The 110635-nt window shown below is 42.3% G+C and overlaps 2 protein-coding genes and 1 non-coding gene across 12 annotated transcripts; 1 reads left to right on the top strand and 2 right to left on the bottom strand.

Moving 5' to 3' along the window:
• The first annotated feature begins 17622 nt into the window (after positions 1-17622).
• Positions 17623-17728, top strand: LOC125080261 (U6 spliceosomal RNA). Its single transcript, XR_007121284.1, has one exon. It is a non-coding gene; the product is annotated as a U6 spliceosomal RNA (small nuclear RNA).
• Positions 17729-18047: 319 nt separating this feature from the next.
• AGBL2 (AGBL carboxypeptidase 2) lies at positions 18048-61313 on the bottom strand. Of its 9 annotated transcripts, none has more exons than XM_047690624.1 (19): positions 60777-61313; positions 60463-60595; positions 60129-60192; positions 58958-59092; positions 54291-54344; positions 52802-52984; positions 47663-47770; positions 38513-38666; positions 36201-36983; positions 34171-34327; positions 32233-32359; positions 31543-31643; positions 30391-30521; positions 26480-26546; positions 23944-24069; positions 23359-23466; positions 20485-20568; positions 20089-20174; positions 18048-18774 (listed from the first exon to the last, which is right to left on the bottom strand). In XM_047690624.1, the coding sequence occupies exons 2-19, from the start codon at positions 60496-60498 to the stop codon at positions 18639-18641; spliced, it is 2640 nt and encodes an 879-aa protein (XP_047546580.1). In that variant the 5' UTR covers positions 60499-60595; positions 60777-61313; the 3' UTR covers positions 18048-18638. The 9 variants fall into 9 exon arrangements, with proteins under 9 accessions (XP_047546580.1, XP_047546583.1, XP_047546584.1 ...); XM_047690623.1 differs by lacking the exon at positions 18048-18774 and adding an exon at positions 18789-19006; XM_047690627.1 differs by lacking the exon at positions 20089-20174 and having other exon boundaries at positions 60777-61312.
• A 1954-nt stretch (positions 61314-63267) lies between these two features.
• Positions 63268-105924, bottom strand: FNBP4 (formin binding protein 4). Of its 2 annotated transcripts, none has more exons than XM_047690622.1 (17): positions 105596-105924; positions 104548-104637; positions 101360-101496; positions 100428-100614; positions 96662-96809; positions 96397-96517; positions 92711-93052; positions 91582-91792; positions 86929-87050; positions 85740-85844; positions 83652-83785; positions 82483-82670; positions 76851-77161; positions 76578-76722; positions 74918-75240; positions 67066-67223; positions 63268-64331 (listed from the first exon to the last, which is right to left on the bottom strand). In XM_047690622.1, the coding sequence occupies exons 1-17, from the start codon at positions 105825-105827 to the stop codon at positions 64241-64243; spliced, it is 3045 nt and encodes a 1014-aa protein (XP_047546578.1). In that variant the 5' UTR covers positions 105828-105924; the 3' UTR covers positions 63268-64240. The 2 variants fall into 2 exon arrangements, with proteins under 2 accessions (XP_047546578.1, XP_047546577.1); XM_047690621.1 differs by having other exon boundaries at positions 105590-105923.
• Between the last annotated feature and the right edge of the window lie 4711 nt (positions 105925-110635).

Genomic DNA, 110635 nt, shown 5'->3' on the forward strand with positions numbered 1-110635 from the left:
TGGCCCTGGGAGGCAGCTTTATAAGCCAGAAGAAGCATGGCCTTTGAAGGCCAATAGACCTGGTCTAAATTCCATTTCTACCAGTTATTAACTATTTGTTGGTAGGCAGTTACAGGACCTCTTTGAATTTTCTTAGACAAATAAGTATAGTAATCTCTGCTCCACAGTTGTAAGGGTTGAATGGAATAATATGCCTACCCAGCTTGGCCCACAAAAATATATTAAATTGTAGGGGTGCCTGGGTGGCTCGGTCAGTTAAGCGTTGGCCTTTGGCTCAAGTCATGATCTGAGGGTCCTGGGATCAAGTCCTGTATCAGGCTCCCTGCTCAGTGGGGAATCCGCTTCTCCCTCAGCCCCTCCCCCCTGCTCATGCTCACTTTCTCTCTCAAATTAAATCTTTAAAAAAATATATATCTGAGGGCGCCTGGGTGGCTCAGTGGGTTAAAGCTTCTGCCTTCGGCTTGGGTCATGATCCCGGGGTCCTGGGATCGAGCCCTGCATCGGGCTCTCTGCTCAGCAGGGAGCCTGTTTCCTCCTCTCTCTCTGCCTGCCTCTCTGCCTACTTGTGGTCTCTGTCTGTCAAATAAATAAAGAAAATCTTAAAAAAAAAAATATATATATATATATATATAGGGCACCTGGGTGGCTCAGTGGGTTAAGCCGCTGCCTTCAGCTCAGGTCGTGATCTCAGGGTCCTGGGATCGAGTCCCGCATCGGGCTCTCTGCTCAGCAGGGAGCCTGCTTCCCTCTCTCTCTCTCTCTGCCTGCCTCTCTGTCTACTTGTGATCTCTCTCTGTCAAATGAATAAATAAAATCTTAAAAAAAATATATATATATATATATCTGTGTGTGTATATATATATATGTATACATATTAAATGGTAGCTTTTAGAATTATAAGAAACAAGTTGCTTTTAACTAAATTCAGAACTTATTTGACATCAATACAATTGATAATTAACAATAGTGTCTGACCAGACAATAATTTACCAATAGAGGCCATCTACCAAGGGCACTCTTTATTCTTTATTCTTTTGTGCATTGGTGGTGCCAAGAAAATATCCACTGTCGGTCCCACTGATGCCGTGGGCACTGAGAGGTAAGGAGCTTCTTGCCCGGATGGGTGGGGGTAGGGAATGCAGGCTGCTCTACCATATTCTCCAATGGTGCAAAGCAGAAGCTACCCATAAAGTTTTGGGAGAATCTACAAAAAAGGAACTGAAGGGGCGCCTGGGTGGCTCAGTGGGTTAAAGCCTTCAGCTCAGGTAGTGATCCCAGGGTTCTGGGATCGAGCCCCGCATCGGGCTGTCTGCTCTGCAGGGAGCCTGCTTCCCTTCCTCTCTCTCTGCCTGCCTCTCTGCCTACTTGTGATCTCTGTCTGTCAAATAAATAAATTAATTTAAAATAAAAAAGGAACTGAAGTCAGTAGCATAGATAAGAAGTGCAAAAGGTATAGGGTTGTTATATACAGCTGCCTGAGCTGTGTACTGTGCAACTCACAAAGACTAAGATCTGAATGAGTGGCATTCCCTGATAGAGTTCACTATGGGGAGTTGTAGTTGATGATCCATATTCAAGTGGTGAGAGGAACAAGTCAAGGGGAGCCTGGCAGTCTTGATCTCGGAGTTGTTGAGTTCAAGCCCCACGTTGGGAGTAGAGATTACTTAAAAATAAAATCTTTATGGGTGCCTGGGTGGCTCGGTTGTTTAAGCATCTGCCTTCAGCTCAGGTCCTGATCCCAGAGTCCTGGGATCGAGTTCCGCATCAGGCTCCCTGCTCGGCGGGGAATCAGCTTATCCTTCTCCCTCTACTGCTCCTCCTACTTGTGCTCTCTCTCTGGGTGTCAAATAAATTTTAAAAATCTTTAAAAAATAATAAAATATCTTTTTTTTTAATTTTTTAAAGATTTTATTTATTATTTATTTGACAGAGAGAGATCACAAGTAGACAGAGAGACAGGCAGAGAGAGAGAGAGAGAGAGGGAAGCAGGCTCCCCGTCGAGCAGAGAGCCCGATGTGGGACTCGATCCCAGGACCCCGAGATCATGACCTGAGCCGAAGGCAGTGGCTTAACCCACTGAGCCACCCAGGCGCCCCAAAAAATAATAAAATATCTTTAAAAAAGAAAGAAAGAAGACGGCAAGTTGAAAGGGCAGAACTAATTGGGAAGGGGAACAGAACTAGAACAACAGTGTCACTGAAGTCCAGAGAAAAGGAAGGACGCGCGGGAGTGTCAAAAGCTGACAAGAGGTCAAGAATAAAAACAAAGCCCAGAGAAAAATGAGTGGATTTGCCAGTGAACACACTGCTGGGCTGGGACGCAGCCTAACTTGCAGGAGAGATCAAGTGTTCTGTAACATTTCCCCCCAGTTTTTGATTCTCATTCTCCCACTTACTAGTTGACAACCTTGGGCAAATCACTGAAGCTCTTTGTGCTGAACTTGGGACGAATAAGCCCTCCTTCACTGGCTCATGGCGAAAATTTCAAAAGCAACCTGGCATTCCTTACTCCCCCTTATTTTTCTCCGTAACCTTTATCACCATTCAAAGTATGATTTTTAAATGTGTTCCCCTGCCCCCAGCATTCTAGACTTGCATCCAAGAGGGCAGGGAATTTGTCCTTTTGTTCACCTCAGTCTTCTCAGTGCCTAGACTAGTACCAAGCACATACAAGGCACTCAGTACGTGTTTGTTGGAATAAATATCCCAGTGGAAACTTCTGGAATTTCTAGAGAGTGGGTGTCAGTTTCCTTTCCAGGCCCAGCCTGCTTGTCATTCCTCTGAGTTCCTTCATGTTCCTCAGTTAATTATAGATGAGATTATATATCTCACAGTCCTTCCTCATATATGTTTTTAAATTGCCTTAGTTCCAACTAAAATACTTGTCTGTTGTCTCTTTTTTGAGAGAGAGCGAGCGAGCGAGCGAGAACATGCATGAGGCAGGGAGGGGCAGCAGGAGAGGGAGAGCGCGAATCTCAAGCAGACTTCGCGATGTGTATGGAGCCCATCATGGGGCTCAATCTCACAACCCTGAGACCTTAGCCAAAATCAAGAGTGGGACATTTACCGGTCTGAGCCACCCAGGCACCTGTCATCTGTTGTTTTAATTAGGACTTTCTTTTTTCTTATAATCTTTTTTTTAAAGATTTTATTTATTTATTCAACAGTGAAAGAGAGATCACAAGTAGGCAGAGAATCAGGCAGAGGGAGAGGGGGAAGCAGGCTCCCTGCTGAGCAGAGAGCCCGATGTGGGACTCGATCCCAGGACCCTGGGATCATGACCTGAGCTGAAGGCAGAGGCTTTAACCCACTGAGCCACCCAAGTGCCTCTGAACTACTTATTCTGATCAGAGGGTTGGCTGATGCACAGGCCACATGCCTTCCTTTAGAGCTGAAATGCAGGTTATATCTAGTAGGGAGCCCACCCAAAGTAGATGATTGAGTGGCACAGTTTCCCTGAAAGGAAAATTGAAGTGCTGAAATCAAAGGAAAGACAAATGGAGTTGTGAGAGGGGCTGAGAAAGTGGTGACGCCTCGCTGGGCCCTGGAGGCAGGTGGAGGAGGAGAAAGTGCCAATGACCCCCGGGCAGGGGTATTGTGTTTCTCACCACAATGCTGCTATGCGGAGTTACTGTGTAATGTGTTGGTGCCATCTTAGCTTCTTATTGCTGTTATAATATAGTATCATAAACTTAGGGGCTTGAAATGACACAAATTTATTATGTCAGAAGTCTGAAATCAGTCTTACAGGGCTAGAATCAGGCTGTTGCCAGGGCTGTATGGCTTCTGGAGACTCCAGAGGAGAATCTGTTTCTTTGCCTTTTCTAGTTTCTAGAGGCTGCCTATATTTCTTGGCTCGTGGCCCCTTGCTCCATTGATCCAACCTCTTCTTCATCAGAGCTCCTTCTTCCGATTCTGATCTTCCTGCCTCCTTTTTATAAGGACCCTGGTGATTTAGGACTCATCCAGGTAACCCCAGGATAATCTTTTTGTCTTGAGATCAGTAATTTAATATGTTTGTAAAGTCCCTTTTACCACAACAAAGAATCATTATTGAAAAAAAAAACTTTTTTAAGTTGACTCCATGCCCAGCATGGAGCCCAACATGGGACTTGAAATTACAACCCTGAGATCAAGACCTGTGTGGAGATCAAGACTCGGACACTCAACTGAGCCCCAGGCACCCCAACAAAGAATTGTTGACCCAGAAGTCTATGGTGCTGAGAGTGAAATGCCCTGGTGTCAATGTACCTAATCTTTTTTTTTTAAAAAGATTTTATTTATTTATTTGACAGACAGAGATCACAAGTAGGCAGAGAGGCAGGCAGAGAGAGAGGAGAGACGAGGAAGCAGGCTCCCTGCTGAGCAGAGAGCCCGATATGGGGCTCAATCCCAGGACCCTGGGATCATGACCTGAGCCGAAGGCAGAGGCTTTAACCCACTGAGCCATCCAGGCACCCCTCAATGTACCTAATCTTAACAATGACAACAGCACAATCACACATATGCCGCATAAGAATGCACAACTTGAATACTAAGCACATTTTATTTCAAACATCCTTTTTAGAGCCCTCATATATTTATAGAGACTCCTCTATATATTTTAAATTCTTCAATAGTTTATCCAAATATTATATGGGTTTACTTTATATATCTAAACTTTGGATTCACCTGCAATTTACTCTGGTATATATTGATTTTCTCCCCAAATATCTATCTACATGTTCCCAAAACTTGATTTTTTAAAAAATTTTATTTTAAGTAAGCTCCATGCCCAGGGTGGAGCCCAGTGTGGGTCTTGAACTCATGATCCTGAGATCAAGACCGGAGCTAAGATCAAGAGTGGGTACTCGGCCAAATGAGCCACCCAGTTGTCCCTACCAAAAACTCTTAATGAAGATTTCTTCCTCACTCATTTGAAATGGCCTTTAATTATATACAATTTTTAATGCACTGTGTTCTATTGTTGGACTTTCTTTCCCTCCCTCCCCTCCTCTGACTTTCCTTCTTTCTTTCCTTCCTTTCCTTCTTATGGTTGTTACTGTTTTCATTGCTCTTCTTTGTTTCTTATTGCTGGACTTTCTTGTTCATTGGCCTATGTATCTATTTGTAACCTAGTACCAAACTGCTTTAAATATTGGAGGCTATGGTTTAATATCTGGCAGGGTCAATCTCTTATTATTCTTTGCTTCCAGAATTTTCCACCTTTTAAAATTTTTTCACTTGAACTGCAAAATAAGCTTGCCCTAGCAATTTTTAAATTAGAATTTTTGCTTGAAATTTAAATTCACATGAAATTAGCATTTGAAGTTAAAGAGAATTGACATATTCATGACATTTAGGCTTCCCATACAAGAATATTTCCATATGTCAACACTTTTGTGTCCCTGGCATTTAACTTTTTTCTTCTTTTGGACATTTCACATTTCTGATTTCACATTCTAGTTAAGTGTCACATTTTTTTTTAAATTTTATTTATTTATTTGAGAGAGAAAGAGTGAGGACACAAAGCAGGGGCAAGGGGTACAGGAGGAGGGAGAGAGAGCATCTCTCAAGCAAGCTCCATGCTGAGTGCAGAGTCAGACCTGGGGCTTGATCCCATGACCCGGAAACCATGACCTGACCAGAAATCAAGAATTGGATGCTCAACGAACTGAACCACCCAGGCCTCCCAAGTGTCACATTGCTTTAGATGGCTATTGTAAATGGGGTATTTTACTCCACTGTATTTCCTAATTGGCTGCTTATATATATGAAAGATTTTAATTTTTTGGTATGTAAATATACATAGCTGAATCACTGAATTTTGTTTGTAATTGTTTTTCAGTTGATTCTCATGGGTTTTCTAAGTATTGAGTTATATCATCTGCAAATATTATTTTTACTTTTACCCCCTTTACTTGAAATAAATATTTATTTCTTTTTTTAAAAAAGATTTTATTTATTTATTTGACAGAGAGAGAGAGAGAGATCACAAGTGGGCAGAGAGGCAGGTGGACAGAAAGGGGGAAGCAGGCTCCCCGCTGAGCAGAAAGCCTGATACAGGGCTCGATCCCAGGACCCTGAGACCATGACCTGAACCGAAAGCAGAGGCTTAACCCACAGAGCCACCCAGGCGCCCCTATTTCTTTACCTTATTTGTTTAATTGAATTGGATATTAACTCCAGAACAATACTAAGTAATAATGGTAACAGTGGACATCTTGTGTTTGACTTCAATGAGAATACTTCTTGCGCTTCCCAGTGAACATGATTCTAGGTTTTGAATTGAAAATATTTACATTTGGGGTGCCTGTGTAGCTCAGTGGGTTAAGTCTCTGCCTTCGGCTCAGGTCATGATCCCAGGGTCCTGGGATTGAGCCCCACGTCGGGCTGTCTGCTCAGCAAGGAACCTGCTTCCCCCTCCCCCTCTGCCTGCTTCTCTGCCTCCTTGCTATCTCTCTCTCCGTCAAATAAATAAATAAAATCTTTTTTTAAAAAAAGAAAGAAAATATTTACGTTTTATCATGTTAAGAAAGTATTCATCTCTTCTATTTTAGTGACTAATTTTACAAATATGAAATAGATGCTGAATATTACCACAAGGCTTTTCAGCATCTTTAGAGACAGTCATATGGTTTTTATGCTTTGACCTAGTAATATGGTGTTGGCTTCCTAGGTGAAATCTGAAACAGGTCCCCAGTATTCCGAGGGTGGAGAGAGACCAAAGAAAGAGGTGGGACAGCCCAGGCTGGTAGATGGCAGTTTTATGAGGGAACTTACATGTGAAGCTTGTCTTGGGTGGCTACAAGACAAGTAGATCTCCACACCTGCCCACAAGATTTTAGAAGCCTCTGTAATGTGATGAAGAGGGCCCTTCTCTGTGGTATTCTTTCCAAAACCCCATTACGCCAGTCAAATCACAAGGAACGTATCAGACCCAATTTGAGGACCATTCTACAAACTGTCAAAGTCATGAAAAATAAGGAAAGCCCAGGGGCGCCTGGGTGGCTCAGTCAGTTAGGGCTCCAACTCTTGGTTTTGGCTTGGGTCATGATTTCGGGGTCCTGGGATGGAGCTCCAAGTTGGGCTCTGTGCTCAGTGAGGAGTCTGCTTGAGATTCTCTCTTTCTCCCTCTGCCCTTCCCCCTGCTTGCACTCCTCTCTCTCAAATAAATAGATAAATCTTCAAAGTAGGGGCTCCTGGGTGGGTCAGTGGGTTAAGCCTCTGCCTTCGGCTAAGCTCATGGTCTCAGGGTCCTGGGATCGAGCCCCACATTGGGCTCTCTGCTCAGCAGGGAGCCTGCTTGCCTTCCTCTCTCTCTCTGCCTGCCTCTCTGCTTACTTGTGATCTCTCTCTGTCAAATAAATACATAAAATCTTTAAAAAAAATCTTCAGGGGCACCTGGGTGGCTCAGTGGGTTAAGCCTCTGCCTTCAGCTCAGGTCATGATCTCAGGGTCCTGGGATCGAGCCCCGCATCGGGCTCTCTGCTCAGCGGGGAGCCTGCTTCTCTCTCTCTCTCTCTGCCTGCCTCTCTGTCTACTTGTGATCTCTCTCTGTCAAATAAATAAATAAAATCTTTAAAAAATAATAAAAAAATAAAAAAAATCTTTAAAGTAAACTTCACGCATTAAAAAGAAAAAATAAAGAAAGTCTGGGAAACAATCACAGGCAAGAGGAAGCTAAGGAGACATGATGACAAAAATGCAGTATGGTGTTCTGGATGGCATCTTGGAAAAGAAAAAGGACTTTAAATGAAAAAGCGCTGAAGTCTGAAGAAAGTCTGGAGTTTAGTTAATAGTAATGTACTGATGTTTTTCTGATTTTGACAGATAGTCCACAGTAATGGGAGATGATGACATTAGGGGAAACTGAAGACTGAGGGATCTGTGGGAACTCTATTATCTTTGTGACTTTTTTTTAAGAATTTATTTTTTTAAGGGCACCTGAGTGGCTTATTCAGTTAAGAGTCTGCCCTTGGCTCAGGTCATGATCTCAGGGTCCTGGGATCGAGACCTGCATCAGGCTTCCTGCTTAATGGGGAGACTGCTTCTCTCTCTACCCTTCTCCCCTGCTTGTGATCTCTTACTTGTTCTCTCAAATAAGTAAAGTCTTCCTTTTTTTTTTTTTAAAGGTTTTATTTATTTGACAGAGAGAGACATAGCAAGAGAGGGAACACAAGCAAGGGGACTGAGAGAGGGAGAAGCAGGCTTCTCGCTGAGGAGGGAGCCTGATGCAGGGCCCAAACCCAGTCCCAGGACCCTGGGATCATGACCCAAGCTAAAGGCAGATGCCTAACGACTGAGCCAACCAGGTGCCCCATCAAATAAATAAAATCTTAAAAAAAAAAAGAATTTATTTTTAAGTAATCTCTATTCCCAACATGGGGCTCAAACTCACAACCCTGAGATCAAAAGTCATATGTTTCACTGACATCAGAAATTGTTCCAAACTGAAGAGGTTATAAAAAGAAGAAAAAGAAGAATATTTTCTTCCATTGGGCATTGTTAAGTGTGGTGGTTTGCCTGGATCTGCTGCTCTACAGCCTACAAAGGTGGACAAAGTTGGCACCAAAGGTGGCAGAGCTGGAAGATGGGAAGGCCCAGATCCCTAAGGATGCCAGTGAGCTGCTGAATAAATTACCCAGCCCTGGAGCTGAACTGCATCTGCACTACTTATTTCTGTGAAGCAGTCATCTCATTTTCTTTGAGTTTTGTTGTTGTTTTTCCCCTTCCATCTTGCAGATTGTAGATGAAATCCTTCTGGTTAAGAAGGGCAGCCAAGTACACCGACTGGTGCACGGGAGTGGCCCACGGGCTGAGGTGGGAATCTGTGAGATGCAAAGGAAGGACTGGTGAGGTCTTCTTGGAAATAGCATCAAGACCAGGTTCACGTAGTGGGCTAGTATTGAGCTGAGTCTTTTTTTTTTTAAGTTATTTATTTAGGTAATATCTACACCCAACATGGGGTTCAGACCTACGACCCCAACATTGAGTCGCATGCTCTTCCACCAGCCAGCTAGGCTTCCCAGCTGAGTCTTTTTTATTTTTATTTTTTAAATTAATTTATTTATTTTAGAGAGAGTGAGAGAGCAGAGGGCGGGGGAGGGGCAGAGGGAGAGCGAAAACTTCAAAGACTTCTCACTGAGCATGGAGCCCCATGCAGGGCTCGATCTTACGATCCTGAGATCACAACCCAAGCCAAAACCAGGAGTCAGACACTTAACTGACTGCACCACCCAGGTGTCCCTGAGTCTTTTTCAAAAGTTGAGATATAATTGACATATAACTGAACTGAGTCGTGAAAGGCGACAGGTGTTTGGGAAGTGGGCAAGGAGGGGTGGGCGTGGAGGGAGCAGGGAGAGGCCGTTAATGTTTCAGGTTCATAAAAAACAGGCAGAACCCAGAGCTGGAGGCTGAGGGAGCTGCAGGGCCATGTCGGAGATGGACGGTCCTGCAGAAGAGAGGTGTCCTGCAAGGGGACCAGCATGACCAGATTTGCTTGGTAAGGGGCTCCCCTTGGCTGCTCTTTCAAAGAGGGTCAGGATCTGAAAGGCTGGAGGGTTGGAGACCAGGTTGAATAGTTTAGGACAACAGTGATAACCTGAAGTCCTCAGAAAGTTTATGGGAAGAGTTTTCTGGATTTACTTATGAGGTAGAGTCCATAGGATGTGGTCTCTCATTGGATATGGAGGTGCAGGGGAGGGAGAAGTTATAAGCATGTTAAAAACAAAGGTGTTAGGGAGCAAGATAGGGGGTATAGAGGGAGGCTCTGGTTTAAGAAAAAGAAAACAGAATAATTTCACTTTGGCCATGTTGCCTTTGAGGTACAGAAGGGAACTAGGTGGAGATGGAGGGGAGACAGTTGAATCTAGTGGTCTGGGGTGTAGGAGAAGCCTGACCCAGTAGCATCATGGCATACATGTGCCGAAAGCATGCGTAGATCACCCAGGTAGGGCATGTGGAGGGAGAAGCCCTGAACCACGGCATACATTCAGGGAGCTAAGATTAAGTGGTATTGCAGAAGACAAGAGGCCATATTTCATAGCAAGATGAATATTCTAGAAGAGTGTTTGTCCAATAGAAATATAATGCCAGCCACATAAATTTTAATATTTTCATATCTATACTAGAAAAGTAAAAGAAACAGGTAAAGTTAGTTTAAAAAATTTTTTAAAGATTTTATCTACTCATTTGAGAGAGAGGATAAGCAGGGGGAAGAGGCAGAGTGAGAGGGGCAGCAGACTCCCTGCTGAGAAGGGGCTTGATCCCAGGACCCCAAGATCATGACCTGAGCCAAAGTCAGACACTTAACTGACTGAGCCACCCAGGAGCCAAAAAGCTAATTTTAATAATACATTTTATTTCACCTGAAATATCCCCCAAATTATTGCAACATGTAATCAATAAAAAAGTCAATGAGATCTTTTACAGTGTTTTTTTCTTGTACAAAGTCTTTGAAATCTGGTATTTACACCTACTGCACATCTCAGTTGACCAGCCCCATTCGAAGTGCTCCGTGGCCACCTAACTGGACAGTTCCAGTGTGAGGCAGATCTAGGTTCAAATTCTCTCTCAGCCCAAATTTTCTCACCTGTGAAACAGGGTATTATGGCTGTCTAGCATGTAGGGTAAAGTTCATGACGCATAGCAGTCCTCGAATCAAAGGTGGTTTTTATGAAGGGAGGGGAGAGCTTTGTCGTGGGGGTGGTGGAGATGGTAAGGAATGGTTGGATGTTTTGTGTTTTCTTTAAAGATGGTAGAGGCTTGGTATGTTTTTAGGCTACAGGGAAGTTGCTGGTAAAGAAGGAGACAGAGGAAAGAAGGGATAAAGCAATGTTAGAACGTTTGAGAAGGTAACAGAGGGAGATGGAATTGAAAATTAGCCTTAAACCCTAGCTGGGCACTTTTTTTCTCTGAGAACAAAGGGAAGGAAGCCAGGGTGGACAGGAGCAATGCTCACTAACGGGTCCTCACAGCGTTCTGCATTGTGTGCATTTTCCCAACCCGTCCTCCCAGCTCCCCTGAAAGGTGGGGCCTGCCAGTGATCCTGATGATAGATGAGGAGATGGAGTCTGTGAGGGTAACTTTCCTACGGTCATAGAGCTTGTGGAGCTAGCGTTTGAACCCAGGAATTCTGATGCCAGAGTCTAGATCCATCTTTCTGGCAGAATGTTCCTTATTTTGGTTTTGCCTTATGTTTCTTCATGATTAGATTCAGGGTATGGATTTCTGACCGGAATACTACACAAGTGATGCCTCCTTCGCAAACATCACATCAGAAGGCGCGTGATGTCTATCTGCCCCTCAGTGGCCACTCCATCAAAGTGCGTCCAATTTCTCCAGTTCATAGTTAATCTTTTCCCTTTCAACTAACAATTTGAGTGGACACTTTAGACTGTATGTATGTATGTATTTGAGACTGTATTTGAGAGAGAGAGAGGTTGAGAGAGAATGAGGGTGAGGGAAGGGCAGAGAGAGAGGGAGAAGCAGACTCCCTGCTGAGTGGGGAGCCTGACATGATGCAGGGCTTGATCCCAGAACCCTGAGACCATGACCTGAGCTGAAGTCAGACACTTGACCAGTTGAGTCATCTAGGGGCCCCTCGAGTGGACACGTTCAAACCTCCTCCTGATCATCATCATGTTCCCTCCTAAATCTAGCCTCCATGGATGATTCTTGTCCATTTCACTGTGATGGCTACAAAACTCCAGCACTCCCCTACACCACCCATTTGGTGCTCAGTGTCATTCCACTTGAGCAAGAGACCTCCTTTCTTTCCTCTTTCAGGACATGAATTCACTGATTCTGATTTTTTTCGATGTGGTACAATTTATTAGTGCCTTAAGCATTTTAGTGCCTAATATTCCAGATCTGGCTGCTGGCAGCCCCTTCAAAGCCGGCTCCTTTATCTTATGATATGCCTCCTTTTTTTTTTTTTTTAAATACTTTCTTTTTGGTATAAAACAATGCTCCAGGCTCCTCCTCTCATATCTACAATGCCCCAGCCCTGGAATCAGCTATTTCTATAAAACACTTTGCTACTGGGTTGCTTGGGTGGTTCACTCCATTAAGTGTCCAACTCTTGGTTTCAGCTCAGGTCATGATCTCAGGCTTGTGGGATCAAGCCCTGCATTGGGCTCTACACTCAGCTTGGAGTCTGCTTAAGACTCTTTCTGCCTCTCTCTGCCCTTCTCCACCTCTCTCTTGCGCTCTCTCTAATAAATAAATAATCTTTTTTTAAAAAACCCTGATTCTTTTTAGGGGGGAATGGTATTAGAGAACAAGATCTCATGGCAAAGTGTGCTTATTGCTAATGGAGTGGGATTGATTTTAGGCCCTTTTTGCAGACAGAGCTGAATATACATGCATACATGTATATATACAATAAGAATGTACTCACCCATACATAGTCTAGAAATCATTAGTCCACACTGATGTCTCCAATTCCCATCCAGTGTCACAGTTTTTGTTTCCCTCCATTAAATGTGTTTCTTCTTCCAGATTGAGAACCCCGACTCTTTTAACATCAACACCTGTATTCATTTGCCCAGTCATATGATACCCCTAAAAGTTTCAGAATCATTTTGCTAATACCAGCACTAAACAAACCTACCAAAGATAGTTCGGAACTTGTTTGAATTTCTCTTCCCATCCTACCCCACCAGCAGCCACCCATGCCTTCTTTCCACCACCTCCTAGCAAGGTCGTTTGTTGATGGGGTCAAGGTAATAGGGAGGGGCAGAGTGCTTAAGGAAATGGAGGGGGTGTGAACTAGTCCTGCAAGCAAGGTGTGTGTGTGTGTGTGTGTGTGTGTGTGTGTGAACTTCAGTTTCAGAAGCAGGAAGTTAGTTTCAGAGACTGGACGGGATCCATGAGCTGGGGCCCCAGTTCACTTGAGGGCACGTTTTCCTGCAGCCATCTTGGCAGCCTGGGTGTAGGAGTAGAAGACAGATGGTTGGGATGGCTAGACTGATCCAACACTGGGGAACTACCAGGTGGATGTGGCAGAAGGACAGAGATGGAGGACTCCAGGGTGCTGGCAAGAGAGTGGCTGACATATGTGCCCGGCAGTCTGGGCTGAGTTGGGGAGGAAGTGAAGCCAAGAAGGAGAAAGGAGAGTCACTGGGGCTGGGGCTGGGCTGCGAAATTTCTAGTCACTGAATACCACGGTCTAGGAATAGCCAGTTCAGGGGACTGGAAGTACAGATGGCTTGGACCAAATCTGGCAGGGGGCAAGATGGAAGGGGCAGGACTCAGCAACTGAAGAGCCTTCGTTTCCCCAAGGAGCAGAGGCTGAGAGGGGAGACCACACTGGCCCTGGCTGAACAGGGAGGCTGTCTCGGTCACAATAGTGCCTGATCAACAGCTGTGAGAAATGTTCAAATAAATGTGATTTTGTAAAAATGAACAAACTGTGGAGATTATTTCAGGACAGTCAATTTACTGTAAGGGCAGGAAACAGGTGGGGAGCTGTGAAGCCACTGCACTCCCTCCCCCACCAGCCTGGGTGGGGTTCAGACCCAGGGGCTTTAAACTTAAGTTGGTGGCTCTGTCTAACCCACTACCACATTCTGAAGCTAGCAGAATGTCTCCCCGACTGGTGTGTTTTAGTGCAGAACAAGTTCTGTTTTCCTACCTGGGTTTGAAGCAGGAGGGCAGGTATGGCGTCTGATGGTGCGTTCTTTCTGATGGATGGATCAATGGGAAGAGTTCGTATCTTAGGGAAGAAGGGTCCCAGGGAATCTGAATTTCCAAGTAGCGTTATTTCTTTTTATATTCTTGGGGATCTTCCTTTCTTTTGACTCTTATTAAAGCAAGCATTACTCTGGACACGTGGTGTAGGCTTTGTCCCCAGAGCTTTGTCTGTAGATATACTAATTAAAACAATGCTGTTCCAGGCACCTCGGTGGCTCAGTGGGTTAAGCGACTGACTTTGACTCAAGTCATGATCTGGGAGTCCCCTATCCAGTCCAGCAGCAGACTCCCTCTCCCCTCTCATGATCTCTCGCAAATAAATAAATAAATAAATAAAATTTTATTTTATTTATTATTTTTTTTTTAAGATTTTATTTATTTGTCAGGGACAGGGGGAGAGAGAACGAGCGAGCACAGGCAGACAGAGAGGCAGGCAGAGGCAGAGGGAGAAGCAGGTTCCCTGCTGAGCAAGGAGCCCGATGTGGGACTCGATCCCAGGACCCTGGGATCATGACCTGAGCCGAAGGCAGCCGCTTAACCAACTGAGCCACCCAGGTGTCCCATAAATAAAATTTTAAAAGCAATCCTTTTCTGAACCCAGTTTCACAAAGAAGATTGTTTCTCACAGACGAGGTGACTCAGCTACACAAAGTTAAGCTGGAACCCACTTAAAGGGGAAAATTAATTCAGAGCTTCCTTTTATTTGATCAGGCAGCATCAAGGTGAAAAAAGGGGGATGAAGATGCTGGGCCTCATCAAGTATTAACAGAGGTGGGCTTATCTTCCCCAGGAATATTCCACTAAGAAATAGGTCCCTTGTGGAATGTAGCTCAGCTAAACCCAGCCATGCCTTATAGTTTGCCTTTGTAGCTTAAAGGACAGAGTAAGCTTTCTGGCATCAAAGGTATCCTGTGCAGAAAGTGCCAAGTCTCTGAGCTCTGGAAACATCTCTGCTATTCTAGGGAATGAGAGCACAACTAGTCTGAGAACAGCCTGGAAAACCAGAAGTAGCAGTTTTATTTCTGTAAAGCAGAGCCTTTTGTGTGGCATTTTTGCTGAAAGCTGGGATCAACATTGGTGACATCACTAAGCCAGAGATCAACGGTAGTATCAGAGTGGCCAGGTGCCAGGAGATCTCCAAAATTCTTGCACCTTTTTAAAATTTTTAGAAGATTTTATTTTTTTATTTATTTGACACAGAGAGAGAGATCACAAGTAGGAAGAGAGGCAGGCAGAGAGAGAGGGAAGCAGGCTCCCTGCCGAGCAGAGAGCCCAATGTGGGGCTCCATCCCAGGACCCTGAGACCACGACCTGAGCCAAAGGCAGAGCCTTAACCCTCTGAGCCACCCAGGCACCCTGTTGCACCTTTTTAACGACAAATGGAAAAAACAAACACGCACCTAGACTTTTTTTTTTCAAGGAGCCTGTATGTCCATACAGAGTTCCTGTATCTAATGTTCCACCAGAAACTTAAGCAGAATGCTCACTGTCATCACCTTACTTGTTTGGAATTGTTTCTGCCACTTTTAAGAGGTGTCCCTTCTCCAAAGACAGAAAGGAATACTGACACAGAACCTCAATAGTGACCACGTGGTCCCCAAAATAAGACTTCTAAAGAAAACATGTTCACCTGAAATCCATCTTGAGTCTTAAATGCTATCTGTGACTATGCATTTAACTTATAAAGAAAACAGAGTATGAAATACATTATTTTTCCCTTTTCCATTAAAAAATATGTATATATTTTAACTAATCTTTATGGGATTCAAACTCACAACCCTCAGGTCAAGAGTCACATGTTCTACCACTGAGCCTGCCAGGCACCACCCCCTCACCCTAACCTTTTTTGACAACTGTTGAATGTCAAGTTGATCTTGGTCTCTGACCTGACTAAAATGCTCTTTTTTCTACTTTTCCCTGATTCCATTCTCCTGATTCACTCTTAGTGATCAAGATGCTTTGGGTTGTTTGTCCTGTAGCATTTGTGATGTTCACACAGAATGAATTAGTTTATCATTTTCAACTTTCCAGCTAGAGGCACCCCTCACAGCTTCCTACCAATAGCACAATGAGGGGCACCTGGCTGGCTCAGTTGGTTAAGCATCTGCTCTCAGGTTCCAGGATGGAGTCCTGCATCTGGCTCTCTGCCCACGGGGAGCCTGCTTCTCCCTCTCTCTCTGCCTGCTGCTCCCCCTGCTTGTGCCCGCTCTCTCCCATTCTCTCTAATAAGTAAAAAAAAAAAAAGGACGATGAGAAATGACTGGCATTCGGCTGCCAGAGGCTGCAGCATGTAAATACCGGATGGGGCACTTCTTCCTAATCACCGGAGCAGGAAAACTTGCCTCTCTTCTAAAGAAAATATGTAGCTGCTCCTTTGCAGGGTGGTGCGTTGAGCAGGGCTCAGCTCGAACCGCAACACTTTTTGGCGATTACTAGATGTGGAGGCTGTGCCTGGACTGCATGGATTCTCTCCTTTTTGCCCCTTCAATATCTTAGCATCCAAACCACGTCTCAGGAAGCTTTCCCTCTGGCCCCCACCTCAGGAAGTTTTTTCCTTTCAAAAAGGACTTAAAGGGCCGCCTGAGTGGCACAGTCGGTTAAGTGTCTGACTCTCGACTTCAGCTCAGGTCATGATCTCAGGGTCGTGATGCTGAACCCCGTGTTGGGCTCTGTGCTGACCATACAGTGAGCTCGAGATTCTCTCTCTTTCCCTCTCCCTGCTCCTCTCCCCACTCGTGCTCTCATTCTTTCAAATAAAATCTTTTTTTTTTTTAAAGATTTTTAAATTTATTTATGTGACAGACAAAGATCACAAGTAGGCAGAGAGGCAGTCAGAGAGAGAGGAGGAAGCAGGTTCCTTGCAGAGCAGAGAACCTGATGTGGGGCTCAGTCCCAGGACCCTGGGATCATGACGTGAGCTGAAGGCAGAGGCTCTAACCCATTGAACCACCCAGGTGCCCCTAAAATCTCTCTCTTTTTTTTTTAAGAATTAAAAAAAATCTAATCATAACCGCACAGATCTTGATTGCTTAAGCAGACAAAATTTCATCACTCCATCACTCCAAGTAGTCTAATGGGTGAAGTACAAAAGCTATATTACGATTCTATTCTATACATTATTGCCAACTCACTATGACCAATCATCTCAGACCATAAAATCCTCAGTGTTGAATATAAAAGGGCATGGTTTATGAAAAATAAATTCCGGGATCCCTGGGTGGCTCAGTTCATTAAGCGACTGCCTTCAGCTCAGGTCATGATCCCAGGGTCCTGGGATTGAGTCCCACATCAGGCTCCCTGCTTGGCAGAGAGTCATTTCTCCCTCTGATCCTCCCTCTTCTCATGCTCTCTCTCTCAAATAAATAAAATCTTAAAAAAAAAAAAAAAACAGAAAAAGAAATTCCATAAGTTCTGAGGAAGAATCTGATCACATATTCTGATTTTTCAAAGATTAACTTATTTTATTTTTTAAGATTTTATTTTAAAATTTATTTTAGAGATAAAGAGAGTGCATGAGAGGGGGGAGAAGCAGAGGTAGAGGGACAAGCAGATTCCGAGCTGAGCGTGGAACCGGATATGGGGCTCAATCTCAGTCTTTAGATCATGACCTGAGCTGAAATCAAGAGTCGGAGGCTTAACCAACTGAGCCACCCCAGCGCCCCTGCATATTTTGGTTTTTGATTCCAAAAATAACATCATACTGGGATACTTTTTACAAACTTTCTCCAAAATTATTTGAAGCAAAAACAAGTATTTCCGAACAACTTTCAAAGGTTGGCCCTCAGCAGTTTGTAACTGTTTAGGGACTTGTCCTTGAAAGATACCCTCTTAGGGACAAAAGTGGAGTTTTGGCTGTTTGCTTTCTAGATACTTAAAATGCTGGGTTTTTGGGTGTGAGTTTAGGTTTTAGCATGTGAGTAAGGTATGGAACAGGACAAGGGCAGACACCTGTTTTGGCAGTGCATATAGTCAAGGAGATACAGATACTGGGAAGAGTAGCATGACCCCTGCAGAAGGAAGCCACGAACATTCGTGAGGTGTTCCCTATTAGAAACCAAACCAAACAACAACAAAGAGCTTGGGCCGATATCATCACCTTGAAAAACATTCACGCAGTGTGTGAGGCGGGATGTGGGGTGGGCAGTATTCGGGAGCTCCCTGAGCTATGTCCTCAATTTTTCTGTAAATTTAAAACTGTTCTCAAAATAAAGTCTATTAATTAAAAAAAAAAAAAGGCGCAGACACTGGAATTGTGGACACGACAGGCTGCAGTCGACAGGCTGTGCTTGCTGCTCACGAGAGAGATAAAAATATAAAACACCCGTTCATGTAAGGTGATGCAGTTAACAGATCAAAGGAAACAACTGGCTAGAGAGAAAGAATTTTAATCAGTGGGCTAAGAAATGTACGTAACTGTGTTGAACATAATATAAGTCATACTAAACTCAGGCTAATACATGAATTGTTTTCTCTGTGTGGTAACACCTCAGCAGGAGCAAACCTGATAAATCACTAACTGACCATTCGGTGCTAGAAAGCTTTGATGCAACACTTTTTTTTTTTAACAAAGCACACTCCCAGAATATGTTTAAAATAGAATCTGAGCTCTTAAAATTGATTTGCGCATAATTTTAGAGAGAATGTCTATTGGTTAAAGTGAGGTATATCTGGGCTGTAGGTTCATGAGCACACACTTCAATTTCTGACAAAGGAAGCTTTTCTCAACATCATAATAAAATTTTACTTTATGAGAAAAGTAATCTAATGCATGAGGTATGTATCAGGAGGGCACGCATGCAACGCAAGCACACAGTGTAAGGTCAGTGCACAATGAACACGCCACACAGTATACTGCAAGTGAACGTAGCTCCCAGTCGTACAACTCCCCTCATTACAGAACGTGTCTCACCCAAAATGTGGCAGCCTATGGGTATGTGTATATGTGCAAGGATGGGTACACTGTCATGGCAGCGCAGCCCCTCTTTGTGGCAGGATATGTGTTCCTGGACCAGCTTGGCTGCATATCTGGAACCGGCTCTTGGCTGGGATTTGTGCTTCTCTTTGGAGAGCACGACACTGTGAATCCTGGCTTCTCTGTCTGTGCAAACAAGATATAAAAGTTGAATCACTTTAGGTTGCGATTTCTAAAGTTATAGTTAGGGCTGGGTTGGTTTTACAAGGAGTTAGTGAGAAGTATTTGCATTTCCCCCCAAATACCAAAGTAGAAAGTAGTTGATGTTCTGGGGCAGAGGGAAGTCAAGCATTTGCCTTCAGAGAGCCGAAGAAAGGTCCTTAATGGCCCATAGTTCCATGACTGCATTTCATAAACTCTAAAGACATTACACAAAGAGAAGAACTTTATCTACAAGAGAGGAGATTGTCCCACTGTTTGTGACTCTGCTTATTTACTATGTGAGTTAAATGCCTATGTCTCCGCTAGAGAAATGTTCCACCAGAGAATGGAGGTAGGGACACCTGGGTAGCTCAGTTGGTTAAGCGTCTGCCTCTGCCTTCTGCTCAGGCCGTCATCACAGGATCCTGGGATGGAGCCCTGTGTCAGGCTCCCTGCTCAGTGGGAGTCTGCTTCTCTCCCTGCCCCTCCCCCTGCTCATGCTCTCTCTCTTAAACAAATAGAGAAAATATCAAAAAAAAAAAAAAAAAAAAAAAGAAGAAGAAGAAGAAAATGGAGGCAAAGGTAAAAGACTGGATGGCATTCCCCTGCTACATTGGGTTTAACTGAATCCCTGGTTGCATGTTGTAGCCTAACTAGCAGGTTCTGAGGATGGGTGGGATGTGGCTTGAGCAACGTGGAGACCTCCTGCAGTGAATGCCTTCGGGGCGGTGGAGGGGGGACCCACCGGTGGGCAGCTCTAGGCTCACCCGCTTGTCAGGACAGAAATCCTCCTTGATTTGAATTTACCTACACCTGTCTTCCCAGTGCTCTCCAGGCTCTGTGATGCCATGGTTATCGCACTATATCTTCCACCCCTCCTAGAGAATTGCTGCCTTAAGGGAGGGATCCTGTCTCACAGTCCTCAGGGGTCCCGCATCTTGGAGGGTCTCCAGAAGATACTGACGGGTATATGGGAGCACGGATCTGAGAAGTCCCAAACAGCAGCCTTGGAAAGACAGCAGTGACCTCCCCGTGGGAGAACTGTCCATTCTCTCTCTGGTAGACCCATGTGAGTCGGGGTTCTCAGTCTTTTATCGCCCAGGGTGCGCGTGAGCCACACCCTCCCATAGAGTCCTCAGGGCTCTCTGACACGACAGATTCGTAGCTGTTTCTCCACCTCTTTTCCCTCCTTCTCAGGAGAGAAAATGCAAATGAAAATGAGCAAGAGGGATGTTATTAGAGGGAAGAATACGAGCTCATTCTAACTTACTCTTTTAAAAAAGCAAATCATTCACAAACCTCAGTACAGAACGCTCTCTGGTAACTGTGGGCGTGAGGAACACCTCATGATGGACGGCGGCACTCTGGGTTCTTGTTAACATCTCCCAGGGTCGAGAACCGCTGCGTTATTCACTATCTGCTGCCAAGGACTTACAGAATGACAGCCACCTAACAATCGTTCGCTAAAATGAAACTAAATTCTCCAGGGCTAGAGGTGGGATTCCTCCCGTCCTGCGGCACCTTGTGGGCTGTGTTCCTTGGCGGTCGGGTGGCTTAGATGGTCACCTGAGCAGAGCAAATCCTAGGAGGTGAAACTGTGGGCTGTGGCTCACTCCCCCTCCAGATCATGTCACACACTTGAAAGCCAAATCAGATTAGCTGCTGGCATCCACGTAAACACAGTAGGGGAAATACCTGCATTCTCTCTTTATTCTTCGTCAGAATCAAGGAGGTCATTTTCAATGGGTCCAGGGAGCTGCCTTTGTCTTTCCCATGTAGCTGTGGTGGAGATAAACAAACACATTTTCAGTAACGTTTCCACTTGCACAAGTGTCATTACACAGAATAGACACTGAGAGTTTTTTATTCCTGCGTGATAAGTCATCACAGTACTGTAACAGGAAAAGAGAGGCAAGCCACAGAGGAATAATAATTCAAGGAAAAGGAGGAAACTAATATTCATGGAATTGCCTACCATATGGCAGGCACTTGACACACAGTTTCACATCTAACTTTCTCAACAATGTTTATGATGCATGTATTATTACCCCAATATTTTAGATACAGAAACCAAGTCCTGGAGTGGTTAAGTAGCTCATGAAAAGCGATAGTGAGGCTGGAATTTGAACTCAAGACAGACTTGAAAGCTGTGCTCTTGCCGCCATCACACTAGACACTGAACGGCGCTCAATGCGGGCCATGCTCTGTGGAGGTTCTTCAGTGTAACACCGTGGGACCACTTTAGATCCCTGCTAACCAAGGGTAGCATTCGGCATGAGAAGGGCCTGTTTCCCACCCTATCCACTAAGAGTTATCTACTAGTATACCAAAACTTAACATTTTTTAAAAATTTATTTTTTATTTTTAGTGATCCCTATGCCTAACATGGGTCTTGAACTCATGACCCCAAGATCAAGAGTGGCATGCTCTTCTGATTGAGCCAGCCAGGTGCCCCACCAAAGCTTATTTTTATACATAAAAAACCCAAAGGAGCACCTGGGTGGCTCAGTGGGTTGAGCATCCAACTCTTTTTTTTTTTTTTTTTTTAAGGTTTTTGACAGAGAGAGACACAGTGAGAGAGGGAACACAAGTAGGGGGAGTGTGAGAGGGGGAAGCAGGCTTCCCGTTGAGCAGGGAGCCTGATGCGGGGCTCTATCCCAGGACCCTGGGATCACGACCTGAGCTGAAGGCAGAGGCTTAACCCACTGAGCCACCCAGGTGCCTCGAGCATAAGTCATCACAGTACTGTATTTTGGCTTAGGTCATGATCTCAGGGTCGTGCGATCAAGCCCCACATCAGGCTTTGCGCTCAGCAGGGAGTCTGCTTGAGATTCTCTCTCTCCCTCTCCCTCTGTACCTCTCCTTGCTCTCTCTCTTTCTCTCTCAATCTAAAATAAATAAATCTTAAAAAACTAAATCCAGCAAGGATTTTAGAGCCACACAATTCCAAAGTACTAAAAAATGACTGCACACCTTTCCTCTGTGCCCCTACTTCATCCTACTCTGTGATATAATTTCCTGCTTCCTTGTTAAAATCCCCAGTAGACTCCAAGGTCCCTAAGGCAGAGATAGTGTTTTGTTCAATGCTGCATTCCCAGCACTCAGTAGCAGGTGAAGCATGTAGTGGTAACACAGTTCAATTTGTTGACCAGAGGGATAGACAGAGGATGCAGCAGCCTGTTTTTATGTTCTAGGTGTAAAATCACAAATCACCAGTGGTTGTTAGACTTCAGTAGTGTCTAATCCAAAGCAGTTTCAATGTCCCCAGTAATTTTAAGATTCCCCTGCTCCTGGTGGCATTGACAGGAGGGTGACATAGATAGAGGCCTATTGTATTCTTCAGCCGGTGGAAGGGACCTGCTAATTGGAAAAATCAGAGAATCTGCAACAAAGAGTCCAAGATGGAACAGAATAGAGAACTCAGAAATAAACTCACGAATATACAATCCATTAATTTTTTATAAAAGAGTCAATATATACAATGGGGAAAAGAGGTCTCTTCAATAAATGGTATTAGGAAAAATAGATATCCACATGCAAAAGAATGAAACTATACCCCATCTTGTACCATACACTAAAGTCAACTCAAAATGGATTAAAAACTTAAACTGAAGCCCCGAAACCATAAAACTCCTAGAAGAACACTGAGGGGATAAGCTCCTTGATATTGGCCTTGGCAATGATTTTTTTGGATTTGACACCAAAAGCAAAAATAAACAAGTGAGACTACATCAAACTAAAAACTTCTGCACGGCAAAGGAAATCATTAACAAAATCAGAAGGCAGGGGTGCCTGGCTGGCTCAGTTGGGAGAGCATATGACTCTGTGAGTTCAAGTCCCATGGTTGGGGTAGAGATACTTTAAAAAAAATTTAACCCCCCCAATAAAACCAAAACCAAAAGAAAACCTATGGAATGAGAGAAAATATCTGCAAATAGTGTTATTCAGTTTTAAAAAAGGAGAAAATCCTGTCATTTGTGACAACATGGATGAACCTGGAGGGCATTACACTTAATGAAAGTGGCCATAGAGAGACAAACACCACATGGTATCACTTATGTGTGGAACCTAAAAAAAAAAAAGATCAAACTCATAGATACAGAGAGTAGAATGGTGGTTGCTGGAGAGTGGGGGAAATAGGGAGAAGATGGGGCGCCTGGGTGGCTCAGTGGGTTAAGCCGTTGCCTTCGGCTCAGGTCATGATCCCAGGTCCTGGGTTCGAGCCCCGCATCGGGCTTTCTGCTCAGCAGGGAGCCTGCTTCCTCCTCTCTCTCTGCCTGCCTCTCTGCCTACTTGTGATTTCTCTCTGTCAAATAAATAAATAAAATCTTAAAAAAAAAAAAAGAAATAGGGAGAAGATGGTAAAAGGGTATAAACTTTCAGTTATTAAAGAAAAAAAAAGTAATTACTTGAGGTGGTAGATGTGTTAATTAACTCAGGTGGGAACCCTCTCATGATGTGTAAATAAATCAAATACCACATTGTACACTTTAAATATATTACCCAAAAAATGTTCTGATAAATTTTCCATGAAAGAGTTAAAAAAAAAAAAGCAAGCAAAACTACTACCTCATTCAACCTTGGTTTTTCATTTCGCATCGTGGAAGAATTGGCATTCTCTGAGTTTCTGAAAAAGGTAGGCTGCTTTTGCAGAGTAGAAGCAAACCCTGCCCTTTCCTGGAGGGATTGAGTGCAAAGAGAATATTTTCAACTGATCCATTGCAATTAATCTACCCAATTCACTCAACAGTAAAACTTCCATGTCTGAAAGCATTTTCATCGTTAGGAAGCAAGGGGCGTGGAGTGGGGATGGTAGCTGAGAGGAGACTGGGAAGGAGCCCATCCTCCTTATACTGGATGAGGCCGGACACCCCCGCTACCCAGCAAGCCTGGACTGGCTCCAGCCACCACTACTCTGGTAACCACCATGGTCAAAACCCATGCCAGAGTGTAGTGCAGAATCAGTGGGCCAAGGCTGAGATCTGCTCAGAGATGTCCAGAGGACTCATGGAAGAGCTCTGAACTCAAATTAGCTTCCTTCTACCCCATTCCCCATTCCCTTCTGGTTTAGAGTAAACTTTATCTCCTTGTCCTGCTCCCTCCATGGAATGCTCTTTGACCAGAGGGCAGAGGTAGGCAACAGAGCCTTCTTACCGGGATATCTTCTGTTAACTTTAACTCCCTCATCAAATTATTTTTCTGATACTGTTCATTTCGCTGTTTCCTCGTCTGAAGTGGCTTCTTTTTTTTCTTCTTATACATCTTCTTTTTTTGATTCACCTATTCCAGAAAGCACAGAGGAAGTCGTCACTGGGGATTCCAGAAATAAGGGCACCCACAGGGAGCCTGCTTCTACCCGACACTCAAGCCACAACGGCTGACCCAGTACGTGGGCCCTATGGTGCTGAACTCCTGCTCGTTTGGGGAACAAACAGTTCAGTTACCTCCGTAGCAGAATCCACTCCCCATTTAACGTCCCCAAATCCTACTACTATAGGCATACTGCCAAAGGGGCACCTACGTGTGTGTGTGTGTGTGTGTGTGTATACATATATATATATACCTACATATACATATATACCTACACGTGTGTATGTATGTATGTATATATATATATATATATATATATATATATATATATAATAACCACGTATCCGTGTTTCACAACATAAAACCAGATTACTTATGGCAATAATGTCAGCTACAGATAATATTATTAAGTGTGTGGTTAAAAGATTCAGTTTGGCTGGGGCCCCCGGGTGGTTTGGTCAGTTAAGTGCCCGACTCCTTTAGCGCTAGTCGTAATCTCAGGGTTGTGGGATTGAGCCCCTTGTTAGGTTCCGTGCTGGCTGTGGAGCAGCCTGCTTAAGATTCTCTCCCTCCCGCTCCCTCTGGCTCTTCCCCCATGTCCCACCCCTGCTCACCCTCTCTCTCCCTTAAAAAAAAATTATTTTTTAATTTAAAAGGTTCAGTTTGGCTATTACCATGAGGTGGCTTTACTAATTAAGCAAGTAAAGCTCAGGACCAATTATCTGGGGACCTATGGTGTGGTGAAGCTTATACTGATGTTGTAAATCCAGCTGAAAAACTTGCAGGGTCCAGTCCGATTTGGCTGCCTCCACCTGACTCAGCCTCCAGCTCAACTTATGATGGAACTATTTCTTTCTTTCTTTCTTTTTTTTTAATGATGGAGATATTTCTTTTTTTTTTTTTTAAGATTTTATTTATTTATTTGACAGACAGAGATCACAAGTAGGCAGAGAGGCAGGCAGAGAGAGAGGAAGGGAAGCAGGCTCCCTGCTGAGCAAAGAGCTCGATGTGGTGCTTGATTCCAGGACCCTGGGATCATGACCTGAGCCAAAGGCAGAGGCTTTAACCCACTGAGCCACCCAGGTGCCCTCCGAAGGAGACATTTCTTAATGCAACTAGGAAATCATGTGCATAACGAACTGTAACAAATATTTTGTTGTTTGTAAAGCTTTTATATCATCTACATAAGAAAAAGTCTGTGAATAAGATGGGACAAAAAACAATATATGGAAGTATAAAAAACTATCTACAACTACATGAACAGAGAAACACTTTTTTAAAAATGTATGGGTCAAGCTGCCTAGATGGCTCAGTCAGTGGAGCATGCAATTCTTGATCTTGGGGTCATGATTTCGAGCCCCGTGTTGGGTATAGAGAAAGAAGTATAAAAATAAAATCTTAAATAAATAAATAAGTATGGGTCATTTTTAACAACCCTTATTTCTTAAGATGGTTTTCACTTTTAGTTAAACTTTTTTTCATTTTAGTGAACTTTGTAATAAACATGGAATCCTCACATTTTTTCCCTTAGATTTTCCCCCAGACTTTTTAAAAAAGGATTTTATTTATTTATTTGACAGAGAGAGGAGACACAGCAAGAGAGGGAACACAAGCAGGGGGAATGGGAGAGGGAGGAGCAGCCTCCCCACCAAGCAAGGAGCCCAACGTGAGACTTGATCCTAGGACCCTGGGATCAGGGCCTGAGCCAAAGGCAGATGCCTAACAACTGAGCCACCTACGTGTCCCTTTCCCCTAGATTTTTATTTTATTTATTTATTTATTTATTTTAAAAAAAAAGATTTATTTATTTATTTGACAGAGATCACAAGTAGGCAGAGAGGCAGGCAGAGAGAGAGGGGGAAGCAGGCTCCCCGCTGTGCAGAGAGCCCGATGTGGGGCTCGATCCCAGGACCCTGAGACCATGACCTGAGCCGAAGGCAGAGGCTTTAACCCACTGAGCCACCCAGGCGCCCCTCCCCTAGATTTTTAAAAGGAAAGTTATAAAGGCAAAATGAAAGATTCTAGGGCAGGGTAACCAGTTAAGATACCACTGCTATATTTCCTACATATTTTATTTTATTTTTTAAAAATATTTTATTTATTTATTTTGGCAGAGAAAGAGAGAGGGAGAGAGCACAAGCAGGGGGAGTGGCAGGCAGAGGGAGAAGCAGGCTCCCTGCAGAGCAGGAAGCCCCATGTGGGGCTCGATCCCAAGACCCTGAGATCATGACCTGAGCTGACAGCAGAAGCTTAACTGACTGAGCCACCCAGGCGCCCCTTTTCTATAGATTTTATCTGGGACATTCCACCAAATTATCCCGGAGGGTCATACTTTCCTTACGGCTGCTCCTTCCTGGGGTGATGGTCTATCCCATCTTACCTCATGTGCTATGTTCAGTAGGTGAACAGGGAGACCGTCCGAGAGGGAACTGTCAGAACCACTGGTGCTGTTTCCAAAAGGAAAGAGGAAAGGGAAATACCTGTTATTAATGTCTAGGAAGGGGAACATTTAGCAGACTGGCAGCATGGGATTAGGACATCAAGTCTGCTACTTGCCCCCAATGCCTGCATTTCGATGCCTAAGAATTCTTGACAGGCATGTTTATTCATTCATCCTGAATGTGTACTGCATTCCAGGCAGTGCATCGAGAGCAGAGCCCCTGACCCCAAGGACTTAGCAATCCGTGTGGCAAAATAAATACTGGCCAGGTGGGCCAAGGTGCCCTGGGCAGCGACAGTGAGAGGCTGGAAGATTCTCAGTGTGCAGCCCCGGGCAAGACCAGGGGACGATGATTTGTTTGAAAGCAGGGTTTCATTCATTCCTGTCTGGCCAGGACCAGTTCAAAGAGCAAGAATCCTACCAGGTACTCTTAAAAACTGTGTTGAGGGGCACCTGGGTGGCTCAGTGGTTTAAGCCTCTGCCTTCGGCTCAGGTCGTGATCCCAGGGTCCTGGGACCGAGCCCCGCATCAACCCCACATTGGGCCCTCTGCTCAGCAGGGAGCCTGCTTCCCTCTCTCTCTCTCTGGTGCCTCTTTGCCTACTTGTGATCTCTCTGTCAAATAAATGGATAAACTCTTTAAGAAAAAAAAAAACTGTGTTGAATACACACATAAACATATTTGATAGCAAGGAATCTGTAGGTTGGGGACCAGAGGCATTACTTTCATCACCCCAATTCCTGCTTCAAAAGTTGCGGATGCATGTCCAGACTGACCTAAAGTCTTCCCTCACAAACGGTCAGCCCCCTTCCTGCAAAGGCTATGAAGAACGAGGGCTCAGATAATCCACCTTGCTGCCTTCATCACATCCACTGTTCAAGTGTCACATTGTATTTTCCCTTTCCTGGGGTGTGGCTGGCTAGAACTGGGAGCTGTGCTCTACCACACAGTCTCCATACATTAAAAAAAAATCACAAAACTCAGATCTCCTGGGAAAAGATGGCATTTCAAACCATTCTTTTTCTCACACCTTTCATCCTGTTCACGCTCCCCCTCCCTCTCTTCGGTGCACAATGAGGAACCCCACAGTAAAGCAGCAGGAAGAAAGCCCTCTCTTCTCTGATCTAATTCCCCATTCCGTGTTCTCGAAAGGCTTTTCTAGTCTGAATAGTAAGCCTTTGAGGCCATTGGATAATAGTCTCTGAAGTCCCTTTCAGAGATAACAGAAGACTTTAATAAACAAGACAAAAGCATTAGATGCAGTCTGCCCCAGAAAATGTTGAAGACTGTGTGGGTGCACACACAGGGTTGGACACTCACAGTCTGCTTTTCTGCATCACAGTGAGAATGGGCGAGTGGAGCCCCATGGAGGGTTCTGCTAGCTGGCTTCCTGATGCAGACGCTGGCAAACTGCTTTCAATCATTTTTAACTCGCTGTATCAGAGTACCCCTGCTAGGCTGGCTAGAATGCAGTCTCCCTGTTTCTGAGTTGACTTCCCCTGGGCTCTATCCTAATGGGTTGACATGCAGGGGCATTTTGTTTTTGAAGCTGAAAGTGCAGCGTGGTTCGTGCAGGGGTCCCTGAGAGCAAGGCAGAGAATTCTGGGAAAGTGGAGGCAGCAACATAGCGAATGGGCACACTGGCTAGCCTGACGCTCTGATTTAAGGTTCCTAAGAAGACATTTGGGAGATCCAGCCAGCAGAACTACTCCAGGGCCCAGATGTCCATCCATGTGTGCCACATAGAGTAGGACAGACAGCCAGCCCCTTTGCCCTGCCCGCTGCGGTCTATAGCGCCTCCTCTGGAGGAGGACTGCCATGTCCAGCCCAGGAACCTGAACGAGGGCAGCCAGGGCAGGCTTGGGGCACATTGGCCAGTAAGCTGGAGTAGAAGGGGTACTTGAATACCTGTGAAACACCCAGCCACCTGAGGGCTTCCTAAAATACTTGTGGAGATGACTAGGGTGGGGGTGATATCCTACACACTAAATTAATTCAACAAATATGTATTGAGCTCTCCCTATGGGCTGGGTACAGTTCTAGGTGCATGAGATAGAGGTGAACAAAATAAAGCTCTCTGACCTTGCAGACCCACATCTTCATAGGGGGACACAGACAATACATAATAAACACAATAAAGATGTAAATGACATAGAAGGACAGAGGTGATGAAATGCTTTGGGAAAAAGTAGAGCACCTCTGGGGGACAGGGAATGAATGGCAGGAAGGCAAAGGCAGGGGAGCAAGTGGCAGTATTAGAGTAACAAGAGTAGGCCACATTGAAAAAGTTGACATTTAAACAAAGACTTGAAGGAGGTGAGGAATGAGCACACAGATATCTGGGAGAAGAGCATTCTAGGCAGCTGGGACTGCTAGCACAAAGGCCCTGAGGCAGAACAGGGCCCAGCAAGTCTGAAGAAGAGTGAGGAGGCCAGTGTAGCTGTAGCAGTGTGTGAGAGGGTGAGGATGGAGGTTGTAAGGAGATGGCTAGCTCCCATAACCTGGAGGCCATTGTAGGATCCTGGATTTTTCACTCATTTCCTGGCTCCTCCTCATCTCTGTGACCTTTTAGAGCTTAGACTTGGACCTCCTCTTTGCTCTGTCTGCACTTGCTCTCTTGGGATCTCATCTAGTCTTAGGGCTTATTTATCTTTTTATTTATTTTTTTCAAAAGATTTTATTTAATTATTTGAGAATGTGCACGCATGTGAGCAGGGAAAGGGGCAGAGGGAGAGGGAGAGAATCTCAAGCGGACTCCACACCCCGCTCGGAGCTCGATGCAGGGCTTGATCTCACAACCCTGAGATCATGACCTGAGCCAAAACCAAGAATCATATGCTTAACCGATTGAGACACCCAGGTATCCCTAGTCTTAAGGTTTAAATATCACCTATCTAGTGATGACCCTATTTGACCTCGCCACTGAACTCCAGACTCATATATTCAACTGCCCATCCAATATCTCCATTTCGATATCTAATCGACAGCTCAGACTGAATGTGCCTAACACTTGCTTCTGGGTCTTCATCTCTCCCCTAATCTTCTCCACCCCCTTGATCTTCCCCATCTTGGTAAAAGGCAACTCCATTCAACCAATTATGGACACATTCTCCTTCTCTCATGCTTCATATAAAAGCCATAAGAAAATCCTGTTTGAGACTTCAAAATGTATCTAGAATCCAACCAATTCGTACACCCCCAACCACTACTACAACTACTCAGGTCTAGCCCACCATCTGTATTTACCTGTATTATTGCCAGAGCCTCCTAATGACTGTTCCTGCTTACACCTTTCCTCTTCACAATCTATTTTCCACATAGCAGCCAGGGTATTCCTACTGAAACTAAAACTCAAGTCAGACATGACACTTCTCTACTTAAAACCTTCCAAAGGCTTTCCACCTCCTTGGAGTAAAAGACAAAGGCTTTACAATTGCCTAAAGGCCCTACATGTATTGCCTGCTCATCTCCCTAACTCAAGAAATGAGGCTGTCAGAGAACAGGCACTCAATACATAGTTGCTGAAGAAATGATATATTTAAGCGTGCCATGATTTATTCAATATTTTGCATCTGAGGTTCAAAACCAATGAAACAGCAGAGCAAACAAACAACAATAACAAAAAAAAATAGGGGCGCCTGGGTGGCTCAGTCATTAATTATCTGCCTGCAGCTTGGGTCAGGATCCTAGGATTGAACCCCGTGACCCAGCGGGAAGCCTGCTTCTCCCTCTCCCACTCCCCCTGCTTGTGTTCCCTCTCTCATTGTGTCTCTCTCTGTCAAATAAATAAATAAAGCCTTAAAAAAAAAAAAAGAACTTCTCTGGTTTTTCTCTGAAATGAAATTTGTTACCTGGATTCAATGTCAGACAGAGAGATGTCACTCCAACTTCCTTCTAAATCCATATCTTGTCCAAGTTCATTGAATTTCTTATGGATCTCCTGTTGTAAGAGCTCTTTAAGCTCTGCCAAACACTGCATGAACTGTGGAAGTGGAAAAAAGAACATTTTTGATTATCCATTGATTTATTTATCAAATATTTACTAAGTATATGCTGAAAGGCACTTTATTTATTGCTGGGAACATAACGATGAGTGGGCTGTCACCTCTGTTAATAAGGACATGTTAACATATAAATTACATGAGCGGTAGCAAGTGTTTCTAAGGCAGAACATCAGTGAACACTGCTTTAGGTACTTTTCCCTGGCTATAGACAATAATAAGCTTCTTAAATAATGCAAAGGTCTAACTTATTTTATTTTTTTTGAATAGCAAAAAAGGAAACGTTAGAATGGGGTCATTCAGACTTTGGCCCATGCCAGATGTGATTTCACAGGCCATGCTGTGGTCGCATTCTCCTTTAGATATGTTTTCGTAAACAGTTGCACCCAGAGCAGTCTGTGTAAGTGTCCCCAGGGCCATCTGAGAGGGGGCATGAGAGGAGTTAGATAGAGCCCATGAGCACAAACTCCCTTTTAAGTAGCTGAGCAATAAAGGGAACTAAGAGTACCCTCCTGCCTCCGCTGGAGAAACATGGCCGGATGAAACCCACGCAGGAGTCAGGACTGGGGCGGCTGAGAACACGTGTGGTTGACGGGAAGAAGTAAGAAGACGAAAAAACCGAGGACACAGAAAATGGAGGAGGGAAGGAATGAGGCATGACATTAGGGAGGCCGCGGAGTGGGGGCTGGCAAGTGTGTAAAGGGCAGGGTTGGTTTTGGAGAAGAGAAAGGACCCTCGCTTTTCCGAGAAGCAAAGTGAGAGAGAGGTGTGCTGATGGATAGTCGGCAAGAAGGCTCCTACCTTCTGGGCGAGTTATGAGGTCTTGCCATTGATGGAGGGTGTGCGGGCTGGGGGCTTTCTTACTTTCATTGATAATAAAAACTTTTAAGAATGATAGTAAGAGGAAAATAAAGACCACCTATAATCTCACTGGGCTGACCTTGGACCCATGTAAAACTGATCATAGTAGCATCACCACAGTTTTTGAAAGCCCATTTTTACCTTGGTTCGGTCAGGATCACAGAAATCCAGAAGGGTGTCACAAACATGGTAACCTAGAGACTTTAGATCCTCAGTGGTAAAGTGAGTATCTCTTTTATTGCCTGAAAAAAAAAATCATAAACATTTCTTATCAAATCTGAATGAGCAAATGTGGTCTAATTTATGAATACCTCCTTAACAACACCATCTTTGATTCTAGAATATTGTGCTTCTGGACAGGGTCTTTCTCCTTGTAGTTCTGGCTTGGTTCAGAAGAATCTTTGACAATGAGGAAAAGTCTGCAGTCACATGGCTATAGTTACCGAAGTTTTACTCCGTGGTAGGCGCTGTGCCAATGGCTTTATGCACATTAGCTCATTGGGTAGGACCTACAAGGCGGGTGCTACTGTTATTGCTAAGTTTAAAAAAAAGAGGTTCACAGAGTTAAGTGACTTAGCCGGATCCCAAGTGGAACTGAAAGTCAAACCCAGAGCTGCCTGACTCCAGGTCCTGAGCAGGCACTATGCTGTGCTGCCCCGTCAAGGGTAACATTTCGCCCTCATATTTAGGTTGGTCAAATTCGGCAGAAGGTGCAGTTAGGAAAATCCTCAAGGTCAGTCATTTTTCCAGCGTTTGAAAGGATTTCATGCCCTCCGTGCTTTGCTTGGCTTCCCCTTACCAGGCTGACCTATGACGTACAAGAGAGCTTACCCAGGGTGGACCCCCCAAAAGTGGACTCCATGGTGTAGCTGTTGAGGATGCCCATGCGCCACATCACGACTCGGCCTGTGCCTTCCTTGCACTTCTGCACCTTAAAGTTACAACTCTGAAAAGAGAACTAAAGAGAAACCCAAATCCACTGCTAAACATAAACTAGCAAACACAAGATGCCTTAGAGTCATTGACAGGATACGAGAATGGTTTCCCAGGGATCTGTATATTATTTCTTAAAGTATGTTCTATAAAATAGCAATTCTATGGGATGTTAACAGGTATTACAGAGGAGAAATGAATTCTACAGTCATGTTGCTCAGGAGGAGGAAGGACTAATAAAATTACACAGACTTCCTGTGCAGGACTTCTCAGAGCATTTAGTATGCTATTGTAGACTGTGAATCTCCAAAGCAGAGAAGGTAGATTCTGTTTCTTACTGCCTGTGACCTTTTCTTCCCCTCCCCACCTTTCCTGGGGACATTTTGCAGGACTAGGGTGCCTTGAAGTCCTGTTTGGGAATCCTGGCTTACTTTGACATTCAAGACACTAGCTGACTTTTCTAAGGTTTATTTTCTATCTCTCCCCAACTAGAGCCCTTGGCTCTGGTTGGGTTTATCCTCTATCTGTGATTCGGGTATGCCTCACCCCTGTAAACTCTGCCTGGAATTCTAACTCCCTCTCACATGATGTTCTTGGCTCAGAGTCCAATATCCCCCACTGTCTTTCATGACCACCCCAACTCTCTTTCCTTACTTGGAGTTTGTAACATACACTTGGCAGCCATCCCAACCTATCTTATCCTGCTGAAAATGCTTTACAGTTGGAAGTTCCCTCACCAACTAGGGTTTTAAAGTAGTGCACCCTGGAATCGAGTGGTTCTATTAGGAGCAGAGGGAGAGGGAGAGAATCTCAAGCAGACTCCCTGCTGAGTGTGAAGTTCATGTGGGTTTGATCCCACAACCCTGAGATCATGACCTGAACCCAAATCAAGAGGCAGATACTACAGACTGAGCCACCCAGGCACCCCTACACAGAGTGATTCTTAAAGCCACACCTTTCTCAATTCTTGAAGTCCCAAGAGACACACAAAAAGATCCTCAGTATCACTCATCATTAGGGAAATACAAATCAAAACCACAATGAGATATCATCTTATACCATCAGAACAGTTAGAGTCAAAGACAAGAAAGGATGTCTTTCTTGGTGAGGAAGTGGAGGAAAAGGAAACCTCGTGCAGTGTTGGTGGGAATGCAGACTGGTGCAGCCACTGTGAAAAGCAGTATGGAGGTTCCTCAATAAATTAAAAAGAGAGTCACCATATGATCCTGTACTTCCACTATTGGGTATTTACCCAATGACAACAAAACACTAATTCAAAAAGATATGTGCACCCATATGTTGATTGCAGCATTACTTATTATAGCCAAGATGTGGAAGCAACCCAAGTGCCCATTAATGATGAGTGGAGAAAGCTGTAGTATAGATCTACAATGAAATACAACTCAGATCTTGACATTTGCAACAACATGGGTGGATCTAGAGGGTATGACGCTATGTGAAATAGAGAAAGACAAGTACCATATGATTTCACTGGTATGTGGAATTTAAGAAACAAAACAAAACAAAGGAAAAAAGAGACAAACAAAAAAGTAGAGTCTTCAGTACAGAGAACAAACTGGTGGTTACCAGTGGGGAGGTGGGTGGGGGAATGGGTGAAATAGATCAAGGGGATTAAGGGTACACTTATCATGATGAGCACTGAATAATGTGTAGAACTATTGAATCATTGTATTGTAAAAACAAAAAACAGAGTAAATTCTTGAGTTCCAGGTTGTTGGGATTTATCTAAGATAATGAAAAGTAAAGTGGCATATAGGATGCAGTGAGTTCTTGTCTTCCTTAGTCAATGGATGGGAAATTACCTTATGTGCTTACCTTATCTGGTGCATTTTTGCTTAGCATTAAAGGAAAGACGCGCTCATGAAGCCAGTACTTGCGATCGTTGCTATTACAGCCGTACAAGAAGATATTATTCTTGCGGCTGTGACCATGGAAATCACAATACAAGAGAACCTCCCTTTCTTCCAGAAGTCTATTGAGGGGGGCAAACAAAGGACTTAGTAGACATCCAAATACATGACAATCATCAAGGATCTACGTTTGTCTTGCTACTGTCCCTCTAAAGAAAATGTAAACCCCTTCAAAGAACCCTATCTCCATTCTTGGCCACTGCTATAAACATGCTACCAGCAGTCCTTGCCCCTGACGGTCAGAGGGACTTGGGATGGAAACACCCTGCTGTGGAAGGGAGTGGTGGATAGGCCTTGTGTAAGCTAACAATGAAGTGGAGGAAATCTAGGGGCAGACCTGGTGAAAGAGGGGCAGAAGTAGGGGCGCCTGGGTGGCTCAGTCGTTAAGCGTCTGTCTTTGGCTCAAGTCATGATCCCAGGGTCCTGGGATCAAGCCCCGCATCGGGCTCCCTGCTTGGCAGGAAGCCTGCTTCTCCCTCTCCCACCCCCCCTGCTTGTATTCCCTCTCTTGCTGTCTCTCTCTGTCAAATAAATAAATAAAATCTTAAAAAAAAAAAAAAAGAGGGACAGAAGGAGAGAGGTGTAAGTGCCCAGATGAAGAAAAGAAACAAAGAAAGCCTGGGTCCCTGACTTTCCAGCACCAGTTCCTGTAAGGCTCAGCTCCTCTGTCTCCTCGTCACCCAGACACCTGGCTCAATCTTCCAAACATGGTCAACTTCTCCATGAGGAGGAGGAGGACAGTAATGCCACACACTCACAGCGTGAGGGCACTGTGCTAGACAGATGACACGGACCCTCCCATTTCCTCCTCACAGCTAACCACCCAAGGCAGGCGAGCTGAGCCCCACTCTACAGAGGGGAAAACTGAAGCACAGAGAGGTACGATCGCTGCCAAGTCACAGAACAAGCCCGAAGCAACACCAGGTCTCGAAGCCAGGCCTGTCTGACTTCCAAGCACATGCTCTTAGCCATTTTGCCTACCAGCCCCACACGACTCCCCCCGCCCCACCCCCGCCACAGATACGGTTATGAGGTGTGTGCGCTCACATATTCTTCTGTGCTATGGTTCCATTTCCGGTAAGGTGGGTGCCATTCCATCATAGCCTTCAACTGCTTTCACAGAAGCTTGGAAAATATTAACTGATTTACTTACTATTCTTTCCTTATGAGAGGCAATATAAGAGGTAATAAAGAACTCAGACTCTGGAACCTGAGAGCCTGTGTTCAAATATCTACTCTGTCACTTTTTAGCTCTGTGACCTTAGGCAAGTTGCTTAAACTTTTGTGGACTTAATTTCCTCACCGTTTATATATGGGGGGATACTGAATGTGCCTGCGTCAGAGAGTTAATGTGAAGACTCCATGGGTCCTGTGTGTAAAGCACTGAGAGTATCATCTGTCCCCTCTACACAAATACTGCCTGATTGTTAGGTGCTGGTATTATTACTACACAGGCCTCATGACGAAGGCCTATGAACTTCTCTGACTTCTGAACTCTCTATTCCATTGTTTCACTAATAAGAGAAATGCCTCTAGCTGAAATGTTGCATGTTCAGTTTCAGCCCAAAGGTAAAACAGGACTTGGGGTGCCTGGGTGGCTCAGTCAGTTAAGCGTCTGCCTTCAGCTCAGGTCATGATCCCAGGGTCCTGGGATAGAGCCCCGTGTCGGGCTCCCTGCTCCGCGGGGAGTCAGCTTCTCCCTCTGCCCCTCTCACTGCTCATATTCTCTCTCTCTCAAATAAATAAATGTAATCTTTGAAAAGAAAGATAAAACAGGACTTAAAAGTTTGGAACTGAGCACACCTATATGACTGCAAACAGAACAGTAAAGACAGTCTCCGAAGCCATGCCTGAGTCCTACGTAAGAAGAGCCCCCGCACCCATCAGACGGTGCTCACAGCATTCGGAGGAAGATCAACAGGTCAAGGGGCTCACCTTTTGATCATGTTCCTGGTGTACCAGATGCAAGGGAAGGACTCCTTCAGAATGGTTTTATAATGCCTGTTTAAGTCCCTTCCTGCCAGAGAACACCGGTAATTCCCCACAATCACTCCATCTGGATTTAGCATAGGAACCACTTTGAAGATAAAGATATCTCTGAGGAGCTGGGCATCTGGGGAGTTGCTAAGGATGAAGTCCAAAAAGCCCTTCATGATCCACGAGCCATTACTTTCTCCAGGGTGGACTCGGGCGCTCAAGACCACAGCTTTCTTTGCAGCCGCCTCTTGCGGGGTCCGGGATGGGTTGGTGATGGTGAGCAGGTAGACGGTATTTCCTGCTAGGCTCCTGCATAACGTTCGGAGTTTGCAGAACTGAGACTGGACCGGGTTATTAGCCACAGACAGCAGGTAGCACTGCAAGTCAGTGTACGTATATGGGTAGAAGTGAGCAAAGAAGCATGTGTCCTGGTCATGCGGAAACTGGATGGTCCACGTAAGACAGTAAAAGGGCTGCTGCCCATCCTCCGTGTTGTTCTTGAAGTACCTGATTTCCTTTCCTTCTCTCCTCCAGCCAATGTTGTGGGTGTCGGCATCCAGTTGGGAGTACATGAGTGGCTTCATCCCTATAGTATAAAGGCTCTTGGGTTTTAGCAAGTTGACAATGGTGAAGCGGTAGGTCACATCTTTTCTAGTGTTTTGAACCCGAAAATAAAACCACTGAGTGTGTTTGTTTGTGTAGAGGTCAGTTCGCAAGGTGAGTTCATACTCATAGGTATCTCTGTAATGGAGAAAATTGAAGACTGTCTCTGTCACCTCACATCCCTCCCCCCTCAAAAAGCAAATCCAAAAAAGTGTTGTTTCCCCCTGGCAAAAACAGATCTTATTACAACAGGAAAGACTGCTACATTAAGCCTTAATTTTCTAATTTACATGGTCCCCCTACTCATACTATAAGGCTGGAAGAAATTTAGGTAAAGAAAGTTTGCTTGGGGGTGTTGCTTGGGTGGCTCAGTTGGCTAAGCATCTGTATGGGTTCAGGTCATGATCTCGGGGTCCTGGGATTGAGCCCCGTGTTGGGCTCCTTGCTTGGCGGGAGCCTGCTTCTCCTTCTCTCTCTGCCTGCCTCTCCCTCTGCTTGTGCTCTCTCGCTGTCTCTCTCTCTCTGACAAATAAATAAGACAACTAAGCCACCCAGGCATCCCTAAATAAAATCTTTTAAAAAAAGAAAAAAAGAAAATGAATAATATGAATTATTAAAAATAAGGAGATAAATCTGTAGTACTGTCATAGGAAAATAAACAAAATTTATTAAGTGGCAAAAAGCAACTTGTAAAACAGTACATATACCATCATGCTATTTTAAAAAATAAATAATTTCTGGGGTGCCTTGGTGGCTCAGTCAGTTAAGCATCTGTCTTTGGCTCAGGTCATGATCCCAGTGTCCTGGGATGGAGCCTTGCATTGGGGGGGGGGGGTCCCTACTCAGCAGGGAGTCTGCTTCTTCCTCTCCCTCTGCTACTCTACCTGCTTGTTCTCTCTCTGTCTCTCTCTCTCTGTCAAATAAATAAATAAAATCTTATTTTTTAAAATTTTTAAATTTTTATTTTTTTAAGATTTTATTTATTTATTTGATTTTATTTACTTATTTGATAGACAGTAGGCAGAGAGGCAGGCAGAGGGGGTGGGGGGGAGCAGGTTGAGCTGAGAGCCCAATGTGGGGCTCGATCCCAGGACCCTGGGATCATGACCTGAGCCGAAGGCAGAGGCTTTAACCCACTGAGCTATCCAGGTGCCCCAATAAATAAAATCTTTAAAAAAAAATCATTTCTGTATATTATACATAACAGAAAGAGGGGGGAAATTATTGCATATATACTCAACTGTTAACAGCTGGTGTATCTGGGGAGGTATGATTATAGGACTTCATTTTTTTAATGTTATGCATGTTTATTAACACAAAACATTTTTAAAGGGTTTGATTTATTTAAGTAATTGCTACCCACAAGGTGGGGCTCGAACTCATGACCCTGAGATCAAGAGTCACATGCTCTACTGAGCCATTCAGGTGCCCCTATTAATACAAATTTTAAATGAGCACTAATTTCTTACACAAGCAGAAAAAACAATGTAGGTAAATTTTTGCTCTGGGGGAAAATGAGTCACAATTATTCCATTTTTCTTCATCCTCATGACCATTTCTTACCACCTCTCTCTTTTTCAAAAACACTACTGACTCCTTATATGACTCCTGAAGACACGGCTCAGCCCCTCCAGTTATCACCCCCTTGGGAAATTCCCATTACTCACACTCTGATGGCTTTTTGCAGATTTCCGCTCTCAAACCTTGACTCAAACAGGAGAGTATTATCCTCGGGTCCCTGCAGTGTGATGGCAAGCTCCCTGATAATCCCTCGCTTGCCTCCCACTCTGGCACTGGTGAAATAGGAACCTTCAGTGGGCACTACGGATGAGACAGACATATTCAGGGCAGGTTCCACTTAGAACCCATTCATCCAGCCAATATTTACTGAGTTCTTCTGTGTGTTCGATGCCATTCTAGGTTAACAATAATGAATATTCAGATTTCTGTGCTTGCTGAGATTTTTAATTTTAAACTTTGGATTTCTTTGAAGACCTTTAAGGTGGTGTATGGCTGCATGGCCTGTGCCCTTGGCATCTCAGATACTGTTTGTACGCATTTCAGCCCTAATTTAAAAGCATGTTTTCAAACAAATGATATTACATATAGAGCGTCTAAAAATATTTACATTCTTAATCCTAAAAAAAGGTACCTATTTATTAATTTAAAAAAGGTAAAGGATGGGATGCCTGGGTGGCTCAGTTGTTAAGCATCTGTCTTCAGCTCAGGTCATGATCCCAGGGTCTTGGGATCAAGTCCCACATTAGGCTCCTTGCTCAGTGGAAAGGATGCTTCTCCCTCTCCCACTCCCCTTGTTGTGTTCCCTCTCTTGCTGTCTCTCTCTGTCAAATAAACAAATAAAATCTTTTAAAAAAATAAATAAATAATTTAAAAAGGTAAAGGAAAAAACAAAAAAGAGAAAATAAAGTATACTCCATATAATTTTTTGGTATATCCTTCCAGATTTAAATATAAAAAAAATTAGAAGTTTGAGAATTGGCATGTGTGAATTAACTTAAGAAGGGAACACAAATATCATATTAATTAGAGAAAAGAAAAGGTTATGATTGAAATTTTATCTTTAAAGTGATGTTAAAACAAACAAAATATAAAATTTATTTTATTTACAAAATTTAGATTATAAACATCTCTTTCTATCCTTTTGGTGGGGGTTGCAACTTTAAAAAAATATTTTATTTATTTATTTGGGAGGGTGGAAGAGAGAATGTGTTTTGGGAGGGGCAGAGAGAGAGAGAGAATCTTTAAGCAGACTCCCTGCTGAGTGCAGAACCCCAGGTGGGGCTCAATCCCATTACCCCGAGATCACAACCTGAGCGGAAACCAAGAGTCAGATGCTCGACTGACTGAGCCACCCAGATGCCCTTGTAATTTGTTTTTAAAGATATTATTTTAAGTAATCTCTACACCCAACATGGGGCTTGAACTTACAACCCCACGATCAAGAATCATATGCTCCACTGATGAGCCAGCCCAGTGGCCCTGGATTGCAATTTTTCAGACAAATTCAGTGAGACTGCCATATGACATCTTTGAATTTTACAGTTACTTTTGCAGAACTATTTTATTTATTTATTTATTTATTTATTTATTTATTTATTTATTTGACAGATCACAAGTAGGCAGAGAGGCAGGCAGAGAGAGAGAGAGAGGAGGAAGCAGGCTCCCTGCTGAGCAGAGTCCGATGCGGGACTCGATCCCAGGACCCTGAGATCATGACTTGAGCTGAAGGCAGAGGTTTTAACCCACTGAGCCACCCAGGCGCCCTGCAGAACTATTTTAAGGCTTCATAGTTTTCCCAAGGACTGTGTACCACAATAGTCTTATCATTGTGTCTAGAAGAACCTGTTTTGTCATCTTTTGTTGATTTTCTCCTTGTTAACAGACAAGAAATTTCTAGATTCTCATTTGTCAGTGGCTTTGCAAGTGATTCAAGTAATTCTTCAACATTAATCAATTTCATAAAATCTTGCATGTCCTGTAAGGATAATTTCACTTTGCAAATGATTTTTACTGTACTTGCATTATATTGTCAGATATTAATATTATCCACCAATCAGCTAGAGACTGATAACAACAAAGATGCTGACCATGGGGCAGGACAGGTGCAAGCATTAAGTAGTAATATGCATGGGGCCTTATTTTGTTAGTCATTTCATTAGCAAATATATTCATATTATGATGACTTTTGGTTGACAGGCAACTCTATCACTGTAGAGACTCAGGTAATAAACATTTAGATAATAAATGAGAGCAAAAGAGAAAGCAAACATACAAAGAAGTGCATAATAGAAGAAAGCAAACACAGAGGAGGCAGGAGCAGAAGAGACCCCAAGAGTACACATAACTGGGGCACCTGGGTGGCTCAGTGGGTTAAGCGTCTGGCTTTGGCTCAGGTCACAATCCTGGAGTCCTGGGATTGAGTGCCATGTTAGCCTTCATGCTCAGCGGCGAGTCTGCTTGTCCCTCTGTCCCTCCCCCTGCTCATGCTCTCTCTCTCTCTCTCTCAAATAAATAAATAAAATCTTTAAAAAACTTTAGAGCAGGGGCGCCTGGGTGGCTCAGTGGGTTAAGCCGCTGCCTTCGGCTCAGGTCATGATCCCAGGTCCTGGGTTCGAGCCCCACGTCGGGCTTTCTGCTCAGCAGGGAGCCTGCTTCCTCCTCTCTCTCTCTGCCTGCCTCTCTGCCTGCTTGTGATTTCTCTCTGTCAAATAAATTAATAAAGTCTTTAAAAAAAAAAAACTTTAGAGCACACATAATCCGATTAAAAGCTGGGGACCCACATGGTCCAGTCTCTTCCTAGAACCACAGAGTATAGACTAGCAACCAGATACAATTAATATGGGAGTTTTAACATTCTTTTGAGTTTCAATAAATAACAATAAACATAAACAACAATAAAGATGATCTAATTCATAGCCCACAGTAATATTTCTCAAAAAAACAAAACTTGTTTCTTTTCTCTAATATTTTATAGCATGTAAACTGACAAACTCCCAAATTCTCCCTGGAGTCCCATCTTCTTGGTTTTCTGTTTCTTCATTCCTCCAACAGGGTGGGCTCAACTCTTCCTAAAGAATACAACACACAAGACCAAGACCACTGCCACAACTGTGTGTTAACAGGACAATAAGAGGGGTGCCTGGGTGGCTCAGTGGGTTAAAGCCTCTGCCCTCGGCTCAGGTCGTGATCCCAGGGTCCTGGGATCGAGCCCCACATCAGGCTCTCTGCTCAGCAAGGAGACTGCTTCCTCCTCTCTCTCTCTGCCTGCCTGTTTACTTGCGATCTCTGCCTGTCAAATAAATAAATAAAATCTTAAAAAAAAAAAAAAGCAGGACAATAAGAATAACTCACAAAAGCTGCCCTTTCAGGAGAATGAGCTTTCAGCCCTAGGGTTTCCTCCTATGCGGAAATGTCTCTGAATAGAACAGATGAAGCAATGTGGATTCACAGTCTTCTGGTTTACTGACAATGACTACAAGCAGGTCAGCAAGAGGTAAAACAGATTTTTAATACCCAAGACTTTCTTGAGGTGGCAGGAGAAATACATTCTCCATTATTTATAACTTAAATCTACCCACTTAAGATCTTACACTTAGTTTAAAGTCTCTCCAAAACCTCCTTAGACACACCAGAAGGTGGAGTTAGATAAACTGTGAGTTTCTTCACCTTATTCCCTTCACTGCATATAGCTTTTTCCAACACAGTATTACTAACATGAGAGCTCATCATCAGGGGAACTGGGAGCAGAGAATATGCAATTATATCAAAGTTAGTTGTAGAAATGTAAACATTACAGTCCCTCCCTCCTACCTCTGGTTGTTTCTCTAAAAGCCTCCCCTGATTTCATTGACTTGATACACTTTATTTCTAACTCAACTTGGTACATATTCTTCCTCCAATAAAATCGATTTCCTTTCTGGGCGCCTGGGTGGCTCAGTGGATTAAGCCGTTGCCTTCGGCTCAGGTCATGATCTCAGGGTCCTGGGATCGAGCCCCGCATCGGGCTCTCTGCTCAGCGGGGAGCCTGCTTCCTCCTCTCTCTCTGCCTGTCTCTCTGCCTGCTTGTGATCTCTCTCTGTCAAATTAAAAAAAAAATTTTTTTTTTAAAAATCAATTTCCTTTCTGATCATTACCTATGTAGCAGAGGTTGATTTTCAAATTGTGAGAGTACTTTTCTTGTTTTATATTTTTTTGAACACATCATTTCCCAACCTCAGAGAACCCTTAAGAAGTTCTGATTAGGGGAGCCTGGGTGGCACAGTCAGTTAGGTGTCTGACTCTTGTTTCAGCTCAGGTCATGATCTCAGCATCATGAGATCAAGCCCCATGTACAGCTCCATGCACAGCACAGAGTCTGCTTGAGATCTTCTCTCCCTCTCCCTCTGCCCCTCCTGCTCATGCTTTGAGCTCTTGGTTTCTGTCTCTCAAATAAATAAATCTCAAAAAAAGAAGTTCTGATTAGCTCTTGTGCTTTTGTGTGCAATAAGTATCAGGTGATTTTTAGTGATGACAAAGGATGCCCTTATTTTTTTTTTTAAGATTTTATTTATTTGTCAGAGAGAGAGCACAAAGCTGGGGGAGGGACAGGCAGAGGGAGAAGCAGGCTCCCTGCTGAGCAAGGAGCCTGTTGCTCTATCCCAGGACTCAATCCCATGACCCTGGGGTCATGACCTGAGCCGAAGGCAGAGGTTTAACTGACTGAGCCACCCAGGCACCCCAAAGGATGCCCTTATTGGCAGCTTCTTTACCTTGCCATGTCCTCTCCCTATTACTAACTTGGCATCTTGACCTTATTAATTCAAAGCTACTTCCTCTTCCTTGGGAAGGTTCCTATTACATTTCCAGGTTCATTACTCTTGAATATTATATCTCCTTTTTTTTTTTTAAAGCAAATTTTTATACCATATCCCCATAGGGAGCTTGAACTCATGACCCCGAGATCAAAAGTCCCATCCTCCAGGATGCTCTAATGACTGAACCAACCTGGCACCTTATCTCCTTTCTGTCTTAGATATTATGACCACCAGCTCCATACCCTACCCATCACTTGTTAGTCTTTATTTTTATTATAGCTATTTTAGTTAGTGTGAAATTGATCCATCCTTTCCATAAATACCCTTTTCAAGCAGAGGAATTCTCTTCTATTCCTAGTTTTCTGAATGTTCTTATGCTTTTTCTGCATTAGTTGACATGACTGTGTGTTTCTTCCCTTTGTTCTATTAACGTGGTGTGTCGCATTGATTTTCTTAGCTTGAACCACCCTTGCATTCCTGGTACAAATCCCCCTTGGTCGTGTTATATAACCCTTTTAATAAGCTGTTGGATTTCGTTTGCTAGTATTTGTGTTTCTTTAAGATTTTATTTATTCATTTGAGACAGAGAGATACAGAGAGAAAAAAAGCAAGCACGAGCAGGGGGAGAGGCTCAGGGAGAGGGAGAAGCAGACTCCCCACTGAGCAGGGAGCCTAACAAGGGTCTTGATCCCAGGACCTACAGACTATGACCTTAGCCAAAGGCAGACGCCTTACCATCTGAGCCACCCAGGTGCCCCTGTTTGCTAGTTTTTGGTTAAGGATTTTTTGTATTTATATGTGTAAGGAATATAATTTTCCTGGGATGTCTAACTTTGAATACTAGCTTCATAAACAGTTGGAAATATTTCCTCCAGCTACTATTTTCAGAGTCTATGAAGGATTAGTACTATTTCATCTTTAAATGTTTGATATAATTCAAACAAGCCCTGTCCCCAACTGGCCAAGGAATTTCTTTGCAGGAAGATTAAAAAAAAAAAAAAAAAGGATTTATTTATTTATTTTAGGGAAAGAGAAAACCCATGAACAAGTGAGGGGAGGGGCAGAGGGAGAGAACCTCAAGCAAAGTCCCCACTGAGTGTGGAGCCTGAGACAGGGCTTGATCACATGACCTACGAGACCATGTCCTGAGCAGAATCCAAAGAGCCAGACACTAGCTGGCTGAGCCACCCAGGCACCCTTTTGCAGGTAGACTTTTTTTTTCAAGTTTTGTTTTGTTTTGTTTTCTTTTTCTGGACACAGAGATAGAGAGTATGAGTAGGCAGAGCAGCAGGCAGAGGGAGAGGGAGAAGCAGCCTCTCCACTGAGCAGGGAGCCCGATGTGGGGCTTGATCCCAGGACCCCGGGATCATGACCTGAGCCAAAGGCAGCCACCCAATCAACTGAACCACCCAGGCGCCCCTGCAGGAAGATTTTTAATTACTAATTCAACTTCTTTGTTTTAGTCTATTCAGACTTTTAAAGTTTCTTCCTGAGGGGTGCCTGGGTGGCTCAGTGGGTTAAGCCTCTGCTTAACCCTGATCTCAGGGTCCTGGGATGGAGCCCTGCATCAGGCTCTCTGCTTGGCAGGGAGCCTCTTCCCCGACTCCCCGCCCCACCTGCCTCTCTGCTTACTTGTGATCTTTGTCAAGTAAATAAATAAAATCTTAAGAAAAAAAAAAGTTTCTCCCTGAGTCAGTTGTGGTAATTTGTATTTTTCTAACAGCTTTTCCCCTTCTTCTATGTTGTTTAATTTGTTGGCATTAAGTTGTACCTTGTAATTCTTTTGATTTTTGTAGATTTGATGTTTCTGTCCCCTCTCAATCCTGATCTTGGTAATTTTTTTTTTTTTTTAAGATTTTATTTATTTAGGGACGCCTGGGTGGCTCAGTTGGTTAAGCAGCTGCCTTTGGCTCAGGTCATGATCCCAGCGTCCTGGGATCGAGTCCCACATCGGGCTCCTTGCTCAGCAGGGAGCCTGCTTCTCCCTCTGCCTCTGCCTGCCACTCTGTCTGCCTGTGCTCACTCTCTCTCCCTCCCTCTCTCTGACAAATAAATAAATAAAATCTTTAAAAAAAAAAAAGATTTTATTTATTTATTTGACAGAGAGAGATCACAAGCAGGCAGAGAGGCAGGCAGAGAGAGAGGAGGAAGCAGGCTCCCTGCTGAGCAGAGAGCCCGATGCGGGGCTCGATCCCAGGACCGTGAGATCATGACCCGAGCCGAAGGCAGCGGCTTAACCCACTGAGCCACCCAGGCGCCCCTGATCTTGGTAATTTGTATCTCCTCTTCTTTTTTCATGGTTGGTCTAGCTAAAGTTTTGTCAATTTTGTTGATGTTTCGAAAGAACCAACTTTTGGTTTGATTTTCCAGATTATTTTCCTGTTTTCCATTTTCACTGATTCCCATCCTTATCTTTTTTATATCCTTCCCTCTGGTTGCTTTGGACTTAGTTTGTGCTTATTTTTCTAATTTATTAATGTGAAAGCTTAGGTAATTGATTTGAGATCTCTCTTCCTTTCAAATATAGGCATTTAAAGCCATATGTTTACCTTGCAGTGCTTAGCTGCATCCTTTAAAATTTTGATATGTCATTTTATTTTCACTCAGTTTAAAACATTTTTAAGTTCTCCTTATGATTTCTTTATCCCATGGGTTACTTAGAAACGTGCTGTTCAATTTCCAAATATTTGTCCATTTCCCAGATTTCATTCTGTTGTTGATATTTTTTTAAGATTTTATTTATTTATTTGACAGACAGAGATCACAAGGAGGCAGAGAGGTAGGCAGAGAGAGAGGAGGAAGCAGGCTCCCTGCCAAGCAGAGAGCCTGATGCGGGGTTCGATCCCAGCACCCTGGGTTCATGACCTGAGCCGAAGACAGAGGCTTTAACCCACTGAGCCACCCAGGCGCCCCCTGTTGTTGATTTTTAAAAATTTTTAATTTTAAGTAGGTTCCAAGCCCAGCATGGAACACAATATGGGGCTCAAACCCATGATCCTGAGATCAAGACCAGAGCTGAGACCAAGAGTAGGACGCTCAACCAACTGAGCCACCAAGGCGCCCACTGTTGTTGATTTCTAATTCAATTTTATTGTGGTCAGAGAATATATTTTGTGTGATTTCAATTTTTTTTTTAAAGATTTTATTTATTTATTTGAGAGAGAGACAGTGAGAGAGAGCATGAGTGAGGAGAAGGTCAGAGGGAGAAGCAGACTCTCCATGGAGCTGGGAGCCCGATGTGGGACTCGATCCCGGGACTCCGGGATCATGACCTGAGCTGAAGGCAGTCGTCTAACCAACTGAGCCACCCAGGCGTCCCTGATTTCAATTTTTTAAAGTGTATTAAGACTTGCTTTACCACCTAGCATATAATGTATCCTGGGGAATGTACCATGTGTCTTTGAAAAGAATGTATATTTTGCTATTGCTGTTCTACAAATTTTTTTTTTTTTTAAAGATTTTATTTATTTATTTGACAGAGAGAGATCACAAGTAGATGGAGAGGCAGGCAGAGAGAGAGAGGAGGAAGCAGGCTCCCCGCCGAGCAGAGAGCCCGATGCGGGACCCGATCCCAGGACCCCGAGATCACGACCCGAGCCGAAGGCAGCGGCCCAACCCACTGAGCCACCCAGGCGCCCCTGTTCTACAAATTTTTTAAAAAGATGTGGATTCTACTTGTAAGAAGCCTACAAATTAATGGAAATTAATTAACCACATAGGAAATGATAGTCATATGCACATACTACAAAGTAATCACTAAAGTACACACAGAGATGGAGAAAAGAAGAGCAAGTTCCCCGAATATCCAGTATCTGATTTTTAAGAAGGGGAATGACACAGAAGAAGCTCTAAAATGGGCTTAGAACTCTTTTTTTTTAAGATTTTATTTATTTATTTATTTGACAGAGAGAGAGAGAGAGAGATCACAAGTAGGCACAGAGGTAGGCAGAGAGAGAGGGGGAAGCAGGCTCCCTGCTGAGCAGAGAGCCCGATGCGGGGCTTGATCCCAAGACCCTGAGATCATGACCAGAGCCGAAGGCAGAGGTTTAACCCACTGAGCCACCTAGGTGCCCCTCTTTTTTTTTTTTTTTTAAGATTTTATTTATTTATTTGACAAAGAAACACACAGTGAGAGAGGGAACGCAAGCAGAGGGAGTGAGAGAGGGAGAAGCAGGCTTCCAGCTAAGCAGGGAGCCCGATTCAGGGCTGGATCCCAGGACTCTGGGATCATGACCTGAGCCAAAGGCAGATGATTAACAACTGAGCCACCCAGGTTCCCTGGGCTTAGAACTCTTAAGACGTAATACCATCATTTTAAAAAAACAACTGAAATTTTAAAGCTGACTGGCCATGAATATCAGGGTTCCTATTTAGGTTGGTCTGGAAAGACTGTTTATTTATCACTAAACTACAGATTTTTAAAAACCACTGTTATTACAGAAAACATGATTATTGTAATTTTGTCATGATTAATCACTGACTGTTCAGTGTAAATAACAATACCTGAATCTAATTGATAGACAACTGTGCCTTTTTCTTCTCCTACAATTTCTGGTAATTTTTCATTTCCTGTAGGTTGATAGAAATATTCTGGTTGAGGTGGAACCCACTCTGAAAGAAAACATTAAAAAGCACAAAATAAGAAATAATATAAAAGGTACTTTATCCAAAAGTAATATACAATTATAATAATTATTATTCAAGCGACTAGTTTGGTTGAATCAAACCAAATCCCACCCCAAGTTTCCGATTTGTTTGTAAATTTATGTCTTGCTTCTTTCCATACACACTATGAGGTGATTTTTAACAAAAAGCGTATACAACAGAAGTATAAACTTTAAATAGAAGAGTTAAAAATAAGCCAGAAAGGTCAATATAGTTGACCTATAACAACTCTCTAAAACTTGGCCCTGACCTACTTTTTATTTATTTTTATTTTTTATTTTTTTAAGACTGTATTTTTAAGTAATCCCTACACCCATCATGGGCCTTGAACTCACAATCCCAAGATCAAGAGATCAAGAGTTGTATGCTCCACTGATGGAGCCAGCCAGGTGTGCCGAGCTTCTTTTTAAAGTCAGGAAAATAAGTTTAGCTACGTACTCCTTTATTACTATAGAGGAACAAGTATATCAATTATTTCAGGGGAAACAAAATTTTTTCATTAACACTCAATTCTAAAAATTTCTTATATGAGACTTGGGCAACTTCTCAGTATTATTTTAAGTACAGTAGTCATTGATGAACACCAAGGGCATACAAAAACACAACTGAAATTGAATAATACATTAGAGGGATTATATACCTGATCAAATGGTATTTATTCCAGGGATCCAAAGATGGTTCAACTTCTGCAAATTAGTTAATGTGATATACCACAGTCAAAAAAATGAAGGGTAAAAATCATATAATCATTTTGATAGATGCAAAAAAAAACATTTGGCAAAATTCAACATCCATTTATGATAAAAACTCAACAGAGTGAGTATAGAGGGAACCTCAACATAGTAAAGGCCATATATGAAAAGTCCATAGCTAAAAGCATACTCAGATGTAAAAAGCTGTGGGATGCCTGGGTGGCTCAGTCAGTGAAGACCTGCCTTCAGCTCAGGTCATGTTCCCAAGGTCCTGGGGTCGAGTCCTGCCTCTCTCTCTCTCTCTCTCTGACAAATAAATAAATAAAACCTTAAAAACAAAATGTAAAAGCTGAAAGCCTATCTTCTAAGATCGGGAACAAGTCAAAGATGCCGACTCTAGCCACTTCTATTCAACATAGAATTTTAAGTCCTTGCTAGAGCAATTAGGCAAGAAAAAGAAATAAAAGTCATCCAAATTGGAAAGGAATGAGTAAAACTGTCAAACTGTTACTATTTGCAGATTACATGACATGCAAAAAACACTACAGACTTTTTTTTTTTAAGATTTTATTTATTTGATATAGAGAGAGATCAGAAGTAGATAGAGAGGCAGGTAGAGAGAGAGGAGGAAGCAGGCTCCCTGCTGAGCAGAGAGCCCGATGCAGGGCTCGATCCCAGGACCCTGAGATCATGACATGAGCCGAAGGCAGAGGCTTAACCCACTGAGCCACCCAGGCGCCCCATTAAACTTGATCAAAAAATCGTTAAAATAAATAAATTCAGTAAAGTTGCAAGATACAAAATCAATACACAAACATATGTTGCATGTTTATACACTAGTAATGAACTATCAGAAAGATAGTTAACATAAGATAAGGAAACAATCTCATTTACAATTTTATCAAAAGAATAAAATTCCCAGGAATAAATTTAACTAAGGAGGTGAAAAAGTTGTATATTGAAAACTGTAAGGGACGCCTGGGTGGCTCAGTGGGTTAAGCCGCTGCCTTCGGCTCAGGTCATGATCCCAGCGTCCTGGGATCGAGTCCCACATCAGGCTCCTCGTTCTGTGGGGAGCCTGCTTCTCCCTCTGCCACTCTGTCTGCCTGTGCTCGCTCTCTCTCTCTCTGACAAATAAATAAAAATAAAATCTTAAACAAAAAAAAAAAAGAAAACTGTAAGACGTTAATGAAAGAAATTAAAGAAGATACAAATAAGTGAAAAGATATTCATGGATTGGAAGACTTAATATTTTTTAAATGTCCAATGGCATTTTCATAGAAATAGAACAAATAATCCTAAAATTTCTATGGAACCATAAAGACTCTGAATAGCCAAAGGAATCTTAAGAGAAGAACAAAGCTGGAGACTTCTTTTTTTTTTTTCATTTTTTAAAAAAGGATTTTATTTATTTATTTGTCAGAGAAGAGAGCACAAGCAGGGGGAGTGGCAGGCAGAGGCAGAAGCAGGTTCCCATCCTAGGACTCTGGGATCATGACCTGAGCTGAAGGCAGACACTTAACCAATGGAGCCATCCAAGCACCCCTGATTTTTTTTTCACCATGGGGCTTGAACTCACGACCCTGAGATTAAAAAAAAAACTAATTGAAAAAAAAAATCTATAAAAAAATTACACACACAAAATAACAAGTGTTATTTACACTTACAAATAACAAGTTTTAGCAAGGATATGGAGAAAAGGGAACCCTTGTGTTGGAAATTAGGTTAGTACAGCCACTATGGAAAAATAGTATGGAGGTTCCTCAAAAAATCAAAAATTGAACTACCATATGACCCAGCAATTCTATTTGTGGGTATTGATCTGAAGAAAATGGAAATACTAACTCAAAAAGGTACGTGTACCCCCACTGCAGCATCCTTTACAATAGCAAAGATATGGAAATAACATAAGTGTTCATCAATGAATGAATGGATAAGGAAATTGTGGTATAAATATACAATGAAATATTATTCATCTATAAAAAAGAATGATATCTTGTCATTTCTAACAATAAGGACAGACCTTGAGGACATTATGGTAAGTGAAATAAGACAGAGAAAAGCAAATATTGTATGATTTCTCTTACACACTGGATTCAAAAAACAAACAACAAAACAAAACAACAACAACAACAAAAACAAGCTCATTGGTGGTTGCCAGAGGTGGATAGGAGAAATGGGTGAATTGTTTTTGCTTCTTCAGTTGAAGATTTATTTATTTATTATTTCAGGGGGAGGAGCAGAGGGAGAGAGAGAATCTCAGATTCCCGCTGAGCAGAGAGCCTGATGTGGGCATCAACCTCACGACCCTGAGATAATAACCTGAGCTAAAATCAAGAGTTAGATGCTCAGCTACCTGAGCCACTTAGGCACCCCTGTTTTTTCAGTTTAAATAAACCTGAATTTAAAAAAAATAACTAGCTCAAGGTCATTCAGTTAGTAGGTAGATCTGGGCCCAGAACCTCACTGGAATTACTCCAAAATCTGTCCTTAAAAAATTTTTTTTTTACTGCTTCTAATGTTATCTTCTGATTGGCTGAGCTTGGGAAAAAAAAAAAAGAACAAATAATAAAGGCACAGCTCAGTAATAAAACAATGCTAAATTCTTATCTTTAAGGTGATAGGGAGTGATGAGGCTGTCAATTTGGTTGAAACCTTAAGGCGCTTGTTATTAAATTTCCTTGAAATTTAAAAATAAGTGTATTTTTAAATGATCTTTTCAAAAGATCTAGTGCTAGGGTGTCTGGCTGGCTCCGTCAGTAGAGAATGCAACTCTTGATCTTGGGGTGGTGAGTTCAAGTCCCATGTTGAACATAGAGCTTACTTTAAAAAAAAAAAAAAAATCTCATGCTTTAGTGGATTACCCCTGCAATAATGGGATTATTAAATTCCAGTTTCCCACTTTTTCCCTTCTCTTGGAACTGAGTCTAAAATCCTCACAGGAATTTTCTTTGCCTATTTTATATAGGAATAGCAAAATCCCACTGTTCGTCCAGATCAACTTGGACTTTAATTCAAAACTTGTCCAGGGTAGGGACAAATGCTCTTAGGACTTCTCAGCTATTGTACCAACTCAAAATGCCATCCCTCCCCCAGATTTTCAAAAACCTAAAGAGCAGCTCTGTGCCCAGTTAAGATGTTGAGCACATCCCTATATTTTCAGCTTTAGCTCTTGTCTTTCATGCTCAGTGCTCCCTGGTTGCCCAGACAGGCCAGGCTCTTCTTGCATGTCCTCTAACTGAAATATTTTCTCTCAGTTGGATCACTTGTAACTTACCAGATCTCAGCTTACATGTCAACTCCTCAGAAACCCTCCCTAATCTTCCAGGCTCAGGTTAAGTGTTCCTAGATGAACCAAACTCTAGGCAATGCCCTCCGTATATCTTCAGCATCCCTACCAGTACGCGAACTCTGGGTGTCTCCATCTTGTTCATCATCATTCTATAACATGAGTGCTGTACATACCATACGGCAGAGGCTTAATAAATACATACTGAATGAATAGCATAAGAGGGAAGTGTGAAAGTAAGAAACATCCAGTTGTTTATCTAGCAGTCTAAAACAGAGACACAGTGCTTGATAGGCACAAGTGTTCCAGCCTTTAGAAAAGTCTCCACTTTTCAATGGAACCCACCTTAGAACTGCCTCATACAATGAATGCTAAAGGTTGTACCTGCACCACCAATAGCTCAGAGATATAACCAGCAATCTCACAAAAATAGTCTCCACCATTCCCATTAAAAAAAACTCCAACAAACTTGAAATACAATTAAAAACAATAACCACTATGTTCTGGTACATATAGTATTCATCAGTTATACCAAGGCTGGTAAAAATACAACTCATAAAACTCAATCAACCATATTAATACTAAGACAGGAATACTAGAAAACAGATTTAAGTATTGATGTATTTTGGCCTCTAGAAAGATATCCTCCCATTCCAATAACCTCAGAAGCATCTGAGTTTACACAGTAGTGTAACTTCTTACTTTGATCAGTATGTATCAGTTTCCCAGGGCTTAATCATTTCAGGACTATGCCACCGACTGGGTGGCACAGTCGGATAAGCGTCTGCCTTCAGCTTGGGTCATGATCGTGGGGTTCTGAGATGGAGGCCCACAGCAGGCTCTCTGCTCAGCAGGGAGCCTGCTTCTCCCTCTCCCTTTGCCTAATTCTCCCCTGCTTGTGTTCTCTCTCTCTGTCAACTAAATAAATAAAATCTTTGTTTTAAAAAAAACAATGTCTGTCAGAACAGCAGTACCATGACACATAAGTCACATTACCGATATGACAAAGGCTTTCCTTGATGACCTCACATTCTATTGGCCACCTTGGAGCCTGCAGTGGCCCGCTGCTGGAGAAGAAGGCAAAGAGATCTCGTGGTTCTCGAAGACATGGCTTTACTTCTCCAAATTCATCATGAAGAAGTTGTCTGCTCTTAAGTGGTGAACCAAGCATGAGGGAATCTGCAAGGGGAAAGGGAATGAGTGAATGGCTCTCTTTTCCTCTCTGGGGACTTGGCTGTTCAACCATGATGACTAACATGAAGCACTGTATTAGAATATGAGCACAGGGGCACAATCCTAGACTTGTGTCTCCTTTAAAGAGAAGATTCAGTCTAGGATTACAGCATCGAAATTACAAAAAGTTACATTAACATTTTGTGTAGTCTATTAAATATTTAAATGTAAAGCTAAAAGAAAATTTTTTGTATTTTTTTTTCCTTAAGATTTTATTTAGGGGAGCCTGGGTGGCTCAGTGGGTTAAAGCCTCTGTCTTCAGCTCAGGTCATGATCCCAGGGTCCTGGGATTGAGCCCCACATTGGGCTCTCAGCTCAGCGGGGAGCCTGCTTCTCTTCCTCTCTCTCTGCCTGCCTCTCGGCCTACTTGTGATCTCTGTCTGTCAAATAAATAAAATCTTCTAAAAATAGATTTTATTTATTTATTTGACAGAGAGAGAGAGAGCACAAGCAGGGAGAGGGACAGAAAGAGAGGGAGAAACAGGCTCCCCGATGAGCAGGGAACTCCACGTGGGGCTTGATCCCAGGACCCTGGGATCATGACCTGAGCTAATGGCAGATGCCCAATGACTTAGACCCCCAGGTGCCCCGAAAATTTTTGTCTTTTTTTTTTTTTTTAAGATTTTATTTATTATAAATAGAGATCACAAGTAGGCAGAGAGGCAGGCAGAGAGGGGAAACTGGCTCCCTGCTGAGCAGAGAGCCCAAGGAGGGGCTTGATCCCAGGACTCTGAGACCATAACCTGAGCCAAAGGCAGAGGCTTAACCCACTGAGCCATCCAGGAGCCCCGATTTTTGTCTTTTAAATCAAACAATGTCATATTACTTTTGCTTAGAGAGAGGCAAAAGAGGAAACTTATTTCACCCATTAGCATTTTAGAGAAAAATACCTAAGGCTTAGTAACTACAGTGAAACAATCTACAAATTAACTTTCAAGATCAAAAAACAGTGGTTGGGAGGACAGAGAGACTAATGAAGAGGGGGCCAACGGGAGGCGAGGGAGGTGAGCAGGGCAGGAGAGAAAGATGAGCTCTTGGGAAACAGAATGAGAAAAAAGGGAGGAAAAGAGGCTTCCAGGGCAGAGAACAAGAAGGCAAATGAGAGGAAGAAGGAAAAGAAAGGAAAGGTGAGAGGGAGGAAAGGAAGAAGGTCCCTGGGTGTGGGAGTGCAAGATCTGGCGGGGAGAGCAGTGAGTGAAGACAACTCCCAGAAAGCAGTTTGAGTTTTCAGGTCTGGAAGGACAAGGAATACCTCTGCTCACAGCCTCTATCTGTCTGTGCACAGTGGAAGGTAGACAGGTGGGCCCTAGAAAAAGGAAGGAAGAGGCACGGTTTGTCCTAAGGATCTGTGACTTTTTTTCTCTGCTCTCTTTCCCTATCCCTTTCACTGACCACCCCCCCAACCCTGAATTAGGGCCCCATTTATCCTTTTCTTTCTTTCCTTTTTTTTTTTTTTTAAAGATTTTATTTATTTGAGAGAGAGAGAGAGAGAGCGAGCACACAAGGGCGTGATGGGGCGGGGGTTGCGTGGGAAAGGGAGAAGCAGACTCCCTGCTAAGCAGGGACCTGGGACCCTGGGATCATGACCTGAGCCAAATGCAGATGTTTAACCGAATGAGCCACCCAGGCGCCCTCATTCCTTCTTAAAAAAAAAAAAAAAAAAAAAAAAAAAAAAAAAAAAAAAAGATTTATTTATTACTTTATTTTAGAGAGCCTGTGGTGGTGGGGAGGAACAGAGGGAGAGGGACAATAAGACTCCATGCTGCGGGCAGAGCCCAAGGCAGGGCTTGATCTCATGACCCTGAGATTAAGACCTGAGCCAAAATTAAGAGTTGGAAGCTTAACCCACTGAGCCACCCAGATACCTGTCTTTTCTTAAAAAAAATTTTTTTTTTAATTTCAGGGCTATATTTTTTCTATCTCTTAATCTTTTCCCTAGTTTAATGGGGGGAGGGAACAACAATCATTTGAAAAGATGGTAAAATTGCTCCAATCCCCTCATAAAGAACTGTAAACCAGTATGATAAGGAGATACTAGTTTACTACCTAACAGGAAAATCATTTGTGTGTTTTCACATTCATCCCGACACAGGTGTAAGTAAACAGGTACTCTCAGAACCTGCTGGCAAGAAGGCAAACTGGTGGGGTGCTGGGGTGTCTCAGACTCTTGATTTTGGCTCAGGTCGATCTGAGGGATCAGGCTCCGTGACCAGCAGGGAGTCTGCATGAGATTCTCTCTCCCTGACTACCCCTCGTGCTCCTGCTCTCTCTCTCTCTCTCTCCCCACTCTCTAAATTAAATAAATAAATCTTAAAAAAAAAAAATGCTTTGCCGGGGCACCTGGGTGGCTCAGTCAGTTGAGCATTGGACTCCTGATTTCGGCTCAGATCATGATCTCAGGGTCCTGGGATTGAGCCCCACCTCAAGCCCTGTCCTGGGCACGCAGTCTGCTTAAGATTTTCTGTCTCCCTCTGCCCTTCTCCCTGCTCACGTTCTCTAAAATAAATAAAATCTTTAAAAAAAAAAAACACCTTGGGGACGCCTCGGTGGCTCAGTTTGTTGGACGACTGCTTTCGGCTCAGGTCATGATCCCGGAGTCCCAGGATCGAGTCCCGCATTGGGCTCCCAGCTCCACGGGGAGTCTGCTTTTCCCTCTGACCTTCTTCTCCTCATGCTCTCACTGCCTCTCTTTCAAATAAATAAATAAAATCTTAAAAACAAAACAAAACAAAAAGAAAAAAACACTTTGCGTGGCACCTGGATGGCTTAGTTGGTTGAGCATCTGCCTTCGGTTCAGGTCACAATCCCACGGTCCTGGGATCAAGCCCCATGTCCGGCTCCCTGCTTAGCCAAGAGTCTGCTTCTCCCTCTCCCACTGACCCTCCTCCCCCAGCTCGTGCTCTCTCTCTCTCAAATAAATAAATAGATAAAATCTTTAAAAAAAATGCTTTGCTTCAAATATGATTAAAAAAATATCTTCTGGGGCGCCTGGGTGGCTCAGTCATTAAGCATCTGCCTTCGCTCAGGTTACGGCCCCAGGGTCCTGGGATCGAGCCCCACATCGGGCTCCTGCTTGGCGAGAGCCTGCTTCTCCCTCTCCTACTCCCCCTGCTTGTGTTCCCTCTCTCACTGTGTCTCTATCAAATAAATAAAATCTTAAAAAAAAAATCTTCTTCATGCCAATGAGCAAAACATGAATAAAAGAAGCCCTATCATTTACTACACACTAAAACTCATTCACATTTTGTTACCTCTACCAGCGGATTTTGAATTTCATGGTGTTTATGATATTGAGGCTTGCAAATATTTCTTATTATCTTGAGTGTCAGTAAATGTGGCAGGAGGAAACGGAAGAGGGGCAATCAGCTGGTTCTTAAGCCATCCCACCCAGATGAGTTTCCTTTGCTCAACCCCTGCCTTTCTACTCCCTGCCAGGAGCTGTGGGACACAGAATGGAAGAGCCTTCAGGGCACTGGGCTGTGGGCAAACATCTGAAAATGGAATTACTGCATCAAGGGTTACGCAGAAATTTCTAATAAGAAAATTTCCCAAATATTGCCAAATTGTTTTCCTAAAGTAGTCGACCCATCCACAGCCCTAGGCAGTGTAGGAGAGTGCTCCCCCATACCCTGACCTATATGTATAGGTGTAATTGGAAAATTATTTTTGCTCAAATCCCATTAGTTAAAAAAATGGCGCCTTGACAATTTGGTTTGTATCTTTAATTAGAGGTGAAATTGAGCATCTTTTCATAAGCTTATTGACTGCGTATGTGTGTGTGTGTGTGTGTGTGTGCGGTTTTTAACATACTTTTCTTTAAAGATTTTTATTTACTTAACAGAGACATACCAAGAGAGCACAAGTACGCAGAGCAGCAGGCAGAGAGGGAGAGGGAGGAGACTCCCTGCTGAGTGGGAAGCCTGATGTGGGGCTCCATCCCAGGACCCTAGGATCATGACCTGAGCCAAAGGCAGACACTTAATGACTGAGCCACCCAGGCACCCCAATTGTGTGTGTTTTTTAAAAATATTTATTTATTCATTTTAGAAAGAGAGAGCTCCCACTCATGCACGCATGCACGCAGAAGGGGCAGAGGGAGAGAATCCCAAGCAGAGCCCCAAAAAGCACAGAGGCTGTCGCAGGTCTCAATCCCATGACCCATGAAATCATGACCTGAGCAGGAACCAAGAGTCAGACACACAACCAAATGAGCCACCCAGGTACCCCGACTGTGTTTATTTTTACGAAAAGCTTGCTCATGTCTTTTGCCCACCTTTGTATTTGGCCACCTTTTATATATTGACTTATTAGAGCTACTATATTAAAGAAAATAATCCTTTGACATATCTGTCACAACCTTTTTTTAAAGTTTGTTATTTTGCTTTATTAACGGTACTTTATGGCTTTTGGGTTTTGTGTCATTCAAAGGTTTTTTGTTTTTGTTTTTGTTTTTTTTTAAGATTTTATTTATTTATTTCACAGACAGAGATCACAAGTAGCCAGTGAGGCAGATAGCCTCTGAGCTGATAGCCCGATGCGGGGTGATCCGGGGCTCAATCCCAGGATGCTGGGATCATGACCTGAGCTGAAGGCAGAGGTTTAACCCACTGAGCCACCCAGGCGCCCCCATTCAAAGTTTGTTTTTGTTTTTTTTTTTAAGATTTTATTTATTTATTTGACAGAGAGAAATCACAAGTAAGCAGAGAGGCAGGCAGAGAGAGAGGAGGAAGCAGGCTCCCTGCTGAGCAGAAAGCCTGATGCGGGGCTCGAACCCAGGACCTGGGATCATGACCTGAGCCGAAGGTAGCGGCTTAACCCACTGAGCCACCCAGGCGCCCCGCATTCAAAGGTTTTAACTGGAAAAAGGACACAATCAGATTTGCACATAAAAAAGAATAATGCTGTGTGGAAAATGGCTTGAAAGGGGTTAGCATGAAACAAGAGAAGAATTCAGGAGACCAATTATTGAGGCTCTTTCAACAGTGAGAAATGATGGCAGCCTGAACTGGGATTAGGGAGGATATGGGGAAAAGTGAATTGTGATGTTTGGACGGTTATATATTGAGGGAGAAATTCATCTGTACTCCTGCCCTTAGATTCCAGGGGAACTTCTGAAATCCTTGTGAAAAATTATTTTTCGGGGTTGCCTGGGTGGCTCAGTCGGTTGACTGTCCAAATCTCAGTTTCAGCTCAAATCATGATCTCAGGGTTGTGGGATCGAGCCCTGCTTTGAACTCCAATCCAAGTGGGAAGTCTGCTTGTTCCTCTCCCTCTGCCCCCACTTCTTGGTCTTTAAATACATATATACATACATATATAAATATATTATATAAATATATATATTTTTTTAAATTATTTTTAAGCTAGCTGAAATTGGTTTCCACCACTCTTACACAAAGTGCCTTAACAAATATACCCGCCACAACTGTGTAAAAATCAGTGTGCTATTCTCGACCACGATGTCTTAACAAAGTTTCCCATAATTTGAAGAAAAGTAATCTGGAATGTATAGTATTTTAATTTAAACCTATAATCCAGGAATGCCCCAGTGGCTCAGTCAGTTAAGTGGCTGCCTTTGGCTCAGGTCATGTTCCTAGATCCTGGGATCTAGTCCCGCATGGGGCTCCTTGCTCAGTGGGGAGCCTGCTTCTTCCTCTGCCTCTGCCTGCCACTCTGCCTGCCTGTGTTCTCTCTCTCTCTCACTCTAATAAATAAATAAGATCTTTAAAAAATAAAATAAAATGAAATAAACCTGTAATCCAAAGTGGATCTAGGTATAACATTTTTGAGTGATGTCAGAAACTGGCCAAGGCTATTCCTCTGGCTTTCCCCGTGTTAGGCCATGTTCTCCCGAATACCCCAAGAAGTGGCTCAAGGCAGTGAGGTTTCTGGGGCTCATACACACTGACCATTACTCACATAGTAGCTTCTCCTTTTGCAGCGGGTCTGGTATCACATCCTCTCTTTCCCCAAAAGAGCCACTCACCAGGTAGCGAGGATTATTCTTCCAAACATGCTGGTGCGTGGCTGAGTTTGGTAAACTGCCTCTCTGAGCTACAAATACACAATGTAATTAAAAGTGCTGGAAGGCTGCTTCATCGCCTGTAACATCTAGGTCAATACCCAAACCGCGACTACTACCAAAACTGCCACTACTTCTGTTACTACCCATCACCACCACAGGTCTTTACAAAGAATACATCCCATTTTCTAAAGAGCTTTCATATTCTAATTTCCGTGAGTTAAGCACATATTCTCCATTTTACAGTGAGGAGAGACTTGAGAAGCAGCATGGTGTGGTGGAAAGAGCAAGGTGCCCAAAGCTGCTTTGTCTTGAGGGCTCTGCTGAATCTGGCAAACTGGAAATTCAGTTTTCAACAAATTAGCAATCACTTTCAAAATGAAATAGTAAGAAAATTTAATAAGGTTGATAGAAAGAAAATCAATACTGAGACTTAATTTTATTTCTAAATACCAGGAACAAAGTTAGAAAATAAAAATATAAAGAGATACCATTTACAGTGACATAATAATATTAAGTTCCATGAAAAAATTATAAATCTTTATTGGGAGATATTAAGCAAGATCTTTGTAAATGTAGAACTAGAGTATATTCATAGGTTGGAGAATACCCCCCACAATGAAAATAAAAAAGAGATTGCAGAACCCAGTATTGGAAAACTCTCATTTCTTGTGAAATTTGATCTGTAGATTCAATGCAATTCCAATTTCCTAAACATCACAAGCTAATTCTGAAATTACATGTTAAAGGCAAGAATGGCAAAGATACTTCCGAAGAACAGATGGAGGACATGTCTTTCCAGATTATCAAGACTACTTAATGCCATATAGTGTAATTAAGAAAGGGTGGTGGTATTGGTACAAGGATAGACAGACCCTTGTATACACAGGCACTCAAGAGAAGTGACAAAGCAGATCAATAATGAAGTACTTTTCACTTCCCTTCATCTTTCCCTGGTGCTAGAAGAGCCATCATTAATTTATCCGAGAGTAACTCTCCAGTTAATCTAACCATTTACTCCATGAAGGCAGGAAAGGTGATGCTAGGTAAGAATGTGATATTTATTACCTTTAAAATAGCCATAGTATTGAAGATGATGGTACATAAAGTCTTCATAGGGATCAGGAAGAGTCTGTGAAAGCAAAAGCCGAATCAATCAGCAAAGTCCTTTCCAAGAATTCTGAAATCTTTTAACAAAAGGCACACAAAAATCTTTGCAAAGGACAACAGTTCTTGAGTTTGTGAGGACTTCTGTAAACAAACCAACTGAAAGACATTCATGCAAACTATTCTATCTTGGGGATCAAGATCTCCTGCTAGAAAAAGGTGCCACCAGAATATACCTTCTGATCTAGTAGTATTGGATTTCTGTGGAGTTCCTGGAGAGGGGGGGTGTACCGACCTCCTGCTTTAGCTCTGTTTCCAATGTTGAGAACATGTTACTTCTGCACGGTATGCTGAAGACAAGTCAGGGACACCGGCATCCAGCCACAACCCCTGCCCAGTTTCCAGAAGGGCAGCTGATTACACAGAAGCTAAAAAACCAGAACAGGACAACTGAAAAAAAAAAAAAAAAAAAACTTCCGATTTCACCCCACCCTCCTCCACCTGCGCGGCTCTCACGCGACTTTAAGAAACCCTGTCTCAGCCAATCCAGCCTCTTAAACGTACAAGCACTGGGCTACTGGTTCCTACTCTTGAGGGCCCGAGGCATACCTGAGGAATGAGGGAGGGGGGCTTGTCTTCCAGTCTGCACCTCCCGAGGCGCCCGGACGCTTGCTGCTCCCATGCTTCCCTCTCGGAGGAGGGAGATACCCCGACCAGGACGCGAAAAGGAACGTGAAAGAAATGGGGATGGAGGGATCCGACCGAGTTACCTCGGAGTAGATAAAAAAAGAAAGGTCACGGGCCCGGAGAGCGGGCCCTGAAAATGGAATTCAGGGTTTCAGGGCTTCCTGGTGCCGGGGAAGGTGGTGAGGGGGTTTCCCTGAAGAGTCGGAGAGGAGGTGTAGAGATTTCCTGGGAGGGCAGAAGGAAGGGTGCGACCGCCTCCGCTCCCCGGCCCGTCTGGGGCAACAGGGGTGTGCGCGACGCCTGCGGCAGCAGAGAAACCTAAGCGAGGCGGGAGGCCACCGCACAGCAGGGACGGCTGCCGAGCCTCGCAGCGCTCAGAGAACACGCTCCTGGCGCTAGCCCGCCACAGCTTTCTGCTAGGGTCCCGGTAGCCTAGCAACCTCGAGACGGAAGCGGAGGGCAGGACGGCGGGACTCTTCCGGGGAGCGAGGCCCCGCCCCCGGCGCCTGGGTGTGATCTTGGGAAATGTTTACCAGTGCGGCCAGACCCGTTTTTCAGACGCATTGTTCCTTTCAGGTCATGTTGCAGCCCCGCTTCTCCGGCATCGAAATTGGATTGGTGAATACAATGACAGTTAGTGGTCCATGAAAATATTCCGAACTTCTTTAAGCATGTTTCTTGGCTCGGGCTCAGGTCGCAAGATCAGCCCCTACCTTGGCTCAGGCTCCCCGAGTGTGCATAGGGTTCTCTCTCCCTCTGCCCTTGCCTTTCGTGCTATGTTGGGACTCTTGGGTGGTTCAGCTGTTAGGCGTCTGCCTTTGGCTCAGGTCCTGGGATTGAGTCCCAAACAGGGTTTCTTGCTAGGCGGGGGACTGCTTCTCCCTCTGCCTGCCACTCCCCCTGCTTGTGCTCTGATAAAATCTTTAAAAAAGTAAAAAATAGGGGCGACTGAAAAAAAAATAGGGGCGCCTGGGCGGCTCAGTGGGTTAAGGCCTCTGCCTTCAGCTCAGGTCATGATCCCAGGTCCTGGGATCGAGCCCCGCATCGGGCTCTCTGCTCAGCAGGGAGCCTGCTTCCTCCCCTCTCTCTCTCTCTCTGCCTGCCTCTCTGCCTACTTGTGATCTCTCTCTCTCTGTCAAATAAATAAAATCTTAAAAAAAAAAAAAAACTTTCCTTTAAAAAAAAAAAGTAAAAAATAGGGGCGCCTGGGTGGCTCAGTGGGTTAAGCCTCTGCCTTCAGCTCAGGCCATGATCTCATCTCAGGGTCCTGGGGTCGAGCCCCACATCAGGCTCTCTGCTGAACGGGGAGTCTGCTTCCCTCTCTCTGCCTACCTCTCTGCCTACTTGTGATCTCTCTTTCTCTCTGTCAAATAAATATCTTAAAAAAAAAAAAAAGTAAAAAATAAATCTTAAAAAAAACCCCAAACTTCTTTGCTATTCCTTAGCCTTAGGTTAACTGTCAGGTGTTGCTCAAAGGGAGCTTTTTCTCCTCTGCTTTAAAGTTGTATCTCACCACCCCATAGATTGATTTGAAAAATACACATTTTGACCATCAAATTGTCAGACATCAAAGTGCTCCATTATGTTAAGATAGTAACAAATGGGGGCACCTGGGTGCTCAGTCATGATCCCAGGGTCCTGGGATCGAGCCCCACATTGGGCTCCCTGCTCAGCCAGGAGCCAGGTTCTTCCTCTCCCACTGCCTCTCCCCTACTCAAGTTCTTTCCCTCACTCTGTTCTTTAACAAAAAAAAAAAAGAAGAAGAAGAAGAAGAAGAAGAAGATAATGCCAAAGGTACTGGTGCTCTGCAGCGGTTCCTACAAGTCTAGAAAACTGCTAGATAGTTAAAGCAAAAGCTTTAATTGCTTTAATTGCTAGTTGGTAGCCTTTATTTCTACAAATTTGCTCTACGCAAATTACAAGTTTGTATACAAAATGTCACCCCAACACCTGCATAATGGTAAAAGAAATACATGACTTCTCACTTACATGCATATAAATAGATTGGAATAAAATTCAAACTATTAATTGTTGTCTTTGGTTAGCTTTATATGAACATAACCAAAGTAGAGATTACCTTTGTAATTAGGGGAAAAGTCCATCTTCAAAAACACATAACATCGTTTCCAGGATTTTAGGTCAAACATTAGCTAATATTATAGAGTACAAGCTCCAAAATACAAGTCTTAGCACCTTCTGGTGCCAAAACCCTGTTTTCTCACCCTGTCCCCACCGCCACTCTCACCCCCACTGACTCAAGACCCTGCGGCTCTTTTTCCCGAGGGCTGTTCTTCAGTGTTCACACATGCCTTCTGCTGTATTCGGAAGAAAAAACAATTAAGACTGGACTTAAAACAAGTCTTGATTACACAATCATGAAATAATAGCCTTAGAACAGCAAAAGGATAACCAATCAGAAGTATAAAAAAAGCTTTATTAGAGCATATATACAAATTTACAAGGCCAGAAACTGGAGAAATACAAACAGCTTTAAAACACAATTTGCCGTTTCTTCAGTTTAAAGTGACTTTTACCTGATTGTGATACAATAGAAAGCACAGAACAGTAAACTGCTTTTTAAATACTGGAATTTTATGGAGAGTACATTCACATAAAAGGGAGGTGAATTTTGGAATAAGGTGAGACAATGGAGACACATTAATACATACAGTGGCTCTTGTTACATTTACTGCCACACATATGAGGGGGAAATCCTCAAAATTAAAGATACGAACACCTGCTGCTGCCTGTATTGAAATTTGAATAACGCCACTGGTACGTGAAATGACTGAGCCACCAGTTCTAGAATTTTTGAAAAAGAGATCTCTAGAGAGTGTGGCGGTCTGTCAGCACAAGAGAAACACCTCGATATACCTCAGCACTTCAGGAGTGGCAGGCTAGAAGAGGTCAGAGATTCGGATAATCCCAGTTAAGCAAAACAGAATACAGAGCTGCCTTCTTAATTGCACTTGTTCTGGATAGAAGTTAATGAGAGAGAGCCGCACTAGGAACTAAATGAGACTCTATGAGACAGAAAATCCTTCACTTTTTGTCAGCGAGTGCTCTGCTGAGGTATCATATTCCTGAATCACATGTTCCAGATCGATGAGATTAATGTACCTGATACAATGAGCTTGCCAGTGTGAGAATAAAGGCAGCCATGTCAAAGCATTCGGTCAATGTCACCCTTCAGCAAAACAGAAACATTACATTTCATAAATGTGAAAACTGTACGTGTATGCTTTTGCTCAGGAAATTCATATGCTCTCCCTCTTAACATTTATAGTTTATTGACAACAGTAAAACTGATGAAGACTCTGAACTGAACACGAAGAAGAAAAAGATCAGTAATAAAAAAAAAAACCCCACTCCCCCTGCCCACAAAACTATGTGTTTGGAGCCATTTTCCTCCTCTTCAGTCTTGCTCGCCAATCCTCAGGCAGTGCTTCAAAATTAGCATTCCTCTCTGCCATGCCACTGTGAAAACAACATACAGATTACTTCACTGGCAAGAAAAAGGAGGAAACTGTTCACAAAAACCATTACGTGACACTGAAACTCTGATCTTTATGAATGTGCTTCAAATTTCTCAACTAGGTAACAATATACTCTTCATCAAATTTCTTAATTCTGATGCATCAAAGACACATACACTCTCTCTACAGTTTCATGAACATGTAAGTGCGTATTTACTTTTATCTATCTCCTGTAACCATTAAAGCCACACTGAAGAAATACAACAATTCTTGTGAAAGTTTATCTTGGCCCCGAAGAGGTTCCACTCTTTAGGAAAGACGTATCTTAACCCTCAACTCATCGTCAGAAACCTTTGGTTTTTGAAGTTCTCTCTCTTTTTAAGAAATTTTATTTATTTGACAGAAAGAGAGATCACAGGCAGGCAGAGAGGCAGGCGGGGGCTGGGGGGTGAGCAGGCTTGCTGCTGAGCAGAGAGCCTGATGTAGGGCTTGATCCCAGGACCCTGAGATCATGACCTGAGCCTAAGGCAAAGGCTTAACCCACTGAGCCACCCAGGTGCCCCTGAAGTTCTCTTTTGAACAGTTTTATTTTTAAGCAATGATACCTCATGGCTTATTCAAATATTTTCAAAACAGCCTGAGCTCAGATTCTATTACAATAACCAGAATGGATGCATTGGGACCCTTTCATAAATTAAAATAATCTAAATACAGAATCTCTGTGATTCCCCACCTATCATCTCGAAAGTTTGCTATTTCATCATAGGAATTAATCATTACTCAGTTTCCAGCAATACTAAAAAAGACAAAAAAATAATAAGAAAACCAAATAATGGAATCATCTACAAGAATGAGGCAAAAGTGCAATAAACTGTCACTAAGTGCACCCTTAGTTTTCTTATTGTGTTGTCCCACAGAGTATATAACCTTTCAAGGGAGTAAAGTCTGGAGGCAACATCTTCATGGTCTCCTTCCACTCCATTATTATTACTATTTTTTATAAAAAGATTTTATTTATTTATTTATTTGAGAAAGAAATCACAAGTAGGCAGAGAGGCAGGCAGAGAGAAAGAGGGAAGCAGACTCCCTACCACGTAGAGAGCCCGATGTGGGGCTCAATCCCAGAACCCTGAGATCATGACCTGAGCTGAAGGTAGAGAGAGGCGCAACCCACCGAGCCACCCAGGCACCCATATTATTACTATTTTTTAAGTAAGCCCTATGCCCAACATGGGGCTTGAACTCACAATCCCAAGATCTAGCAACTGAGCCAGCCAGGTGCCCCCATCCCACAATTATTAGACAAACCAGAAGATAAATGCAAACAAACAGACAGTGGCATTGGACATTCTAATTATGATGGTAAAACTTATCGGGTAAGTAAAATTTCAGACTATGGATATTAAGAGGACCATATCCTAGAAGAATTTTCTCAAATTTGAGATTGATGAGTGAACAGTGTATTTCTAAGAACAAAAAGGAAATATAATATTCTCACTAAAAAGGAACAACAATAACAAATAAAATAAATAAAATAAAATGAATGAATGAATGAAAAGGAACACTATCGGGGGCCTGGGTGGCTCAATCATTCAAGTAGCTGCCTTTAGCCCATGTCATGATCCCAGGGTCCAGGGACTGAGCCCCGCATCGGGCTCCTTGCTCAGCAGGAGACTGCTTCTCCCTCTCCCTGCCACTCCCCTTGCTTTTTCTCTAATAAATAAATAAAATCTAAAAAAAAGAGAGAGAGAGAGAGAAAAGAACAGAACAACTAGGACTACGTCATTTCCCTAAAATTACATATAACAAGAATCTTCCAGGTTTTATTATGCTGTATGCTATGATTTATTTCATAGGGTTCCTAAGGAGACAAGTGCTAAAAGGAGGTATATAATAATTGGATAAATGGACATTTTAAGAAACAAAAAAAATTCCTTACAATGACCATTTCAATTGGTAGTTATGTATCTAAAAGTAAAAATGTTTTGAATTATGAAACAAAAGATGGTGATCCTCTCCCAAATGTGTTCACTGATGTTGCAAGTGGGAGAACCAGAAGTAATAAGTGAGAACCTAACTGAGAAGGATGTGAAATACGGTAGGACTACTTATGAGTACATTCCAGGTTATGTATGACAACTGAACGATTAGTTGCATTTAAAGAATGTTGCTCAGTTATTTACTCTATCTACCTTCAGAACCAGAAAAATAAAGAAAAATACCTGGGTTAGCTATGTTTCACTTCTTATCAAATCTCTAATGAAGTTTTCTCCCCTTCCCTTTTTAAGTCTTTTTTTAAAGTAAGGTCTGTGACCCAACATGGGGCTTGAACTCAAAATCCTAACCCCCAGATCAAGAGTCCCATTCTCCACTGACTGACCCAGCCCCCGTCCTTTTAACTTCCGTTAATTATTGTAAAATAATTTTTTTAAAAGTTATAAAAGGGTCTATTGGGTCTACCTGGTAAAGGGGATATCTGTTTTTCCTGGTATGCTCAGAGTTAAAGATATTCCTTTGCTTAAGAGGAACAATCAATAGGATAAAGTATTAAAACTTTGGTATTTCTAACTTTGAAAAAGGGTAAATCATAATTTTTACGGGGAAATAAACATTACTGTGAATTATGAACCTTTAGGTAAGTTTGAAAAAAAAAAAATTAAGGACTGTGATTCAAAGAATATGACGACTGCTCTAAAATCACCACCAACCCACTCGCATTTGTGGTTTCTTTTTACCTGACCAGCTGCTGCTGTTTCCACTCTTCGATTCGCTTCTGTGCAGTTGATTCCCGGTCCTCTTCACTAGAACTAGAGTTCTCCTCTTCATCTAACTCACGTTGGATACTCTGCCACTTCTTTACCAGAGAGGGCATTTTGGTTTTACTCTTCTTTGCCTAGAGCAAAGGTTAAAGGTCAAAAAGAAAATAATACATAAAATATGGAAATGAGACCCATGTAAGATCAAGATCTCTTCTTAGATCTAAGGAATAAAGGGACTTTAAAATCAAAAAGACAGAAACAAAATAAATCCATTATAAGTTCTTGTCAAAAATCTCTACTAACTATAAACCTAATTAATGCTTGGCTGAAAATCTAAAAACTATAAAAAAATCTAAAAACTTTAAGTGTGTTTTTATTAAATCAGGTCAGAAAATTTTCCTTTAGCCTCATTATTTTATGGAATTCAAAACTGTTGCCTTTTATCTCAACTCAGAATTACAGTGTTTCCTTTGGCAAATTTTAAACAGATGCCCTGTTTACATCAAGTGAAAAACAGCTGAGAAAAAAATGGCCAGCTTTCCTGGAAAGAGCAACATAGTCAATGGCAACAAATACTAAAAAAAGCAAGGAGATACATCAAAATATTAATAAGATCAGTTCTAAGAGGAGTTCTTATTTTTCTTCCTTTGGCTCATCTTCATTTTCTAAATCATCTAAAATAAATATGTACTTTCATAGTAAAAAAAAAAAAAATCCTGGTGATACTTACAAGATTGTAACTGCAGATGTCCAACATGGTTTGCTCTATTATCACCTTCAGGCCTCTGATCAATGGCACTCTAGCAAAGAGGCCTTCCCTGACCACCCTATCGGAGCCAATACCACCTCTCAAAGACCACTTTTTGTCCTCTAACACTGCTTATTTTTTCTCACTGCATTTTAAGCACCAAATATGCACATACTTGCCTATTTGTCTCCCCGTTCCCTCTCTTCTCCAGCCCTCCAGGAGGGAATCTCCACAAAAACAGGATTTGTTTGTTTGACTCTATACTGAATCCCAAGCTTCTAAGGAGGATATCTGACAAATCATATGCATTAGAAGTATTTTATCCCTGTACTTTGAAGAGCAGCAGAGCTAAGTCTGAAGACCTGACCAGGTCCCACACCATAAGCATGACCAGCAGGCACACAGGTGGTAGGTGTGAGTACCTGCTGCTGTGCTCATTCTGGACTGGATGTGGGGGCCCAACCTGTTTTTCTAGTCTGCACTTGTGAGACATTTCTTAAGTCTTCAAAAATCTGAGAAAATAAGTTTCATATTTTTAGTCTTTCTTCTGTTACGTAGCTCCCTGGTAACTCGATACCCTATTTTGATTATAACTCAGAGTTCTTAACTTTCTGGGGGAAACGAATGCCCATCTGTTGTGCTGACACCTTTAGTTCCCACACATGTCCCCATGTTCCAGTCTGTCCTTTCACCTGTGATACAGGCTCTCACACTGTATATACCCCCTTCCTGCAAGCTCCAGAACAGCCCACTCTGGCTTAGCAGGGAACCAACTGAGTCAAAAGTAACATGAACAAATAATGATCACATGAACACAGAGGGTTCATTGAGGTATAATCTTTCACTGAACATTGGCAACCATGATTAAAGAACAAAACTCTTAGGGCACCTGGATGGCTCAGTGAGCTAAAGCCTCTGCCTTCAGCTCAGGTCATGATCCAGGGGTCCTGGAATCGAGCCCCGCATCAGTCTCTGCTCAGTGGGGAGCTTGCTCCCCCCACCCCCGCTCTGCCGGCTTCTCTGCCTACTTGTGATCTCTGTCAAATAAATAAATAAAATCTTAAAAACAAAACAAAACAAAGAACAAAGCTCTAGGCAGTTACTCTTGTTTCATTTTGACTTCTATTGGGCTTTGTGAAAAAAAATTTTTTTATCACGTGATTCCTATCAGTCATGGGAAAATTAGTTATGTTTTAGAAGTTTATTGCCAATCACAATCAAAACCATGGATATAGAATTGCATTGACTGTTTAAGCACATTTTCATAGGGGAACACTGAAGTCAGATGAATAAAGACTGAATGGTTAGGACTTATTTTCTAGTAAGCTGCACACAAAACTCTAGCAAAAAGACTGAAAACTGGGGCGCCTGGGTGGCTCAGTTGGTTAAAGCTCTGTCTTCGGCTCAGGTTGTGATCTCAGGGTCCTGGAATGGACTCCCTGCTCAGTTGGAAGTCTGCTTCTCACTCTGCCTCTGCCCCTCCCCCCTACTTGCTCTCTCTCTCTCTCTCTCTCTCTCTCAAATAAAATCTTAAAGGGAAAAAAAGATTGAAAACATGTATTTCAAATATTCCCGAATATGAGGCACTAAGTATATCTTTTACATATATATATGTATATATATAATTTCATATATATTATATTATATATTATATATATATATATTTACATATATATATATACATATATATAATTTTTTTTAAAGTAGACTCCATGCCCAGCAGGGAGCCCAATCTGGGCCTTGAACTCATAACCCTGAGATCAAGACCAGAGTTGAGATCAAAAGCTGGATTCTTAACCAACTGAGCCACCCAGACGCCCCTATATATATATTTTTTTAAGATTTTATTCTTATTTTAGAGAGAGAGAGAGCACACGCATGCAACACATAAAGGAGAGGGGCAGAGGAAGAAGAGAGAGAATTCCAGGCAGATGCTGCGCTAAGCACGAAGCCCCACGTGGAGCTCAATTTCACGACACTGAGATCATTACCTGCGCTGAAACAGAGTCAGACACAAGTGACTGGGCCACTCAGGTTCCTCCATTTTATATTCTTTTAAAATGGCGTATACACAACAAAGAGGCCATCATTTGTTTCAATATTAAGTATGTAAAAATAATACATTACCAAGTTAGAATTCTCGATTTTTCAAGACCATAGAAGCATGACTGGCTAAAAAATTACTTACTGCAGTAAAAGAGGCAGAAGCAATTATTTCTGGTGGGTCAGCAAAAGGAAGTCAAGGAAGGCTTCACAAGATAAATGATTCCCAAGAACTGGCTGTTCTAACATTTAATTGTGTAAAGAGCAAACAGTATTGGGACTGGTGGACAAAGTAAAGGCAGGGAGGTGGTAAACAGTATTTTGACTCAGGAGAGCTGTGTATACTTTGGTGTAGAGCTTGACATTGGTCTACTTTACACACTGTCTTGTTATTATTGACTGCTCTAATCACTTCATTTCCAGATAATTTCTATCTGAAAACATGGTACCAAGTTGGACAAATGGTTTAATCTGGAAACATTGTCTATTTTGTGTGAATGCAGAACCCATTCAAGAAGATTCTCTGAACCATTGTAAGGCAAATGAATTTGCCCTGTTAATCCTCAGGGCAAAAGACTAAAGTTGAGGTAGAAGAGAAAGTGCTAGCACAGAGGACAAAAGCTGATGAGAAAGTTGTTTTTTGTTTTTTGTTTTTGCAGGGCGCCTGGGTGGCTTAGTTGTTAAGCGTCTGCCTTTGGCTCAGGTCATGATCCCAGGGTCCTGGGATCAGCCCTGTGTCAGGCTCCCCACTCAGCAGGAGGCCGGCTTCTCCCTCTTCCACTCCCCCTGTTTGTATTCCCTCTCTCTCACGGTCTCTCTGTCAAATGAATAAAATCTTTGGAAAAAAAAAGAAAGAAAGAAAGTTTTTTTGGTAATCAGGACATTCCAAAGTGGCCGTGAGTGTGACATGACATCAGAATGATGTCTCCAAACCCTGTTTCCTCACAGAAACATTACTGTAAACATAAACTGACTAAAATGGCTTTATAGGAACTCTGGAAATGAACCAAAGATCTACAGCAACCAAGAGAACACTCAATCAGAAGCCATACTTCGGGGGCGCCTGGGTGGCTCAGTGGGTTAAGCCGCTGCCTTCGGCTCAGGTCATGATCCCAGGTCCTGGGTTCGAGCCCCACATCAGGCTTTCTGCTCAGCAGGGAGCCTGCTTCCTCCTCTCTCTCTGCCTGCCTCTCTGCCTACTTGTGATTTCTCTCTGTCAAATAAATAAATAAAAACCTTAAAAAAAATAATAAAATAGAAGCCATACTTCGGGTGCCTGGCTGGCTCAGTAGGTAGAGCATATGACTTCTAATCTCAGAGCTTTAAGTCTGAGCTCCATACTGGGTGTAGATTATGTACACACAAAATCTTGGTGAAAAAAAGAAGTAGTAGTAGTAGCCCCACTCAAAACAATAGGAAATTCTGTGGCTTGTCTGCTTGCCTATGTGCACCACCCTCTCCCACATGGTTGGGGTGGAACAGCCAATTCTCAGTTCCCTCCTTCAGGAGGGAAGGAAAAGAGTAAAATGTTCTATCCTGGCTGTGGCTGCCTGAAGGACTGGTTTCTGTAACTGCCTGAGAGCTCAAGTAGGAATGGCAGTATGTTTTGCTGGATTTCAGGTTGGAAGCCATGAAAGGCAGTGGCAGGTATTATGGCATGCGAAAACCATGTGGAAACTGCAGTCATGTGGACACCTGGAAGCAAGAGATTAGGGGCAGAAGAATACTATACAGCATGTAAGGCTCCTAAAAGCAGGTGTGAGACTCTTCGGAAAATTAAAATTAAATGTATACAGGGGAATGAGAAAAAAAGGAAAGCATAAATCCAGGGAATACAAATGCCCAGAAAAGGCCCCAAAAGATCTTGACCCTTCATACAGGACTCATTAATGAAGTTCTTTCCACAAATATAGCAAGGCTACAAAGACTGGGAGAGAGAGTTGTTTTCTCAAATGCCTAATTTTCAATACAGGAAAAAAAAAATCACAAAACTGGGAAACTGGGAAACATACCCATTCAAAGGAAAAGAAAATTTCTAGAAACCAACCATAAACACATGCTGAAGACATACTAGACAAAGACGTCAAAACAGTTGTCTTAAAAGTGCTCAGGGGCGCTTAGGTGACTCAGTTGTTAAATGTCTGCCTTCAGCTCAGGTCATGATCCCAGGGTTCTGGGACCGAGCCCCGTATTGGGATCCCTGCTCAGGAGGAAGCCTGCTTCTCCCTCTCCCACTCCACCTGCTTGTGTTCCCTTTCTGGTTGTGTCTCTCTCTGTCAAATAAATAAATAAAAATCTTAAAAAAAAAAAAAAGAGTATAAAGCTAAGAAAAAGAAAAGTTTTAAATATGCCCCAAAAGCTAAAGGAAAACACCAGCAAAGAACTAAAGGAAATCAGGAAAGTTATACATGAACAAGATGAGATTATCAACAAAGAGACAGATATAAAAAAAAAAAAATCCAAAGCAGATAAAAATTCTGAAGTTGAAAAATGTGAACTGAAAAATTCATTAGCTCAACAGGAGACTCTGATAGGCAGAAGAAAGGATCAGTAAAATTCATGGTAGGTCATTTTAAATTACTGAGTCTGTGGAGCAAAAAGGAAAAAGAATGAAGCAAAGTGAATAGGGCCTAAGTGACTTATAATACACTCAAGTGGACCAACATATGCATTATGGAAGTCCCAGGAGGAAAGGGGCAAAACTCATTTTAAAAATAGCCACAGGGGGGCACCTGGGTGGCTCAGTGGATTGGGCCTCTACCTTCCGCTCAGGTCATGATCTCAGGGTCCTCGAATCTAGCCCCATATGGGGCTCTCTGCTTAGCAGGGAGCCTGCTTCTCCCTCCCTCTTTCTGCCTGCCTCTCTGCCTACTTGTGATCCCTTGTATGTCAAATAAATAAATAAAATCTTAAAAAAAAAAAAAAAAAAGCCACAGGGTGGCTCAGTTGGTTAAGCCTCTGCCTTCAGCTCAGGTCATGATCCCAGCATCCTAGGATCAAGTCCCACATCAGGCTCCTTGTTCTGCTGGGAGCCTGCTTCTCCTTCCGCCTGCCACTCTGCCTGCCTGTACTCTGTCTCTCTGACAAATAAATAAACAAAATCTTAAAAAAAAAAAAAAAAAAAAAAAAAGCCACAGGGTGCCTGGATGGCTCAATCACTTAAGCATCTGACTCTCGATATCAACTCAGGTCTTATTCTCAGGGTCATGAGTTCAAGCCCCATACTAGGCTCCATGCTGGGTATGGAGATACTTCTAAAAAAAGTAGGAAGGAGGCACACCTGGCCGGCTAAGTTGTTAAGCTTCTCTTTTTGGCTCAGGTCATGACCCCAGGGTCTGAGAACTGAGCCCTACATCAGGCTCCCTGCTCTGGTGAGCCTGCTTTTCCCTTTCCCTCCCTGCTGTTCCCCGGTTGTGTGCGCATGCTCTGTCAAATAAATAAAATCTTTAAAAAAAATTTTTAATTACAAAAACAAAAGTGAAAGAAAAAAAATAGGCAAAAACTTCCCAAATTTAAGGAAGACATGGATATACATATCCAAGAGGTCTAACAAACTTCATGTAGTGTAAACCCCAAAAGACCACACTGTGACATAACTTATCAAAAGCCAAAGAGAATCTAAAATCAAGGCAAAAAAAAAAAAAAAAAAAAAAAAAAAAAAAAGTGACTTGTCATATACAAGGGATCCTCAATAAGATTATCAGAGGATTTCTGGCAGAAATGACATAGGCCAAAAGACAGTAGAAGGATATATTTAAAGGGGTGAAATTAAAAAAAAAAAAATGAAGCCAATTCAGAATTCTATACCAGGTGACACTTTCCTTCAAAAATAAGGAAAAAATTAAGATGTTCCCAAAATTAACAAAAGCTGAGGGAGTTCCATACTGCTTGACTTGCCTTGTAAAAAATGCTTAAGGGAGTGGAGTCCTTCAAGTTGAAATGAAAAGATGCCAGAAGGTAACTTGTCATACAAAAATAGAAAATTCTCTGGTAAAGGTAAATACATGAATGAATATAAAAACCAGTATGATTATGATTTTGGTTTGTAACTCTACTTCTTATTACTCTTCTCAAAATTTAAAAGGCAAAGCATAAAAATACTTTAAAAACTACATTAATGGGTACAACATATAAAGACGTAATTTATAACACCAGTAATGGAGTGCGGTGCAGCTATATAGCTTTTTGTCTGCAGTGCAGTGTATTAGTTTAAAATAGATTATTGTAACTTCAGCACATTATATATAATACCCACAATAACCACAAAGAAATAAACAGAATATATGCAAAAAGAAATGACAAGGGAATCAAAATGTGTCACTGTAAAAAAAGTCAACTAAACACAAAAGGCAGCAATAAGAGAAGAAATGAGGATAAAAAGCTTTATAGGGAATCTATAGAAAACAAGTAACAAAATGGTAGTGGTAGGTCCTCCCCTTTTAGTAACTACTGATAATAAATTTGTAATTTACTGATATAAACGAAACTCTCCAATTAAAAGTCCTATACTGGGATGCCTGGGTGGCTCAGTTGGTTGGACAGCTGCCTTCGGCCCAGGTCATGATCCCGGAGTCCCGGGATCGAGTCCCGCATTGGGCTCCCTGCTCCACGGGGAGTCTCCTTCTCTGCCCTTCTCCTCACTCATGCTCTCTCTCACTGTCTCTCTCTCAAATAAATAAATAAATAAATAAAAGTCCTATACTGCCAGAATGGATGTAAAAAAATAGAATCGTGGGGCACCTCGGTGGCTCAGTCAGTTGAGCATCATGACCTGAAGGCAGATGTTTAACTGACTGAGCCACCTAGGTGCTCTAAAAAAAAGTTTTTTTTTAAATTTTGTTTGAGAGAGAGAGAGAAAGAGACAGCATGAGAGGGGAAAGGGCTGGAGGGAGAAGCAGACTCCCTGCTCAGCAGGGAGCCTGAGGCGGGACTTGATCCTAGGACTCCAGGATCATGACCAAGCAAAAGGCAGTCACCCAACCGAGCCACCCAAGTACCCCAAAATTTTTTTTAAATAGAAACTTAGATTTACTCTACCTTATCTTTCTTTCCTTTTTTGGTCTTCTCAGGTGGTGGCACTTTGGGAGCTGGTGGTGGTGGAGGAGGAGGAGGTGGAGGAGGAGGTGGTGGTGGTTCAATAATGGCAGTGGTAGGCACAGCACCTCGGGCTGGGACTGGCTGCAGTGTGGGAGCAGTCACTGCCATTGGGACAGAACATTCCGTGTAGCTCATAATTGCAGGAGCTGATGCCAGTCCTAGGTAATTTGACTGCAGGCTCATTCCTCTGGCTTGATGACCCATTCCTGTTGCTGGATGGCTAACTGATATTGCCTGGTGTCCAATCCCTGCTGCCTGGTGACCTAACACGGAAAACATAAAACAAGACTGTAAGAAGGATATTGTGACAAGCAAAAATGAGGAAAAGACAGAAAAGAGAACTGGGGGTTAGATCACCTATGAAATATCAGTACACCCATTCCTCAAAAAATATAGCCATAGGGCACCTGGGTGACTCAGTTGGTTAAATGTCTGAGTCAGGTCATAATCTCTGGAAGGTGAGATTAAGGCCTACGCTGGGCTCCACGCTCAGCAGGGAGTCTGCCTGAGGATTTCTTTCACTCTCCTCCTCCCCAACTCTCAACTAAATAAATCTTAAAAATATATATATAGAGAGAGCCACAGGAGCGCCTGGGTGGCTCAGGCAATTAAGCGTTGGCCTTTGGGTGAGGTCATGATCCCAGGGTCCTGGGACTGAGTCCCACAATGGGCTCCTTGCTCAGCTGGGAGCCTGCTTCTCTCTCTGCCTGCTGCTCCCCGTGCTTGTGCTCTGACAAATAAATAAAATCTTAAAAATAAATAAATAGATAAACAGGTAGACGGACTCATGATCCTGACTGAGTTCAAGAGTTGCATGCCCTACCAAATAAGCCAGCCAGGCACCCCCACAGTAAGGTACTTAAACATCAAAATTACTGAAATCAAAGAAGTGCACAGAAAACAATCTGGAAGGATACACAATAGTTTTCAGTAACTAGAAGAAACATATAGAAAGAGATTTTTGTTTTGTTTTTTTGTTTTAAAGATTTTATTTATTTGACAGAGACTCAGTGAGAGAGGGAACACAAACAGGGGGAGTGAGAGAGGGAGAAGCAGGCCTCCCACTGAGCAAGGAGCCCGATGCAGGGGTTGATCCCAGGACACCGGGATCATGACCTGAGCTGAAGACAGCCGCTTAACGACCAAGCCACCCAGGTACCCCTAGAAAGAGTTTTTAAAATGAAGACTTTGGGGTGCCTGGGTAGCTCAGTGGTTAAGTGTTGAACTCTTGATCTCAAGGTTGTTGAGTTGAAGCCCCACACTGGGCTCCACACTGGTTGTGGCATCTATAAACAAAATAATGAAGTGAAAAGCCTTTACCTGACATCTAATCCTGAAAACAAAGATATAAGACATTGAGGAAAACATTTTATTTTATTTTTTTTAAGATTTTATTTATTTATTTGACAGAGAGAGATCACAAGTAGGCAGAGAGGCAGGCAGAGAGAGAGAGGAGGAAGCAGGTCCCGTGCGGAGCAGAGAGCCCGATGTGGGGCTCGATCCCAGGACCCTGGGATCATGACCTGAGCCGAAGGCAGAGGCTTTAACCCACTGAGCCACCCAGGCGCCCCGAGGAAAACATTTTAATCACAAGGTTTACCTGCAGCTATAGCTGACTGGCTGTAGAGTACTGGAGAACTACCGATGGTAGCTGATCTCTGAACTACTGCAGTACTAATTTCTGTAGCTTTTCTTTTTACTGCTTTAGTGGAAGGCGAACTAGAGACAGCAGAGTCAACTGAACTCTGAAACAAAGAGAATCTAGTTAGTGGCTCAAAGTCCTGATTAAACATCCTCTTCTAAAACAAAACATGGTGTCAAATCATACCCCAGTCCCCAGAAACTCTTCAGAATGCCAAACAGTATTTCTCACCTGGCTAGTTACAACTGTGGTTTGTGTTGAAGGTTTCAATGGAGTATCCTCCTCTGTTCCTGGGGCAGGAGGCTCCTCACTTCCCTCATCCTCCATCTCTACCTCCTGGATCTCACCATCTTCTACAGGAGGAGGGGGCGGGGGAGGGGGAGGAGGGGATTCTGGGGGCGGAGGTGGAGGTGGTGGCATTTCCAAAGGTAATGGAGGTTGAAGCACAGGCACATTTGACTGAAGGAGGGTCCAGAATGGGGTAAGTGGCATGAGTGATGAAGAAGAAACTTGGCCAGAAAAGGACTCTTTACAAAGAGAACCTACAAAAACAAACAGGAGTCAGGGCAAAGGCAAGACAAAAACTCTGTGGCTTACATTCGCACCAATGTTCAAGTGACTAGTGAGACAAAATCAGACCCCCAGGCATCTACTCTACACTGAGGTCACTGAAATATTAAACAATTCAGTTCAAAAATGACTACCATGGAAAAATGTATTTATGCACCTCATAGTATTTGCCCCAGCTATATTATATACTAGTTTTGTTCTTTGGGTCCAGATTTATGGATGAATAAATGAAGCACACCACATCAACTCAGTGAGAAATCTGGTCATCTGAACCTGATGTTTCTTATTTCAAACATTCATAGTTTCAACATACACAACTAGAAGGCAAAACTCTGGGTCTTTTTAACTTCAAAAACAAAAAGGGGAATGAATAATGTGCATTTGTAATACTGATTCCATGTTATTTTATTTTTAAGTGAGCTAGATGACTGATTGGGAATGACCCAGAGAAGCACTCATTCAAAGCACCTGTTCTGAATTCTACTTTTTTTAATTAATTTGAGTTACTAGATTTTAAAAATCCATTTGCAAGGTGCTCTTTCTTGTCAACTTTATCATTCCTTTGCACCTTTTAATGAGTTACACTTGCTGAATCACAGCAACACAAATCAAGAAGGGCAATTTTTTTGTAATGAGAAAAGGGAAATTTAGAACAACAAATCTTCAAGGTACATGATAATGAAGGCACACATGAAAAAGGTGTTTGAAGACCCAGAGGATGTGAAATTGATGCTGGAGTCTGAGTTAAAAAGAAATTATAAGTAAAAAGCTGCAGAATCAGTTCTCAAATTCTGCAAAAGCCAGTTAATTCTTTTCCTTTCTCTCCTGGGAAAAGCTTTAAGGGTTAAAGAAAATAGGAGGATATACTTACTTGTAGCCTTCCCCATCCCTCTTTATCGTCAATAGGGAAGTTTCACAATATATGGGACTATTAGATATATATCCCAGGAATGCTGAAGGGAATTTTCTCCCTAAAAATCATAGAATTTAGGAGTAGAAGAGACATGAGAAACCATCTAGTTCAACTCTCTCATTTCAAAGGTAATGAAACCCAGGAGGAAAATGACTTGCCTAAGATCATACAGCTCTCAGTGGCCAGGTCTGACTCCTAGTCTAGTGCTATTTTACCAAGAAGTCCTGGTGAAATGACAGAGGTCTAAGAGCTTTAGAAATCACAGCTAGATAAATCTCACTTCTCACGGAGAAGAGATCCAAATGTAATCACCTGTTAAATTTCATGGTCAAAAGTGGTGGATTAAATAAGGGTGCTATTACCAAAGTCTCTCAACAAGGATACAACCCTTTACCTTGGTTGCCCCAAAAGACACCACACTGGTTCTCAACAAGGTAAAACCAAAGCCACCATAAACCATTTGGCTTTTAGGACAGCTTTAGTTTTTATGGAGCAGATATGTAATATATTTTTGTAAAAGACTTTAAGAGGATGATTCACAAAATTCACTGTAATTATTTTGAGAAGTTGATTAAAGGAAAAGAGTGCTGAAAAAACAGTCACCAGAAAACAAGAATGCAGTTTTCCAGCTAAAAGACTTCAACCGCCTCACCTGACTTTTATATTTGGTCATATCTAATATGAATTTACACACTAACTTTTAGATGAATAAAGTCCAGGTATGACCAAGCAGTCTACTATATTACATAATAACAGAATATCAAGATCACATCAGAACCCAAGAAAATAAATACTGAGAATTAATAACTTAGCAAACTTCTAAATTTTCAACATCTGGTAGATAAATCAGCAAGTCAAATTTTACACTCTCATCTAAAAGCGTAATACGATATAGATATGCTTATGATGATAATGTGCTGCTATACAAAGCAACTCAAGGAAATACAGGTTCAAATTTAATAATGTGGTTTACAACCTCCAGCAAAGCCAACCAGAATTAAACTTTGTGTAAATATGCGATAAACTAGACTTGATAAATTTAGCAGCAAACAAGAAGCATTTCTGGTTAATATCTGAATCCCATATTAAGTTGCTCAAAACACAAAAGCTGTATGTTAATACTGATAATTATCTCCTTTAGCTTAGACACAAAAAACTTAAGAAATATCCATTTGAATATCCAGGGATGTTCTATTGCATATTGCTTCTCTTCATTTCTAAATATAACCCAGTTGGTATATTTTGCCATTTAAGGTAACATTTAAGTCTAAAGTTCAAGGAGAGATTAAAGGTAAACACAGCTTTTATTATACACTAATAAATTTGAAAACTACAGGCTTAAAATAGTGTGGAGACACAAATTTTGAGCTCTTCAACAACTTTTTCCTATGCATCTTTGTTTTTATTTGAAGGCAGGCTTCCTTTACTGTTTTCCTGTATTGCTCCAAAGAAAACTTTTGCTTAGTATTTTGAACCAAGAGGAGAGTTTAACAATTTAAAGCAAGAAGTTATACAAAAAAAAAAACAGATCCACGGACTTCTGAAAAGCAGCTAAATTTAACATAAATGACAAACATTTTAGACATCACTTGTCTTTAGAGACAAGATGTTAAATTTGAACAATGAACAAGGATTAAAAAATGAACAGAACTTGGAAACTTCCTTGCTCTGCACAATGTAATTTTTCTTCTCTTAAAAGATGGTTTTAACCACTGCTGAGATGACAATGACAAACAGAATATATTAAACAAACCTTCTTTATATGCTTAAACTAGTAATCAGAAATACTCTCAAATCCCAAAGACCTTAGTGTAAGATTTGGGTTTTATTTAAATCAAGTTTATCAAAGTTTTAGTGGCTCTCATTAAAGAGGCTTAAGAATATAAGCAGGATTATCAGTGGCTTTTTCCTACAGCATAATTAGTTTTGTTTTAATCAGACAGGAATGTCTCCAAGTCTTCCCTTTACCACATGGTACCCAACTATGTTTGTCATCAACAAAAGGAAAAAATAACTTTTAAGTCTAAGGTGTTCAGAGAACACTTAAAGAATTAGTAATCCTGGAATATTCAGCTCTGCAACATACAAGGGACATCAGACAGTGCTCAGGAGTAGTCTTCTTCCCAGAACTACATCAAGCCTCTTCAGTTCACTAACTACTAAAAAGCAAACAAGTGATAAAACCAACTTATGAGACATAGCTATCTTTGCTACTGAAAGAAGGGGAAAAAAAAAAAATCAAAAGAAAATCTCTTGGTGAGAATGTTAGTAAAATACTCTAACTTGAGAAAATATATTTCTGAAATACGAAGTAAAATCAAAATACCCTTTGCTATGTGCAAAATTAGCACTGTAGCCAAATGTGGCTTTTTAGTCAGTGATCTGATAATTATCCCTAGGCTATTTAAGAAATGAACAAAACCATTTGGTAACACAACCACTTTCATTTGGTACATTATCAGAACTTTCTGTTTGGGATCAGGGAGCCAAATAAATACAAAAGTATCGGGGGCCAGGGTGGCTCAGTCACTAAGCATCTGCCTTTGGCTTGGGTTATGATCTCAGTGTCCTGGGATTGAGCCCCACATTGGGGCTCCCATAGGAAGTCAGCTTCTCCCTCTCCCACTCCGCCTGCTTGTAGTCCCTCTCTCGCTCTCTCTCGCTCTCTCTCAAAGAAATAAAATATGTTTAAAAAATAAATAAGTAGGGGCGCCTGGGTGACTCAGTGGGTTAAGCCGCTGCCTTCGGCTCAGGTCATGATCTCAGAGTCCTGGGATCGAGCCCCGCATCGGGCTCTCTGCTCAGCAGGGAGCCTGCTTCCTCCTCTCTCTCTGCCTGCCTCTCTGCCTGCTTGTGATCTCTCTGTCAAATAAATAAATAAAATCTTTATAAATAAATAAATAAATAAATAAATAAATAAGGGGTGCCTGGGTGGCTCAGTCATTAAGCGTCTACCTTCAGCTCTAGTCATGATCCCAGGGTCCTGAGATCGAGCCCCCATCACGTTCCTTGCTTGGCAAGAAGCCTGCTTCTCCCTCTCCCACTTCTCCTGCTTGTGTTCCCTCTCTTGCTCTATCAAATAAACAAATAAATAAAATCTTAAATAAATAAAGTATCATTTTTGATAAGCAGAGGACAAAAAAATTCAGCTCTTCACTCCCTAAGTTACCAACAAATTCCATGTCTTTATTATTAAACCTTTACATGCAAAAGGTTTATTCTTTTAAAAGCCAAACCATAGACTCCTGCTTTATTTGCTATTATTTTAATAAACAGCTACCAGTTTTTCAGATCAAAATGGTTGCTAATCATAGTACTATGTTTCACTATTCACTTATTTTTGTTATTTTAAGAACAGTGGATTCAGAGGGAAAGTTAAAAAAGAAAAAAAACGCATCTTCTTCCATAATGCAGAAATCAAGCCACTTCTCTTTAGTGCTCTCAAGATTCTCAGAGAACTAAGGAGCTATGAAAGCCATTTTTTAAATGTATACAACAAACGTTAAGACCTCTATGAAAACTTTAAATGGGTTCAGAGCCATCCTGATTGTTTTATACTATAATACTGTTGGCAATTTGCACCCCATCAATTATTTCGCTTATCTGAAACAATGGTCATAGTTTCATACCATTTCGTCAAAACATTTTAGCAACCATACGGGACGACTGGAGTGGAAAAATGAGGCTACAGTACCAACAGACTAAGCTTTCTGTAGAACGGCAGAACAAAAACCCCATTATCACCTCCACGTAGATATTGACATTTCAACTACTAGTTCCTTAACATTAATTTGCATTCCTGTTACTGGATACACAGCTTTGTCTGTGGACATGGGACAATTTTTCGTTGTTGTTGTTAAGATCTGATTCACTTTATTAAATGATGCGAGAATCAGGAAGCATCCCATCTAAAAAGTAGAAGGGAGCACCTATGGGACACTTTTTTTAAAAAATATTTTATTTATTTGATACTGAGAGAGGGAACACAAGCAGGGGAAGTGGGAGAGGGAGAAGCAGGCTTCCTGCTGAGCAGGGAGCCTGATGAGGGGCTCGATCCCAGGACCCGGGGATCAGGACCTGAGCCAAAGACAGATGTTTAATGACTGAGCCACCCAGGTGCCCCTAAGACATTCTTAAAATCAAAATATTTTGGCTCATCATTTCACATTTTAATAAAGTCTGAAATTAATAGTATGCTGATTTCCAAGTAGTCACTGCCTTAGTTTTCTTCAGAATTAACTTGTAATTTTAAGTCAAGTCACTATTTTTTAATAGAAACTCTTGATTTATTTCCTTCTTTTATGGAATCAACTAACACAAGTCATTTTTTTCCCCCCAAAGTTATTTCTCTCCAAATTAGTATAGGGTAAATTGTCCCACCTGTGGAATTCTCAGATGATTCTGCAGAATTTGATTCAGTGCCAGTTTTGTCTTTCGAAGTCTGTTTAGGAAGAGTCTCGTCTCTACTTTCTTGTGCTTGGCTCTCTTCCTCCTCCTCCTCACCATCTGGAAACTCCCACTGAGACTCGCCCGACTGTTCGTTTACATAGAAATATCGTCTATGATCCCTAAATTACAAGAAAGAAAACACATGTTTTAAGACCCATTCTCCTACAAAGACACTTCCATTTGGTCCTGTCCCAGGACAGCAGTCTGCTCTCACAGGGACGAACCTCTTCTTAATGGACTGCTATTCACAAAGGCAACAAAGAGCTTTGACAACGGAGAATGAAGAACCAACGATAATTCAAAGCTATTTGCACTGCCAGCAGCTCTGTGAATACAGCCCTGAGCCCTCTCATTCCAACAGATGACTTAGAAAACACCTCTCACACTTTTTTTTTTTTTGCCAATGCTTAACAGGCTTTCAAGTTGCATTAACGAAGGGACTCAATATCCTAGAACACTAATTTCCCTTCCAAAGAAGAGAACAACGAAGTTTGCGAAAGGTGACTCTTCCCCTCTTGGACCGTGGAATTCACATTTCATACTCTTGATATCAAACACAGTGAAAGCTAAAGAGAGGGAGAGGATCTGGGAGCTGAAAAATAAAAGAGCAAAGATTTCAAATAACGAAAAAAAAATCAAGAAAAGCCAAATATAAAAAGAAATATTTTCATCTGACCTGCTGGCAGAAGATAGTAATCTTGTTCTTCATTCACATCTTCAGGCACGAAGCTTTCCTTAACTTCACCGAGGTTAATCAGGAGTAGTTGCTTCCAGAGGTCCTGTAAAGCGCACAGAGCTCTCGCATGCGCTTAACCCCCAAGCCCGCCCTACTCCGTGCAACAACACTCTGGAGAGTAAAAACCAGCTTTGTCCATCTTGGGAAAAAATCCGTTACATGGAACACTTTAAACATTGCTTTTTGTTTCTCCGTGTGGCTGGCCCAGACTCTGTAAGTGCTTGCGGTGCTTTGCCTGCCCAGCACCGCTAACCGCAGCTGCTCTCAGTCTCCAGACAGGCTGTCATGTCGTCAGGTGGTGGTGATCACAAATCATGTCTGAGATGTCAAAGGTGAAAGGTGAAAAGGGGAGAAGAGTGCGTACCTGTCCCAGTGGCAGGACCAGCCTTTAGGAGTGGCGTTTATTTCATACTGTTTTAGTTGTTCTGCTGCATCCTGAAGTTTTCGTTTAAGGTAATTTCCATTAAGAGCCCCTTCCCTCCAGTCTGCAATCCGAGTCTAGAATCAACAAATAGAGAAATAAGTTAAAGACTTCTTGTTACGTCAAGAAGCAGCAGTAAAAGGAACATGTTTTCTGGTCCATGACTGTATTCCTATACTCTCACAAAAAAGAGAGTACACCAAGAAACAGAGACAAAAACAAAAAACAAACCATCTTAGTTTCATAAAAAATCTTGTTCGCTCTGCAGAGTTCTGAAAAATGAGACTGGACTCCAGTACTCCAGTACTTTCTACACTGCCAGCTCTCCAGGACCTGAAAACAAGTAGCAGTTTTATTTCCCCCTTTGGACAGTAAAATTCCTTAGCAATTTTACCTTTGTTTGGTAGATAGTTCAGTAATGTTCTTCATCAAAAACAAAAGTTCAGTCCTTAGGGAAGTCAGATTCCTACAGGAGAACTTCCTTACTAAATCATAACCTGCCATACTGTAAACTATGCAGGTGACAAACAGGACTCAGAACTTTTTTTTTTTTTAAGATTTTATTCATTTACTTGAGGAAGAGAGAGCGGGCAACCACGAGCAAGGGGAGCCGCAAAGAGAACAGAATTCCCACTGAACAGGGAGCCCAATACGGAACTTGATCCCAGAACCAAAGGCAGACACCCAACCAACTAAGCCACCCAGCCACCCCCAGAACTTTTCTTCTTAACAGATTTATAATCTCGTAGCACGTACAAAGTCTTTCAACATGACATGGTCTCATTTGATCCCTATTAATATAATTTTGTCAGAAAACGGGTCTATATTAAAATATATGCCCATTCACAGCCAGTGGAGCATGGAACTCTTGATCTCAAGGCCTTGAGTTCCAGCCCCACAATGGGCAGAGAGCTTACATCTTTAAAAAAAAATTTTTTTTAAGCTTATTTATTTATTTATTTATTAGAGAGAGAGAGAGAGAGAACAAGTGGGGGAAGAGAGAGACAGGCAGAGTCGATGCTGAACACTGAGCCCAATGTGGGGCTCAATCTCACCACCGTGAGATCATGACCTGAGCCAAACTCAGGAGTTGGATGCTTAACTGACTGAGCCACTCAGATAGTCCCCCGCCCAAACATTTTTTTAAATAAAATATACGCCTATTGAAGGTGGTATCAACACACATAAAATCTCAGTATTTACCTCCATAATTATGTTTTGCTTTATCTAATAAACAGTTTTATTTCCTGGGTTGGTGGTTCAAATATGCACCAATGTTAAAAATTTTAATTTATGGGGCACCTTGGTGGCTCAGGGGGTTAAGCTTCTGCCTTCAGCTCAGGTCATGATCTCAGGGTCCTAGGATCAAGCCCCACATTGGGTTATCTGCTCAGCGGGGAGCCTGCTTCACCTTCTCTCTCTGCCTGCCTCTCTGCCTACTTGTGATCTGTCAAATAAATAAATAAAATCTAAAAAAAAAAAAAAAAAAAGACTGCAAGCTTCAAGAGAGACAGTTTTTTTTTTTTTTTTAAAGATTTTATTTATTTATTTGACAGAGAGAGATCACAAGCAGATGGAGAGGCAGGCAGAGAAAGAGAGAGAGGGAAGCAGGCTCCCTGCCGAGCAGAGAGCCCAACGCGGGCCTCGATCCCAGGACCCTGAGATCATGACCTGAGCCGAAGGCAGCGGCTTAACCCACTGAGCCACCCAGGTGCCCGAGAGACAGTTTAAGACAAAATTTTTTTTAAGTTTAGGATTAAAACAAGACAGACAGGGGACCTGAGTGGCTCAGTTGGTTAAGCATCTGCCTTCGGCTTAGGCCATGATCCCAGGGTCCTGGGATTGAGTCCAAAGTTGGGCTCCCTGTCAGCGGGGAGTCTGCTTCTCCCTCTGCACCCCCCCATTTGTGGTCTCTAATAAATAAAATTTTTAAAAATATAAAATAAAACAAGTAAAACAAATGCTTCACACATACAGCATTTTAATCAATGACCAACCATGACCAACTGGAACCAAAAATGGCTAAATTACCTCAGTCTGTAGAAGCAGCACATGAAAGTTGGAGATGGACTGTCTATTAATGCCTAGGAATTCAAATTTACTTGTCAGGGTATTTGCCAGTTCTCCAATCTGAAACTGCAATGCAAGAAATGAAAAAAAGGAAGAAATAAATTTGAATCAGCAGTATTTTCTGTATTATGTAAAATCTTTCATTTTCTTAAATATGATTTAAGAAAAAGGGTCTGCCTAGAAACAGCCCTTCTTAAACAGCTGCATCTAAATAAGTTAAGTAGAGAAAACAAGATTCTAATTTAAGTAAACTAATTCACATAACAAGCAATAAATAATGACAAGTCTAGAGAAATTAAATGTATACATACTCTGAGACAACTCAGGATTCCGCAGGTATAAATAGATGTTAAATGATACAACTCCCAACAGTGTCCAAACTATCATTTATGCATTACTAACTCTTTTACTACCTACACACTGAACAAAATTAATTCTCCCAGTCCCTTTCACATGGTCTTACACTAGTCAGTGACTGGATAAATTCTTTCAGGTCAAAAGAATGTGCTAAATAGCTTTTCCAACATATCAACCTTTAAAAGCCTCATACTTACGTGGTCCAATTCTCATAACATGAGGCTTCAAATAAAACTGGAACCAAATTTGCCTTTGTGTAAGGCCAAGTAGTTCACACAGGAATTAAATTTGTGACTTTTAGGCTCTTCAATTCTTCCCAACTAGAAAAGCCTATATTTGATAAGCTATTATTGCTTTCAAATGAAGGCTTAACTTTTAAGAAAGCAATTAAAGCATTTAGAATTATAGATAATTTCTCTGCAACAAGTCTGTCTTATAATTCAGTATTTCACCCTGAAATATGACATTTCCGCCACCATAAATGATTTATATGTGGAGATAAAGATCACTGTACTTGCTAATAAAGGATGTACTTTAATGGTTGCCCAATTTTAAAATATTTGTTAAGGGGCAACGGGGTAGCTCAGTTGGTTGAGCGACTGCCTTCAGCTCAGGTCATGATCCTGGAGTTCCAGGATCGAGTCCTGCGTCTGGCTCCCTGCTAGGCAGGGAGTCTGTTTCTCCCTTTGACCCTCCCCCTTCTCATGTTCTCTCTTTTTCTCTCTCTCTCAAATAAATAAATAAAATCTTTAAAAAAAATTGTATGTCAGACCATATTAAGTAATATACATACTTTCAAATCCTGTTCTTCTTCTTTAGGCGCTGTTTGTGCTTTTATCTTTTCTGGAGATTCTTCTACTTCCATCTCTTTGTCTGAATTCTCATCTGTTTTTTCTGAAGTGTCAGCACCAGTTACTACAAAAGAAACCATGTGAAATTAAAGGACCGATACTAACATAGTATCCCATATATATTTTCTTATCCCTGTAGCAGAAGTATCTGTAAAAAGTTACTTTTTCCTTTGCCTGTTTTCCTTATTAAAGAAAACCTAATGATTTATCTACCTACTGTCTTTATAAAACCAAAAAACTTTATCCTTTATAATCACCTCTTTTTTTTTAAGATTTTTATTAATTTATTTGATAGAGAAAGATCACAAGTAGGCAGTGAGGCAAGGCAGGCGGTGGGGGGCGGGGAGGGCAGGCTCCCTGCTGAGCAGAGAGCCCGATGTGGGGTTCGATCCCAGGACCCTGAGATCATGACCTGAGCCGAAGGCAGAGGCTTAACCCACTGAGCCACCCAGGCACCCCTATAATCACCTTTCTTAAAGTCTATAAATAACAATTCGTTTACATTAGCCTGTTTACATTAGCCTTACATTAATCTCTGCTTCTCCTTTCTCCTTTATCTGTTTACTTTTTCTAATCTTCTATTCCAGAATATCACTGCTTTAATTACTTTTAAAGGCTACATATCAAACCTAGGATATATAAAGATTCTTTATGAATTGGGTTTTGAAAAAAAGGCTTTCAAAATCAGAGGAATATTAATTTTAAACTACCTAATAATCTTATTTCTGAACTGGTTAAGACCTGCGGACAACCTTTATTGGACCCACCTACTCTTCTGGTTGGTGATGTCTTTTAGTGGGAATCTTCAATAGGAAGAGACTTACCATCAACTTAAATGGAGTAACAGATATGAACTCTGGGTGTTTGCTTACCACTTACCAAACTAATCCACATATACAATGTAAATCAGTCTGTCATGAGTCTATCAGTCATTTTTTAAGAAAAATAACCAAATTTAAGGTTTTTCTTGACTCTGATTAATCCTTGATCTGAAGAAGTAATGTGACTTTTAATATCACCTTCAACAGCTTTTATCAGCCTAAAAGTTTATCCTAAGTACATAACCTCATCATATAATGGCCTTGTTCTTTATCACTAATATTCCTGCATTTTCAAACTGAAACCAACTTCTCCCACTTATTAGTATATAATTCATTAGACACCTTACATTTGGTGGTAGGTATAAGAATTTAACAACTGATACCACCGAGGCGCCTGGGTGGCTCACTGGGTTAAGCCTCTGCCTTCGGCTCAGGTCATGATCTCAGGGTCCTGGGATCGAGCCCCACATCAGGCTCTCTGCTCAGCAGGGAGCCTGCTTCCCCCTCTCTCTCTCTGCTGCCTCTCTGCCTACTTGTGATCTCTGTCAAATAAAATAAATTAAAAAAATCTTAAAACAAACAAACAAACAAAAAACAACTGATACCACCACAAGAACTCTAAGACTACAATATATACATATTTCTAAGATTTTATTTGAGAGAGAAAGAGAGCACTGAGCAGGTGGAGGGGCAGAGGGACAGGGAGAAGCAGACTCCACACTGAGCAGGACACCCAATGAGGGGCTCCATCCCAGGAGATCCATCCCCAAGATCACGTGATCCGAAGTCAGATGCCCAACCAATAACCACCCAGACACCCCTAACACTAGAATGTTTTAGAAGGCAATTAGGATCTATCAAATTAAAATGTACATACCCCTTAACGTTGCAATGTATCTCTAGGAATCTCCTAGTCCCAGTCTAGTAATGTATCTCTAGGAATCTACACTATATGACACTAAATCTACATAAAGATATATATACCAAAAATGTTTATTACAGCACTGTTTTTATTGTTAAGTATTATAATAAACATAAAGAATGAAGTAAGCACTCAAGTAACTACAACCCAGCATTACGGCGGACTATCACTGGTACTTCTGAAGTTCACAGTACCTCTGCTATCATGTCCACACCAGACATAATAATCTCTACCCCAATGGTTAAGTACCTTCCTTTAGTTTCATCATGGATAGGTTTTTGCCTATTTTCCAACTTACATAAATGTTAACATTACGTATTCTCCTGTAGCTTTTTTTTTTTCTGTAGCTTTTTAAATTCAACATTACTGTTTCTTAGAATCATGTTGATCCATATTAACTGTAGATCGTTCATATTTTACAGCTGTTTAGTATTCAATAGCAAGAATATATTGGAACGGGTACCTGGGTGGGTCAACTGGTTGGGCATCTGCCTTTGGTGCAGGTCATGACCCCAGATTCTTGGGATCAAGCCCTACATCAGGCTCCCCATCTCTCTGCCCACCCATTCTGTTCGTGCTCTCTCAAATAAATTTTTTTTATTATGTTATGTTAGTCACTATATAGTACATCATTAGTTTTTAATGTAGTGTTCCATGACTCATTGTTTGAATATTAACACAACAGAATTTATCCATTCCATCTTGGGACATTTGAATGGCTTACAGCTATTATTGGACAATACAAATGCAACATTATTTTAAGGAGTTAAACATGGACACAACGACAATGTCCACCTATGAAGGAGAGTTAAATGAAAATATCTTTGGGGCGCCTGGGTGGCTCAGTGGGTTAAAGCCTCTGCCTTCGGCTCGGGTCATGATCTCAGGGTCCTGGGATCGAGCCCCGCATCAGGCTCTCTGCTCAGCAGGGAGCCTGCTTCCCCCTCTCTCTCTGCCTGCCTCTCTGCCTACTTGTGATCTCTCTGTCAAATAAATAAATAAAATCTTTAAAAAAAAAAAAAGAAAAGAAAGTATCTTTACCACTTAGTAGTTAAAAACAATAATTTTAAACACTTTAAGTGAAAAAAGCATGTCGCCTAACAATCCATATGGTTAATCGCATCTATGGCAAAAATTACATATGCACATGTATACATTATACATACATACACAACTAGAAAATGAATATAGAGGAAAGGTCTGGAAGGATATAGTTAGATGAAGGACAGAGAAAATAGACTTCAGGGGTAGGGAATGAGAATAGGGAAAAGACAAAGGGGGTCTTTTAGATTCTTACTTCCTATTCTTCTATATTGCTGATTGAAAAGGAAAAATTCAAACAAGGTTGTTTGCATTTACTTATTACTGTGTTTTTTATTTGTAGTTTTTAAACCATAGGTATAAAGGATCTTCTGTTAGGGACACATAACTAAGGTTTGGTACACAAATCTTATTGCTAATTTTCCACTACAGAATTAAGGCCAAATGGAGATTAAGATATTAGAGGTTTTATTTTTATTTTTTTTAATATTTCATTTATTTATTTGTGAGAGAGACAAAGTACAACCCGGGGAGAGGGAAAGGGAGAAGCAGGCCCCCCACTGAGCAGGGAGCCCCATTTGGGGCTTGATCCCAGCACCCTGGGATCATGATCTCAGCAGAAGGCAGACGCTTAACCAACTGAGCCATCCAGGTGCCCCAAAATATCAGTCTGGTAACAGATTGGAAAGCCACAGCAGGGTGTCTTCTACATTACCCTGCACAAAGATAAGCTGGGTCCTCATGAAAGGACCAATCCATCTAAACAACTAACCAGAGGCTAGGCAACTTCTATACAGAGAGAACACAGACAAGGCTGCACTCGCCACAGGTGGTCCCTGCCAGCCTCGCTTACCAACTGTAAACAGTGAGCTAAGGAGAGCCCATGGGCTTAATACAGATCAAGACTACTACAGCAGGATTTCTTTAAAAAGCATAGTCAGAGGCGCCTGGGTGGCTCAGTGGGTTAAGCCTCTGCCTTTGGCTCAGGTCATGATCTCAGGGTCCTAGGATGAAGTCCCACATTGGCATCTCTGCTCAGAAGGGAGTCTGCTTCCCCCTCCCCCTCCCCCTCTACCTACTTTCGATTTCTCCACCAAATAAATAAATAACATCTTTTTTTTTTTTTTTTTAAAGGGTGGAATCAGTCTTGCTTTTCTTTTGAGGGAGAGGTAGTCCCCCACAATCAGTAGTGAATCTACAACCCAATGGACGGCAACTCTTTTTTTTTTTTTAAAGATTTTATTTATTTATTTGACAGACAGAGATCACAAGCAGGCAGAGAAGCAGGCAGAGAGAGAGGAGGAAGCAGGCTCCCCACTGAGCAGAGAGCCCGATGCAGGGCTCGATCCCAGGACCCCCCTGAGCCGAAAGCAGAGGCTTTAACCCACTGAGCCACCCAGGAGCCCCTGGATGGCAACTCTTAACTCTTACTCCTCCACTAGAGGCGGATAGAAAAAGAAGTGAAAGGAAAGCTTCCTTTCCAGCACTTCCATGAAAGGATTAAGTGTTACCTCCTTTTTGCTTAAGAGGGAACCAAAAAAGGGAAAGGATTTTCCCACTGTACCTTTTTTTTTTTTTTTAAGATTTTATTTATTTGACAGAGAGAGAGATGGCGAGAGAGGGAACACAAGCAGGGGAGTAGGAGAGGGAAAAGCAGGCTTCCCACTGAGCAGGAACCCTGATCCGGAGCTCGATTCCAGGACCCTGGGATCATGATCCAAGCCAAAGGCTGACACTTAACAACTGAGCCGCCCAGGCGCCCTCCCTCTACACCTTTCAACTCTGAAAGTTTAAAGTAAAACATGAATTACCAGTTTCTCCATTTTCTGGAGTCTCTCGCCCAGTTTTGCTGGAACTCCGACTGGTAGATTCTGGACTTGTAGCTCGAACAAACATCTTCCATTTCCCCCTTTTAGACATAAGTCTACGCATTCCATCCTGAGATGCTGGCTGGCTGATGTCAGAACACGGACTAGACCCTGACACACTACCATCTCCTTCCTCCAAGGCTCGTAGCTCTGCCTAAGAGGAACAGGACAACAAAGTTAAGAGTGTCATTAGCTGTTTACCAACATATAAGCATTTGTGAATATCAAGAATGATAACCACATATTATGAGAATTAAAATGCTTTGAGAACAGGAAGTGTTTCTCAATATACTTTTCCATCAGAGCCAAGCATTATACTCGTATTTTTTATTAGTATCCACTATATGCTTATTCATGATTGTAGTTAAAAAAACATCAATTTGAATGGGATAGGTCCCAGAGATCCACTGAGACAAATTTTCCAATATATGAACATAACAGATACAGTCTAACTTAGCTTGTCCCTCTCCATAGCTTCAAAATTTTTCAAAATGGAGAAAACTTCAAGAAGATATTCCTGTTACAACACCCATTAAGATTTTACTTCATATTCAAAGTAGTAGATGAAACTGTTCCAAGAAAAATCAGGGCAGAAAATAGGCAAAAACCAATCTCAATCAGGAAAGTTTCCTGTGGACCATCTTTCTTGAAAGGAAAGCACATGAAATTATTGATTCCTCTTAATCTTACAAGGCCCATTTAACTATGTGAACAATTCCATGGGTGATCACTGGAAGTCAACCTGTGCCTTAACCATGGGGTGAAAACCAAGTTACCACCAAGAATTTACAATGCTCATTTGTTAAGAAGCTAAATAAAAGATATATTATTCACTATATCCAGCTATCTTTAAATCAGAGCAGTATCAGTTTTTATTACCTATCAACTATCAAAAGCACCATCAGGAACCAAAAGAACTACAACTCCACAGTTCAAATTTTAATTGTATAAGCTTAAACATCACTAGATGTAAAGGTAACAAAATCCCAGTAATGGCAGTAAACTGAGCACAATGATCCCAGAGTCCAACAGAAGAGAGAAAAAGCATCTAACAAAAGCTTCAAAACCTTACTTTTTTTCTTTCCAAAACAAGCTCCAGCTCAAGGGTATCTTGTTCCTCTTCTTCCTCACTTTCTCCAGACTGAACAACACTGCAAAGATCCTCCTGAGACGGGTCTTCCATGTTGTCCAATGTAATCTCCTGTGGTTTTACTATCGTTGCTGCTTCTTCTGCTGTGGTACTGGTTTCTTTCACTTCTGTGACTGGTTCCGCTTCTTTACAAATTACTTTTCTTCTCCATCTCTCTTCTTCCTCTTTTATTCCCTCAGGCAACAAAGGAGCAAGCAGTGATGCTGCCACCCCTTTCTTCTCCTCCTCACTATTTGAGAGAGCCTGAATTCCTTCATTTACTTCCTATAAAGAGTAAAATAATCTCATTTATCTTAGGAAAAAAAATAAAGAAAAAACAACCCTCACCTGAATATATATTCAATTTGTTCATGCCAAAATTGACTATTTTTCAATCACTGGATATTCTCTTTTAAGATTTGAGAGAGCGAGAAAGAGAGGGAGGGAGAGAAAGCTTGTGCAGGGGGAAGGGCAGATGGAGTAGGAAAAGCAGACTTCCCGCTAAGCAGAGTTTGATGTAGGATTCGATCCCAGAACTCTGGTATTGTGACCTGAGCCAAAGGCAGACGCTTAACCAACTGAGCCACCCAGGTACCCCCAATCACTGGATTTTTTTTTTTTTAAGATTTTATTTATTTGAGAGAGAGAGTGTGCACGCACACAAGCAGGGGAGTGGCAGGCAAAGGGAGAGGGAGAAGCAGGCTCCCCGAAGAGCAAGGAGCCTGATGCGGGGCCCATTCCCAGGATCCTGGGATCATGACCTGAGCTGAAGGCAGAAGCTCAACTGACAGAACCACCCAGGCACCCCTACTACTGGATAGTCTTAAAAGCCACTGGCTACCAACAGATTAGTAATATGTTTGTACCATTTTCCTCACATGAATATAATACAAATATCGTTACTTTAAGAAAGCAGCATTTGAACTAGAACCTAGTTCTGGGTGGGATTCATAAATATCCTTATTCTTTAAGTCTAAAGCCAGGTTACCAGAAGCAGAATTTTAAAATGAAATAAGATCTGAGGTTTTTTGTTTTTTTTTTAAGATTTTATTTATTTGACAGAGACACAGCGAGAAAGGGAACACAAGCAGGGGGAGTAACAGAGGGAGAAGCAGGCTTCCTGCTGAGCAGGGATCCCAATGCCACGTTTGATCCCAGGACCCTGGGATCATACCCGGAGCCGAAGGCAGACTCCTAACAACTGAGCCACCCAGGCACCCCATTTTTTTTTTTTTTAAAGATTTTATTTATTCATTTGACAGAGAGAGATCACAAGTAGGCAGAGAGGCAGGCAGAGAGAGGAAGAAGCAGGCTCCCCACTGAGCAGAGAGCCCGATGCGAGGCTCGATCCCAGGACCCTGAGATCATGACCTGAGCCAAAGGCAGCGGCTTAACCCGCTGAGCCACCAGGAGCTGCAGATCTGAGGTTTTTTTATTTTTTTTAAAGATTTTATTTATTTGACAGAGACACAGCGAGAAAGGGAACACAAGCAGGGGGAGTAACAGAGGGAGAAGCAGGCTTCCTGCTGAGCAGGGATCCCAATGCCAGGTTTGATCCCAGGACCCTGGGATCATGCCCGGAGCCGAAGGCAGACTCCTAACAACTGAGCCACCCAGGCACCCCATTTTTTTTTTTTTTTTTTTTTAAGATCTGAGTTTTGTCAGTTGCCAATCACTGACTCTCAGTCTACCTGTCAGGCCCTTTGTCTGCAGTTCTCATTAGTCAGAGGGCCAAGCCAAGACCACCTGCTATTCCTGCCAGAGCCCCATCCTCTGTCAGTTTCCAGAGGAGCAGTAAAGGAGAGTCAGATGACAAGTGAAACAATAGTCTTTCAGTTCCTTCTCCTGAACCCAGCGCCCATCTGCCTTCTGTACTCTATCCGGGCCCTTCCAAGGCTGGGTTTTTCCCCCAATCAGGAGTAAAAAGAATCCAGGTCTTGGGGCGCCTGGGTGGCTCAGTGGGTTAAGCCGCTGTCTTCGGCTCAGGTCATGATCTCAGGGTCCTGGGATCGAGTCCCACATCGGGCTCTCTGCTCAGCAAGAAGCCTGCTTTCCTCTCTCTCTCTCTCTCTCTGCCTGCCTCTCCGTCTACTTGTGATCTCTGTCAAATACATAAATAAAATCTTTAAAAAAAAAAAAAAAAGAAAAAAAAGAATCCAGGTCTTTCCAGAAGTAGGCCACATTGCCTTGAACTTCCTCAAGTGTACAAATTAATGGTCACCCTTGCTCCACACATCCTTGAGACAGACCTGTAATTTAGATCAGTAACCTCCAAAACAGAAAGGATTCCCTTTCTAGAAACCAGTTTGTGTCAGAAGAAGAACTGATCACAGGACATCAAATAAGAGAAAGATAGGTTGGTACAGGATGATGAAATTGGGAGCTAGGCAGCTACCTCTCCGGAATCTTAGTTTTGGTCTTCATCCTCTGTTCACCTTTTTCAGATTTTCTATATACTACTGCCTGTCTCTACCACTCACCAGCCCTCCTTAAACTGCCCACCTTTCTATCACCCATTGCTCTACCTCCAAAACTGAAAACAATTCCGATGGCAAAACAGTAAGTCTGCTTTAAAAAAGAAAAAGTTTTGTCACCTCAACATATAACTGGATAATCTCCACCCTTCTGTATGACATAACTTCACACGCACACTAGAAAGGTGATTTAGAGGAAAGTAAAATAATTCTAAAATGAAACGTGTGATTAAACTTAAAGTGCCCATTTCCTTCATTGGGGTAATATTTAGTCTGTGTCCCTTCTATTATAAAGACCAAATTATTCTAAAAGTATGTGTGTATTTGTGTGTGTGTGTTTATTTTTAAGGAGGCTCCACACCCAACATGGAGTTTGAACTCACAACCCTGAGCAAGAGCTGCATCCTCTACTTACTTGAGTCAGTCAAGAACCCCATGAAAATACTTACCATACTCCCCATTTAAATTCATCATTTAAAATTCAAGATAAATTAAAATTCAACACACACACACACACTACAGAATATAACTTACTCTGTCTTACGAGGCTATAGAAATGCTTATTTTACTAATAATAGATTTTAATTTTTATGGCACCTTATCTTTAAAAACCAAAAAACAAAAAACCTACGTGGGGTTCCCAAAACAGAGCTATTCTGCAGTGGAAAAGGAGATCTGAAGCTCTGCCTGCTGCTCCCCCATCCTTCACAATGACCCAATGGACCTCGGCGGTACCCTAAAGTTCCAAAAGAACCACTAAACTGGACAATTGTTATAAATGCTACATATTAAATATAAACATTAAGTAAAGCTTTAAGAATCAGCATTTATTTATTTTCACATCTGGTTGTAAAATAATAACAGAAGATGTCTATACCTGTGCAAAAATAAGCCAAGTTCTTTAGATTTGAAATAAGCAAATAGGGCGCCTGGGTGGCTCAGTGGGTTAAGCCACTGCCTTTGGCTCAGGTCATGATCTCAGGGTCCTGGGATCGAGTCCCGCATTGGGCTCTCTGCTCAGCGGGGAGCCTGCTTCCCTCACTCTCTCTCTGCCTGCCTCTCTGCCTACTTGTGATCTCTGTCTCTCAAATAAATAAATAAAATCTTTAAAAAAAAAAAAAAAGAAATAAGCAAATAATAAGTCATGAAACTGACCTTTTTAACTTCTCGCTTGGCTATGACTGGTCCACTTTTACTACTGGAAACAGAAACGTTTTTCTCCTTAGTATACACGTCTGTATTAACCACAAAATTAGCTTCAGCACCTGTTACAGAACTAAAAACAAACAAAATATATATATACACACACATACACATGTATATATATCCTTAGCAAGAGAAACAAAAGGCAAATGTTATCAACAAAAGATAAAACTCTAACTTCCTTCTTAAGTAATTTCTTTTTCAAGTCTATTCTTACCTGGGTTGGTAATGTTGTATTCCCTGTACCTGGGTAGCAAGATACTGGGGTAATTCCCAAGTCACTTCATTTGTTTGTGTGTTCCAATAATAATAGCATCCTGTGTTCTCATCCCAGACTTCTTGCCAATCTCCCATCTCAATTCCAACTAAAAGAAAATAAAACAAATTTTAAAACACAAATTTCTAATCAACAAAACTAAAAAACCTACCGAATGGGGGAAGGTATTTGCAAATGACGTATTCGATAAAGGGTTAGTACCCAAAATATACTGAAAAACTTGCATAACTCAACACCTAAAAACCAAATAATCCAGTTAAAAACGGGCAGAAGTGGGGCACCTGGGTGGCTCAGTGGGTTAAAGCCTCTGCCTTCGGCTTGGGTCATGATCCCAGAGTCCTAGGATGGAGCCCCACACTGGGCTCTCTGCTTAGCAGAGAGCCTGCTTCCTCCTCTCTCTCTCTCTGCCTGCCTCTCCGCCTACTTGTGATCTCTGTCAAATAAATAAATCTTTTTTAAAAAATAAAAATAAGGGCGCCTGGGTGGCTCAGTGGGTTAAGCCGCTGCCTTCGGCTCGGGTCATGATCTCGGGGTCCTGGGATCGAGTCCCGCATCGGGCTCTCTGCTCAGCAAGAAGCCTGCTTCCCTCTCTCTCTCTCTCTCTGCCTGCCTCTCCGTCTACTTGTGATCTCTCTCTGTCAAATAAATAAATAAAATCTTTAAAAAAAAAAAAATTAAATAAATAAATAAAATAAAATAAAAATAAAATAAAAATGGGCAGAAGAGATGAACAGACATTTCTCCAAAGATGACATACAGATGGCTGACACATAAAAAGATGCTCAACATCACTCATCATCAGGGAAATGCAAAACTACAACAAGACAGGGACGCCTGGGATGCTTAGTCATTAAGTGTCTGCCTTCAGCTCAGGTTATGATCCCAGGGTCCTGGAATCGAGCCCCGAATCAGGCTCCTTGCTCAGCAGGAAGCCTGCTTCTCCCTCTCCCACTCCCCCTGCTTGTGTTTCCTCTCTCACTGAGTCTCTATCAAATAAATAAAATCTTGAAAGAAAACAAAATAAAAAACAAAAAAACTGCAACAAGGTATTACCCCACACGTCAGAATGACTAAAAACCGTAAGGAATATGGGGCGCCTGGGTGGCTTAGCGGTTAAGCCTCTGCCGTGGCTCGGGTCATGATCTCAGGGTCCTGGGATAGAGCCCTGCATCGGGCTCTGTGCTCGGCAGGGAGCCTGCTTCCCTTCTCTCTACCTGTCTCTGCCTACTTGTGCTGTCTCTCTGTCAAACAAATAAATAAATAAAATCTTAAAAAAAAAAAAAAAGGGATAGGTGCTCGTGAGAATGTGAAGAAAAAAGAACCCTCTTACAACTATTGGTAGGAATGTAAACTGGTGCACCCACTGTGGGAAATAGTATGGAGGTTCCTCAAAAAATTAAAAATAGAGCTACCCTATGATTTAGTAATCACACCACTGGGTATTTATTCAAAACACACAAAAACATTATTTCAAAAGGATAATATGCACCTCTATGTTTATAGCATTATTTATAATACCAAATTATGGAAACAGCCCAAGAATCCATCAATAAAAAAGGTGGTATATATACACGATGGAATATTACACAGCCATAAAAAAGAATGAAATCTTGCCGTTTCCCAACACAGAGCTAGAGAGTATAATGCTGAGCAAAGTCAGTCAGTCAAAGACAAATAATGTATGATTTCACTCATGTGGAATTTAAGAAACAAAACAAATGAGCAACGGGGTTAAAAAAAAAAAAAAGAGAGAGAGAGAGAGAAATAAACCAAGAAACAGACTCTTTTAACTATAGAGAACAAACTGATGATTACCAGAAGGGAAGTGGGAGTGGAGATAGGTGAAATACTTAATGGGGATTAAGGAGTGCACTCATCATGATAGACACAGAGTAATGGACAGAACTGCTAAATTAAGGGGGGAAAAAAAAGAATTACTAAATAATTATTATCGTACACCTGAAACTAATAAACACTGTATGTTAGTTATATAGGAATTAAAATTTAAAACTAAAAAAAAAAAAAAAAAAAGGCACAAATTTCTCCGCAATTCTGACCTCATATCCCAAGTCAGCTCTAAAGCCTTAACAATCTAACGCAGGGCTCCTCAACCTTAACACTGTTAACATTTAGGCTGGATAGTTCTTTGATGTGGTGGGGGGGGGTAGTCCTATGTAGTGTTTAGCACCCCAGATTTTACCCACTAGATGCACTAACAATTTCCTACCCCCTGTTGTGACAACCAAAAATGTCTTCATACATTGTCAAATGTCCCCTGGGGGGTCCAACTCCTCCTTCCTACAACCTCTTTGCATACATGGCTTAAAAAAGCAGTTTGAGGGGCGCCTGGGCAGCTTCAGTGGTTTAAGCCTCTGGTTTTGGCTCACGTCATGATCTCAGGGTCCTCACATAGAGCCTTACGTCGGGCTCTCTGCTCAGCGGGGAGTCTGCTTCCCCTTCTCTGCCTGCCTCTCTACCTACTTGTGATCTGTCAAATAAATAAATAAAATCTTCTAAAAAAAAAAGGCAGTTTGATAGTCTAAACATGTATCTTGAACCCCAAAAGAATCTTTAAAAAAATGGGAATGCATCTTTTTTTTGCAATTATTTTTCAAAATATACAATTATTGGGGCACCTGGGTGGCTCAGTAGTTGAACATCTGCCTTCAGCTCAGGTCATGATCCCAGGGTGCTGGATTAAGCCCTGCATTAGAATCCTTGCTCAGCGGGAAGCCTGCTTCTCCCTCTCCCACTCCCCCTGCTTCTGTTCCCTCTCTCGGTGTGTCTTTTAAGTTTTTAAATAAAAACTTTAAAAAATACATACACACACACACACACATATATATATATACACATACACACACATATGTATATATACAATTATTATCTTAGTAATTCTCAGAGAAAACAGTCCTCCTTATCATCTTCTAAACAGTATATTTAGGGGCGCCTGGGTGGCTCAGTGGGCTAAGCCTTTGCCTTTGGCTCAGGTCATGATCTCAGGGTCCTGAGCACCACATCAGGCTCTCTGCTCTGCAGGGAGCCTGCTTCCCCCAACCCCCACGCCTGCCTCTCTGCCTACTTGTGATCTGTCAAATAAATAAATTAAAATCTTACACATACACACACAAACCCATTGCTTTAAAAACAAACAAACAAACAATGAACTTAAAAGACCACAATCCTAAAGTCTGGGGCTAAAGCATAGGGGTTTTCATCTTTCGCAATGTCAATGCCGAGAACACCTTTAAAAATTGCACTTTAGATTTCTTTAAAAATCAAAGGATCAGGGATGCCTGGGAAGCTCAGTCAGTCAGGCGGCTGCCTTCGGCTCGGGTCATGATCCCAGGGTCCTGGGACTGAGTCCTGAATTAGGCTCCTTGCTGAGCAGGGAGCCTGCTTCTCCCACTGCCACTGCCTGCTTATACTCTCTCATTGACAAATATTTTAAAAATAAAAAATAGGGGCACCCAGGTAGCTCAGCCATTAATTATCTGCCTTCAGCTCAGGTCCTGATCCCTGGGTCCTGTGTTGGGCTCCTTGCTCTGCAGGAAGCCTGCTTCTCCTTCTCCCACTCTCCCTGCTTGTGTCCCCTCTCTTGCGGTCCCTCTTGTCAAATAAATAAATGAAATCTTTAAAAAAATTAAAAAGTAAAATAAAAGATCAAAAACAAACAAACAAAAAACCCCCAAAGGATCACACTTACCTCCTGCTAGTGAACACTGAGTATCATATTGCCACCCTGCAGTCTGAGCTGAGTCTGTTCCATTTGAAGTAGCAGAAGAAAGCGCAGATGTTGCTGATTCCTTTGGCTCTGGTCGAGGTGGAGTTGGAGGTGGAGCAGAAGCTCCTACAGGAGCTGCAGGCTGAGGAGCTGTTATAGCATCAATCTCCTTTAGAATGAAAACATTAACAAATGCATTAATAACCTCAAAACCAGAAAACTGGAGATGACAACCACTATAAAAAAATTCTAGGGGCGCCTGGGTGGCTCAGTGGGTTAAGCCGCTGCCTTCGGCTCAGGTCATGATCTCAGGGTCCTGGGATCGAGTCCCGCATCAGGCTCTTTGCTCAGCAGGGAGCCTGCTTCCCTCTCTCTCTCTCTGTTTGCCTCTCCATCTACTTGTGATCTCTCTCTGTCAAATAAATAAATAAAATCTTTAAAAAAAAAAAAAATTCTAGGGGGCACCTGGGTGGCTCAGTCGTTAAGCATCTGCCTTTGGCTCAGGTCATAATCCCAGGGTCCTGGGACTGAGCTCTGAGCTGGGCTCCCTGTTCAGTAGGAAGTCCACCCCCCCTGCCTGTGTTCCCTCTCCTGCTGTCTCTCTGTGTCAAATAAATAAATAATATCTTTTAAAAAAAAGTTCTACACAGTTTTCAGCTTCTTGAATCAAAACTCTCATCTCCCAACTACATAGAAGTTCCTCAAACCCTGTAATTCTCCCTTTTTCTCCTCCTTACAACCTTTACAGAAAGAAAAGAGAAGAGAACAGTGGGGAGGGACTAAGGAAGAGAGATAGAAGGGGAAAAGAAGGGAGCGGGAAACACGGAGTCTGACAAAAAAGTAGGCTAATCACTTGAGATCCAGGTCCCAAAGTGGCTTCAATAATTAAAAACCCAAACAAAAGCACCACTAACCGCTAGGAAGTTGGCCAGTGTACTATCAATATCAGCTGACTGGTTTCCATTTGCCTCTTTAGACTGTGCTGGTTTTTCTGAAACGTCACTCTCATCATCATCACTGTCAGCATATGCACCAAGTAAGCACAGACCTCCTAGAAGCAAAATGGTAAACAGTGTTAATAACAATGCCAGGATGCCCCAAGAAGTAGTCAAGAAAGAATATGACATGGTTCTTCAGTCAGAGTTTACATTTACTCTACTTACAGATTAGACCACAACCTCAAAATAAATCATCACTGAACTACTACAGAGAGATTTAAATTACATTATGCTTAGAGCTAATAAAATCATTCATTCACATAGCTGCTTTATATCCTTCTCAAAATACACAATCATTCAACCTCATACTCTGTCAAAATAGCAAATGGTAAATCTTGATTTTAGAATTTGTTGCTTTATGTGTCCATCCCAAATAAGCAAGCCAATTAGGGTTTAGTAGATGGAACAAAGAGATTTTTAAACTAAAAATCTTTCTTTAGTGATTTTTCCTCAAACAAGAAGCAACAAATAATAATGGAATTCTAAGTGCTAGGATCAAAGCATACAACAAAAACCCAGCAACTAATCACCAATGTCTTCCTCAAACTCAAGACGTATCAGGTATGGCCTCTGTGATGCTGCTATGTACGCCATTTCCTTTTGTTCTACCTGTGGCCACTCTGTTACAATTAAGCAAGCATATATATTCTTTTTATAGATCATTTCATTATAATAAGTACATTAAATGTTAAACACCAGCTAAACTTTTTAGCTATCAGTAAGATAAAATTTCCCAGTACCTGGCAACATTCTATGTTCTCAATAAATATTTGGTAAATGAACAGACTCATCAGAAAGTAAAATACAGTTTTACCATAATTCCATAAATGAATTCATGAAATCACCTAAAAATAAAAGTTCCTTTTATTTATCATAGTTCACATTCATTGCTTTAGTCATATACATCTTGCCTTCATTATTTTTAGTATAGAAGTTCTTGTACTAAATACCAATTTCTAAAATATTTAAAACTGATTAGGAAGAGTTTTATTTTCTTTAAATTTTTTCTGATTAGGAAGATTTTTAAGTGGATATCTGACAGTTCTCCATTTTCCAATTACCAAGTATTTTATTTCTCATTTTGTGGCATGTCCATCAACTTTCCTGATTTTCTGATAAGAGGTAATAGCCCAGTAAGGGTAGTAATATGAAAAGAAGCCTTTGCGTATGAAAAGAATCTGCACTTTAGTATTCAGCACTGATGTTTCTGGGTGATGGGGGGGGAGGGTGGGAAATTTATAAATACTTCCTACAGGAAATTATATATATAATCATCTAGATCATTAGCCTTAATTCCACATCCTTTGGTAAAAGGTTCCAACCAGATAAGCTGCATGGAATTTTTATTACAAAATTCCCCAAGCAGGGGTAGGTAGTTCCCCAGACTCAAAGTTGGTCTCACAGGCGAGAGGTTTAGCCAAGGCCCCACCTATTCCTTTTTTACCTCAGAGCTTTTCACAGTACACACATCAAACCTCTTTCAAGCTAGTAACATAATGACTGTTAAAGAGCAAAATAAAATGATTAAACGCAATATATTGGGGAAATAGGCATACTTAATACTGTAGAGACAACATAAATTATTTCTTAAGAATAATGTGGTTACATATACCAAGACCCACAAAACTCTTCAAGTTTCTTTCAGCTACATAATCCCATTTTTCAGAGTATAACCCCCAAAATAATTCAAAAATTTTTTCACACACAGATTCTACAGCTTTATTAAGTAAATAAAGCTGTGAACAACTCAAATGCTCTCAGGGGACTCGTAAAGCAAATTACAGCACAGTACCTGATGCAGTACTAATTCATGATTAATCAGATCATTATAAGATTACATGAAATAATGCTAAGGGGACAGAAAGTAATGCTAAAGGAATAAAAGCAAGATAAAAGCAAGTTGTGAAATGCATGTAAGTTCTAATCACATGAAATTTAGTTCATCACTGATAAGGAACAGGCATGAATTTAGAGTAACAATGAAAAAAGTCCTAAGTACTATGTAAAATTACTTAATTAAAAAAAAAAAAACAAACAAACCGCATGGGACCTACTCCAGACTACTACTGAGATGTTGTTTCTACTTAAAACCAGAGGAAGCAAGGACATTCTTCAGAGCCATAGTCCTTAGCAGTTTTGCTTTTTTTTTTTTTGAGAGGGATGCTGACTGTTCAAACCTCCATAAGCACCATTTGCAAATCAATCTACATTAGGTGGAAAATTATTTCTTAGGTGTATACCTTACTTGTAAGTTTCAAACAGTAACTGTGTCTTATTTCTAGTAACTATAACATTTAAACGGTTTTAATTCTTTTGGTCATAGAAACTATTAACAATCAATAGGCTAAAAGAATCATAGTAGTCTATTGATCTAATTTCAGAGGCTACTCTGAATTTCTCCTTAGAGAATTTCATATGCATATTACCCTAATGTTCTTCTGCATAAAAGTATTAGATATGCTTGCTCTACTGTATTATAAAAACATTTTAACAACTTTTTTTTTGAAGTGTCAAATGGGAGCAGAGAGGAACAAGCATCTATTATTTCAGGTGTATTAATATAGCATACAGAAACCTCCAAACTTAAAAGAATAAAATTATTAGATGTTTAGTACAAAACGTATTTTGATCTTTCAAGACATATAAAGAATGGAGAAAACTAACATTCTTGGCATTTCCTGTATATCCGAATATTCCTTAATGCTAAAAAAAATATTTAATAAGGGCAATTTTCAGCTCCAAAAGTATTCACTAGGTACCTCAAAGCACTGTGCTGGAAAAGAAATGCACAGAATGAAAGACATCCCTGAGGTCTCTGAAGAACACCAAGCTGGCAGGCGAGCCAGAAAACTACAAAACAGCATTAGAAGAAAAGCAGTACAAAGTATCTTGGGTACAGAGAAAAAGCAACAACAAATTTTGCTTTGATTAATGTGTATATACCAGCAAGCCCCAATTTTACTTTCATTTTCAAAAATTTTAAATTTCCATTTATGGGAGAACAATAAATTTGCGACACTGAAGCATTCAACAAAATATATACAAACCCAATTTTATCTTAATGAAAGAAAGACCTTGTAGAAAACATGAAAAAAAAATTGTACCTGTTGCTTTAACGGCTGTAGGTCTGGTGGTCATGACTGGTTTGGGAGGATTCTGAACTCTGGGAACCTCCACCACCACTTCCTGCTCATCTGGATTTTAAAAAAAGAACAAAAGAAAACCAGTGTGCCAATGGACCAGAGAAAACACTACAAATGACCAAACAATCTTCGATTTGACCTTCCCAGTCTCTATTTCACCAATTTGAAAACAGGGTGTGTAAATTCATCACCGACCCAAATAATCGGGAGACGATAAACAAGCATAACTGGCCTCTTCCACGTGACTTTAACATTAAGAATATGATTATGGTACATGAAATACATCTGAAATAATTTAAACGTTTAAAAATACACACACAATAAATCTCCGGGCTACCACCGGGCCTTTACAACAACACAGCTATAGCTACCCGCCCCCCCCCCTCCCCGCACCGCGCAGGAACTACCCAACGTGATTTTTTAGCGCCTGAAACGGTCGCGGCTTCTCGGGCATCTGGCTCCCGCAGCAGCGCTGCAGTTACTCTTAATCCAAGACCATTCTGGGAACAAACAAGTACTCGGGAACGCACCAGTTTCACTTCTAAAGGAATTTGGGGGCTACAATAAAATGGGTTTGCTGCCTTCTAGAGGGTCCCTCTCGGTTTTGACAAAAACGAAGGGAAAGACACATGACGTGTGTTGGAAAGCCAGGTTCCCGGTCTCGAGGCCTCGGACGAGAAGCTCGTACTTTCACAAATATCCGTAAGTTATGCAAAGCCGAGACTGCACATCGAGGAGACTCGGGATGCCAGGCCGAGCCCCGCACCAGAGATGGCGCCTCTCGGTCAGTCGGGCGGGCGCGCACGGCGCCGCGGGCCCCTTGCGCGGCCCCGGGGCCCACAGCGGTCCTCCCCTCGGGCCCCACGCAGCAGGCCTCGGATGTGCAGGAAGCCCCCCCACCCCCGGCCTGGATTTCTCCTCCTCCCACAGCCCTCGCCGTAGGCCGCAAGCCCCGAGCTCGAGTTTCGGACTCCCCACCTAAGTGTCGGGGCCCCTCGCGCACCTTTACTTTCTGAAGGCGAGTCGTCCGGGGCCGCGGCGGCAGCAGTCACCGTGGTCGTCGTCGTCGTAGTCGGCGGTGGCGCCGCCGGAGCTGGCTGGCTGGGCGCCGCCACCGTCGAGTCCGGTTCCGCGTCGGGTTCCGGCTCCGGATCCCTGCCCGGCGTGTTGCTTCGGGGCCCCGGCGGAGAGAGCTGCAGGATGGGCCTGCGGCCGGGTACCGCCCGGGACTTCTTCCCCATCGCGAGCCCGAGCGCGAGCCGCGAGCGTCGGCCAGCCGAGAGGGGCGGGCGCTCGGCTCGGCGCTGCGTAATCAATATTCATGGACCGCGACACCGCCTCCTGAGAGAATCTGCTTTTAACCGGCGGAGCGCGCGCCCGCGCAAGCGCCTTGGGTCCACTACGCTCTTCTGGCTCCTCCCCTCAGAGAGGAAGGGCGGGCTTTACCCACGATGCTAGGCAATTGGCTGTTTTGATCCATCGAAGGAGCCAGGAGCCAATGGAAAAGGAAAAAGAGTCAGAGTCAGGCCAATAGCGCGGAAGGGCCTGAGTTAGAATGACTTTCTATTACGTCGGACTCCACCCATGCGTCTTTTGCGAAGTCTTTTCTTTATCCCGTAGTCCTCCATCTTGTCCCTCTTCTCGGCTTGCTGTTGGCTGTATTGTTTTGTTTTGGCCTTTGGGAAGCTGTGCTGCATTTCAGGCCCTTTCTAGACTTTCGTCCTGATTATTGTGGCTTACTTTGGGTATGACGAACACTAAATAAAAGAGTGTTGTTTTTTTTTAAGATTTTGTTGATTTATTTGACAGAGCACAAGTAGGCAGAGCAGCAGGCAGAGGGAGAGGGAGAAGCAGGCTCGCCACTGAACAAGGAGCCCGATGCGGGCGGGGCTCGATCCGAGTATCTGGGAATCATGACCTGAGCCGAAGGCAGCTGCTTAACAGACTGAACCACCCAGGCGCCCTAAAATAGTGGGTCTTTATGCTTTTGTAAATTCTTATCAGCTGGAAAAAAATCACTAGACGTTATACTGCATAGGAGGAAAAATCCTAAATTATTGCGATGGGGTACAAGAGCTTACCAAGTCTAGTCCATTGATTCTCAACCTGCTTTATAACCTGCTTTATTAGATTTATCTTCCTTTAGTCCTCCACTCCCCACCCCCACCCCGTCCCCTTCTTACCCCTCTGGAGCCAGCCAGCTAAAGACTAGCTAATACACTATCACATAGCAAAACTCTCCATTCCTCAATATCCAGCGCAGGCATTATCATCTCTCAACCTTGTATCAGTGCTGAGCCCCTCCCCAGTGCTTGACATTTTGGCGTTAAGTCCGTTATATCCGTTTCCCTCTTCTCAATCTTAAGAAATTGAGTGTATTTATTTTTATATCCCCAGCGGTTCAGTTCTTACTAAAACATACTAATAATACCTAACATTTATTGAGCCCTTACTATGTGTGAGCCACTGTCTAAGCGCTTTGCAAGCACAATTGTAGGGGTTGCCTGGGTGGCTCAGTCCGTTAAGGGGTTGCCTTAGGGTAAGGGGATGGAGCCCCATATCAGGTTCCCTGCTGAGCAGAGAGTCAGCTTTTCTCCTCTGCCCCTCCCCGCTTCGTGCTCACTTTCTTCTCTCTCTCAAAATAAATAAAATCTCTTTTTTTTTAAAGGTGTTATTTATTTATTTGAGGAGAAAGAGAGAAGCAGAGGGAGAGGGAGAAGCAGACTCCCTGCTGAGCAGGGAGCCCCATGCTGGCCTCGATCCCAGAATGCTGGGATGGTGACCTGGGCTGAAGGCAGCTGAGCCACCCAGATGCCCCCAAAAGAAATAAAATCTTAAAAAACAAAAAAACAACAACCAAGTATAGGTGTATTTTATTCTCACCAGAACCCTGTATATCATTATCCATAATGTATAGATGATCCCTCAGAATGTTTCTAAATTTTTATCTTATTTTTTTAAGATTTTGTTTGAGAGAGAGATAGAGAGAGCACAGTGGAGAGGAGTAGATGAGCCGGACCTGGGGATGATTTCAAGGACCCTGGGATCATGACAGGTACTGAAGGCAGATGCTTAAATGGCAGAGTCACCCAGAAGCCCCCATTAAGATTTTTTTTTTTTAAAGATTTTATTTATTTGACAGAGAGAAATCACAAGTAAGCAGAGAGGCAGGCAGAGAGAGAGGAGGAAGCAGGCTCCCTGCTGAGCAGAAAGCCCAATGTGGGGCTCGAACCCAGGACCTGGGATCATGACCTGAGCCGAAGGCAGCGGCTTAACCCACTGAGCCACCCAGGCGCCCCAAGATTTTAATGTTTTTATTGATTATTTTTATTAACATATAATGTATTATTTGCCCCACGGGTACAGGTCTGTGAATTGTCAGGCTTACACTTCACAGCACTCACCATATCACTTACCCTTCCTAATGTCCATAACCCAAAGATTTTTTTTAATCATTATTATTTTTTAATAAACATATAATGTAGTTTTAGCTCCAGGGGTACAGGTTTGTGAATCGCCAGGTTTACACACTTCACAGCACTCACCATAGCATAATACTCTCCCCAATATCCATAACCCCACCACCCTCTCCCAACCCCCCTCCCCCCAGCAACCCTCAGGTTGTTTTGTGAGATTGTCTCTTATGGTTTGTCTCCCTCCCGATCCCATCTTGTTTCATTTATTATTTTCCTAACCCCCAAACCCCCCACGTTGCATCTCCACTTCCTCATATCAGGGAGATCATATGATAGTTGTCTTTCTCTGACTGACTTATTCCGCTTAGCATAATACCCTCTAGTTCCATCCACGTCATCGCAAATGGCAAGATTTCATTTCTTTTGATGGCTGCATAGTATTCCATTGTATATATACAACACATCTTCTTTATCCATTTATCTGTTGATGGACATCTAGGTTCTTTCCATAGTTTGGCTATTGTGGGCATTGCTGCTATAAACATTTGGGTGCACGTGCCCCTTTGGATCACTACATTTTTATCTTTAGGGTAAATACCAAGTAGTGCAATTGCTGGGTCATAGGGTAGCTCTATTTTCAACTTTTGAGGAACCTCCATGCTGCTTTCCAGAGTGGTTGCACCAGCTTGCATTCCCACCAACAATGTAGGAGGGTTCCCCTTTCTCCGCATCCTCGCCAGCATCTGTCATTTCCTGACTTGTTAATTTTAGCCATTCTGACTGGTGTGAGGTGGTATCTCATTGTGGTTTTGATCTGTATTTCCCTCATAACCCAAAGATTTTATTTTTAAGTAATTTCTACACCCAAGTGGGGCTTGAACTTACAACCCTGAGATCAAGAGAACTTACAACCCAGAGATCACAAGTCGTATCCTCTATGGACTGAGCCACCAGGTGCTCCCAAGTTGTTCTTGTTTTAAGATTTATTCATTTGGGGTGCCTGGGTGGCTCAGTTGGTTAAGTATCTGCCTTTGGCTCTGGTCATTATTTCAGGGTCTTCGGATGGAGTCCGGCATAGAACTCTCTGCTCAGCAGGGAGACTGCTTCTCCCTCTGCCATTCCCCCGACTTGTGCTCTCTGGATCTCTCTTTGTCTGTGTCAAATAAATGAATGAAATCTTTTAAAAAAATTATTTATTTATTTATTTATTTATTATTTTAGAGAGAGGACACAGGAAGGGAAGAAAGGGAGGGAGAATCTCAAGGAGACTCTTGAGCGTTGAGAGCAGATCCTGACTTGGGGCTCAATATCTCCACCCTGAGATCAGGACCTGAGCAGAAACCAGGAGTCAGAGGCTTAACTGCGCCACCCAGGGCATCCCTTAAATTTACGTTTTTTATAAGTTTTTTTTTTTTGAAGATTTTATTTATTTGATAGATCACAAGCAGGCAGAGAGAGGCAGGCAGAGAGAGGAACAGAAAAGCCCGATGCAGGGCTCAATCCCAGGACCCCAGGATCATGACCTGAGCCGAAGGCAGAGGCTTTAATCCACTGAGCCACCCAGCTGCCCCAAATTTACGTTTTTAAAATAATCTCTGCACTCAACATGGGGGTTAAACTCACAACCCCGAGATCAAACATTGCATGATCTTTTTTTTCTTTTAAGATTTTATTTATTTAGTTGACACAGAGAGAGAGAGAGACAGTGAGAGAGGGAACACAACCAGGGGAGTGGGAGAGGGATAAGTAGGCTTCCCACTGAGCAGGGAACCCAATGCAGGGCTCAATCCCAGGACCCTGGGATCATGACCCGAGCTAAAGGCAGACACCTAAGTACTGAGCCACCCAGGCGCCCCAAGTTGCATGCTTTTATGAATGAACCAGACAACTTTGGGATGCAAAAGCCATGAAGACAGTGACTTGTCCATTTTGTCCCCTCTTTATGAAATGTACTTTCTGGGACATAAACAGTCAATTTTTTTTAAAAAGATATATTTATTTACTTATTTATTTTGAGAGAGAGAGAGAGCAGGGGAAAGGGAGAGAGAGAATCTTTTTTTTTTTAAAGATTTTATTTATTTATTTGATAGACAGAGATCACAAGCAGGCAGAGAGGGAGGAGGAAGCAGGCTTCCTGCTAAGCAGAGAGCCCGATGCGGGGCTCGATCCCAGGACCCTGGGATCATGACCTGAGCTGAAGGAAGAGGCTTTAACCCACCGAGCCACCCAGGCGCCCCATAAACAGTCAATTTTTGAATGAATGTACTGCATGTAGATTATACAGACTTGAAATAAATACCAAGAGTTTTTTTCTTGTCTATGGGAAAAATATCTGGATTAGTGTCCAAAGTTTAGACTCCCAAGATTTCTGAAAAATTAGCAGCTAGAAATGGGAGAATTTGCTGTTTTGAAGCTGTTCACAGTTTTCTGACTTATTTCTTGAGTGAAGAGTATTGAAATATATTGAAATATAGTAGTTTGAGGCGCCTGGGTGGCTCAGCTGGTTAAGCCACTGCCTTCGGCTCAGGTCATGATCCCTGAGTCCTGGGATCAAGATCAAGCCCCACTATTGGGCTTTCCCTGCTCTGCAGGGAGCCTGCTTCTCCCTCCCCGTCCCCCTTTACTTCTCCCCC

The sequence above is a fragment of the Lutra lutra genome, chromosome 10 (genome assembly GCF_902655055.1).
Source record: "Lutra lutra chromosome 10, mLutLut1.2, whole genome shotgun sequence".
Classification (NCBI taxonomy): domain Eukaryota; kingdom Metazoa; phylum Chordata; class Mammalia; order Carnivora; family Mustelidae; genus Lutra; species Lutra lutra.

Excerpts from the sequence above, each read along its gene's own strand:
- AGBL2 (XM_047690623.1), bottom strand. The coding sequence starts at position 60,498 with ATGTTCTCAACATTGGAAACAGAGCTAAAGCAGGAG. Across the intron at positions 47,771-52,801 it reads GGAAAGCCTTTGTCATATCG|AGTGGGTTCCACCTCAACCA; the intron begins GTAATGTGACTT and ends GTTTTCTTTCAG. Across the intron at positions 36,984-38,512 it reads CTGCAAAAAGCCATCAGAGT|AGATACCTATGAGTATGAAC; the intron begins GTGAGTAATGGG and ends TCTCCATTACAG.
- FNBP4 (XM_047690621.1), bottom strand. The coding sequence starts at position 105,827 with ATGGGGAAGAAGTCCCGGGCGGTACCCGGCCGCAGGCCCATCCTGCAG. Across the intron at positions 101,497-104,547 it reads TACAGCCGTTAAAGCAACAG|GAGGTCTGTGCTTACTTGGT; the intron begins GTACAATTTTTT and ends TTTTGCTTCTAG. Across the intron at positions 96,810-100,427 it reads TCAGTGTTCACTAGCAGGAG|TTGGAATTGAGATGGGAGAT; the intron begins GTAAGTGTGATC and ends ATTTTCTTTTAG.